Raw genomic sequence first — 135,543 nt, forward strand, 5'->3', positions numbered from 1 at the left:
AACTATAGCAACACAATAAAGTGCAGTTAACAGTCCCAAACAGAGCAAATTTGTGCCTCAGTTTTCAAATGTTTATATTGCAAATCTCCACCAGTTACGTTACCTCTGTGTCACAATAGGGACTCACAGAGCGAGAGCAGGTTCACTTGATTACTATCATGGCTCGACATTATTGGTTATACATTTGTTTTTCACTTTGTGAGAAAATTGATGTGTGGTGTGTGGAAAACGGCAGCTGCATGACTCTGACAAGACAACTTTTAACTTGATGAGAAATCAAATTAATCTCGTGGCACAAGATCTCGTCGCACCCCTAATGTTCTGACTGGGTTGATGGTTGTAATGCAAAGCTTGAAGTAATCATGCATGCAAGGGGAACACAAGGGACCACTGAAGTTGTGCAGTTGCATCCTCCGACCACTAGTTGATGCTGCATGTTTGTGTCTTATGATGTTTCAGTGCTTGACAGGTGTCCAACACCAGTAGTACCAACACAGTGCACATGTGTGCAGACACAAATTCCATCAAAAGTCTCTAAAGCTGTTAGAGTCGACTGAGAGCCAATCCAGCTGTGATCAGCTGCCGCCGTCATCAGAAACAGACATCGCTTCATGAGATGCTTTGGAGGAAAGGACGTCTCATGTCTCTAAAAACATATTTCCTTGTTCCTTCTCTCCTGGAATGGTTTCCTTGGAAAAGATGCGAGTGAGGAAAAGTGGATGCAATAAAGAGACTTGAGAAGCACCACCAATCTGCCTTCCTTCTTTCCATACTTCCAAAACTGATCTTTGTGTGATACATTTAACATTGAATAATTACAAATTAACAGTGAAACACACCTCATCAACACAAATGTATTTGTCAGTGTGTGGGACAGTTTATCATGACTCACTGCACTGCATTTATAGATAACCTTACAACATAATTCAACTGCAATGAAATGTTTTAAAACACTGTGTATGATACAATGTTCAGTTTTTTCTACGTTAACCTACACTAACTGTATGAAATTCAAGACATATTTTTTCAATAAATCATATCATGGCAGAAGATACAGGTGGATCTAAAAAAATTTGAAATAAAAAAATAAAATAAGTCTGGGCATTTGTCAAACTTTGCGATCAGGTTTCAAATCCATATAAAATTTTTGTAAAAATATAAATTGTCACACACATCCCGCTAGACTTTTTCCACAAAAAAAGTAAAAACAAAAAAAAAAGGGTCAATCGAGAAGACACACTGTGTACACCTTCGACCGATTTAAAAAATAAAAATTGTAAAAGAGTATTCAATAGTATGCAAATAAAAGTTACTCATAAGGAAGTGAAGTGTGTGTGTGTCAGTGAGAGGACAGAAGAGCTCACATCAGTTCAGCTTCAACATCAACATGTTCTCTGCAGCTCTGATACTGCTGCTGGCAGCTGGATCCTGTGAGGAGCTTTCAGTGGATTCACACTAATAAACACATTAGAAACACTGAATAGTCAGATGACTGATGGAGATAATGCTGATTTCTGTTTCCACAGGTGTGAACAGTATTGATCTCATCCAGCCAGACAGTCTTTGACCATCACCTGTCAGGTCTCTGGTTATTCTTTGACTGATAGCAGCTATGTAACAGGTTGGATCAGCCAGTGTCAAGGAAAACCAATGGACTGGATTTTTCATCAGTGGGGAAGTAGCACTGGCAACTTTTACCAAAATAATGCTCTGAAGAACAAGTTCAGCTACAGCAGAGACACTTCAGTCTAGTTCTGACAAAGCTGTACAGTTTCAGTAATAACATGCAGGGAACGAGCCAATAGCTGTTTATTTAATGAATGCATGACATGAATTTTCCTAATACATAAGCATTCATTCATTATAGTAACTATATATATATCTATGTATATAGTGTTGTACAATAGGCCATATTATACAGTCACATCTTTATCAAGGGATCCCTTAGCCTAATAATCTTAAAAATGTTATCATTATACATAGGAACCTAGGTCAATCACAGCTGTGTGGGCTGATGCAAGGCGATGACGATAAAATTACCTCACCTAGTCAGCCATTAAGACGGTTAATCAAAGTTGCGACTGCAGTAGTGAACTATGCTAGATACAAAAACAATGCCTAATAACTTGTAAACTGTTGTAAAAGTATTCACATGATGCAGACTGTACATAATAAACAACTTAAATAATGTGTTTATCAACCTAAAGCCTATTGTATAAATTATACTGAAACATCCAAGTCAAATCCAGTTCCTCCCTGTGAGGAGGAGTCAATGCAAAACTCAGATATCTTCCACCTCTACTTATCTGACTGCAGAGAGGATGACAGAGAACAGTGGACACACAGTTTAACATGATGGACTATAGGACAGGACTGCTGCTTTTAACTGTCTGCTGGGCAGGTGAAGATCTTCACTGATCTTTATTTAATGTTTTCTTGTAAGGTGTCAGTTTGTTGCATGTGATGGTTTTCTTTGCTGTCTTGACAGGTGTTGATGGTCAGACTCTGACAGAATCTGAACCAGTTGTTAAAAGACCTGGAGAATCCCACAGATTGACCTGTACAGCCTCTGGATTCACATTAAGCAGCTACCATATGAACTGGGTCAGACAGGCTCCTGGAAAAGGACTGGAGTGGATCGCTTTTATACACACAGGCAGTTCGCATATATTTTACTCCCAGTCAGTCCAGGGTAGATTCACCATCTCCAGAGATGACTCCAGCAGTAAGCTCTATCTACAGATGAACAGTCTGAAGACCGAGGACACAGCAGTGTATTACTGTGCCAGAGAGACACAGTGAGAGACAATAACAGGAGAGTCATACAAAAACTACTTCCTCTATTTACCAGCACCACTGGGAACATTTATTTCCACTACCACTGTGAAAGTAAAGTTAAAAGTTCACAGTGCTGGAAAGAGTCAGTGCTTTCTTCATTCATTAATTTCTTCATTTTCAAATAAAGATCCTAAATCCTAAATTCTGTTGCATAGTAACTCAAGATATAAGATCCATCCATCGTCAACCGCTTATCCTTATATTATGCGTACAGGGTCGGGGCTGGAGCCAATCCCAGCTGACATCGGGGCGAAAGGCGGGGTACACTCTGGACAGGTCTTTGCAGGTCTTTGCATGAATCAAAGTTTTGTATACTCCTTTATGTCCCATGTACACCTTCTCTTGTTGCAATAAAGATTTAAGGAGAAAAAAAGAATCTGATTTTTCCAACACCACATGAATGTACCATCAGTCAGCGCTCACCCCTCCCTTTCCAAGCAGGAGAAGCTATGGTGGCCAACACGCTCTGTCGGCTCTTGTTCTAAATAATACGTGTGGGCCTCCATTTCTCCAAATATCTCTTCTTTTCTTACTTCTAATAAACCAGCCGACTACTACTACATCTTCTTCTTCATATTCAACATAGTGATGAAACACACTCTGTAAAGTAGTTTGTCCATTTGGGCTACTGTTGAAACAATCAGCACAACAAGGACCCGCAGTGTATGTAGATAGAAATGGCTCATTCTAAGGTAATAAAAACATAATGTTTCATTATAAGGTCTTTACACACCACTGATAACATAGTTATGTATATTATATTGCATATATGTAAATAGATCCTCCTAAATATTAAACCCTGAACCTTTAATTGTAATTTTTTTGAAGCAAATACATAAATCTGGAGAGCAACACCATTTTAATCACATTTACATGTCCTATAAGAGAAAGTGGCAAAGGCCACTGAAAATAAATGTATTTCTTAAGCTTGTCTAACTGAAAACAAAAACCTCCATATTATTGATGGTTGTGGGAGGAGGGAGCTGGTAAACAGGTGACACTGGGCGAGAAGCAGGATACACTGGTGACAAGTCACCAGTTAGTTACAAGGTTCATTCATGTTCCATGTTCACCAAAAAAAACCTGACTGCCTAATCCAGCTCTCTCCTCCTTGTGAGGAGGATTCAATTAAATCTGTTAAATCTGCCTTGCTTATATCAGATTAGACAGTGCTGGGATCTACTACTTTCTGTCAAGTTCAAGGCCGGTTTACCATCTCCAGAGACCCATGTCTGCTCTGTGTTCTGTTATTAGTTCAGTCTGTTCTTCCTGTTACGTCTGTAGTGTGTTGGTGTATGATTAGGTTTTAGTCTGTAGGTTTCTTCTCTTGTGTCAGTTGCCTGTGCCTTATGTTCAGTTCTTATGTACCAGCCTAAGTTCTTGTCTTATTCTGCACGTTGATTTGCTTATGTCTGTCCCCCCCAATAATCCCTCTGCCTGCTTGTCTACCTGTTTCCCCAGTGATTACTGTGTGTCTGTGTGCTTGATTAGTCCCTCATGTCTCAGCTCGTTAGCCCTGGTGTGTATATGCAGGTGCTGGTCATATAATTAGAATATCATCAAAAAGTTGATTTATTTCAGTAATGCCATTCAAAAATTGAAACTTGTATAATGTATATATTCATTCCACACAGACTGATATATTTCAAGTGTTCATTCCTTTTAATATTGCAGTCAGATAAGTAGAGGTAATGTAATATAATATTTAATATTGTGAAAAGGTTCAATATTGAAGACACCTGGTGCCAAACTCTAATCAGCTAATTAACTCAAAACACCTGCAAAGGCCTTTAAATGGTCTCTCAGTCTAGTTCTGTAGGCTAGACAATCATGGGGAAGACTGCTGACTTGACAGTTGTCCAAGAGATGACCATTGACACCTTGCACAAGGAGGGCAAGACAAAGGGTCATTGCTAAATAGGCTGGCTGTTCAGAGAGCTCTGTGTCCAAGCACATTAATAGAGAGGCGAAGGGAAGGAAAAGATGTGGTAGAAAAAAAGTGTACAAGCAATAGGGATAACCGCACCCTGGAGAGGATTGTGAAACAAACCCCATTCAAAAATGTGGGGGAGATTCACAAAGAGTGGACTGCAGCTGGAGTCAGTGCTTCAAGAACCACCACGCACAGACGTATGCAAGACATGGGTTTCAGCTGTCGCATTCCTTGTGTCAAGCCACTCTTGAACAAGGCACAGCGTTAGAAGCGTCTCGCCTGGGCTAAAGACAAAAAGGACTGGACTGCTGCTGAGTGGTCCAAAGTTATGTTCTCTGATGAAAGTAAATTTTGCATTTCTTTTGGAAATCAAGGTCCCAGAGTCTGGAGGAAGAGAGGAGAGGCACAGAATCCACGTTGCTTGAAGTCCAGTGTAAAGTTTCCCAGTCAGTGATGGTTTGGGGTGCCATGTCATCTGCTGGTGTTAGTCCACTGTGTTTTCTGAGGTCCAAGGTCAACGCAGCCGTCTACCAGGAAGTTTTAGAGCACTTCATGCTTCCTGCTGCTGACCAACTTTATGGAGATGCAGATTTCATTTTTCAACAGGACTTGGCACCTGCACACAGTGCCAACTACCAGTACCTGGTCTAAGGACCATGGTATCCCTGTTCTTAATTGGCCAGCAAACTCGCCTGACCTTAACCCTATAGAAAATCTATGGGGTATTGTGAAGAGGAAGATGCGATACGCCAGACCCAACAATGCAGAAGAGCTGAAGGCCACTATCAGAGCAACCTGGGCTCTCATAACACCTGAGCACAGACTGATCGACTCCATGCCACGCTGCTTTGCTGCAGTAATTCAGGCAAAAGGAGCCCCACCTAAGTATTGAGTGCTGTACATGCTCATACTTTTCATGTTCATACTTTTCAGTTGGCCAACATTTCTAAAAATCCTTTTCTTGTATTGGTCTTAAGTAATATTCTAATTTTTGGAGATACTGAATTTGGGATTTTCATTATTAGTTGTCAGTTTTAATCATCACAATTAAGTGAAATAAACATTTGAAATATATCATATGTCTGTGTGTAATGAATGAATATAATATCCAAGTTTTACTTTTTGAATGGAATTACTGAAATAAATCAACTTTTTGATGATATTCTAATTATATGACCAGCACCTGTATGTTTGGTTTTTCTGTTCAGTCCTTGTCCGGTCATTGTAGCATGTATACGCTCTATCTCATGCAGTGTGTAGCTTGTAATACTCTGTCTGATATCCTGTGGCTGTATTCAGCCTGTCTGTTTGCCCTGCTTGTTTCAATGGATTTTGGACTTCTGTTGGATTACTGTCTTTTATTTGGACTCTGTTTATTTTGGAAACCCTCAGCGCAGCCACTCTGCCTGTAAGTGTGCTCACCTTTAGTTTGTTTAAATAAACCTTTTGAACTGTACCTGCTCAGCTCAGTGTCCTGCATTTGGGTCCACCAACCTTTTCCACCTTACCCAATTTGACAATTTGTTTTAATCTGTGTTTCATTATCTTTGCACTTGTTAAAGCACTTTGTAACTTGTTTTGGAAAAGTGCTCTTTAAATAAAGATTACTATTATTAATTATTATTATTGCTGCCAGAAACATACACACTGGTTAAAGGAAGCAGAGAGGCTAAAAACACCTCAGAACATTTGTTTACAATGTCCTACAGGTGTCAGTAGAGGATATGAAGTCAGATGACACTAAGGATAGTATGACAGTGACTCTAAAAGCACACACAGATGCACACTATGAAAGCAACAGCTGATGTTATGGTTTCTGACTTCATTGTTACATTTAACATGCACTTTTTATATTTTTCTACAGTTCTAATAAGGTCCCCATTATTGATTTTTTTAACAGCAGGTGTAAGGAAAATATTTGGCATTTCTGCATGATATATGTAGTATATGGATGGTCCACTAAATGTTGCTGAACAACATCAATAAAAACATCAAATTTGTTTATAAATAATGTTACACTGAATAACATGAAAAGCATCTTCATAATTAAAAATACCATAATTATAGTCAGAATATTAAACATTGATGTAAAATATTATTTACCTGAGATGTGGTGTGTTTCTCTGTGAGGAGGAGTCAATGTAGAACTCTGATCTCTTCCATCTCTACATATGTGTTGTACAGTGAAGGACAGAGACTGAATCACTGACATTTACAGTGTAGACTGGACAGAGATAACTGAATTTAAAAGTGATTCTGATTATTTGGTTGTTTTTCTCATCCTGTCTATTAACTGGGCAGGTAAGAACAAAGATCATCATTAACCAACAACAGTAAACACACTAAATAAAAATGTCATACTGTAAAAACCACATCCTCATAAAACAGTCAATGACAGCAAAACAATCTCTGAAATAATTTTAAAGTTAGGAATAAAAGACATACTACATGTTCACATTTCAGCCACATTCATGTTGAAATGATTTGACATCTAAAGCCGGTCACATCATTTGAGTGAAAATGTTGCTAATTTTAAAACACTAGAGGGCAGTCAGTGTCAGTGTCAAGTTTCTCTCTCTGTCACTTTAAGGATAATCTCTGGATCCATCTGCTAACCATTGCACTGTTCATGTTGTTAGTCAACTCAATCAAAAATAGTCAAAAGTCATCTGTGATGAAGTGGCTTTCAGTATTGTGTGGCAAAGTCCACTTTTACAAGCAGAAAACTGATCAACAAGAAAATGGTTTGAATATGTATTAAAAATGAAGAAGGCAGTCTGGAAGAAGAACTCAGTCATTTTTTTGGTTCTGACTTTCAGAAAGATGTCTTGCCACTGCATCTGCAGTGGATTAATTTATTGATTATCAAACTAGCCTAAACACTGCTGCAGCAGATCAGTCAGTGTGACAGTCAGTATTAACCAACTGGGGAAATGAATAGACATGGGCCTTTTTTATTAAGAGGGTTGTTGCAGTTCGGGTATAATGATGTACTTGTAAGATTAGGCTGTCCACCTTGATATCCACCAGTCATTAACACGTCACAAAAAATAGGATCCAATAGAGGGCTATTATCTCTTATTGCATTATTATGTTTTTATTTGTGGTAATTGCCCTTTCACAGTGACACAGCTGAAATCTTTCCTCATATAATATAACTACATCCAATTTTCTGTCTCTTTTCTCCTCCAGGAGACCAGACTGCTAAAACTACAGTAGGTAGTACAATAGTTAATTTATTGTCTCAGTCTATTGATTAACTGGCCTAAAGACAGAGAGGCGGTTACATCAGAGCCACAGTATCACATTTTAAAATTAATTTAACCCTGACAAAACCACGGATTGAATCCGAATCATGACTTTTGGGATCCGTTGCACTACAAGTGAAGCAGCATTGATCACTTTGAGGGGCGGGTAAATTTTGTCGCCACCGGGTATAAAAATAATTACCAGAAAGGGGGAAATTCCCCCAAATCTTCTTTTAAATAACTGCCTACCCAATTGAACACTAACCCCCTTATCCCAAGCCGCTCCAGTTACTTGATTAATATTTCAAGATTTATTGTCTGAAATACTTTTTTGAAATCAATGAATTCCCCAACTGCATATTTCTCATTTCTCTTATTTACGGCTAATATTCGAACATGAACTGGACATGATTCCTTAAGATTAAATTACTACTAATAAATGTGTAGCACCATAGCCTTAATGGAGATACTAACTAACCGAATAAAATTATTATTATTATTATGCTAACATTAATAAGAATTTTAAAAATGAAATCAAAATGTTTGAGTTAAATAATGCTGGGGTAGGCAATATATTTTATTATTATATATATATTCATTTTTGTTATATTTGTTGACCTCTTTAAATCAAATCCCTTGTTACAAAAATTAAAAACAAAATCTGTATCTGTGGCTGTTGTAGGACTGTAATGAACCATTTGGTATGAATGAAATGATGGCTGAAAAACTTGCCTGTGTCTGCCTACCTGCACCTACTCTGCCTGTGACCTCATTTAATGTAAAAATGTGTTTTGGTGGAGTGTCTTTGGCGGAAGGCCTGATGGGTGGGATTATTTTGGTTGGACACTTAAAAATCTAGTTGTCTCTTCCTGGTTTCTCCAATGTTGCCTACCCCAGCTTTTACTAAACCATAACTCTAAATCAAATTTATCTCCTCCCTGTGAGGAGGAGTCAATGCAAAACTCAGATGTCTTCCACCTCTACTTATCTGACTGCAGAGAGGATGACAGAGAACAGTGGACACACAGTTTAACATGATGGACTATAGGACAGGACTGCTGCTTTTAACTGTCTGCTGGGCAGGTGAAGATCTTCACAGATCTTAATATAATGTTTTGTTTTAAGGTGTCAGTTTGTTGCATGTGATGGTTTTCTTTGCTGTCTTAACAGGTGTTGATGGTCAGACTCTGACAGAATCTGAACCAGTGGTTAAAAGGCCTGGAGAATCCCACAGATTGACCTGTACAGCCTCTGGATTCACATTCAGCAGCTACCCTATGAACTGGGTCAGACAGGCTCCTGGAAAAGGACTAGAGTGGATTGCTTTTGTACACACAGGCAGTTCGCATATCTATTACTCCCAGTCAGTCCAGGGTAGATTCACCATCTCCAGAGATGACTCCAGCAGTAAAGTCTATCTACAGATGAACAGTCTGAAGACCGAGGACACAGCAGTGTATTACTGTGCCCGACAGACACAGTGAGAGACAATAACAGGAGACTCATACAAAAACTACTTCCTCTATTTACCAGCACCACTGGGAACATTTAGTTTCTACTACCACTGTGTTTGAAAATAAAGTTAAAGATTGCAGTGCTGGAAAGAGTCGTTTTGTTCATTCATTTCTTCATTTCTTCACTTTTAAATAAAGATCCTAAATAAAATTAAATTTGGTGCATTGTAACTCAAGATATAAGATAAAATATTTAAAATTGTTTTAAAAGGAGAATTTTAAGTAATTTCTTGAACATAAAAAGACTGGATCAGCTTGGTTCAGATGATGGGGACAGGTGGTTGGCATTAGATAAACAGGGGCAGTGATAAGAGTGTGACAGTGGAGGCGGTTAGTGACATAAGAGGCAATCTGATCATGGAGGGGTTTTTTTCATTGAATGAAAAGAATTTGATTTGTATGTTGAAAAAACGTGACATGGTCCCAGGGGCAGGAGTGAGAATAGGCGGGCAGCTGGGTCCTGGATGCATCGCATTTCCCGTGTTGTGAAGTTTTCTTCTGACTTCAATGTGTGTTCATTTGCTCTTAAGTCTGAATGTGAATCAGCATGAGCGCTACTACAAAGATGTGTTGGATTAGCATTATCAGAGCGTATAAACAACACGCAGTCATCTGGTTCACTCTACATGCACAGCAAACTAACTGTTATAACTATATTATAAATTACATGTTTGCAAAATATGTATATGCAATACGTGATTTTGCATAAATCAAAGTTCTGTATAATTCTTTATGTCCCATGTACTTTATTTCTCTTTTTGCAATAAAGATTCAAGGAGAAAAAAGATTCTGATTTTTCCAACACCGATGAATGCACCATCACTCGCCGCTCACCCCTCCCTTTCCAAGCGCAGGAGAAGTTATGGTGGCCGATACGCTCTGTCGGCTCTTGTGCTAAATAATAGGTGTGGGGTCCATTTGTCCAAATATCTCTTCTTTTCTTACTTCAAGTAAACAAGCTGACTACTAATACATCTTCTTCTTCATATTAAACATAGTGATGAAACACACTCTGTAAAGTAGTTTGTCCATTTGGGCTACTGTTGAAACAATCAGCACACCAAGGACCCGCAGTGTATGTAGATAGAAATGGCTCATTCTAAGGTAATAAAAACATAATGCTTCATTATGAGGTCTTTACACACCACTGAAAACATAGTTATGTATATTATATTGCATATATGTAAACAGATCCTCCTAAATATTAAACACTGATCCTTTAATTGTAATTTTTTTGAAGCAAATACATAAACCTGGAGAGCAACACCCAAAGGCCACTGAAAATAAATGTATTTCTTAAGCTTGTCTAACTGAAAACAAAAACCTCCTTCTTGTTAATGGTTGCGGGAGGAGGGAGCTGGTGAACAGGTGACATTGGGCAAGAAGCAGGATACACCGGTGACAAGTCACCAGTTAGTTACAAGGTTCATTCATGTTCCATTTTCACCAAACAAAAACTGACCGCCTAATCCAGCTCGCTCCTCACTGCGAGGAGGAGTCAATGTAAAACTCAGTTAAATCTGCCTTGCTTATATCAGATATGACAGTGCTGGGATCTACTACTTGATTGACCTGTACAGCCTCTGTATTCACATTTAGTAACCACTGGATGCACTGGATCCACTTTTATGATTCAATTATTTTGTCAAGTCATATAACATAAGTAAATGTTTTCTGATGTGATATTTTATACAATGTGGATCAGTTAAACCTACATTAAAGCCATGAATTCAAAATTAATTATTCAGTAAAATAAAACAGAATAACAGAGTGCCTGTACATGAGCTCCTCCCTCCTCGTGATATCCTGATGCAAATCTTCAGTCTGTGCAGTGTACTTCTGTCCTGCTGACTGCTCTTGTACTTTGTGTGGAGCATCAGAGGTCACATCTCCAGCCTCAGGATGATCAACACACTCACTCTTCTGCTGGTTGCTCTCTCTCTGCCCTGTGAGTTCTCCTGCTTCCTGCTGTTTTATCTTTTATCAGACAACATCGACTGATGGTCAGTCAATGATCCCAGAAAACTTCCCAGATGACTGTCTCGCTTTCTTCTGTGGTTCCTCTCTCCTTTCATCTCATCAGGTTGTACAGGTCAGAGTATGGAGTCCATTCCTTCCAGTTCAGTAGTGAAAAAGCCTGGGGAGACTCTCAGTCTCTCCTGCAGAGGATCTGGCTTCACATTTACCTGTTGTGCTATGAGCTGTGTCACAACCTGGCTCAACAAGTGACAAAAGCAGGAAACCACACAGTCTGAAAATAATAGGTATTTTAATAAGTAAATTAAGCAAAATATACAGTTGTAAGTGTCTGTCAGATCAGTATGTATGCAGTGTATGTGTGAGTGGAGTGTATGGGTGTAGAACACAAAGAACCAAACAAAACAGAATCAGTCGGCAGGCCAGGAGAAGAGGGAGTCAAATCATCTAGCAGGCTCCTTTATAGCCACCTGAGCCCCTCCTGCTCAGGTGTGTTGCATCTTACACCAGGTATCAGCTCCACCCACCAATTACCTGGATTAAAGGGACAAAACACAGCAAGATACAAAGAACAAGAGAGGGCCCAAACTTCGGGCCGTCACAGCTGTATAAGATAACCTGCAGGAAAAGCACTGGAATGCATCGGGGTTGGCCACATTCCTGCCAGTAACACTTATACCAGCAGTGTGCAAGGATGAATAGAAGTCACCAGAGATAACATCAACAGCATGGTGAATCTGAGACTCTCCAACTTAAAGCCAGAGGACTCTGCTGTGTATAACTGTCCCAGAGACACACTGGTTAAAGGAAGCAGAGAGGCTTTACAAAAACTCCTCAGAATATTTGTTTACAAAGACCTACAGGTGGCAGTAGAAGATATGAAGTCATATGACACTAACTAAGGAGTATGACAGTGACTCAAAAAACACACAGATGCACAATATGAAAGCAACAGCTGCCGTTGTGGTTTCTGATTAGCATTTCTGCATGATATATTTAGTATATGGATGGTCCACAAAATTTTGCTGTACAACATCAATAAAAACATCTAATTTGTGTATGAATAATGTTACTAATGAATAATTTGAGAAGAATCTTCATAATTAAAAATATCATAATAATAATGATATTAAACAATGATGTAAAACACTGTTTTCCAGAGATGTGGTGTGTTTCTCTGTGAGGAGGAGTCAATGCAAAACTCTGATCTCTTCCATCTCTACATATGTGTTGTACAGTGAAGGACAGAGAGACTGAATCACTGACATTTACAGTGTAGACTGGACAGAGACAACAGGCTTTTAAAATGATCAGACCTGATTATTTGGTTGTTTTTCTCATCCTGTCTATTAACTGGGCAGGTAAGAACAAAGAAAGTCTTTATTGGAAAGATGCTGATATTATAAAAAGTGACTATAATGAGGTGTTTAAATATCTGCAGGTACTGAGGCTCAAACACTGACAGAATCTGAATCAGTGGTAAAAAGACCTGGAGAATCCCACAGACTGACCTGTACATATTCAGGATTTAGTAGCCATCACTGGAACGCTTGGATCAGACAGGCTGCTGGAAAGGGACTGGAGTGGCTTGCTACTATCAGTGATAGCAGTGGCAGCATCTACTACTCTCAGTCCGTCAAAGGCCGGTTTACCATCTCCAGAGACAACAGCAAACAGCAGGTGTATCTGCAGATGAACAGTTTGAAGACTGAAGATTCTGCTGTTTATTATTGTGCTCGAGAGCCACAGTGACTGGAGTTGGATGAGCAGCTGTGCAAAAACCTACAGGACTCATCTTTACTGTGCTGATAAATACTTCTTTTTTAGTTTTAACCTTTGTTGTTGTTGTTTTTAATAAAAAAAGAGAATGATCATCATTAACCAACAACAATAAATAAAAATGTCTTATTAAAGACATTTTAAGGAATAAAATACATTTTCACATGCCAGCCACATTCATGTTTAAATGATTTGACCTCTACAGACGGTCACATTGTGGGAGTGAAAATGTTGCAGTTCCTATTTAAAAAAACACTAAGAGGGCAGTCAGTGTCAAGTTTCTCTCACTTTAAGGAGAATCTCATATCTGCTGATCTCATTGAGCTTTACTTAACTAGATTTTTAAACTCTCTCCCTTTGTGAGCTTTCTTCATCACAACACTAATAGAACATTTTAAATGCTGGATCAGCAGCGACTGCAGCTTCATGTGTTCATTTAGTTAGAATTCACCATCTTCAACTGATTTCAAGATAAACAGCTGGAAGACTGAAGGAGCTGCAGTTTCTTCTTATGATTTGAGAATTTCTGGTAAAAACTGAAAGAACAGATGAGACTGCAATAATAAACCTGTCTTCCTTTCTCATATTTTCCTTTTCTTTGCCTTAATTCACTTCATCGCTGCGAGTTTTGAAATGAAAATGACCGAGCAGCTTGTAAAAATGTTAGAACTTATAACTACACCCACATTCTTAGTCTGTCGCACAAATACACTCCAGTGAAAAACTCACCCAAAAAAGGTTAATAACACACATCTCTGTATCTGTTTCTCGTTTTTTTTTGACAGATTCAGTCTTTGTGTATCAACACTGTATCTCCACAATCTCAGACAGGCAAAATGCAAATTCACACACGGATGCACAGTCCCCACCCATTCTGCCTGCACAATATATATATCCTTCATATCATGTGTTTGCAGTTGCAAAGTTTCCACCATGACAGTTGTACAAAGTTTCCTACTCTTGGCTCTCATTTCAGGTTAGTAAAGTCGGTGTCCAGCGGAGGAGAAAAGGAGCTTTGGATGTTTGCTGGCTCCCTGTCATCTAAACTCTGTGTCTCTTTCAGCTGCTCAGGGCCAGTCCCTCACCTCCTCAGAGCCAGTGGTCAGCAGAGCTGGAGAACCAGTCACTCTGTCCTGTAAAGTGCAAGGTCTTTCTCTGGCTTGGCTGCACTGGATTCGTCAGAAACCAGGGAAAGGACTGGAATGGATCGGACGCATTGATAGTGGAACTGGCACAATATTTGCCCAAAGTCTCCAAGGGCAGTTTTCCATCACCAAAGACACGTCCAAAAACCTTGTGTACTTAGAGGTGAAGAGTCTGAAACAAGAAGACTCTGCTGTTTATTATTGTGCACGAGAGCCACAGTGACACACCAGACTACAAAGCTGTACAAAAACTGAACAACACTCGTTTCTGTATGAGAAGCACTGAAGCATGTCAGAGCTTTGAAAACACATTTCCCTTTGAATGATGGCCAAATAGCCATGAAACACACTTCATTAATACAAATGTATTTGTCAGTTTTGTGGGACAGTTTTTAATGACTCACAGCAACACCTGCATTTAAAAGAAGACATCCTTACTGTAATTACAACATAATTCACATAGAGTGAAAAGATCTGTATCATACAATATTCAGTTTTTCTATATTAACCTACACTAACATACTAACTAACACATGTCATAATTTTTTACAATAATTCAAATCCGTGCAGCGCCATTTGCTAAATTAATTATCTAGATGATAACATTTAAATCCATATGAGATCAAAAAATATGTTCTTTAAATAAAAAGCTATTTCTCAACCTAGTCTGGCCAATCGAGAAGACACACTGTTTACACATTCAGCTGATTTCAATAAATTGTAAAAGATTCTTCAACAGTATGCAAATACATGTCACTCTTAAGGAAGTGAAGTGTGTGTGTGTGTGTGTGTGTGTGTGAGTGAGAGGACAGAAGAGCTCACATCAGTTCAGTTTCAACATCAACATGTTCTCTGCAGCTCTGATACTGCTGCTGGCAGCTGGATCCTGTGAGGAGCTTTCAGTGGATTCACACTAATAAACACATTAGAAACACTGAATAGTCAGATGACTGATGGAGATAATGTTGATTTCTGTTTCCACAGGTGTGAACAGTATTGATCTCATCCAGCCAGACACGATGGTTGTGCAGCCTGGACAGTCTTTGACCATCACCTGTCAGGTCTCTGGTTATTCTTTGACTGATAGCAGCTATGCAACAGGTTGGATCAGACAGTGTGAAGGAAAACCAATGGACTGGATTTTACATCGATTTGGAGGAGGAGACCTTCACCAAAATAATGCTCTGAAGAACAAGTTCCTTTGCTACACACAAACTTCATCGGTGAAATGAGCAGGACAGAATTTGCAGCCTGAGGACACAGCTGTGTATTATTGTATACGTGGCTCCACAGTGACACAAACCACCAACAGACCTGCACAAATACTCCCTGTGATTAAACCAGACATTTTAGAGAGATCATTGAGACTTCAACTTAACAGTCTACAGACAGCCCTCATTTGTATTTTTGGAGTATTTTATAAAACTTTACAAAACAATAATGGGCTCCCGTCTATGGATGTGAAATTGTTTTACATGAAAGGAAAAGCTACTTTTTTAAACAAACTAATGATAAATGCTACAATTCAATGAAACTAGAACAGAGCCCCTCCCTCCCCATGATATCCTGATGCAAATCTTTTCTGTGCAGTGTACTTCTGTCCTGCTCTTGTACCTTGTGTGGAGCATCAGATGTCACATCTTAAAACTCGTTATGATAAACACAATCTCTATTTATGTAATTAACTATGTCATACTGATATTAAGAGCAGTATGACAGAGCACCTAAACACACACACACACACACACACACACACACACACACACACACACACACACACAAACAGACATTATTGTAGCACCAGCTTATGTTGGACTATGGTTTTTACTGAAGATCTGTTCTTCAACAGCAAAGTGATGGTTGATAATGTTTCTGTTAATGTGCAGCAGCTGTGACTTTATTATTTCAAAACTGACACACACGATATGTCCATCATAGCAATGGTCAACAAAACGTTACTGAACTGAGTGCCTGGCTGATCTAAACATGGTTTAAATAAAAGTTAGCAGAATAAGTTGAGGAACATCGTTAAAAAACACATTTTCAAAATAATCATCAACAATCAGTGTTTTGCTCTTTGAGGAGGAGGAGGCGATGCAAAACTCTGATCTCTTCCACCTCTACATATATGTTGCAGAGTGAAGGACAGACTAAATCACTGATGTTGTTTTTACAATGATTGATATCATGTGATACAAAAACAGTGAGATTTTGGTAACATTTACACAAAAAGAGCTTCCACATGATTTGTAGTTTGAACAACATTTTTTATGAAAACTATTTTCCTACAAAATTGGTTTTTGTCAAGTCACTCATTTACACGACTAACTGCCAGCACCTTAAAAGTATGTATTGCTGCCAGAAGTTACGGAAAAGTCTAATTACGAAGTCCAGTTATGGAGACATCTTGCGTCCACTTATGTCCACTGTGACAAAGTGGCAATGACTTAAACAGTTTGATGCCCGCTAGCAGGAATGAGCTCCTCTGCCGCTCACTGGAACACTTTGAGGGTATGAGTCTTTGTCTGAAGACACTTAAAAATCTACCTGTTTGTTGGTTTTGTTTAGAAATAAATGGTCATGATACAAATCAGAGTCTTGCTTGACTACATGTGCTACAGCAGTTCATCCTTCTCTTATAGCCTGTCAGTGTCCTTCTCTATGCAAAGTGAACTTCCTCACAGTCTGCTATAAAGACTTGATATCATGCTGTCAGTTGCAGCAGAAGAAGAGAAGCTCCCATCAGATCACCTTCAATACCAACCATGTTTTCTGTAGCTCTGCTGCTGCTGCTGGCTGCCGGATCCTGTGAGTCTCACTGAGGCAGAGACACTGACAGTATGATCACAGCACACTGACTGTTCACTGTTATCACACTGATTCAACATTCAACATGTTTTCCTCCACAGGTGTGAAGTGTGAGCAGTTGACACAGCCAGCCTCTGTGACTGTGCAGCCAGGTCAACGTCTGACCATCACCTGTCAGGTCTCTTATTCTGTTAGCAGCTACTGGACAGCTTGGATCAGACAGCCTGCAGGGAAAGGACTGGAGTGGATTGGAATGAGAGTTGGCTCCAGCACACATTACAAAGATTCACTAAAGAACAAGTTCAGTATCGACTTAGACTCTTCCAGCAACAGAGTGACTCTAAACGGACAGAATGTGCAGCCTGAAGACACTGCTGTGTATTACTGTGCCAGAGAGTCACAATAACACAAACCATCAGGAGACCTGAACAAAAACCCCTCAGTGCCTGAACACTTGTAACATGCAGCCACCAGAGGAGGAGCCCTCAGACCACTAATGACTTCAACACCAGTTCACTGTTACAGAGACAAAAAGATTTCAGATTTTATAAAATGTCAACAGGTGTTTGAATTTTGCATGCATTAAAGTTCTGCTTTTAAATACTATACTATTCTTTGTGGGGTTAATCAATAGTGATAAATGATCAGTATATATTTTATGAACATTAATCGTTAATATATTATTACACTTAGTAAAGGTACCATTTCTTGAGATTCAGCAAAAACATGTGGCCTTAACCACGTTCAAACAGTGTCCTAAAAGGCCGCCCAAGTAAAGCCTATGTATGGGAAACACTGCTATATTATATATATCTTGCTTTAAATTTGTTTTGAATGTTCCTGTGAAACACTTAAAAAACACAATAAAAATCACTTATTGATAAAATAGTCAAAGACAGAACAACAGTCTGGTTGCTCAAATTAAACTATTACAAACACTGAAGATTTCTACAAATAAATACACAATTATGTCTGTAAATGATGTGGAGTCTAGAGTGAATGATAATATATGTGTGACAATAACAACACATAACGTCCAGTTAGACTTTCAAATTAAAACACGTGGTTAATGTTGTGAAATGTTGTTGCAGTTCGGTCAGGTTTACGCTACAAAACTACTTGGTTGGGTTCAGGAAAAGATCACGGTTTGGGTTAGTTATGTGAGTTATTTAGTTAAAAAATAAAAATAAAAAATAAAAAGATTATATATTTGCCAAATGTGCCAAAATAACTATTATGTTTGCTACTGGGGCCGCAGTAGCTTCAGATTCAGCAGCAGTACCCGACATTGTGCTGCCAAAGACACTTGAAGTAAAGTATAGCTTTTGCCACTGCCAAGCAGAGGAGGAGGTGTGTGACAGCACAGTGACAGTACCGAGGGACAGAATGAGCAGGATGACTGTGTAGGTGAAGCAGAAAGGTAAGGGTAAACAGGGACCAATGGTCCAGGGTCAATGATAGCAACATAACATAATATAACATAATATAACATCATCATAACACTCATAAAGTGAGACTGTCACCTACTGCTGGTGATCACTCAGTCAGTCTCTATCAAAAAGCTAAAGGTAAAGATGAGTCCTGTAGGATTTCATACCAACTCCAGTCACTGTGGCTCTCAAGCACAATAATAAACAGCAGAATCTTCAGTCTTCAGACTGTTCATCTGCAGATACACCTGCTGTCTGCTGTTGTCTCTGGAGACAGAGTCTGACCATCAACACCTGTCAAGAGGGAAAAAATATACTGTATACAGAGCTTTTTGCTATTTGTTTTTGACTTTCTCAATGTAGTATAAACTTTTATTTTATTTCCTGTCGAGTTCCACATACACAATGACTTATAAGAAAGCCTGAAGTGTTAATGACAACTAACACCACACTAACAACATACTGAAATTCATCAAAGCAGTTGTATTACTTCCTCTAAGCAGCAGCAGGGAGTGATACTATGCTACCATCAATTATTTTATATCCCTCCTTTCTGATGTATATTATTGAAACTAGTGAGAACTGAAGAACCAAGAATGACTTCTCAGCTGCACACGGATTAATTTAATCAATAAATTTTAATCAAAAGGTTAGACACACATCTGAATCCCGCTGTATTTGGGGAAAACGTTTTTTTCTTTGAGATCAATCAACTTTTTAAATGTTCTCTTGTTTAGGTTGGACTGAAGTTTGACAACTAGCTGAATCTGCTGTTTTGCTCCAGTGTTAAATGCAGATGCTGCTTAATGGTTGTGTTTTTAGGGGTCCAAGCCCGAGTGCGCTGGCAAACCGCGAATTCAAGGCATCGCGGTTCCCAGTACCAGCGGAGCTGGGAACCCTATTGGAATTGTTAGGATTTTTATTATTCTTCTTCCGTACGTTTTCGCCTAATTCCAATACTGCGGCCTAGACGGTAAGTGCTACAGACGCGAAACTCACAGGGTAGGTTCAGACCCAGGAGACGACGGCAGGCGAAAAAATTTGCACACTACCTCTTACTTCTACTACTTCTACCTCTAGGGGGCGCTATAAGCAAGGTCAACGCATTTGGGCTTGGAACTCCCACTCATAAAGGCGTATATCAAAAACCTTATATCCACACGTTCGGGGGATCTAGCTGAATCGATAGGCCACGCCCATTTCCGCCTACATTTTTTTCCGCTACATCGCGAAAACTGAAAAAACCTATTTTAATTAACTCCTCCGAAGCTGCAAGTCCGATCGATACCAAACTTGGCACAGATCATCTCTGGACCAAGCTGATGAAAGTCTGTAGAGGAAATAACGCTATAAACAGGAAATGATGTCACATCTTCACTTTGGAATGGCCGATCAACACCAAATTTGGACCAGTAATGTGGGACGCCACCCTGAGGGCCTGTGCAAAATGTGATGCAACTCACCCTGAAGTGGCGCTATTTAATTCGAATAAATTGTTTCTCTATAACCAGAAGTCACATTGACATAGAACCACAGCCGAATTGTTCAGCATGGTCCCCTGACTCGAGGCGCCAATGTTCACACAAATATGCCCATAGGTGGCGCTGTCATTGCAGATTAAAGACGCAAAAGAAAAGGCGCATTCACTTATATGCATTTTATATCTCCATAACCACAAGTCCGATTGATACCAAATTTGGGTCAATTGTTCCCCATGGGGCCCTGTTGACACCTGAAATATTTGATGCAATTCGGCCTTAAGGTGCTGCTATAATGGAAGCTCAAATACCCCATTCATTTCAATGGGATTTTGATCCAAAGGACATTTATCCTCATAACTACGCGCCACTACATCGCACATTCATAAACCTTATGTCTATGTGTTTGGGGGTTGCTGCCGATTCCGATGGGATTGGACATGCCTGTGTGTGATGACGTTTCCATTTCGCTAAATCGCGAGAACTGGAAAGCCTATACTAATTAACTCCTCCGAAGCCGCAAGTCCGATCGTTATGAAACTTTGCACGGACCATCTCTGGACCGAGCCAATAAAAGATTGAGAATCTTGATCCGCCAAAAAACTTCTCAATTACAAGCAAACAAATGTTTGGGCAAACGCCGAAAACAGGATGTCTCCCGAGGGCCTGTGTGAAATTTGCCGTCAATCAGCCTCTAGGTGGTGCTATTAATTGGAAATCAAATAACACTCCCATAGACATTAATTCATTTCAGATCTCTGTAAGCCCCTTTCATTGTGAGCTCTGGTCCTTTATTCTCCACGACAATTAATCATGGCGGGCCCGGGCCGACTCGCGCGCCCTCCGCCGGGCAAGGGGGGCGGCTTGCACCGGGAGGCTTGGACAACTGCTTGCAGTTCTAGTTTTTGTTGTTTTTTCAACAATGTCTCAAAAAACAAACAAGCATGTCTCAAAAAACAACAACAAGCATGTTGACATTATATTTATACTTCTGCATCGAATCAATGGCGTAGGCTACGGTGCTACGCCGTCGCCTGACGTGCACGGTGGATCAATATATTTGACAGAAAAATTATTCGTTTCGCTATCAGAATGTGATCCATTCAGCAGAGGTGGGGACTCGAGTTAGAGACTCGGACTGTGTGTGCGACTTAAGTCACACAGTGACTTCAGACTTGACTCGGACTCAAGGCGCGGGACTCGTGAACAATGTTTATTTTTTAGGAAACGTCTGATGAGCTTGCTGTTATTCCGTCCTTCTGTTATAACCTGCCAACATCTGCTGCGCAGCCGCACGTGAGAGAGGTCAACAAACACCAGCAGCTGTCGTGCCATTCATCATAAACTTTGGGTATTGTTGTATGAAGTTTTAAAGCCAAACAAAGAAGCGCTGAACGCAAATAGGTTAGTAACCTGTGGTGAGTGAACATGTTTAGCTCAGTTTAGGCCATCTAACGTTAGCTTGCTTCTTGCTTCAGCTACGACCTACGAGAGGTTAACTCTGACTGTCATTCGTTATGAAAAGATGAATGAGCGTTGAGCGCCAAACTTGTGGCAGTCAATTAACGTAATTATTTACTTCCCGCTGGCTGCCATCACGTTAATTATTACCGTTGGCTGGAAAGAGGTTACAGGTTTATTTTTGATCAATTGTTGATCATATAACCTTACAGTTTTATTTAGTTATAACATTACACTGGTTTGAGAGTCTGCAGGGTGTGTTGACTTACAGTAGTTTAAGCTGTGATTAACTGCATTGCACGTTATGGTTGTGCTCTGTAAGTTAAAAACAGACAGATTTATTGTTGATTATGTAACATCACAGTTTTATTTAGTTAATGTTACACTGGGTTTAACAGTGTGGGGAGTGTTTTGACTTACAGTATTTAATAAACCATCAATAATTGCATTGCACATTACATGGTTGTGCTCTATAAATGAAAAGCAGGTTACAGTTACAGAATTCCTATAGCTATGAAGTTTTATTCGCAACCTGGATTGAACGCAGCAGGTGACACAACATTCGTAATAACCAAGAGATACTTGACTTGGACTCTTGCTCAGAGACTTGAGACTTGCCTTGGACTCCAGTTCAAAGACTTGTGAGCATCGCTGCCATTCAGTCGGTAATATTTGAAAAGCCTGTACCAGCAGCACGTATTCAATTTTACCCCCATTCACGTTAGCGGAGCGCTAAACCAGAAGTTAGCCTGCTCGGCCGGCAAAAGTCAACACAGTGGACGCTGTAGTGCTACTGCAGAGTAGCGTTTGCGGGTGTAATTGCAGAATGACGGACACACCGACGCACAAATATAAATACCTGGCTACATGCGTAGCCTACGACGTAGCTACGCACGTAGACCCTATGCAGGAGTATAAATCAAGCTTTACTGGACAGCAGGGATGGACTGGGGGTAAAAAGATGGCGCTGGACTTTGACGAGCCATATACTCCACCACGGCCAGCTGCATCACAGCCAGGGTTGGGAGGTTTACTATAAAAATGTAACCCGATCCAGCAGTGTCCACACAGAGTCTGCATGAATGGGAGGGGGCGTAACCACATTCAACTACTGGCTATACTGGCAATCAAGGTCTGCGACAAATCCCTCACTAGTTGTGTGTTTTTACAGGAAACACGTAAACAGCAAATAGCAATCCACTTTTCATTTAATGGTAACCCCTATGTGTTACCCCCACATGTCTTTGTTTTCTGTACTGTAACAGAATATAGTTACTTTCATTTTGTATCCTGATTACGTAACGTGATTACATGTAATCCGTTTCTCCCCAACCCTGATCACAGCCATTGATCACTATGGCAGTACTACTCAAACGATCAAAATATCGGCCCTGGCATTTTTGGCCCAGGCAGCCCTGCACAATGTGTACTTAATGTAATATTCCCCCAAACCACTATAAAGCGGAGTAGTAAGTGCTGTGGATAAGTTTACCCGTGCAAGTGGATCAATGTACTCATTAGCACTCATTTCTTGACTCTCTGGTGATCAGAGGTTGAGTACACAGCTCATACTCAAGTACAAGTTCAAGTAATTGTCAAATTAACAAAAAACTCTGCTAGAAGTCACAGCATCATTTCAAATTATTGTTTGGTCCAGAATTGTTGGAATTCCCTGACAAAGCTGTACAGTTTCAATAATAACATGCAGGGAATGAGCCAATAACTGTTTATTTAATGAATGCATGGCATTGATTTTCTTAATACATAAGCATTCATTAATTTCAGGTGATGCACAATAGGCCATATTATAGTCACATCTTTATCAAGGGATCCCTTAGCCTAATAATCTTAATAATGTTATCATGATACATATGGACCATGGTCACTCACAGCAGTGTGGGCTGAGGCAAGGCGATAATGACAAAATAACCTCACCTAGTCAGCCATTAGGACGGTTAGTCAAACTTGCGACTGCAGTAGTGAACTATGCTAGCTACAAAAACAAATGTAAACTATTGTGAAAGTCTTCACATGATGCAGACTTGCTGTACTTTTTTAACTTTTACTTACTGTAAACTTTTAATTAAATTATGTGTTTATCAGCATAAAGCCTGTTGTGCACATTATACTGAAACATCCAAATCAAATCCAGTTCCTCCCTGTGAGGAGGAGTCAATGCAAAACTCAGATGTCTTCCACCTCTACTTATCTGACTGCAGAGAGGATGACAGAGAACAGTGGACACACAGTTTAACATGATGGACTATAGGACAGGACTGCTGCTTTTAACTGTCTGCTGGGCAGGTGAACATTTTCACAGGTCTTAATTTTACAGAGCATTTCTTTCAGCAGCTTATTTCACTTGATGTGCTTTTATGATCTTGACAGGTGTTGATGGTCAGACTCTGACAGAATCTGAACCAGCGGTTAAAAGGCCTGGAGAATCCCACAGATTGACTTGCACAGCCTCTGGATTCACATTCAGTAACCACTGGATGGCCTGGGTTAGACAGGCTCCTGGAAAAGGACTAGAGTGGGTTGCCTGGATTGAAAGTGGTAGTGGTAGCAGCAAATACTACTCCCAGTCAGTTCAAGGCCGGTTTACCATCTCCAGAGACAACAACAGACAGCAGGTGTATCTGCAGATGAACAGTCTGAAGACTGAAGATTCTGCTGTTTATTATTGTGCTCGAGACTCACAGTGACTGGAGTTGTTTGAGCAGCTGTACAAATACATACAGTACTCATCCTGCCTGTGTTGATAGATCTGTGGAAAGGCCCCCCCCCCCCTTTTTTTTTTTTTACTTTTGTTATTGTTGTTAAGAAAATCACATTACTAAATAGGCATATCTTGTTTATTCCATAACATCCATAACTATAAAATTAGTAGCTGAACAATGTAATACATCCGCATAGTTCAATGGTTTTGCTAATTGTCTAACTTTAGATTTAGAAGTCCTACAGAGATTGTAGGTTGAGAGAATAAATGGAGGGTCAAACTGTTCTTTAGCTGTACACTCATTTAACTCTCCAAGTTGTCTACTGTTTTGTCTTTTACTTTTCTTTATTGTGATTTTTCACACACATTATTTGACAGACATTTTCCTGTGTGCTACAACAGTACACATAATCAAACAGTTTTCCTTTCCCAATTAGTTAATTTCCTCTTAAGGCTTCAAGTTTCTCTGTATGACTGTGGCTTTCAACAGCCGCAATTTGAATTCTGAAAACTTTAAAAACCTTAAACAATCCAGACCTTCAACCATCTGCAACAAACTCAAGTATTAATTTAGGTTATCTTGTCTGTCAAGATTTTCAGTTGTCCAGGTCATAGTTAACTTGCTTATACCCGAAAGCATCAGTGTCCCGCTGGGCAGTGTCAAGCCCAGGCTAATACAAACCCATTCTCATTCAGAGATATACTTCACATTACTGCAATACTAGTATTAGTGACAATACCGCAGCTCAGTCAAAGTTAATGTTGTAGGAAAGTCAGTCTGTCTGTCATATCAACTACATAGCTGTAATAGTTACAGCTATGAACAGTGCAAAAGCGTTATCATAACTACACACTTGAGATGATATTGCACTAAGGTTAAACTGTAAGCGTTTCCTGCAGACAGGCCAGCAGAGGTGTTTCCTGCCAGGCTGACAGAAGACAACAGAGGACTCCTCCCTCCTCCTCAAGTACAGGTTTGTACTTAGCTGTAGAACTCATGTTAATACTGCTATTAACAATGTTTGTTTCGTTGTGTATTTTTCTGTAACATAAAGTAGACGTTATTTCCCACTTTTACCACAAGAGGGAGTATACTGTTTAGTGAGTCATTTTAGGAGCAGTCGCAACACTGTAAGGTTAGTACTTTGCTGTAATGTCTGAAATGACCATGTGCTGGTAACAATCTACCGATCTGCTTGCATATGTTGCAGGTAGTCCATTTCAACATCCTCTTCTGAATTCCAGCAGGCAAACGAGAAATACTAAGTTTGAGTTTAAATAGAAACGCTGGCTGGTTGGTGCTGCTGCAGCGCACTGGCTGTCACTCAGGATTGCCTGGGCCTCTTCCAATCAGGAGGTTGGTTTGAAAGGAACTGTGATTCTTTCATGTTTTACTGATCATCTGAGTGACCTGATGAAACTGATGTGTGAGTCGGAGTCTGTCATGCTTCAGTCAAGCAAAGGCCTGAAGACAACACAGCGGCCAGCAGCATCAGAAAAATCTAAGCATCCCCAGGAAGACGCGTCATGATGACCACTGTGTCATCAGATGGGACATGATCTGGACAGTTTCTGTAAATGTTATGGCTTTGCTACTTTTGTGCATTTTTAACCCAATTTTCATTTTCATTTCATTGGCCATGAATAAAGTGCTTTATTTTTGGTCTTGGTCTTTTTTAAATGTACTATTACGGGACCTGTGGTATTACAAAGATATCATGTTATCACAAAGGGTTTATGAAAAACTTTTACTCATAGTAGTGAATGAGTCTGTAAGCAAGACAAGACATTTTCTTATTTTAAAAACTTCATTATAGTTTTGACAGCATAAATTAAATCAAATGATCTCAAACTGAATCTGCATTGAACATTTTTAAAGAGGTGGTATTGTGCTTTTTGGCTTTCCCCCGTCCTTTATTGAGTTATATACTGTATTTTCGGAGTTGAGGAGCTGCGGGGGATGCCTGTGCCAACCCGGTATCCAATCCCCAGTAAGGATGGTGTTCTTGGGATGGTACTCATCATTCTTCTTCCTCCAAACACGGTTAGTGGAATTATGACCAAAAAGTTCTATTGACTCCTCTGGATCATCCAAATTGTCATTGGCAAACTTAAGACGGGCCTTGACATGTGCTGGTTGAAGCAGGGGAACCTTCCGTGCCATGCATGATTTCAAACCATGATGTCTTAGTGTATTACCAAAAGTAACCTTGGAAACGGTGGTCCCAGCTCTTTTCAGGTCATTGACCAGCTCCTCCCGTGTAGTTCTGGGCTGATTTCTTACCTTTCTTAGGATCATTGAGACCCCACGAGGTGAGCTCTTGCATGAAGCCCCAGTCCGAGGGAGATTGACAGTCATGTTTAGCTTCTTCCATTTTCTAATGATTGCTCCAACAGTGGACCTTTTTTCACCAAGCTGCTTGGCAATTTCCCCGTAGCCCTTTCCAGCCTTGTGGACGTGTACAATTTTGTCTCTAGTGTCTTTGGACAGCTCTTTGGTCTTGGCCATGTTAGTAGTTGGATTCTTACTGATTGTATGGGGTGGACAGGTGTCTTTATGCAGCTAACGACCTCAAACAGGTGCATCTAATTTAGGATAATAAATGGAGTGGAGGTGGACATTTTGAAGGCAGACTAACAGGTCTTTGAGAGTCAGAATTCTAGCTGATAGACAGGTGTTCAAATACTTATTTGCAGCTGTATCATACAAATAAATAGTTAAAAAATCATACATTGTGATTTGACTCACAGTAAACATGCACCTGCGATGACAATTTCAGACCCCTCCATGATTTCTAAGTGGGAGAACTTGCAAAATAGCAGGGTGTTCAAATACTTATTTTCCTCACTGTATATCTCTGAATGAGAATGGGTTTGTATTAGCCTGGGCTTGACACTGCCCAGCGGGACACTGATGCTTTCGGGTATAAGCAAGTTAATGTTTTTTTGCACGTGCCATGCATCGACCTGGTAAACTTACATAGGCTACTGCAGCAACAGACACACATACAGGCGACGGCGTGTGGGCTTAATGTCACAATACACAACAGAAACAGCTTGACGTTACAGTTAGCCACATTAGCTGCAGAATATGCTAATGTCAAGTTCAACAGGCAAGTGTTCAAAAAAACAGAATAGCGACATAAAAATGGCAAAACAGGTTCCAAGTTTGAAGTCGGTACTGATCCATCCTTGAGCTGTTCGATTGATAGATTTCAGCCTAGTGTTGGGTAATGGTAGATACACAACTGAACCATGAGAACCTGAAGTGGCCTTCCAACAGAAGAGGAAGTGAAGTCTTGAGAGATGAGAGGACTGACAGATTGCATTTTCATTGTGTCCCTTGGAAAGCTGCTTGTAAATGTAAATGCAATGCAATAGACTGGGGGCACTGTTTCACTCATTGCATTTGAATTCTACTATAGAGCAGAGTCAGTCTTTGAAAATGCAATGTCAAATGCTGTTCTCATTTTCATTGTCACATAGTTAGAAAAAGGGAATATAATTTTAATTTTGACTTAAATGGACCATGAGCACATGGACATGTAAATGCAATAGACTGGGGGCGCTGTTTCACTCATTCAACGAAGGTTAAAATCAAGGGCAACTGGACTTGGTTGAAGATACTGGAAGACGTTTCGTCCCTCATCCAAAGGACTTCTTCAGTTCTGATTCTGTGGCTGTGATGAGGTCTACTATCGGTAGTTACTGTGGTGTAATGGTGAAGTTTAATCCTTTGGCCAGAACGTCTTTCTCTGGTTGGGTGAGTTCCCTATCTGACAAGTTTTTCACCCATCTGTTGTCTGTTTCAAGTGTTGTGGGGTTATTGTCCTTTCTCCTCCAAGACAATTCTCCTGTTCTGTTAGTGCAGCTCGCTCTGGACTGTAGGTTTTGGAATTTCCGGGTCTGTCTTTCTTTGCTCTTGTTGTGCTGAGATAGCTGTGCTTTCTTGATGAAGTCCATGACCTTTCTCAGTGATGTACTGGGCAGATATGTCCATCAGAACTGAAGAAGTCCTTTGGATGAGGGACGAAAAGTCTTCCAGTATCTTCAACCAAGTCCAGTTGCCCTTGATTTTAACCTTCGATGGATAACTATGACCTGGATGACTGAGAATCTTCATAGACATCATGTTTCACTCATTGCATTTAACTAAAGTCCACTATAGAGCAGAGCCAGTCAGAGCCAGTCTATGAAAATGAAAATGATTGCATTTTCATTATCATTTTTACCTAAATAATACATATGTGGAAAATGATAATGTTATTGTAGGATTACATTTTCATTTTCAAGTTTGCATGATAATTTCAATTTAGTCCCCTATACGCTTCCATACATTTGTGAGGTCAGACACTGATGTTGGACAGGAGTGTCTGGCTGGCAATCTCTGTTCTACTTCATCCTCAAGGTGTTTGATAGGCTAGCGGTCAGGTCTTTGTGCAGCCAGTCATGTTCTTCCACACCAAACTGGGAAAACCATTTCTTTATTGAGATGGCTTTGTGCACATGGGCATTGTCAGACTGAAGCAGGAAAAGGCCAAACACAAACTGTTGGAAGGACAATTGTCTATAATTGTATGCTGTAGCATTAAGACTTCCCTTAACAAAGACCACACCATGAAAAAACACTCTTAAAAATTTCTTAAAATGTTTGAACAAATGAACACAAAATAAATTTTTCCGTTTTTTTAATGGGAAAAGATAAAGAAGCCTCTAAACTGCATGAGTCATGTCATTGTACAATATGGAAGTTTTGTTCCCTGCAGTTTGTCAAGAAATTAGTTGTCAGGAATTTGATATTTTATGGTTTCCTCTGCTGCTGTAGACATTCTCTACTTATGGAAATGTGTCTGTCATATGTTCCCTTTTTAAGCCTGTAGAGGGAGGTCTATGCAAACTCTTCCTCTATTATAAACACACCATCAGCAACTTGTGGCAGAACACTGGGGCAGTTTTATATATTTCTGAAACACTCAGATCAGAGAGCTGAACTACAGTGTTTATCACAGAATGGACAATACAATTATCTGGAGTTTATTATTTGTAGTTACTATTCATGGTGAGAAATCATTTCTGCTTTACTTCTTTTGTAAATGTCCAACCTGTGATTTACAAGTTTGTTGGATAATGATCAGAATTTTTTGCTTACAGGAGTTTGGAGTGAGATCAAACTGGACCAGTCTCCCTCTGAGGTGAAAAGACCTGGAGAGACAGTGAAGATGTCATGTGTCATATCTGGGTTTGACATGACAAGCAACAATATTCACTGGGTACGACAGAGGTCAGGGAAAGCTCTGGAGTGGATTGGGTGGATGAACACAGGTTCCAACTCTGCTAGCTATGCCAGCTCCTTTCAAAGCCGTTTCATCATGACTGAAAATGTGCCCAGCAGCACTCAGTACCTCGAGGTCAAGAGCCTGACAGCAGAAGATTCTGCTGTTTACTTCTGTGCTCGACAAAGCACAGTGACTGAAGACAGTGGAGCAGCTGCACAAAAAACTCCCAGCCTCATACTCCCCCGTCCCAGTGTGACATCCCATAAGCGCCACTACACTCACTTATACATACAGTATGCATGTACATGTAATAGAGAGCATTCTGAAGGACTGCTTAGGCTGTGTGTTATCAACAACACAAAGACTTTAACAGCCAATGACAGTTACAGGTGGGAAAGGGCGTCATTTTGTGTACAAACGTGGTGGGGACATTTTAGGGCTCAGATTAGAGTTGTGACAAAACACTTAGCATATGAGATGTGACAATCCAGAATATTGGGGTCACAATATCAAGACTAGAAGATATTTTAATAGTATTTAAAGAAATATTCATTGATGAGTACACAATTAGGTGGTCTGGTGGTCCTCCCCCAGAAGATTTTGAGCATTAAACATTTAATTTCCTGCATTCTGGAGACATTTTCTGTACCAATTTCTGGTGGAAATGTCTAATGTTTACTGTTAATCACCATCTAACTCAGCCAGTTAAGAGCTACATTTAGCCTTAGATGTTATATGAATGTGGCAATGTGGCAATTTTCAATGCACATTTCACAGTGCAAGTTGCAACTATTATTAACAATAATGGAAAGTTGAGGCTTTAGCAGTAATAACAATGAGCACAGGCCTATGTGCAGTTCTATCACTAAAACTCATTTTCCGTCAGGCCTATATGCTATTTTCACTCAACAGGTAACGTTACGATAGCATCAGCCTCATCTGGCTCATTTTCTGTGTTTCAGTAACTTTAACGTTCGTTTTATCTGTAAAAGCTACAGTGTCACCCGGAGCGGCAGCATCTTTAGCTGCAGGCTTACGAGAACACTAAAAGTGTAGTTTGAGTTTGTGAAACATCTCCTTCAGTGATTCACATTTGTTCATTTCAAACGTGCGCCGAGTGACCGGCACGCAGCTGTGTTGTTGTTTGGTAGCTGACGTCAGATCGGTCACAGGCCACGGAAGCCCAAACGTCATTTCAGAGCTTCGCAACACAGACGGGGTGAATTTATGAATGAAAGTGTGAAAGTTCTGTCACAAAACGATGTTGTTACGTATCAAGTCGCTATTTTAAGTGGGTATACGGAAATCTTTGACCATTAGTGGGTATACGGAGTATACCTGCGTATCACGACTATACCACTGCAACTGGGGTAATGTAGATGGGCCTTAGTTTGTTGCAGTTCGGGTATAATGGTGTACTTGTAAGATTAGGCTGTCCACCTTGATCCCCACCAGTCATGAACACCGTTACAAAAATAGGATCCAATAGAGGCCTGTTATCTCGTATTGCATTATGTTTTTATTATTTGTGGTTGTTGTCCTTTCACAGTGACACAGCTGAAATCTGTCCAAATATAATATAACTACATCACTTTTTTCAGTCTCTTATCTCCTCCAGGAGACCAGACTGCTAAAACTACAGTAGACACAACAGTTTGTAATAATTTGTGGTCTCAGTCTATTCACCAACTGGCTACAGAGTGGTGATGACCTACGGACAGAGAGGCGGCTACATCAGAGCCACAGAATCACATTATAATATTATATTATAATTATTTTTATAATTTATTATTTAACTCTAACAAACCACCGATCAATCCGAACCGTGAGTTTTGTGATCCGTTGTACCACAAGTGAAGTAGCATTGATCACTCTGAGGGGGGTATAAATCTTGTCCCCACAGGGTAAAAAATATTATTCTGCAGAGGGATATATAAACCAGAAAGGGGGAAATCCCCACCACATTAGAAATGGCTGATTTTGTCCCCATCACTTTTTGAAAGCATTTGTTAAAAATGTATCGATAAATAGCTTGCACCAAGATATGTCAACTAATAAATGAAAATCATTTGAGAAAGGTTTATTTGCACAATAAGAAAACATGCGAAGAATTATAGAAGAAACAAATGTACATTGTCCAAAATTATATCCTGTCATATTTTTCTACTAATGACTTGTCCCCTGCCAGCTGAATTTTTTGTTTCTCTTTTTATAAATTAAATTTCCAACCTAAATTGGAACAGGAAATGTCTCCAGAATGCAGGGAATTAAGTGTTTAATGCTCAAAATCTTATGGGGTAGGACCCCTAGACGTCCACTCACATATTTCAGCATTTTATATTTTTTGAAAATAGTGTTAAAAATCTTCTTATCTTGTGTTTGAGCACTGTCAGGTCTAGAGACACTAGTGTATCATCGTGGCCCTAATCTGAGACCTTATGTCCCCACCACTTTTCATCACAAAGTGGCGCCCTTGGTTTGAATGAGTTATACAGCTGGGGTAGGCAATATATTTGACAAGCATTTTTATTATATTTGTTGACCTTCTCTTTAAATCAAATATGTTGACAAATGATAAACAAAATCTGTGGCTGTTGCAGGACTGTAATGAACCATTCAGTTCTGATTCGGTATGAATGAAATGACTAGCTGATAAACCTGCCTGTGTCTGCCTACCTGCACCTACTCTGCCTTACTCTGCCACTCATTGCACACAAATCTTTGGAGGAAGGTCTGACGGGTGTTGGTGGGATAATTTTGGTAGGATACTTTCAAAAGCTAGCTGTCTCTTGCTGGTTTCTCCAACGTTGCCTTTCCCCAGCTTTAACAAAACCATAACTGAGAATCAAGTCAAATGCAGTTCTCTCTTCCCTGTGAGGAGGAGTCAATGCAAAACTCAGATGTCTTCCACCTCTACTTATCTGACTGCAGAGAGGATGACAGAGAACAGTGGACACACAGTTTAACATGATGGACTATAGGACAGGACTGCTGCTTTTAACTGTCTGCTGGGCAGGTGAAGATCTTTACTGATCTTTATTTAATGTTTTCTTTTAAGGTGTCAGTTTGTTGCATGTGATGGTCTTCTTTGCTGTCTTGACAGGTGTTGATGGTCAGACTCTGACAGAATCTGAACCAGTTGTTAAAAGGCCTGGAGAATCCCACAGATTGACCTGTACAGCCTCTGGATTCACATTCAGCAGCTACCATATGAACTGGATCAGACAGGCTCCTGGAAAAGGACTGGAGTGGATTGCTTTTGTACACACAGGCAGTACTTCTAAGTATTACTCCCAGTCAGTCCAGGGTAGATTCACCATCTCCAGAGATGACTCCAGCAGTAAAGTCTATCTACAGATGAACAGTCTGAAGACCGAGGACACAGCAGTGTATTACTGTGCCCGACAGACACAGTGAGAGACAATAACAGGAGCGTAATACAAAAACGACTTCCTCTATTTGCCAGCACCACTGGGAACATTTAGTTTCCACTACCACTGTGTTTGAAAGTAAAGTTAAAGGTTCACAATACTGGAAAGAGTCAATGCTTTCTTCATTCATTAATTTCTTCACTTTCAAATAAAGATCCTAAATAAAATTAAATAAAATCTTGTGCATAGTAGCTGCCGAAGATATAAGATAAAATATTTAAAAATGTTTTAAAAGGAGATTAAGTAATTTCTTGTACACGCGTAATAATATTACTTTCCCCAGTAACTAAGTAGTTTAACTAATTAATTTTCTAAAATGGTAATATAATTAATGCAAGTAGTGCAGCGTTACTCGTTTCTGAACGCACCATCCTTGATGTAAATCCACGACTGTGCGACAGCTCTGTGGGACCGGACTTTCTTGTTCATGTCGCTGATAGCAAAAGGAAGAAAGAAGAAAGAGGGAGAGAGGAGTTCAACATTTCTACATCTGATTTATTGAAGCATCTGCTGTCACTGATGCTTGGACTCGTCGGGAGAGAGTGGGGTTTTGTAACTGCTGAATACTGCTCTTATAAATAGGCTACATGTGCAGTAAAACGCCCCCCATATTACAAATTACATGTTTGCAAAATATGTATATGCAATACGTGATTTTGCACAAATCAAATTTCTGTATATTGTTTATGCCCCATGAACACTTTATTTCTCTTTTTGCAATAAAGATTTAAGGAGGAAAAAAATATTCTGATTATTCCAACACCACATGAATGTACCGTCAGTCAGCGCTCACCCTTCCCTTTCCAAGTGCACAGGAGAAGCTACGGTGGCTGACACGCTCTGTCGGCTCTTGTGCTAAATAATACGTGTGGGCCTCCATTTGTCCAAATATCTCTTCTTTTCTTACTTCAAATAAACTAGTCAACTACTACTACTTGACCCGTAGTGTATGTAGATAGAAATGGATTCTAAGGCAATACAAACATAACAGTTCATTATGTAATATGTATGTCATTATGTACTGGGAGAAGAGGAGAGGGGAAAGAACGCAGTCTTGAGGGGAACCAGTGCTGATGGTCCTGGAATCAGAGACATGTTTTCCCAGCTTCACATGCTGCTTCCTGTCCGTCAGGAAGTCAGTGATCCACCTGCAGGTGGAGTCAGGCATGTTCATCTGGAGTCAGGCATGTTCATCTGAGAGAACTTGTCCTGCAGCAGGGCCGGGATGATGGTGTTGAAAGCAGAGCTGAAATCCACAAACAGGATCCTGGCGTAGGTTCCTGGGGAGTCCAGGTACTGGAGGATGTAGTGAAGGGCCATGTTTACTGCATCATCTACAGACATGTTGGCTCTGTACGTCACGGGGGACAGTGTCCGATTGACTCTCTAAGCAGCAGTAGAACTGGTTCAGCTCATTTGCCAGGCGAGAAAAAGGGTTTATAGTTTGTGATCTGTCTGAACCCCCTCTAGACAGAAGTGGTGTCGTTTGCAGAGAACTGGTTCTTTAGTCTCTCTGCGTACAGTTGTTTAGCTTCTCGCACCTCCCTGCTAAACCTGTATTTTAACGCCCTGCACCCTGTCACCACTCCTAAATGCCTCCTCCTTTTCCAACCTCAGCTGTCTGAGTTCAGCTGTGAACCAGGGTTTGTCATTGTTATAACTCACCCTGGTCCGTGTTGGAATGCAGCTGTCCTCACAGAAGCTGATGTAGGACGTCACCGCCTCTGTACACTCATCCAGATTGTTGATAGCATTCTTGAAAACATCCCAGTCAGTGCAGTCCAAACATGCCTGGAGGTCCTCAACAGCTTCACTAGTCCACTTCTTTGATGTCCTCACTATAGATTTACAGAGCTTTAGTTTTTGCCTGTAAGCAGGAATCAAATGGACCATCACGTGATCAGAGTGTCCCAGTGGAGCGCGTGTGATGGCGTGATAGGCACTGCTAACTGTGGTGTAGCAGTGATCCAAAGTGTTCCCCTCTCTGGTTGGACACTTTATAAACTGTCTGAATTTGGGGAGTTCTTGGCTGAGATTTCCCCTGTTCCCCTGTTAAAGTCACCGAGAACAATAACAAGGGAGTTCAGGTTTGTCTGCTCCACAAACAGTATCTGGTCGGCCAGCATGCGCAGTGCGTCGTTGGCGTGCGGCGAGATGTAAACACCGACCAGAGTGAATGAAGCAAACTCAGAGGGGGAGTAAAACGGTTTACAGTTAATGATAAGAAATTCCAGTTTAGGAGAACAAAATTCCAGATTAGGAGAAAATTCTGACCGACATTAAAAGAGTCTGTGGCCTGCTTGACAAACCTTTGAAAAAAACGTCAGAAAACATGATTCTGCTATATGTCCTCTGCTGGGAGAAAAGGCATCGGTAGGTTGATGGATGAGAAACTGGTTCTCCACCACATAAAGAACAATGTTCCAGCCAGTCTGGACCCTCACCAGTTTCCTTTGAGAACCATCAAGCCCACAGAGGATGCAATATCGACTGCCCTCCACTCAACTCTTTACACACCTTGAGAAAAACAACACCTACATAATGCTGTTTGTGTATTTCAGCTCACCATTCAACACAATCTCCCCCATGAAACTGACTGACTTTATACTCTGGGCTTAAGTACCACACTGTAAATTAGACTTCCTCACAAACAGACCCCAGATAGTTCAGATTGGCGGAAACACCTCCTCCACTCTAGTGCTCAGCCCCTTCCTGTTCATGCTTTACACCCACGACTGCAACCCCCAACATGGTAAGAACTCTGTTGTGAAGCTTCATCATCGACCGGATTTCAAACGACGATGTGACGTCATAATGGAAGGAAAATTATAATCTTACATAGTGTTGCACAGAGAACAACCTGTTGTTGGGAAGTGCACAACCCCAGACCAGAGGGCTCTGCTCAGAAGGTCATTGGTACCCAACTGCCAAGCATCAGTGATATTGGTGAGGTGATGTGCCTGCTCAGAGCCCAAAGGATACTAAAGCCACATTCATGTCTAAATGATTTGACATCTAAAGCCGATCACATTATGGGAGTGAAAATGTTGCGGTTTCAAATTTTAAGACACTAGAGGGCAGTCAGTGATAAGTTTCTCTCTCCTCTGTCACTATAAAGACAATCTCATATCTGCTGAAAAATATCTGTAGCAAGCAGTATTCCACTTTTCCTAAATAAACTTACTTTATGAGTTTTAGGGCATATTTTCAGAGTAAATCAAATCATGGGAGGCTATAAGATTTCTAAATGAACCATCTAGATGGTGAGATCCAAGACCATTTTTGCACCTTCATAAAAAAATTTCTTTAAATAAATAATGATTTCTGTAGTTTGACTACGCGAGAAAACACACAAACACTTTGAACTGATTTAAATCAAATGTAAAAGATTATTCAACAGTATGCAAATAAAAGTGACTCATAAGGAAGTGAAGTGTGTGTGTGTGTGTGTCAGTGAGAGGACAGAAGAGCTCACATCAGTTCAGCTTCAACATCAACATGTTCTCTGCAGCTCTGATACTGCTGCTGGCAGCTGGATCCTGTGAGGAGCTTTCAGTGGATTCACACTAATAAACACATTAGAAACACTGAATAGTCAGATGAATGATGGAGATAATGTTGATTTCTGTTTCCACAGGTGTGAACAGTATTGATCTCATCCAGCCAGACACGATGGTTGTGCAGCCTGGACAGTCTTTGTCCATCACCTGTCAGGTCTCTGGTTATTCTTTGACTGATAGCAGCTATGCAACAGGTTGGATCAGACAGTGTGAAGGAAAACCAATGGACTGGATTTTTCACATGTGGGGAGGAGGTAGCCTAACTCAAAATGATGCTCTGAAGAACAAGTTCAGCTACAGCAGAGACACTTCTGCTGGAACAGTGACTATAAAAGGAAATAATCTGCAGCCTGAAGACACAGCTGTGTATTACTGTGTACGTCAGCCCACAGTGACAAAAACCACCAACAGACCTTCACAAATACTCAACAACCAGCAAGACAACATCCAACACATGTTAACAAGACATGTACAGTAACTGGAAGTAGTTTACTTTCAAAATATGAAGTCTTAAAATATATTTAACACCATATTTACTTGTTGTGTTCTGAGTTCTTGAATGTTGATGTTTATAGAAGATTAAAAGAGACATTAGTTTGTTGTGTGCAGAATGTTTTATTTTATCCATGATTCAAGAATAGTAATAGAGATTCTTGTACTTTAGAAATTATACAAGAATTTACATAATGTTTTAATATTGAATTGTTGTCAGTACAATATATTTAGGTATTAACAGTTTCAGTAAAATCAAAGTCAACAGTTCTGTAAATGCAGAGACATTTTCAAAATCTTACAATTGGGTGTGTAGTAACAAGAACCATTCAAATGTACAGCAGAAGTGATTTCCAGGCATGTTTTCACTCTGCAGATATAATAACAGTCAACAGAAACGTCTATTGGCTCCAGTTAGACCAACATTGATGCTTCATGTGTTTGATTCTATGCAAACTCAGTGACCTTCCTTGTTACTCAGCTATAAAAACTTCCCATCAGGCTGTCAGTGGAGTTCACAGCACGTCACTTTCAACATAAACCATGTTTTCTGTAGCTCTGCTGCTGCTGTTGGCAGCTGGATGTGAGTCTCTCTGGATTTGTCAAAGTCAGCAGTTCTTCTTTTGCAGTATAACTTGATCATTTGTTACTAAACATTTTCTTTTTTTAACAGGTGTGAAGTGTCAACAGTTGACACAGCCAGCCTCTGTGACTGTGCAGCCAGGTCAACGTCTGACCATCACCTGTCAGGTCTCTTATTCTTTGGGCAGCTACACAGCTTGGATCAGACAGCCTGCAGGGAAAGAACTGGAGTGGATTGGAATGAAATATACTGGAGATTCTTACTACAAAGATTCCCTAAAGAACAAGTTCAGTATCGACTTAGACTTTTCCAGCAAAACAGTGACTCTAAACGGACAGAATGTGCAGCCTGAAGACACTGCTGTGTATTACTGTGCCCGAAGAGACACAATAACACAAACCATCAGTAGACCTGAACAAAAACCCCTCAGTGCCTGAACACTTATAACATGAAGCCACCAGAGGAGGAGCCCTCAGACCACTAATGACTTCAATACCAGTTCACTGACAGAAACCGACTTCCGTTTTTTCATTGTATATGTCAACTAAAACGTTCTGCACATGAAACAACAAAAAAATCCTACTCATCTCCGGGCTGTTTATTACAGTTTTAATATTTACTTTATTACATTGTTTGATCTATATAAATTTTCTTTTATATGTTTTTGTATTTTATACTTCACATATTGCTTTAAATACATTTATTTTTGAATGTTCCTGAGAAACACTTCTAAAAACACAATAAAGATCACTTCTTGATAAAATAGTCAAAGACAGAACAACAGTCTGAAATTGCTGAAATTAAACTATTACAAACACGCAAAGAGTTCTACAAATAAATACACTATTACGTCTGTAAATTGTGTCGAATCAACACATTGTCTCTCTTGCAACTCACATATGGACGCTTGCTCAAGACCCCACAGGGCTCTGAGGTCAATAATAAATATGCCACGTCCAGTTAGACTTTCAAATTAAAAACCATGGTTAATGTTGTGAAATGTTTTTGCAGTTTGGTCAGGTTTAGGAAACAACACTACTTGGTGAGGTTTCGGAAAATGCCATGGTTTGGGATAGTTATTTGAGTTATGTAAGTTGAGTTACTTATATATTTTACAAGTTATAAAGTTGAAGTTATAAATAAAAAAATACAAACAAATAACAATATATTTGCCAAATTTGCCAAAATAACCATCACCGATCAAGATCAGTGAAGATCTTCACCTGCCCAGTAGACAGTTAAAAGCAGCAGTCCTGTCCTGTAGTCCATCATGTTAAACTGTGTGTCCACTGTTCTCTGTCATCCTCTCTGCAGTCAGATAATAGAAGTGGAAGACAGAGGTGGAAGAGTTTTGCATTGCCTTTTTATGTCTGTAAATGAACACTTGTAACAAGAACACAAGACTGTTGTGCCCACATCGCGGATGAAGCACTCGGCATGTTCCGAGCTGTGAGCGCAAGACCCCGGCAAGAAGAGAGCAAGAGGACTCTGTGTTTTACATTGATGATGCTTGGTGCACAAACGCAGTCAAGATGGACTGTTTCCCAAATATCAGACAGTTTATTGTGAAGTCATACCCGTTGTATACTCATTATATCACTATTTTGAACCAATCAGATTGCCTGATTTGAGCTACCCGTTTTATAAATATAAATAACTGTATTGTTTAATTTTATTGTATATGTTACCATATTTGAATATAGGCATACACTTAATTATATGTTGTTTGTGTAGCACGAAGGAACTACAAATTTCGTTTCGTTATGCAGCCTTGTGCTGTATAATTACTAATAAAAAACCTTGTACCTTGACTCCTCCTCACAGGGAGGAGAGAACTCTGGTCGATTTCGCTCTCAGTTAATGTTTGCTGAAACTGTCAATAATTTTAAAAATATGAATCCTACAAGTTAAAGAAAATCTGTTATCATCCAAACCAGACAAACTATTGTGTGTGCAGAAAAAACTATTGTAATTTCAAAAGTATACAGATGCATCTCAAATTGTTTGAGTCACACCTGTATACAGAGCATTTTGATATTTGTTTTTGACTCTATATGTAGTATAAACTTTTATTTTATTTACCTGTTGATTTTCACAAGTACACAATGACTTATAAGAAAGCTTGAAATGTTTATCTTGTTTCGGTCTGACAACTAACAACATACTGAAATTCATCAAAGCAGTTATTTTACTTCCTCTAAGCAGCAGCAGGGAGTGATACTATGCTACCCTCAATTGTTTTATATTCCTCCTTTCTGATGTATATTTTTGAAACTAGTGAGAACTGAAGAACCAAGAATGACTGACCATCTCAGCTGCACTTGATTAATTTCAAGCTCAAAGGTTAGACACACATCTGATTCCTGCTGTCAGTTTTCTTTGAGATAATAAACTTTTTAAATGTTCTGTTGTTCAGGCTGGACTGAAGTTTGACAACTAGCTGACTGGAATCTGCTGTTTAGCTCCAGTGTTAAATGCAGACGCTGCTTAATGTTTGCAACAATGTCTCAAAAAAACATGTAAATATTGATCATGTATTTGAGTGACTTGACAATGGATATTGACAGATTCTGGTGATCAGGACTGGGACAAAATATCAGCCCTGCACAATGTGTACTTAATGTAATATAAGCTGAGTAGTTAGTGCTGTGGATAAGTTTACCAGTGCAAGTGGATCAATGTACTCATTAGCACTCATTTCCTGACTCTCTGGTGATCAGAGGTGGCCATGGAGTACACGACTCATACTCAAGTACAAGTTCAAGAAATTGTCAAAGAAACAGAAAAAGCTGCTAGAAGTCACAGCATCATTTCAAATTATTTTTTGGTCCAGAATTGTAGGAATTCCCTGACAAAGCTGTACAGTTTCAATAATAACATGCAGGGAATGAGTCAATAACTGGTTATTTAATGAATGCATGGCATGAATTTTCTTAATACATAAGCATTCATTCATTTCAGGTGATGCACAATAGGCCATATTATAGTCACATCTTTATCAAGGGATCCCTTAGCCTAATAATCTTAATAATGTTCTCATGATACATAGGGAGCAAGGTCACTCACAGCGGTGTGGGCTAAGGCAAGGCGATAATGACAAAATTACCTCACCTAGTCAGCCATTAGGACAGTTAGTCAAAGTTGCGACTGCATTAGTGAACTATGCTAGCTACAAAAACAACTTGTAAACTATTGTGAAAGTCTTCACATGATGCAGACTGTACTTAAAATTAAATAATAATAATAATAATAATAATCCTTATTTGTAGAGCACTTTTCAAAAACAAGTTACAAAGTGCTTTAACAAGTGTAAAGAATAATACAAAAAAACAAGATAAGAGCATGAAAACATTGAAAAGACTAAAATACAGATTAATATAAAATTAGTAAAATACAATAAAATAAAAGGGATAAAATAAAGTCAAATAAGATCGGGAAAGGCTCTCCTACAAAAGTATGTTTTAAGAAGGGACTTAAAATAGTTCACTGACTCTAAAATGTGTGTTCATCAGCATAAAGGCTGTTGCGCACATTATACTGAAACATCTAAATCAAATCCACTTTCTCCCTGTTAGGAGGAGTCAATGCAAAACTCAGATGTCTTCCACCTCTACTTATCTGACTGCAGAGAGGATGAGAGAGAACAGTGGACACACAGTTTAACATGATGGACTATAGGACAGGACTGCTGCTTTTAACTGTCTGCTGGGCAGGTGAAGATCTTCACTGAACTTAATTATTACATATATTTTATTGATGTCAGCAGCTTATTTCACTGTGTGCAATTTTATCTTCTAAACAGGTGTTGATGGTCAGACTCTTACAGAATCTGAACCAGCGGTTAAACGGCCTGGAGAATCCCACAGATTGACCTGTACAACCTCTGGATTGTCATTCAGCAGCTACTGGATGGCCTGGATCAGACAGGCTCCTGGAAAAGGACTGGAGTGGATCGCCATCATTGAATATGATAATGCCAGGATATACTACTCTCAGTCAGTTCAAGGCCGGTTTACCATCTCCAGAGACAACAGCAAAGAGCAGCTGTATCTGCAGATGAACAGTCTGAAGACTGAAGATTCTGCTGTTTATTATTGTGCTCGAGAGCCACAGTGACTGGAGTTGGTTGAGCAGCTGTACAAAAACCTACAGGACTCATCTTTACTATGCTCATCCTGAGAAAGACTTATGTTTTGATTTAAACTTTTGTTGTCGTTGTTTTTAATTAAATTAAAATTAATGAAAATTGTCCCTGAGAAAGATCATCATTAATCAACAATCAAGTTACTTAACTACACTTACACTTCAACTTCTTTGGTGAAATTAACAGGACAGAATTTGCAGCCTGAGGACACAGCTGTGTATTATTGTGTATGTGGCTCCACAGTGACACAAACCATCAACAGACCTGCGCAAATACTCCCTGTGATTAAACCAGACATTTTAGAGAGATCATTGAGACTTCAACTTAACAGTCTACAGACAGCCCTCATTTGTATTTTTGGATTATTTCATAAAACTATACAAAAAAATAATGGGCTCCCGTCTATGGATGTGAAATTGTTTTACAAGGAAGGAAAAGCAACTTTTTTTAAACGAACTAATGATGAATGCTACAATTCAATGAAACTAGAACAGACTGCCTGTGAGCCCCTCCCTCCACATGATATCCTGATGCAAATCTTTTCTGTGCAGTGTACTTCTGTCCTGCTCTTGTACCTTGTGAGGAGCATCAGAGGTCTCATCTTTAACCTCATTATGATAAACACAATCACTATTTATGTAATTAACTGATAGTAATTACATACTGATATTAAGAGCAGTATGACAGAGCACCTAACACACACACACACACACACACACACACACACACACACAAACAGACATTATTGTAGCACCAGCTTATGTTGGACTATGGTTTTTACTGAAGATCTGTTCTTCAACAGCCAAGTGATGGTTGATAATGTTTCTGTTAATGTGCAGCAGCTGTGACTTTATTATTTCAAAACTGACACACACAATATGTCCATCATAGCAATGGTCAACAAAATGCTACTGAACTGAGTGCCTGGCTGATCTAAACATGGATTAAATAAAAGTTAGCAGAATAAGTTGAGGAACATCGTTTAAAAAAAAACATTTTCAAAATAATAATAAAAACAAGTGTTTTGCTCTTTGAGGAGGAGGCGATGCAAAACTCTGATCTCTTCTACCTCTATGTATGTGTTGCAGAGTGAAGGACAGGCTAAATCACTGCAGAGTGGACAAAGACAACTGGCTTTTACAATGATCAGACCTGATTATTTTTTGTTTTTCTCATCCTGTTTATTAACTGGGCAGGTAAGAACAATGAAACTCTTTACTGAAAACCTGCTGATTTATTTCCTCTTAAGTCTTCAAGTTTGTCTGCATGTCTGTGGATTCCAACAGCCACAATTCAAATTCTGAAAACTTTAAAAGTCTAAAAACAATCCAGGCCTTCAAACACCTGCAGGAAACTCAAGTATTAATTTAGGTTATCTTGTCTGTCAAGATTCCCAGTTGTGACTAACTGGCAGGGAGTCCCAGCAATTTAACTACTGTGGGGTTGTTGATTGGTATACCGATGCCATAAATAAGCTATTCAAATATACATTTTTGGTATGGTTTGTTTTGGTAATATATATCTATTATGAAATCAAGGCTTTGACAAGGCTCAGTACAGTAGTAATTAAAAGTGACATTGAAGAGCTGAACCACAGCAGCTTATCTTAAGACGTGGAAGTGTTTTTATCCTGTAAATAGTAAAAATACAAAGTTTATAATAACTTCAGCTTCAACATCGATGTGTTCTCTGTAGCTCTGAGACTGCTGCTGGCAATCGGATCCTGTGTGGTACTTTCTGAAGATTGTCATTGTACAATAAGGAAGTTTTGTTCCCTGCAGTTAGTCAAGAAATGAGTTGTCAGGAATTTGATAGTTTCCTCTGCTACTTTAGACATTCTCTACTTATGGAAATGTTTCTGTGTCACATGTTCCCTTTTTAGGTCTATGCAAACTCTTCCTCTCTTATAAACACACCATCAGCAAGAACACTGGGACAGTTTTATATATTTCTGAAACACTCAGATCAGAGAGCTGAACTACAGTTTTTATCACAGAATGGACAATACAATTATCTGGAGTTTATTATTTGTAGTTACTATTCATGGTGAGAAATCATTTCTGCTTTACTTCTTTTGTAAATGTCCAACCTGTGATTTACAAGTTTGTTGGATAATGATCAGAATTTTTTCTTATAGGAGTTTGGAGTGAGATCAAACTGGACCAGTCTCCCTCTGAGGTGAAAAGACCTGGAGAGACAGTGAAGATGTCATGTGTCATATCTGGTTATAGCATGACAAGCTACAATATTAACTGGGTACGACAGAGGCCAGGGAAAGCTCTGGAGTGGATTGGGTGGATGAACACAGGTTCAAACTCTGCTAGCTATGCCAGCTCCTTTCAAAGCCGTTTCATCATGACTGAAAATGTGCCCAGCAGCACTCAGTACCTCGAGGTCAAGAGCCTGACAGCAGAAGATTCTGCTGTTTACTTCTGTGCTCGAGAAAGCACAGTGACTGAAGACAGTGGAGCAGCTGCACAAAAACCTCCACAGACAACAAACAGCAATGTGATAGTAATGAAGTCTCGGTTTACTCAACATAATCTTGTTTACAAGGTTCTTTGATTTTGTATAACTTACAGATATATATTTAATCAGCCATGTTAATGTCTTTTTCATTGTCTTCATGTTGTTAGTCAATTCAATTCAAACGTCATCTGTGACGAACTGGCTTTCAATATTGTGTGGCACATTTACAAGCAGAAAACTGATCAACAAGAAAATGGTCATTGTTTTGGTTCTGACTTTCAGAAAGACGTCTTGCCACTGCATCTGCAGTGGATTCATTTATTGATTATCAAACTAGCCTAAACACTGCTGTAAACACTGCTGCAAATATAATATAACTACATCCAATTGTCTCTTTTCTCCTCCAGGAGACCAGACTGCTAAAACTACAGTAGGCACAATAGTTAATTTATTGTCTCAGTCTATTGACTAACTGGCTCCAGGGTGGTAATGACCTAAAGACCGTAATTACCAGAAAGGGGGAAATCCCCCCAAATCGTCTTTTAAATAACTGCCTACCCAATTGAACACTACCCCCCTTATCCCAAGCCGCTCCAGTTTCTTGATTAATATTTCATGATTTATTGTCTGAAATACTTTTTTGAAATCAATGAATTCCCCAACTGCATATTTCTCATTTCTCATATTTCTCTCTTATTTGCGGCTAATATTCGAACATGAACTGGACATGATTCCTTAAGATTAAATTACTACTAATAAATGTGTAGCACCATAGCCTTAATGGAGATACTAACTAACCGAATAAAATGATTATTATTATTATGCTAATATTAATAAGCATTTTAAAAAATGAAATCTGATTCAAAATGTTTGAATGAGTTAAATAAAGCTGGTGTAGGCAATATATTTCACAATAATTTTTGTTATATTTGTTGACCTTCTCTTTAAATCAAATCCCTTGACACAAAAATGAAAAACAAAATCTGTATCTGTGGCTGTTGTAGGACTGTAATGAACCATTTGGTATGAATGTAATGACTGTGTCTGCCTACCTGCACCTACTCTGCCTGTGCACTCATTTAATGTAAAAATGTGTTTTGGTGGAGTGTCTTTGGCGGAAGGCCTGATGGGTGTTGTCTAGTTGTCTCTTGCTGGTTTCTCCAATGTTGCCTACCCCAGCTTTTACATAACCATAACTCTAAATCAAATTTATCTCCTCCCTGTGAGGAGGAGTCAATGCAAAACACAGATGTCTTCCACCTCTACTTATCTTACTGCAGAGAGGATGACAGAGAACAGTGGACACACAGTTTAACATGATGGACTATAGGACAGGACTGCTGCTTTTAACTGTCTGCTGGGCAGGTGAAGATCTTCACTGATCTTTATTTAATGTTTTTTAATGTGTCAGTTTGTTGCATGTGATGGTTTTTGCTCTTTGCTGCATTAACAGGTGTTGATGGTCAGACTCTGACAGAATCTGAACCAGTGGTTAAAAGGCCTGGAGAATCCCACAGATTGACCTGTACATATTCAGGTTTTAGTAGCCATTTCTGGAACGCTTGGATCAGACAGGCTGCTGGAAAGGGACTGGAGTGGCTTGCTACTATCAGTGATAGCAGTGGCAGCATCTACTACTCTCAGTCCGTCAAAGGCCGGTTTACCATCTCCAGAGACAACAGCAGACAGCAGGTGTATCTGCAGATGAACAGTCTGAAAACTGAAGATTCTGCTGTTTATTATTGTGCTCGACACTCACAGTGACTGGAGTTGGATGAGCAGCTGTACAAAAACCTACAGTACTCATCTTTACTGTGCTGAGAAATACTTTTGTTTTAGTTTTAACCTTTGTTGTTGTCGTTTTTAATAAAAATAGAGAAAGATCATCATTAACCAACAACAATAAACACATGTAGCAGATCTAGGCTATGTAAAATTTTTATACAGTTATGAAAATTAATATTTCCGGGAATATTAATTTATGCCTCGAAATTAGGAGCACCAAGATTTGCTTGTCCGCCCAAGGCTTTAGGTCCTTGAGTATAGCCTGAGAATTACACGAATTTCTGGTAATTCATTAGTTGTTAATGGTTCAGTTATTCTAAAATTGTAAACTCTAGTCAATCAGTCAGTCTCAAATCTGAGGATAAGTTCTATGTATAGGGACTCTAGATTCTTCATAATACACACACAACATCACTGTGCTCAAGGTGAATTTATTAACTAACAGAAGAGAGTACAGTAGTGGGTAAATGTGGTTATATTACAGGGACAACAGTCAATATGACAACCAGGAAGTAATGAACTGGGTGGCCTATGTAAGGCTCGATTGAATTTCAGTTTATATTGTAGAGGGAGAGAATTCTACGAGTATGAGGGAACGAATGACCGAAATTAGGTTGCAGATTTAGTTTGACTGATCTAGGGGTTTATTAACTGTGGATGGCCTGACCCCAGTGGCGTTTCCGAGTTGAGTTCGAAACCAGTGGATTTGGGTCCGGAGTCCTCTTGTGGGAAGCTCTTGCAGCAACGGGCCGTCAGCCGAGGCTTTTACTCTGATCTCAGTTCGTTTGGTGTCGCTATAGCGGAGCCAACTCAGGGTTCTGTCGTCAGAGCTGTGGTTTCATTCATTCAAGGCCATAAATGAAGGCTTCTGAGTTTCTGGTCCAAAGTTGTTCAAAACGATCGGATGAGGTTGCAACAACAGAATCAAATAAACTCACAGACTCGCCGTAGGTTCGCAAGGCCTCTGGAATATAGGCTATTTAATGTTGCTGAGATTAAACAGGTCTGGGGAAAGTTTCACCCAGGCAGCTCCAAACAAAAATCAAAAATCAAATCTCCCGCTAAGAAAATTGGGATTCAGGGCCGTAGCTTTCTCAGCTCGTACGAAACGAAAAAGATCAGAATTTCAAAAAGTAAAGGAAGTTAAGAGAGGGTGTACGTTTAGTTTCAAGAGAGTTTTTTTTTAGAAGAGAAGTGCAAGACAAAAGACAGCAAGGCCTTTTATTTGACTTCCCTAGGTAGTTGTGACGTCAATTTTGGAGTGGATTTCAGGGGAAGTCCCTAAGGTGTTAACTTTTTGGGATAAAGAAATATACGTATTTCCCTTTAATCTCTCTTTCCACAATATCAACATTTGGAAAAATACTTAGTTCTAAACATTCGGATAAAGACAATTAAAACAAGGCTAAACACTATGGAAAAAGGTTATAATGGTTATATAAACCGTAACAAAGCTTAATTACCTGTCCTCAGTATACTTGCTGGTTACTGGTTTTAACTCAAGAGACAATTAAGATGTAAGCGTGGCAGCAAAATTTCGTTTATGCAATTACATGGTGATAGTTAGGCCTACTTAGCGATCATTGTCAGTGTAAGCCGAGTTTTAAACACTTGCGTGTTATACCTTTCCTGTCCCCTTGGTGGCGCTCAGGTCACACGAGAAAACAGTAGACATTCCACTTGTGAGATTTACCACTTTAACTGAGAGGCTAGTGATACACACAGGCGTATCAATGGATATTTTAGTAGGAAATTGTATATGAAACATTTAACTAAAGCATTAGTTAATACTGAACAGACAGTGATTATTAGGGAGTAACAGGGATGAATTAAGACAAAACAGAAAGAGGTTAGGGAACTTCTTCAAGATTACTTTCTTATGGGTCTGCTAGTTTTCAAACATCACTAAAAGGATAACAACAGGGTCATTACTTACTAAACTCAGAGGCAAACACCGCTGCTCACTTAACAAGGTTATTATTTAAACAGAATAAACACAGTTATAATGGAACCTTGCTTGGTTCGAGAAACAGGGGTTGTTATGGTCTCTTTTCTCTGCATTCCTGGCTTATCACGCCGGTTATCAGAGAATGAAATGGTGGTTTATGGCTCAGCTGTTCTGTGAAGAGAAAAGAGTCAGGTTGAGGCCGGATGTGACCTGCTGGAGGGAGAAGGGGTCAGATCGCCCCCCTTTCCTGTTCTGTTGACTGTCTTTTGGTGACACCTTTACGGCTAGAAAGGTTCACTAAGGCTCTTTGAAATACACAGTCCTTAAGCGATGCATTGTCTGATTGAGTCTCTTTCGGTCCTTACCAAACACCAGGCGATGTCTCTGGTTTTTGCATGTGAAAAGGTCAACTCTCGGGAGGAAAATTCCCTCCCTCTTTTGACACCATCTGAACTTCTTTGAAGTGCGTTTGGTTGAGTTCACAACACACAAATAAAAATGTGTTACTATGAAGACCACCTCCTCATAAAACAACCAATAACAGCAAAACAATCTGCTGAAATAATTTTAAAGACATTTTTAAGGAATAAAATACACACTACATTTTCACATGCCAGTCACATTCATGTTTAAATGATTTGACCTCTACAGACGGTCACATTGTGGGAGTGAAAATGTTGCAGTTCCTAATTAAAAAACACTAGAGGGTAGTCAGTGTCAAGTTTCTCTCTTAACTAGATTTTTTAACTCTCACCCTTTGTGAGCTTTCTTCATCACAACACTAATAGAACATTTTAAATGCTGGATCAGCAGCGACTGCAGCTTCATGTGTTCATTTAGTTAGAATTCACCATCTTCAACTGATTTCAAGATAAACAGCTGGAAGACAGAAGGAGCTGCAGTTTCTTCTTATGATTTGAGAATTTCTGATAAAAACTGAAAGAACAGATGACACTGCAATAAGAAATCTGTCTTCCTTTCTCATATTTTCCTTTTATTTGCCTTAATTCACTTGTAAAAATGTTCTTCTTATAACTACACCCACATTCTTAGTCTGTCGCACAAATACACTCTGGTGAAAAACTCACCCAAAAAAGGTTAATAACACACATCTCTGTTTCTGTCTCTCGGTTTTTTTTGACAGATTCAGTCTTTGTGTATCAACACTGTATCTCCACAATCTCAGACAGGCAAAATGCAAATTCACACACGGATGCACAGTCCCCACCCATTCTGCCTGCACAATATATATCCTTCATATCATGTGTTTGCAGTTGCAAAGTTTCCACCATGACAGTTGTACAAAGTTTCCTACTCTTGGCTCTCATTTCAGGTGAGTAAAGTCGGTGTCCAGCGGAGGAGAAAAGGAGCTTTGGATGTTTGCTGGCTACCCGTCAACTAAACTCTGTGTCTCTTTCAGCTGCTCAGGGCCAGTCCCTCACCTCCTCAGAGCCAGTGGTCAGCAGAGCTGGAGAACCAGTCACTCTGTCCTGTAAAGTGCAAGGTCTTCCTCTGGCTTGGCTGCACTGGATTCGTCAGAAACCAGGGAAAGGACTGGAATGGATCGGACGCATTGATGGTGGAACTGGCACAATATTTGCCCAAAGTCTCCAAGGGCAGTTTTCCATCACCAAAGACACGTCCAAAAACCTTGTGTACTTAGAGGTGAAGAGTCTGAAACAAGAAGACTCTGCTGTTTATTATTGTGCACGAGAGCCACAGTGACACACCAGACTACAAAGCTCTACAAAAACTGAACAACACTCATTTCTGTATGAGAACCACTGAAGCATGTCAGAGCTTTGAAAACACATTTCCCTTTGAATGATGGCCAAATAACCATGAAACACACTTCATTAATACAAATGTATTTGTCAGTTTTGTGGGACAGTTTTTAATGACTCACAGCAACACCTGCATTTAAAAGAAGACATCCTTACTGTAATTGTAATTGTAACATAATTCACATAGAGTGAAAAGATCTGTATCATACAATATTCAGTTTTTCTAACATACTAACTAACACATGACATAATTTTTTACAATAATTCAAATCCGTGCAGCGCCATTTGCTAAATAAATTATCTAGATGCTAACATTTAAATCCAAATGAGATCAAAAAATATGTTCTTTAAATAAAAAAATATTTATCAAACTAGTCTGGCCAATCAAGAAGACACACCGTTTACATCTTCAACTGATTTCAATAAATTGTAAAAGATTCTTCAACAGTATGCAAATACATGTCACTCTTAAGGAAGTGAAGTGTGTGTGTGTGTCAGTGAGAGGACAGAAGAGCTCATATCAGTTCAGCTTCAACATCAACATGTTCTCTGCAGCTCTGATACTGCTGCTGGCAGCTGGATCCTGTGAGGAGCTTTCAGTGGATTCACACTAATAAACACATTAGAAACACTGAATAGTCAGATGAATGATGGAGATAATGTTGATTTCTGTTTCCACAGGTGTGAACAGTATTGATCTCATCCAGCCAGACGCGATGGTTGTGCAGCCTGGACAGTCTTTGTCCATCACCTGTCAGGTCTCTGGTTATTCTTTGACTGATAACAACTATGCAACAGGTTGGATCAGACAGTGTGAAGGAAAACCAATGGACTGGATTTTTCATCAGTGGGGAGGAGGTACCCTTCGTCAAAATGATGCTCTGAAGAACAAGTTCAGCTACAGCAGAGACACTTCTGCTGGAACAGTGACTATAAAAGCAAATAATCTGCAGCCTGAAGACACAGCTGTGTATTACTGTGTACGTCAGCCCACAATGATACAAACCACCAACAGACCTGCACAAATACTCAGCAACTTGCAAGAGAATGTGTCCTACTCATGTTAACAGGACATGAGCAGTTCCTTCCTGAAAGTAGTTTGCATACAAAATATGAAGTTAAAATACATTTAACACCATATTTAATTGTTGCGTTATGTGTTTTTGTAGGTTTTAGAGAAGATGAAGACATTTGTTTCAGTTTTTTTGCACAAAATGAAAATATTTTCCTTTATCCATAATCTATGTTAATATTCACGTTAAGAAGATGGATCCTTGTTGAAATTATACAAGAATTTACATAATGTTTTAATATTGAATTGTTTACTGTACAATATATTTAGGCATTAATAGTTTACAGTAAAAGCAAAGTTAACAGTTGTTTCATTTCTGTAAATGCAGAGACGTTTTCAAAATGGTGCAATTGAGTGTGTAATAATGATTTGTAGATTGACCACCAACATTTTTATGAAAACTATTTTCCTACGAAATTGTTCTTTGTCAAGTTGCTCATATTCATGACTAACTGCCAGCACCTTAAAAGTATGTATTGTAGGTTTTGCGCTCTGCCAGAAGTTATGGAAAAATGTAATTACGAAGTTCAGTTATTGAGACATCTTGAGTCCAGTCATGTCCATACTGCAACAAAGTGGCAATAACTTAAACTGTTTGATGGCCACCAGCAGGAATGAGCTCCTCTGCCGCTCACTGTAACACTTTGAGGATATGAGTCTTTGTCTGAAGACACTGGATCCTGTGAGTCTCACTGAGGCAGAGACACTGACAGTATGATCACAGCACACTGACTGTTCACTGTTATTACACTGATTCAGCATTCAACATGTTTTTCTCCATAGGTGTGAAGTTGACACAGCCAGCCTCTGTGACTGTGCAGCCAGGTCAACGTCTGACCATCACCTGTCAGGTCTCTTATTCTGTTAGCAGCTACTGGACAGCTTGGATCAGACAGCCTGCAGGGAAAGGACTGGAGTGGATTGGAAGCGGATATGTTGGATCCAACACACACTACAAAGATTCACTAAAGAAGTTCAGTATCGACTTAGACTCTTCCAGCAAGAGAGTGACTCTAAATGGAGCAATGTGCAGCCTGAAGAAATCCACAATAACTCAGTGCCTGAACACTTATAACACGATGGTTGCTTAAATTAAACTGCTAAAAACACTAAATATGTCTACAAATGAAGACACCATTATGTCTGTAAATGATGTGGAATCTAAAGTGAATGATGAAATATAGGAGGGAAAATTACAACAAATTTTTCCTTCCTTCTCTCTTCACATATGGATACTGGTTATGACCCCACAGGGCTCTGCTGTCAATAATAGCGCAACGTCTGGTTAGACTTTCAAAGTAAAACGTATGGTCAGGGGCGTTTTTATAAACGCTTGAAACTCTTGAAATATTGGGGGCTTAGCCCAGCCCATAAAACTTCATACTTCAAAGAGTTTTTTCTGGTTTAATAAAGGTATTATAAAACAATTTAAAATCTACAACTGTAACATAATATAGGCCTAATGCAGAGCAGCTCATCACTACTGAATCAACACACATGCAGGCGTGACTGATTGAGGTAACCTCTTTAAATGCGCATCAATAATAAATGAAATCATTTTAATTCAGTTATAAAATCCTGGACTTTAACAGCTCTGGTGTTTCAGCAGGTTTTCAGGTGTTTCTCATGTTGAATCTAACAAGTTCTGCACATTCAGAATCTAACTGGGTTCTCTGACATTTCCAGAAGGATATTTTGAGAAGTCAAACAGGATAAATCATCATAAACTCTGTAATCAATCCGCGGTCCACCTGCGTGCCGCTCCGTGTGGAAGGGATCCATACCACGTATTCTGTTAAATGTTGCACCACTACTATCCATGGTAGTGTGGGGATTTAATTCTTGCATGTTTTTTTGTGCAGGATCACAGCCCCTATGTGTCCACATGAGGAAAGGTCAAGATAGGCTATCAGAGTAAAAATGGACTGTCTATTGCTTTGCTGTTGCACAAGCTGCCAATACAATCTGATTATTCCTGAAGCATCTTAATAATCTTCACAACACAAAGAATTATTGTGGCATAAAACAAATAGTAACCGATGTAAATTAAAGAAAAGAAACAGGCTAATGTCCAAATACTTTTAATATATCTCAATCAATGCAGTGATCGTCTGACATCTGATCTTACAGTGTGTAGTCTTCATTTGCTCTGCAGAGACTAAAGAGGCTTTTAATGCACAGTTAACAGGCCACTAGTGCCATGGTGTGCGCTCACTAGATTTCAGTTGTATTAGTAGAACATAAAGCCTTAAACTGAAAAGATATTTGCCTGATTTTCTAAATGTTTGCATCTGCCTTTGACTGTAATAAGCGCCCAACCAGTGCTTTACTGCGTAACTGCGCGCACACAGCCTGGAAGACAGCTCATTTCGGTTAATAAAGCAAAAGGCAGATGACAGACTGGTGAAGTAATGAAGGTATGAATGGAAAATGTAGCGAAATTAAGAGTGAATCATCTTATTCTCTGCTAATTTGCAGGAGAATAAATAATAACAATAATCTGTCTCCCTCTCCCACGCACATAAGGTTAGATAAGCGAGTAAAGTTAAATTTTCAGCCTTTTGTTGTTTGGTTTTTTGAAAATCCTTTTGAGATCGGGGGCTTTTCAAAAAACACAAAGCAGAAGTTAAAAATAAAAAAATAAATATAATTGCCAAATGTGCCAAAACAACCAATATGTTTGCTACTATTGCAGTTTAGTAAGGTTCAGGATAAGATCATGGTTTGAGTTAAAATGAGTATATTACTTAAGTTATGTAAGTTAAGTTAAGTTAAGTTACTCACATAATATGTAAGTTACAAAGCTGAAGTTAAAAAAAAAAAAAAAATCAACATTGACATTTTTTATTCACAAGGGAAACAAACACCGGTCTCCTTGGGGAAATTCTGGTGTCTGAGTGTTTTGTTCTGATGCTTTTATCCAAAGAGCATTCTTTGTCTTCACAGGTTTCTTTATGTGGATACATCCCAAGAATAATGCAAATACATAAATTTCATCAAATATGCCGAACTGACGAAATTAATAGAGATAGAGAAATGTTGTTGTTTTTGTACGGGAAGGTCTTACTTGTCTAGCCTGTGATTTACAGTCCAAATTATATCACATAAATACAGTGATAGTGTAAAATAATAGCACAATTGGCACAATTCATATTTTAAAATCTTGAGGAATGCCTTTTCTGTCATTTTTTTCCAGATACACCTGTAGGATTGATTCCTGTGCAGTGAACATTCATGCTCCAGTTTCAGCTGACATTAATTGAGAGCCAAATCCACTCCAGCTCTCTCCTCCCTGTGAGGAGGAGTCAATGCAAAACTCAGATGTCTTCCACCTCTACTTATCTGACTGCAGAGAGGATGACAGAGAACAGTGGACACACAGTTTAACATGATGGACTATAGGACAGGACTGCTGCTTTTAACTGTCTGCTGGGCAGGTGAAGACATTCACAGGTGTTAACTTTACATAGATTAAATTTGTGTAAAGAGCTTATTTCACTTAATGTTTTTGTTGTTGTTTTATTGACAGGTGTTGATGGTCAGACTCTGACAGAATCTGAACCAGTGGTTAAAAGGCCTGGAGAATCCCACAGATTGACCTGTACAGCCTCTGGATTCACATTTAGTGACTACTGGATGCACTGGGTCAGACAGGCTCCTGGAAAAGGACTGGAGTGGGTTGCCGTTATCAGTAGCGGTGGTGGTAGCAGCAAATACTACTCTCAGTCAGTTCAAGGCCGGTTTACCATCTCCAGAGACAACAGCAGACAGCAGGTGTATCTGCAGATGAACAGTCTGAAGACTGAAGATTCTGCTGTTTATTATTTTGCTCGAGACTCACAGTGACTGGAGTTGGTTGAGAAGCTGTACAAAAACATACAGAACTCATTTTTACCACAAATCAAGCATAGCTTTATTCAGGCAGGCAATGAAGTCAAGCTCGGTTCACAATCCCAGTACATCAGCTGATAGCAACCCATCTCAAAGCCTGATTCCCCTCTTAACATTCACTGGGAGTTCTATACAAGATGCCTCATTTTAACTGCTTTGGCCTACCCTTGCTACTTCCTCTGCAAGCAGCTTGTAAACAAGGATATGAATGTTGATATCACCTCTCTAAGGCCTAGTCCACACGAACACGGGTATTTTTATAACTGGAGTTTTTCCTCCTTCGTTTAAAAAAACATCTCTGTCTACATGAAAACGCAAACACACGTTATCAAGCGCTGTGTGTCTCTTATATAAAATAAAGGCATTCCCCCCACAAATTGGTGCAGACAATGTCTCGAGAATGCAGTAATTTAAGAGTTCAATGCTTAAAACTCCCTGCTATACTTCGCCATCAAATATTTCTTCAAAATACTGTTAAAAAATCTTCTCGTCTTGTTATCAACTCGGCATGACACCAGTGAAGCTGGGGCTCGGTCTCTTCAGCAAGTGTTCCTCCACTGCCACCACACACATACACGCTACGCCTACACACGCCCACTGACGACACAGGGTTAGGGTTACTATTTTGGATTTATTATTATATATTTTTATTTACGCACTTTAAAAACAATTATTGAAAGTTTATTTTCTTTTACATGTTTATTTACAGCATTAAACGTTGAAATGTATATTGAAATAGGCTAAATATTAACTTATTAGCAGAAAACTGGTAGTTCTATGTAAAATCAGACGTTGAGCACCCCCACATCGCCAGAAGGCATGATGATCCTCGTGAAGCTTCTTCTGTGAGATTGACAGTCGAATCAGGCTCCGCCCATTGAAGCATCAAATTTTCGACTATTCAGGGTCAGTCCTACTAAGTACCACAAAGAATATTTCTCTTGAACACTAATTTAATGAAAAAATTAAACGGCTGTTCTGTCCAACTGGAATTAATATTGTAGCCTAGTGGTAAGATGTAGTGGCCTAGTCTACACTATTATCTGAAATTATAATGAATACACTAACACTAGCCCTAATCAAACCTTAACCACAGTGGTGTAATATCAGAACACATGTTTATATGTGAAACAGTTGAATTGTTGAATCTCAACTAAAAAGCTATTTAGATGTTACAAATACATTATCTGTAGGCAGCATATTCAAATTAGGTGTAATCTCAAAATATGTAAATGTTATACTTTTTATTTATTTATACATTAATTGTGATATTAAAGACCACTTTAGTGTTCGCTATTTGTAAATCTGTCAGATTTCTAAACTAAGAATACTTTGAAGTTGTATTAAAACAAATGTGTTTGTGGTGGTAATAATCACACATTCATCGCAAGTGAAACCAAGATAGGGGGGTGGTGATGGCTCACTGGATAAGACGCATGTCTTTGGTGTGAGAGACGCAAGTTCAGCTCCCCCTGAGCAAGGTGTCCCTGTGCGAGACTCTTAATCCAGAGGCATGCGACCTCTGACATATATGGCAATTGTAAGTCTCTTTGGATAAAAGTGTCAGCTAAATGAATAAATGTAATGTAATGTCAGACAAATTTGACTTCCTTGAAGGAATGACTCTTGAAAATTGATTCTCCTGCTTCATCAAACAATAACTGTGAGGAGGAGTCAATGCAAAACTCAGATGTCTTCCACCTCTACTTATCTGACTGCAGAGAGGATGACAGAGAACAGTGGACACACAGTTTAACATGATTAATTTTACTACTTCAAGTAGTCCAAGAAAATTACAGAAAACCACTGCTATTTGATTAGAGAAAACATTTCTAAGCAGAGATATGAATGTAGAAATCATATTACTAAATTGGCATCTAGCTTATTCCATAACAGGGTTTAATTAAAACATCTCATCAGAGAAGACAGTAGCTGAACAATAAACATTTGTATACTTCATTGAATTGTCTAATTTAAGATTTAACTGTAATACAAAACATATACATTACACAGATAGACCAGCAGACGTTTTCCTGTGCATTACAGGTATTAGTTTTTTGCCTATTGTTAACAGGTTTCAGCTCCTAAGTAGTAAATTTCCTTTTCTATAAATACTGTAAACTTTTAAAGTCCAACCAGTGGCAGCAAAGCAAAGTATATTTTAGATTATCTTGCTTTCATTTCACTTGGGTTTGCAGTAGCAAAACAACATAAAATCAATAAATCAATGGATCTTTTAATTATAACCAGATCAATTAATGCACTGTCTGTCAGGTAGACCACATTATTTCATTTTTATGATTCAATTATTTTTTATTTCAAGTCATATGATATAAAAGTAAAAAAAAAAAAAAAAAAAGTAACCGTCCTCATTCAAAATGTCTGTTTTCTGATGCGATATTGTGTCCAACATGGATCAGTTACAGCTACATTAAAGCCATGAATTCAAAATAAATTATTCAATAAAATTAAACTCTAACAGAGCCTGTGCATGAGCCCCTCCCTCCCCGTGACATCCTGATGCAAATCTTCAGTCTGTGCAGTGTACTTCTGTCCTGCTGACTGCTCTTGTACTTTGTGTGGAGCATCAGAGGTCACATCTCCAGCCTCAGGATGATCAACACACTCACTCTTCTGCTGGTTGCTCTCTCTCTGCCCTGTGAGTTCTCCTGCTTCCTGCTGTTTTATCTTTTATCAGAAAACATCGACTGATGGTCAGTCAGTGATCCCAGAAAACTTCCCAGATGACTGTCTCACTTTCTTCTCTGGTTCCTCTCTCCTTTCATCTCATCAGGTTGTACAGGTCAGAGTATGCAGTCCATTCCTTCCAGTTCAGTAGTGAAAAAGCCTGGGGAGACCCTCAGTCTCTCCTGCAGAGGATCTGGCTTCACATTTACCTGTTGTGGCATGAGCTGGATAAGACAACCTGTAGGAAAAGCACTGGAATGGATTGGGGTTGGCCACAATCCTGCCAGTAGTAACACTTATGCCAGCAGTGTGCAAGGACGAATAGAAATCAGTAGAGATGATAGCAACAGCATGGTGCATCTGAGACTGTCCAACTTAAAGCCAGAGGACTCTGCTGTGTATTACTGTGCCAAAGACACACACTGGTTAAAAACAGCAGAGAGACTTTACAAAAACTCCTCAGAACATTTGTTTGCAAAGACCTACAGGTGGCAGTATAGAAGTTATGATATGAAGTCAGATGACACTAAGGAGAGTATGACAGTGACTCAACAAACACACATGCGCACTATGAAAGCAACAGCTGCTGTTGTGGTTTCTGACTTCCTCATTGTTACATTTAACATCTGTTTTTTATTTTTTACAACAATAATGTTTAATATTGTTCCCATTATTGATTTTTAACAGCAGGTGTAAGGAACATATTTTGCATTTCTGCATAGTATATCCAGTTTATGGATGGCCCACTAAATTTTGCTGTACAACATCAATAAAAACATCTAATTTGTGTATGAATAATGTTACTAATGAATAATTTGAGAAGAATCTTCATAATTAAAAATTTCATAATTATAACGATATTAAACAATGATATAAAACACTGTTTTCCATAGATGTGGTGTGTTTCTCTGTGAGGAGGAGTCAATGCAAAACTCTGATCTCTTCCATCTCTACATATGTGTTGTACAGAGACTGAATCACTGACATTTACAGTGTAGACTGGACAGAGACAACGGGCTTTTAAAATGATCAGACCTGATTATTTGGTTGTTTTTCTCATCCTGTCTATTAACTGGTCAGGTAAGAACAATGAAGCTCTTTATTGGAAACTGATAATATGATACATAACTAAATTAACTAATGAGGTGTTTAAATATCTGCAGGTACTGAGGCTCAAACACTGACAGAGTCTGAACCAGTGGTTAAAAGGCCTGGAGAATCCCACAGACTGACCTGTACATATTCAGGGTTTAGTAGCCATCACTGGAACGCTTGGATCAGACAGGCAGCTGGAAAGGGGCTCGAGTGGGTTACAACTATCAGCGGGGATAGTAGCGGCAAGTACTACTCTCAGTCAGTTCAAGGCCGGTTTACCATCTCCAGAGACAACAGCAGACAGCAGGTGTATCTGCAGATGAACAGTCTGAAGACTGAAGATTCTGCTGTTTATTATTGTGCTCGAGAGTCACAGTGACTGGAGTTGGATGAGCAGCTTTACAAAAACCTACAGTACTTATGTTTCACAGTGTTAGACCCCCAAGCATGAAGCATTTGTCATCATATTCACAATACATAGTTAATGTTTATTCTTATATTGATATTGATATTCTGTATTTACATTGCATATCTTTTATGATCATTATTATCTCCGCTTCGCGTCATGGCAAACTGCACCCCTTAACTGTGATATAATAAGTGTATATCATGGCCTGTTGTGAACTATTTTTAACTAATTCATCATACAGATTAGTAAAATCTGTTTTTGAGAAATTTGATTAACCAACATTAAACACAATAAAGATCACTGTTCATAAAAGGTCCAAAGACAGAGCAACAACATACCATAGTTTACATTACCAATTTTTTATTTTTTTTTAATTATGCATTGTACAAAGTCCAAAGATCAGTTGTTCTTAAAAGGGCAGCACAACAATCTGGTTGTTGAAATTAAACTCTTGCTTATACTATGCATTTCTACTAACTAAGACACAAGAATGTCTGTAAATCATAAGGAATCTAAAACAAGTCATAAAATAAGTGTGAAAAATAATGTGTCAGTTTCTGACATAAAATCACACGAGGGCAGTCAGTGTCAAGTTTCTCTCTCCTCTGTTACTAAAAGGAGACACTCAGATCTGGTGTTCTCATTGATCTCAACTGACTGACACTGGACTGAACTAAAGTTTAACACTCCTGCTGCTCATGTACACTGGATACTGTGATAGTTGATACTTTTTTACTCTAAACAAAAGTCATGCGTTAACTTGATTCAGCACATTGTAAAGTTTGACTGTAAGGTGTTTACCATCAGCAGTGAGTGTCAGTTCATCTCAGCAGACAGGAAATAGATCTTGAGATGAACAGCAGGAAGCTTGAAGGAGCTGCTGTGTCTTGTGTGCTTGTGAGACTGTGATTAAAGATGGATGAACAACTAATCATGCAGTAAGAAACATTTTCTGGGATTACTCATCTGCACGGTGCTGAATAGATAGTCTCACAGGATTATTGTCCTCAGGTCAAGTAATTAAAATGTATAGTTCTGTTTCACAAGTTCATGAATAATGATAAAAAAGATTAATCTTGCTCTAAAATACAAACCAACTAAGTAAATCTCACTCTTTCCATCACAAACTATAGTCTCATTAAAACCATTTCTGAGAGAAGACAGCAGGGATCTATAAAATGGAGGAGAAGTGGAATGAGCAGCATATTTAAGTTTAACTTAAGATGGAGATAAATAATTTATATAGAAAGGTTTTCATCTTTGAAGAAAGTATAATATTTGAGCAATCAAATAATTATTTTTTATCATTGCAGACAAATGTCTAGAAAAGATGTTGCATGCTTTTTTACAGATCTGTGTCTGCATAAAGATGGAGTAGAGTGAAACATGAATTTAGTGGGTGGCTGGGGTCATGTGGGTGCTTTGCATGTGATGGCAGTGTTAATGGGAGGCTGGGAGGTTGTAGACGCAGTGATTTGTAGCTCCCTTCATTTTCGCAACATTTTTGTTTTTTCATTTGTTTTTTCTCCACCTCCAGGATTTACATCATCAGCAAATGTGTTGATGATGTGGTGATCACAAAGACGGTAAAATCATTCCCCAACCAGAAAGCCTGGGTGAATGGAGAAGTGAAGGCTCTTTACAAAGCCAAAAAAGCTTTCGGTCTGGTGATAAAGAAGCAAACAACACTCTGAGACTCAGCACCAATAACAGCAAAGATAAGTGCCAGGCGATCAAAAACCTCATAAAAGCAGGGTTGCCTCCACCGTGTGTGCGGCCAAATTACCAGATGAAATTAACACCTCTTATGCAGACTTTGATCGCCTCAACAAAGAGTCAGCTGCAAAGTCTACTCCACCTCCAGCTCCAGAGGAACAGCCACTGTCACTATCCACAGCAGATGAGAGAAGCATCCTGCTGAGAGTGAATATGAGTAAATCAGGCTTGATAATAATAATAATAATAATAATCCTTATTTGTAGAGCACTTTTCAAAAACAAACAACAAACAGTGTTTTAACAAGTGTAAAGAATAATACAAAAAAACAAGTTAAGAGCATGAAAAATTTATATAAAATTAGTAAAATACAATAAAATAAAAAGGATAAAATAAAGTCAAATAAGATTGGGAAAAGCTCTCCTATAAAAGTATGTTTTAAGAAGGGACTTCTGATTCGACCTGATTTCCTCGGGCAGGCTGTTCCAGAGCCTCGGGGCCCTGACAGCAAACGCTCTGTCCCCTTTAGTTTTCAGTCGAGACTCAGAACAGACAACAGACCTCTGCCCGAGGATCTCAAGGTACGTGCTGGTGTGTATGGGACTAAAAGGTCAGAAATATAACAAGGCGAGAGGCCATGAAGAGCTTTAAAAGTGATCAATAGAATTTTAAAGTCAATTCTAAAACATACTGGGAGCCAGTGTAATGAAGCTAAAATAGGAGTAATGTGGTCATATTTCTTTGTTCTGGTTAAAAGCCTGGCAGCTGAGTTCTGGACAGTCTGGAGTCGATCAATAGATTTTTGGGTTAAACAGGTGAAAAGGCTGTTGCAATAATCCAGGCGTGATGAGATGAAGGCGTGTAAAATGGTCTCGGTGTCCTTAAAAGTTAACATAGATCCCAACAGCTGGGGCCCAACAGAATCTATACTTTCAGTAAAAATATAATATCCCTTGCCTGTACTAAACACCTGTGCCAATCAGCTAGCTTCAACATCTCATTGTCTTATGAGACTCTTCCCACCTATTCTTTTTTGCAAATATCTCCTTTCCTCTTGCTCATGTTGACTGTGAATGATGTAATCTGCTTCCAATAAAGCAGTAGTCAGACACTGTTGTTGGGGAATTGGGAATTTTTGGGAATTCCAGAGTTAAAACAAATGCCATGTTTAATACTACAGGACTAAAAAAATACTTAATAATATAAAATAATAAACTCTATATTGATGTAAAAATGTGCATCTACAATAATCCCCAATTTCACTGCTCATGCCTAAGCACCAGTGTTAGCTGACAATTACATAAAATTTTAAATTACATAGTGATAATGAAATGATAGGGTGGGCTCTAAGCTAGCTAACATGAAATCATATTTCAAGATTCTTAAATATAAGGCATGAAAATGAGTAATATATTGTAATATTTACAATTACAGGTAAGAATGACACCCTGAACTGTTGTTTTTGCCACTTTTGGGGGGGGGGGGGTCCGAGCCTTAACCACCCCCAATTCCCCACGTAATTAGAACCATGGATGCTGTGACTTTGTGTCTTATAACGTTTCAGTGCTTAATTGTATTGCATAAGCAGGAAGATAGGTGTGTTTGAAGTGGTGATATGCAGCGCTGATGGAAAAGGCCAGGGGAGATTAAAGCCCATAGGCCTCAGTGAAGAGGTGTGTTTTAAGCAGGCAGTTGCTTTTCTCTGGCTGCACAAAGTTGGTGCTGCTCACACAGTTAGAATGTTTCCGACTTGGCTGTTTCTATACCCCGCCCCTGCAGTCGCCTGCAGCTCATGATAGACTATCAAGTCGGCGAAAGTCAGCCGCAGTCATCTTGAACGCACCTAATGTTACAGTCTGCGGAGCCCGGATGTGGCTGTGCTCGGGCCATATAAGCATCTGTGTGTTACTGTAGTATTAAAAGCTTGTGATCTATCTATAGTCACTTTTCTTCCTTTACATTATTTTAAAAAACACATTATAAACACAAATTATAATTGCATTAGTGACTGGATAAGTAGTCTTCAGCCAATAACATAATGATGTTCAGAAAAGTTTTAGTTATTAGTTTAAATGTTTGTTTGTCAGAATCAAACATATGGTGTATTAAGGAGATATGATGGCCTATTCTATTTCTCTCCTCCCTGTGAGGAGGAGTCAATGCAAAACTCAGATGTCTTCCACCTCTACTTATCTGACTGCAGAGAGGATGACAGAGAACAGTGGACACACAGTTTAACATGATGGACTATAGGACAGGACTGCTGCTTTTAACTGTCTGTTGGGCAGGTGAAGATATTCACAGGTCTTAATAAAGTCCTAATAAATGTGCCAACTTACAACAAGTGACTATGTTCTTGTTTGTTTTGACAGGTGTTGATGGTCAGACTCTGACAGAATCTGAACCAGCGGTTAAGAGGCCTGGAGAATCCCACAAATTGACCTGTACAACCTCTGGATTGTCATTCAGCAGCTACTGGATGGCCTGGATCAGACAGGCTCCTGGAAAAGGACTGGAGTGGATTGCTACTGAAGCTGGTAGCAGCGGCAAATTCTACTCTCAGTCAGTCCAAGGCCGGTTTACCGTCTCCAGAGACAACAGCAAAGAGCAGCTGTATCTGCAGATGAACAGTCTGAAGACTGAAGATTCTGCTGTTTATTATTGTGCTCGACACTCACAGTGACTGGAGTTGGTGGAGCAGCTGTACAAAATCCTACAAGACTCATCTTTACTGTGCTGATATATCCTGAGAAGACTTCTGTTTTTATTTAAACTTTATTTGTTGTTATTAATGAAATCATGAAAACTAACCCTGGGAAAGATCATCAATTATCCAACAACAACAAACACATAAACACAAATGTTACTGTTATGATCATGTCATCAGAAAACAATCTGTTGAAATCATTTCAGCCACATTAATGTATAAATTATTTGGCTTCTTAAGTCTGTCACAATATGGGAGTGGAAAATAATGTTCCTTTTTATTAAAACACTAGAGGGCAGTCAGTGTCAAGTGTCTCTCTCCTCTTATGTCTGGTGATCTCATTGATCTTATCTGACTGACACTTGAACCCTGGACTGAACTAGAGTTTTATATTCTTTAGACTGCAGCTTGATGTGTTCATTTAGTTGTAGTTCACCATCTCAAATAGATTTCAAGATAAACAGCTGGAAGACTGAAGGAGCTGCTGTTTCTTCTTGTGATTGTGAGTGATCTTCTCAAACACACTTATTTTCCAAAAGCATTGTCAAACGTAGGCCATGTACTGTATCAGCTTAATTACCCGAGCAAGCATCCAGGAACTGCTACTTCTACTAGGGCACACCCACACACACACAGTATCACACTATCCTGCGTTCATTGATCCACCTCACTAATATTAGTTAAGTTAAATAGTACAATCCCCTGCTGATACAGTACGGTAAAAATGACGTTAATGATAACTTATGTTATTTTCACCATGTAACGTTGACATTACTCTCTTATTCTCTTAGCAGCTATCGCAAATCCTGGATCAGACAGCCTGCAGGGAAAGGACTGGAGTTGATTAGAAGCGGTCATATTGGACACAGCACATACTACAAAGATTCCCTAAAGAACAAGTTCAGTATCAACTTAGACTCTTCCAGCAATACAGTGACTCTAAACGGACAGAATGTGCAGCCTGAAGACACTGCTGTGTATTATTGTGCCAGAGATCCACAATAACACAAACCATCAGTAGACCTGAACAAAAACCCCTCAGTGCCTGAACACTTGTAACATGAAGCCACCAGAGGAGGAGCCCTCAGACCACTAATGACTTCAACAGCTACTCACTGTTAAAGAGGGAAACAGACTTTAGATTTTATAAAATGTTCATTTTAAAGCAAGTTTTTTCATTGTTTTTGTTGACTAAAACAACAAACCCATACTCATCTTTGGGCTGTTAGAATTTACACTCACCTAAAGGATTATTAGGAACACCATACTAATACTGTTTGACCCCCTTTCGCCTTCAGAACTGCCTTAATTCTACGTGGCATTGATTCAACAAGGTGCTGAAAGCATTCTTTAGAAATGTTGGCCCATATTGATAGGATAACATCTTGCAGTTGATGGAGATTTGTGGGATGCACATCCAGGGCACGAAGCTCCCGTTCCACCACATCCCAAAGATGCTCTATTGGGTTGAGATCTGGTGACTGGGGGGACCATTTTAGTACAGTGAACTCATTGTCATGTTCAAGAAACTAATTTGAAATGATTTGAGCTTTGTGACATGGTGCATTATCCTGCTGGAAGTAGCCATCAGAGGATGGGTACATGGTGGCCATAAAGGGATGGACATGGTCAGAAACAATGCTCAGGTAGGCCGTGGCATTTAAACGATGCCCAATTGGCACTAAGGGGCCTAAAGTGTGCCAAGAAAACATCCCCCACACCATTACACCACCACCACCAGCCTGCACAGTGGTAACAAGGCATGATGGATCCATGTTCTCATTCTGTTTACGCCAAATTCTGACTCTACCATCTGAATGTCTCAACAGAAATCAAGACTCATCAGACCAGGCAACATTTTTCCAGTCTTCAACTGTCCAATTTTGGTGAGCTCTTGCAAATTGTAGCCTCTTTTTCCTATTTGTAGTGGAGATGGTACCCGGTGGGGTCTTCTGCTGTTGTAGCCCATCTGCCTCAAGGTTGTGCGTGTTGTGGCTTCACAAATGCTTTGCTGCATACCTCGGTTGTAACGAGTGGTTATTTCAGTCAAAGTTGCTCTTCTATCAGCTTCAATCAGTCGGCCCATTCTCCTCTGACCTCTAGCATCAACAAGGCATTTTCGCCCACAGGACTGCGGCATACTGGATGTTTTTCCCTTTTCACACCATTCTTTGTAAACCCTAGAAATGGTTGTGCGTGAAAATCCCAGTAACTGAGCAGATTGTGAAATACTCAGACCGGCCCGTCTGGCACCAACAACCATGCCACGCTCAAAATTGCTTAAATCACCTTTCTTTCCCATTCTGACATTCAGTTTGGAGTTCAGGAGATTGTCTTGACCAGGACCACACCCCTAAATGCATTGAAGCAACTGCCATGTGATTGGTTGATTAGATAATTGCATTAATGAGAAATTTAACAGGTGTTCCTAATAATCCTTTAGGTGAGTGTATTATAGCATTAATATGATTTACTTTATTATATTGTTTTATATATAACATTTTTATATAAGATATAACTTCATTAATCCCCCCGTAGGGGAAATTTTGGTCGATATATCAACACAAAGGAATATTAAAGAACAAATGCAGTACTGTATAAGTATTAACATTAACACACTATTTACACTATACAATTAATAATAATTTGTTTTGTATTCTATATCTCATAAATATATCAGATATAAAGATACACACATAAAGATATGTTAACTTCAGCACCTCTCATAAAGTGAAATGTAGCAAAGTGAACGTAAAAGGTTGCAACAACTAAAAATACTCAAGTGAAAGAAAAAAAAAACTACTTAAGTACTGAATTCCCAAGTACTGAAATGAAGACACAATAATGTCTGTAAATTATGTGGAATCTAAAATGAATGATAATATAAGAGTGAAAATTACAACACACTCTTCACATATGGACACTGGTCAAGACCCATAGCAATAGCGTAATGTCTGGTTAGACTTTCAAAATGAAACATGTGGTTAATATTGTGAAACTGTTGTAGTTTGGTTAGGTTTACGGAAAGATCATGGTTTGGGTTAAAAAGAGAATGTTAGTTACATAAATTATGTAAGTTAAGTTAAGTAAAAAATAATCAAGATTGACTATTTCATTCACACAGGAAACAAACACCTGTCTCTTTTGTGAAAGTCTGTTGAGTATTTTGTTCTGATGCTTTTATCCAAAGCGTATTCTTAGGCTTCAATTTGTCTCTATGTGGATACAGCCCAAGAATAATGCAAATATATCAATTTCATCAAATATGCCGAACTGCCGAAATAATTAGATAGATAGATCGATAAATGGTTGCAAAGGTGTGCCTTAGGCTGGCCACAATAAATGGTGCAGAAAATGTGCAGTTCCATCACACAGCACAATGCCACAAATGTTGCAAGTTTTGAGGGAGCGTGCAATTGGCATGCTGACTGTAGGAATATCCACCAGAGCTGTTGCCCGTGAATTGAATGTTAATTTCTCTACCATAAGCCATCTCCAAAGGCATTTCAGAGAATTTGGCAGTACATCCAATCGGCCTCACAATCACAGACCATGTGTAACCAGCCCAGGACCTCCACATCCAAAGAAGTGCTCACTAACACAGATTGTGACAGATTTTTGAACAATATCGGAGAGAAATAGGCCTTTTGTTACATAGAGAAAGTCAGATCTTTGAGTTCAGCTCATGATGAATGTGGGCAAAAACAAAAGTCCTGGTTTGGGAGAAAACACATTTTCTGTAGGATGTATGTCCATCCATCCATCCATCGTCAACCGCTTATCCTGCGTACAGTGTCGCGGGGGGCTGGAGCCTATCCCAGCTGACATCAGGCGAAAGGCGGGGTACACCCTGGACAGGTCGCCAGTCCATCGCAGGGCCACTAGGATGTATGTGACAATTCATATTTTTACAAGAAATTTATTTGGATTTGAAACCCAATGTTAAAGTTTGATGAATGCCCAGACTTTTTTGAAGATGCATGTTCATGCCCCAGTTTCGGTAGACATTAACTGAGAGCCAAATCTTTTCCAGCTCTCTCCTCCCTGTGAGGAGGAGTCAATGCAAAACTCAGATGTCTTCCACCTCTACTTATCTGACTGCAGAGAGGATGACAGAGAACAGTGGACACACAGTTTAACATGATGGACTATAGGACAGGACTGCTGCTTTTAACTGTCTGCTGGGCAGGTGAATAGGTCTTAATCCAAAATATCTTTTTATTTGTCTCACCAGGTTATTTCACTTGATATTTTTTGTCCTCTTGACAGGTGTTGATGGTCAGACTCTGACAGAATCTGAACCAGTGGTTAAAAGGCCTGGAGAATCTCACAGATTGACCTGTACAACCTCTGGATTCACATTCAGCAGCTATGCTATGAGCTGGATCAGACAGGCTCCTGGAAAAGGACTAGAGTGGATTGCCTGGATTGATAGTGGTAGTGGTGGCAGCAAATACTACTCTCAGTCAGTCCAAGGCCGGTTTTCCATCTCCAGAGACAACAGCAGACAGCAGGTGTATCTGCAGATGAACAGTCTGAAAACTGAAGATTCTGCTGTTTATTATTGTGCTCGATACTCACAGTGACTGGAGTTGGTTGAGCAGCTGTACAAAATCCTACAGTGCTCATCTTTGTGCTGGTAGAGCAAAAGCATGACATATTATCTATAAGATTTTTTAAAATGTATTTATATTTCATACTTTACATTACATATATTGTTTAAAATAATCCAAAGTGGGTTAAAATCAAGGGCAACTGGACTTGGTTGAAGACACTCAAATACATTAGCCTCTCATCCAAGAGGCCTCTTCGATGGGCTGGCAGGGAATCCCAGGTATTTAGCCTCTGTGGGGTCCAGTGTTGTGCAAGTTCCTCAGAAATTGTATTAGTTACTAGTTACTTATCCTTAAAAAAAGGTAAAGGTTCAGTTATTACTGGGAATTAAAATATACTAGTTATGTTAAACGTTACGTTACTTTACTCTTTTCACTACTGCACCATTGCACATTCAGTGTTTATACATAACAACATACATACAGAATGTAGCTTTATGCAATTCTCCCCATGAGTGCATGCATCACAGGCAGTAGCGGCTTGAGTTTCTTTCTATTGACGGGTTTCTGTGCAACATCACCACCGAGATGCACGCACAACTCGGAGGGCAGAAAGCAGGGGTGTTTCTCAAAACCAAGAATGAGAAGAATGGACTTGTGTTCTTGGGGATAACGTTCTTGCTAGTTGTTCTTGGAAGAATAAACTTGCAATGTCACCAGCACACAAAACGCTGCTGACGGTTTGAGACGATGCGTTCTTGCTGGTATTGCGCAATACCCCCAGCACAGAGTCCTCCTGCATTGCTCTAATTATTATTATTAATTATTTATCCCCCAAAACAAAAAACTCAGAATCATTTTATATAAAATAAAAGAAAATAAAAAGCAAATGCTGTGACCACAACTCTACTGTAGCAATGTAATGTCTAATATAATAATAATAATAATAATAATAATAATAAACCAAAGACAGTCCCCTTTCATCCTATTTATAATAAGTTTCACCATTTTTCTGTTCATCATCAAGATGTCTCTTGATTTAAGTTAAAATCTTAAAAAATTACTCAGAATGTAATAACAGAATAACAGCGGTACGAACGTTAAAACCATCATACAGCTGTAGGTCTTTACTCTGCCGTTGTTGCTGGACTCTGCTGTGTTGGCTACACAGTTGATTTCTCGCTGGTCTCACAACAACCATGTTCTTTGCATCTCTGAGTGTGACACAGCTAAGTTAGACCCGATGGCAGTACTTACAGCTGTGGAAAGAACACTTCTCTCCCTTGTTCTTCCTTTAACGTTTTGGCTAGAAGCTGACATAAACAACATTACATCCGGTTTCGCTGATCTGCAGCGCAGTTGTGAATGTTATATTACTGTGCAAAATGAAACACAAACAAACAGATCCAACTCTGAAATGTCAGTTTATTATCAAGTCCAGTTCTTGAAGTGGGCCGGGACAAGTAAGGCGTTACTAGATCGCCTAATAACTCATTGTTAGGTTGTATATTGGTGTTTTATGTCAAACTTAGGAAAATGTTAGTTACAATAACCAGTTGAGAACATGTTAGTTTTTTGTGGTTCTACTGGTCAAAATTTTAATTAAGGTCAACTGAAGCACAATGAAAAGTATAGATATTTATATTGTTTATATGCTGTGTTTCCGTTGTCATGTATTTACATATGTTATTATTACTCTGGTATTTTCTAAAGATATGGTGATATCTTACATACTTGAAAGTACTGTGAAATACCTGATGCTCATGTACACTGGATATTGTGATAGTTAAAACTTTTCTACTTTAAACAAAAGTTATGTGTTAACTTGATTGAGCACATTTTGAATAGTAAAGTATGACAGTATTTAACCTGATTAATTATTATTATTATTATCAACAAAGTTAATTTACTTGAATATATTGTGTATGAAGATAAATACTTTATATAGAAAAGTATAGAAAACAACCCAAATAAAATTATAAACCACACAGCATGATATTTGATTAAGTTTTTATTTTTGACACAATCAGACACAGATAAAGGTGCCATGTGGTGATAAAAATTAAAATGTTTAAACTAATTTAGTTTTCAGCTAAGATAAAATAGTTTTGGGTTGTTTTGCATCTAATCACAGAGGTTTCAGTTCCTGAGAAGCTGTTTTTTCCTCTAGAGGCTCGAAGTTTCTTTCTTTGTCATCTGCAAACACTGAAACCATTAAAAGTATTTTATGCAAACTTGCAAAAAGCAGCACCGGACTTCAGTTTCATTTCTTACTTTTCTTTCTTTAAGTCTTCTTCTTTTGCTATTAAATGACCCTGATTGCGCTCACTGTTTCTTTTGTTTGCAGTAAATAAATAAAGTAACTGAAGTAATAACCATATTCTGCACTGCCAGAACACAAGACTCAGCAAGAGGAAAGGACACAGACTCTGTGTTTACATCAATAATGCTCGTTGCTCAAGCATAGTAAAAGTTGATGGATAATATTTCTCAGATGCTGAGTTTATCTTTTTGTTAATATTCCGACCATATTGGCAAAACTATCTAATTTCTGCTTTTTACATTCACCCAGATGTAAATTCGAACAATTCACTAACAAACTATTTACTTACTGGGTGTATACATGTTTAGGTAAATATAGTGTGTAAATGACTGTATATGTTGTTTATTTATTTATTATTTTTTAATTCACTCTACATCTATATATTGGTTTATCCTATATGTTCTATATGAGTGTAGCATGAAGAGGCTACAACAATAACCCCCTATCTCAAGAACTGGAAGTGCAATGTATGTGTACTATACTGTACAATAACAGTCAACAGACTCTTCTATTGGCTCCAGTTAGACCAACATTGATGCTTCATGTGTTTGATTCTATGCAAACTCAGTGACCTTTCTTGTTACTCCCACACAGAAATAATAGTAATCTCTTAAGGATTAGGACAATTGCACCAACTTCAGCACCTAGAACAAATACATTTAAAATGGCTCTCTTCAATGTGAGATCACTTTCAAGTAAGGCTTTTATCTTAAATGATTTTATCTTGTCTGCAAATCTAGATTTTATGTTTTTAACTGAGTCCTGGTTGCAAACTAATGACCATAGCCAGCTAGCTGAACTGTGTCCACCTCAATATGATTGTTTTAGTCAACCGAGGGTCAGTGGTCGTGGTGGTGGGCTAGTGAGTGTGCACAGGAAAAATTTAAAATGTCATCAAGTACGCTGTGATGAATTTAACTCCTTTGAAGCTCTCTCTTTTAAAGTTAGTGGCCTGCAACCTATCATATTTGTCATAATTTATAGCCCCCCAAAACAAAAAAGGATTTTTAGCAGAACTTCCTGAATTTTTATCTACTCTGGTTTTAAATTATGACAAAATTGTTCTTTTTGGCAATTTTAATATTCATGTTGATGACCTCACAAATGTTCATGCAACTGACTTTTTAAATATAACCACTTCTTTTAACTTTAAACAACATGTCAAAGGGCAAACCCATAACCGTGGTCATACACTGGACTTGGTTTTTACTCTGGGTGCATTTCCTCTGTGGAATTAGTGGATATGACCATAACTGACCACAGATGTATTGTTTTTAGCTGTAAATCACTAGTTACTCAATCTGCCTCACCAAGCACTTTGTGTTCTCGCATCCTTAATGAACAAAGTATTTCAAAGTTTTGCAGTGTTTCAGAGCCAAAGCCAACACCTGTTTGATTCCCACACCAACGACCTGGATGATCACTTCAATCATATTTCCTTGTCATCCCTAAATACTATTGCTCCTGTAAAGGTTAGGCCTATGTCTAAAGCTAGTAAGCAGCCCTGTCTAAAGCTAGTAAGCAGCCCTGGATATACGACAGCATTCGCAGCCAAAAAAGGGAATGCAGGAAAGCAGAGCGCAGATGGAAAAAATCCTGTCTCCAAGTCCATTACCTCAGTCTGAAGGATTTATTATCTAACTACAATAACATTATTTTTCTGAACTCATTTCTACACATCAACACAATCCTAGGTTCTTATTTAAGACTGTGCAGCTTATTTAAGTCAGCTGGTAAACCCAGCCCCTCCGTGTGCCATTGTTTTTATCTTATTTTATTGATAAGGTGGTGTCAATCAGAGCCTCTATTACTCCCTCTGCCTCTTACTCTGAGGTCCCTCACCGGCAACAAGAGAGTTTTAACCAGTTTTATCCCATTGACTTGTCTGAGCTTTTAAAAACAGTGTCACAAATGAGAGTGTCCTCCAGCCCACTTCATGTAATACCAACAAAGTCCTTATTGAAAGTAATAGATTCTGTTGGGCCCCATTTGATTTCTGTTTTTAACAGCTCCCTATCTACTGGTTGTGTCCCTGATTATTTTAAAACTGCCTGTCTGAACCCACTTTAAAACAAACCTGGTTTAGATCCCTCCCTCCCTCCCTCCCTTCCTCCCTTAAAATTTTAGACCAAGTTCAAAACTGCCTTTTATAGCAAAGATTTTAGAAAGAAAGAAAAATTTGTCCAAACAGCTGCTCACTGTACTGGAAAAAAACAAAATATTTGAAAAGTTTTAATCTGGTTTCAGGAAGTACCACAGCACTGAGACTGCCCTCATTGAAGTCATCAATCACCTTTTAATGTATACTGACGATGGCATGTGCTCAGTCCTAGTACTGTGGGACTTTAGCGCTGCTTTTGACACCATCGATCACAACATCATTGACTGAGACTGAGGCTCTGGTACTGCCCTAGAATGGTTTTCATCCTACCTGTCAAATAGGAAGTTTTGCGTGTCTGTAAACAACTATGTCTCTTCGTTCTGTCCAGTTAAATATGGTGTGCCTCAGGGGTCGGTCTTAGGACCCATTTTGTTTTCCTTGTATCTGCTTCCCCTTGGACATATTATCCATAAACATGGCATTTCTTTTCATATTTATGCTGATGACACATAAATATACTTGCCCGTCAGATCCACAGACCCTGGAATGCTGAGTTCACTTAACAACTGCCTTTGTGAAGTTAAAAAATGGATGTCAAATAATTTCCTCCAGCTGAACTCAGACAAAACAGAAATCCTGGTCATTGGGTCTCAGCAGATGGCAAATCAAATGCTGTCATCTGCTGTTTCCCTAGTAAATCACATTAAGCCTGTGGCAAAGAACCTTGGTGTTTGGTTTGATAGTACTTTAAATTTCGAGCAGCACACCACAAAGCTTGTTCAATCATGTTTTTATTAACTTAGAAATATAGCAAAAATTCGATTTATGTTACCTTTTAAGGACACCAAGACCACTTTACATGCCTTCATCTCATCACGCCTGGATTATTGCAACAGCCTTTTCACCTGTTTAGCCCAAAAATGTATTGATCGACTCCAGACTGTCCAGAACTCAGCTTCCAGGCTTTTAACCAGAACAAAGAAATAGGACCACATTACTGCTATTTTAGCTTCATTACACTGGCTCCCAGTATGTTTTAGAATTGACTTTAAAATTCTATTGATCACTTTTAAAGCTCTTCATGGCCTCTCGCCTTGTTATATTTCTGAACTTTTAGTCCCATACGCACCAGCACGTACCTTGAGATCCTCGGGCAGAGGTCTGCTATCCTATCCAGAGTCTCGACTGAAAACTAAAGGGGGCAGAGCGTTTGCTGTCAGGGCCCCAAGGCTCTGGAACAGCCTGCCCGAGGAAATCAGGTCAGCTGAGTCAGTGAACTCTTTTAAGTCCCTTCTTAAAACATTATTTTATAGGAGAGCCTTCCCTGATTTTATTTAATTTTATTTTTATTCTATTTTAAATATACTATACATTTTATATTTACATTTATTTTAATCGTATATTTTAGTCTCTTAAGTGTAATTGTTTTTGTGTTTAATTTTTTTTACACTTGTTAAAGAACTTTGTAACCTGTTTTTGAAAAGTGCTCTACAAATAAAGATTATTATTATTATTATTATTATTACTCAGCTATAAAAACTTCCCATCAGGCTGTCAGTGGAGTTCACAGCACGTCACTTTCAACATAAACCATGTTTTCTGTAGCTCTGCTGCTGCTGTTGGCAGCTGGATGTGAGTCTCTCTGGATTTGTCAAAGTCAGCAGTTCTTCTTTAGCAGTATAACTTGATCATTTGTTATAAAACATGTTCTTTTTTTCAAAGGTGTGAAGTGTGAACAGTTGACACAGCCAGCCTCTGTGACTGTGCAGCCAGGTCAACGTCTGACCATCACCTGTCAGGTCTCTTATTCTGTTAGCAGCTACTGGAAAGCTTGGATCAGACAGCCTGCAGGGAAAGGACTGGAGTGCATTGGAAGAGGAGCTGGATCCACTACATATTACAAAGATTCACTAAAGAACAAGTTCAGTATCGACTTAGACTCTTCCAGCAACACAGTGACTCTAAACAGACAGAATGTGCAGCCTGAAGACACTGCTGTGTATTATTGTGCCAGAGAGTCACAATAACACAACCATCAGTAGACCTGAACAAAAAACCCTCAGAGCCTGAACACTTGTAACATGAAGTCACCAGAGGAGGAGCCCTCAGACCACTAATGACTTCAACACCAGGGGCGAGTTCAATCTCAAAACGTTTTGCACCAGTTTGCAATTTTCGGATTGAACGACTTGTTTCCTTGCAATGTTGCGCAAAGTTCTGCAACGGGCTTCGAGGTATGTTTTCTCCCGTTTGGTGGGCGTGTGACAAATAAATGACAGCATTATTTCAGTTCATAGGTTTAAAAAGAGCTAGTTGAATAAAATGCTTCACAAATAACCACATCACTATTTAATAATTATCGGATGAGTTTTATTGGGGAAGGGAAATTTATGTATGTTTCTGCAATATAATATGAAAATGACTTTGTGGACAAATTAAGATGGGTAAAAAGACAACATAATGTCAGCTCATGATTTTATTTTTATTTTTTTTTATTTTGTTCCATGATAATTCAGTTATGTGTATGTTTAAAGTTGAAGACATGTAAAATTAAGCAAGTTTTAAACTTAAAAGGCCAAAATCAAATGCTACAACCTTTCTGGGACTACTAGAAGTAATAATATCATAACATCAGAAGATTCAGTCTTAAGATTGTTCATCTGCAAATACACCTGCTCTCTACTGTTGAATCTGGAGATGGAGCTGACTGAGAATGGTAGATGGTCCTACTGTCACTACCGATATAAGCGATCCACACCAGTCCTTTTCCAGGGCCCTGTTTGATCCAGTTACAGTAATGGTGGTGAAGCCACCAGTGTCAATGACAAACAAGAAACTAGTTACTTGCTGTAAGCTGGCAAATTTATGAAGACAGATGTAACTCAAGATCAGTGAAAATCTTCATCTTTCCAGCAGACAGTTAAGCCTGTCCTGTAGTTCATCATTCTAAATCCATGAATTCAAAATAAACAATTCAAAATTAAAAAAAAATTAAATTAAACTCTGTGCATGAGCCCCTCCCTCCCCGTGATATCCTGATGCAAATCTTCAGTCTGTGCAGTGTACTTCTGTCCTGCTGACTGCTCTTGTACTTTGTGTGGAGCATCAGAGGTCACATCTCCAGCCTCAGGATGATCAACACACTCACTCTTCTGCTGGTTGCTCTCTCTCTGCCCTGTGAGTTCTCCTGCTTCCTGCTGTTTTATCTTTTATCAGACAACATCGACTGATGGTCAGTCAGTGATCCCAGAAAACTTTCTTCTCACTTTGTTTCACTTTCTTCTGTGGTTCCTCTCTCCTTTCATCTCATCAGGTTGTACAGGTCAGAGTATGGAGTCCATTCCTTCCAGTTCAGTAGTGAAAAAGTCTGGGGAGACTCTCAGTCTCTCCTGCAGAGGATCTGGCTTCACATTTACCTGTTGTGGCATGAGCTGGATAAGACAACGTGGAATGGTTTGGGGTTGGCCACAATCCTGCCAGTAGTAACACTTGTGCCAGCAGTGTAAGGATGAATAGAAGTCACCAGAGATGATTGCAACAGCATGGTGCATCTGAGACTATCCAACTTAAAGCCAGAGGACTCTGCTGTGTATTACTGCACCAAAGACACACACACTGGTTAAAGTAAGCAGAGAGGCATTACAAAAACTCTGCAGAAAATTTGTTTAGAAGAAGATATGAAGTCAGATGACACTAAAAACACAGACGTACACTATGAAAGCAACAGCTGTGGTTTCTCACTTCCTCATTGTTACATGTAAGATCTGCTTTTTTATTTTTCTACAACAATAATGGTTAATATTGTCCCCATTATTGATTTTAACAGCAAGTGTTAGGAACATACTTAGCATTATTAGCCAGTATATGGATGGCCCACTAAATGTTGCTAAGCAACATAAATGAAAACACTGAATTGTGTATAAATAATGTTTCTACTGAATAACTTTAAAAGCATCTTCATAGTTAAAAAATTATAATCAGAATATAAAACAATGATGTAAAACATTGATTTCCAGAGATGTGTGAGATGTGGTGTGTTTCTCCGTGAGGAGGAGTCAATGCAAAACTCTGATCTCTTCCATCTGTGTTGCAGAGTGAAGTAGAAATAGGATGAATTGTCTCCCCATTAACCTCTTAAATTAAGACACGTATTCCCAGGAAAAATGCCTAAAATAACATAACCTAACCCTAACCCAAAATGAATCAGTAATAACTCCTCAACCATTAGGTCTAGATGCATATTTCTGGTGTTCTTTGAAAAGAGTTCAAAAGAGTAAATGGAGATGCAAGAAAGGAAAATATGATATTTTCATCCTCGCTTGATATAAAATTTCCATCCATTTTCATCGTCAACCGCTTATCCTGCATACAGGGTCACGGGGGGCTGGAGCCTGACATTGGGCGAAAGGCAGGGTACACACAGGTCGCCAATCCATCGCAGGGCCACACATAAGACGAACAATCACTCACACAATTTTAGAGACACCAATCAACCTAGCTTTCATGTCTTTGGATGGTGGGAGGAAACCGGAGCTCCCGCAGAGAACCCATGCAGACACGGGGAGAACATGCAAACTCCACTCCACACCTTCTTGTTGTGAGGCCACAGTGTTAACCACTGCACCACTGCGCCGCCCTGGTATAAAATCTATATTTTGATATTAATATCACCATCAAAACCTTCAATCTGTAGATTACAATGCAACTGAATATCTTCTAATACATCTGGAATACAACTGTAACTGTAAATTGGATGAAAAGAAACTAATTTACAACAGTTATTTTGAAAAAGACCGTCTGTTCCAAAGCAAGACTTCTTCTCTTCCTCACACACCTCATTGGAGTTCTCTGACATTTGCAGAATAATAATTTGAGATATAATATTACGAGATATAATGAGAATGCAGTCATTATATTTAAACAAAATCTACCTGCCCCACTGCTGTGCATTATTGCTCTGCTGACATGGTAGTAGGCTGCCTTCCCACTTTAGACCGATAGTGCCTATCTGGGACTGTACTGGATGAGACGAGCTCACTGCTCTTCATCAGATGTAGAAAACCGAAACTGAAAACCCTTGTCATCAGACAGAAATATCACCACACATCCACACACATGTTCACTTCAGCACCTCTGATAAAGTGCAGCTCACAGCCGCTTCAGAGGGAATTAAACATCCTGGAACAGAGAGACAGTCAAACAGAGCAAAGTGTCTCTGAGCGAGGGGGACAGAGACAGCAAAGAGAGCGACAGATATCTGTGTCGCGGTCACGTGTGTCATATTGTTCTCTCACTACTTTGTAGCGGACTGTTAACCGTTTGAGTAGCAAGTACATTGACTAGATGCTGACCGACAACATTTATATTTAAATGTTTTGATTACAAATTTGCTCGGGACAAATTAGTAGTAGTTGACAAGCCCTGAAGCTGTGAGCAATGCTCTTTCTCTCTCTAAATGCAGGCAGGCAAGTAGCCTCCGGTCTTTGAAGAGCTGCGAGACAGGCTGCGTGATGAGGATTATTGCATATTAGCCTAATATGGAAAAAAAATTTTATGTTGTTGTTGAGTTACATTCTACTGAATTGACTGTAGTACATGACTACTGTCAAAACATTCGGGGCTAAAGCCCCAGAAAAATGACCTGGCGACGCTGTTGGTGGGTAGCCTACATGTCCCCAGCGTCCTCAGTGTAAATGACCCTCCCTCCCTGCTCCCTCCCTACAGGTTGAGCTACTCATGCTTACCGCTTCACCTCGACTCTCCTCCTGCTCTGTCTCCCTCGGCCCTGTGGTCACTCGCTTATACAGCCTCCTCCTCTGCCGGCAGTGGCCATAGCTCTCCTTTACTCCTTCAGGTACCTGCCTGCTCTATGCAGGGTACTGCAGCTGATGTTGAAGCTACTGCAGCCTCGGTAGCAAACATATCGGTTGTTTTTGTGCATTTGGCGGCCTCTGTCTGAAGATTTTCTTTTTTGGGGATTATCTGTTAGAATATAATTGCAGCTAGCTAACGTTAACACTTAACCAACTAACGTTAACATACCAAGATGTCAGTTTGCTAATATTTACCTCAAATGTTATTAGTTAATTTGCATATATTGTTTATCTTTGGTTATTAGATTTGTTGTAACTCAGTATAGCAGCACTTAGTTGCCACTGTAGTCGTAACATTACACGTGATTACGATGAACGATTATTTAGCTGTCTCAGCTAGATAACATGGCTAGCTTGTATCTAGCGAGGTTGTTCCTTGGTTAATTTGGTCATTACACACAATGTTTGTTACACAGTGCATCAGTGACGGGTGATAAGAGCAGTCGCATATGATGACAGAGGTCATATTTTGAACATCTGTTAGATATAATACAATGATTTATTTTGCACACAACTCCTCATGTTAATGGCTCCCTGTGACTAATAAAGGGTTAAACGTGATACTATAGTAATTCAGAATTATGATGAAAGTAGCACATGTACACTGCTGGTGACACATTGAACTTTAATCTAATAGTCCCTTGTGTGTAAAGGAATGTATGAATAGGCGTTTGTTTCAGGTGTATGAACACCTAATATATCTATACATAGATAAAGTAAGCCTAAGGTTCCAGCTGTCAAACAGCTGAGGTTTAATTTGCAAAGCCGTCGAAACTATATGTCAACTATATGTGTGTGTTGTTGTTTTGTTTGTTTTCAGCAGGACGGATTTTGAATGGAGAGTGGAGCAATGACCAGGAGCTTGCAGAAATGTCTGTCCACCTACCAGGGCACACTTCAAGTTCTGACCCAGATGTGGGACATCTGGCATGACATATAACCTCATGTCTGGTCTTGCAGGATGTGAGAAGAAAAAAAGTGTTTCTTTGAAGACATCACATTCAAGGAAAACCTATCTATCCTCCCTGGATATAAAATATAATAAAATGTATTGTTGAATGTAATTGGTTGCCTTGTCTATTTTGCACTGTTCACCAAAACTTCTTTCTTGACTTAAATTAAACATTCATTCATTGATATTTACTTGTGCATATGTATTTGAATGTGTCTTAACATAACATGAGAATGTCAGCAATTATGACAATAGAAGCATGAGAAGTAACATCTCCATACTGTAATGTATCATACCTTATGGGAGCAGCCCCCCTTCCCTCCAATATTAAACAAAAACATTTAATTAAATTTAAAGGGCTTTATTGGCATGAAGGTTTCAAGAACAGTGTTTCCAAAGCATCAAATACAATTTGTCAATACACACAGAATACAGTAAGATGGACATGTTATGAGTTATAAAAAAAAATACAAAGAAAATGAACAGAAGAAAAATCAAAGTTTGGTGGAACTCGTGGATTTTGTAAGGCATATCATCAGGTGATTAAACAAACAAAACAGGTGTTACATATGATCATACATTCAATATGTAGGTGGAAACAGAATGATCGAGTGAAACAGCCTCAGTTTACAAGGTAAGAAAAGACCGTTCAGTCATACTGATACACCATGGCAAGAGAAAGCACAGCAGCCAGACACAAGGTAGAGCTACTGCATCAGCAAGGTATCTCCCAGGCAGCAGGTGATGTGGACTGATGAGTCAAAATGTGTCTGTTCTGGTTAATAGTTTAGCCTATGTTTGGGGAAGGGTGAAAGGGTACATTAGCCATTCTGAAATGAATCCCCAGTTAACAGTAATGTTATGGATCATGTTTAGGAATGTAGTTAATTCATTCAGTAACCATCTCTGTGGTTACATTTCAACAGACCACACTGTGAATGCTGTCTGTCCATCACTCCCAGGATAGAATACACTAACTATAACTGTAGTCAACATCGTAATCAATGCACATTATGCATTAATATTTACCGAAAATTGCTGTAAATTAGGTCGCTGCTGTAAATGTGTAACATTACGTTATGGGAACAGCCCCTTTTCCTTCCAAAATTAAACACAAAAACTGATTAAATCTGTGTCTCCGCCACTCTCCAGAACAAATGTTATTATATGTATGTAATGTAAGTGTCAACTCAGTAATCAGTGTCATATTTTGTTAATATTTACCAATAATTGCTGTAAAAATAGCTGCTGCTGGTGTCCGTCCCGCCTAAACCCGTTCAAACTGGTTGACAGTGCTGAGTTGTTTGGAACTATGGAGAGCTACATGAACCACATGACCGCGTAGCGACGAGATCAAAGCTTGTCGATTTAACGGCCGCGGTTCTGCAGACTGAAAAGTGGGTGTCACCTCTTGGGTGTTGTATCCAGTAGTGTCAATGTCCACAAACATTTGCACTGGAGTCTCCATCCTGAACTCCTCTGCTTCAGCACTAAGTTCAGGCTGAGGTTCTGTTTCAGGAGTGGTCTGAGGTGCAATATTTTGGTCTCCGGGCTGGTGGTGGTGTCTCAGTCTATGAGCCCAGTGATGTGTCTCCTCATCTGAGCTCTCAGAGTCCTCTGATGTTTCCTGTATTTTAATTTCCCTGTGTCTCTTTTTTTGATGGAGATGAGGATTTTGTCCTCTCGCCGTGTTTTGAGCTGGTTCCTCCAGTGGCAAAGCATTACATGACATTAACATGTTGCGATGGAGGATTCTGCTTCTCCCTGTGTCATGTTCGGGTTTTCACCTCATAAACTGGGCTGTCTTCGCCCCTTTTATGAGACCACCACATGTATCTGATCTTCCCAAGATGAGCGCAATTTGCCTGGTCCTCCACGTTCTGACATATTCCTCACAAGGACACGGTCACCTGGAGAAGGCACTGAGCTCAGCCTCTTTTGATCATAGTATGTTTTTCCTCTTGTCGTCGTCTTTGTTATGGTTCTGGAGTCATTCTTTCATTTGCGGCTGCCATTTTTGAGCATATTCCTGATATGAATTAAATCCTTCCTCTTCATCAATCCCAAAGATCAGGTCAATTGGCAAGCGGGGCTTTCTACCTAAAAGCAAATAGAAAGGAGAGTATCCCGTTGCCTCGCTGGTGGTGCAATTGTAAATGTACAACTTTATTCACATAGTCACTCAAATTTCCCTTTTTCTCCTCATCCAAGGTCCGCAGCATTGATAACAAGGTGCAATTAAATCTTTTGGCTGGGTTCCCTTGTGGGTGGTAAGGAGTTGTTTTTCAAGTTGGCCACGCCAGTGTACTTTTGCAACTGTCTGAATAACTGGTTCTCAAATTCTTTTCCTTGATCATGATGTAATTTAGCAGGGAAGCCAAATTTGAGCGCAAAGTCATTAAAGATTTTCTCTGCTGCTGTTTTCCCTGATTTGTTACGGGTTAGGTAGGCTTGGCCAAACTTAGTGAAGTTGTCAATAATCACAAAAATATACTCATACCCTCCCCAGCTTTTTTCAAGGTGAAGATAGTCTATAGAAACCATTTCAAATGGTGCTATTGCAGAGACATGGCATATGGGGGCTATGCTGAGCACTGCAGGCTTTTTCTGGATGTTACACTTACAAACTTGGGTTATAAAAAACTACCAGGCCAATAAAACCTCTGTCCAGCTGCCTGTAAAACTCGTTCCACCCCCAAGTGACCCATTTCACATTTCACAAATCTTGTACATAACTTCTATACGACCCCAGGAAACCCAGATTGACCCAGTTTGCGTAGCTCTTTAATGTTTGTAGTGAGGTTTGCTTTTAGAGCTTGCACTGCCACTGTTTCCTTATTGTCCATGCCCTAGCATTCAGCTGAGATTACTTTTCCCACACAGCGTACCTCATTTTTGAAGAGGTCACATTTGTCTGGCCTCAGCTTAATTCCCCACATTTGTTGTCGTTTGAGGACAGATCTCACATCCTCAACGTACTGCATGAATGTTTTACTGTAGACCAAAACATCATCTCAAGTATGGAATGCATATTTCGTCTCTGACACCTTCTAGACTCTCTTCCATACTACGCTGGGAAGCTTAGGGTGCGTTTGTGAGGCCAAATGGAATCCATTCGTACAGCCCCCATGGGGTTGTGAAGGCTGTGAATTTCTTTGCATCCCCACTGATGCTACCTTGATGGTATGCCTTTCCTTGGTCCAGCACGCTGGAAGTAATCAAGTATCAAGTATCTCCTGAATATTTGGTATGGGGTGTCTATCTAGGATTGTCTTTTTATTAAGCCCCCTGTAGTCAATTCAGAGTCTTAGGGTTCCGTCTTTTTTCCTCACGCAGACCACTGCAGATGCATATGGGGAGGTGGATTTGCGGATGAATCCTTTATTTAACAAGTCCTGGATGTGATTCTTTACCTCCTCATACAATGGTCGAGGTATAGCATTATATGTTTTGGCTACTGGGACCTCATCAGTTAGCTTAATGTCCATTTTCAAGTTTTTGATTTGATCGTTTCGCAGGGGCACCACCGGAGTTGTTATTAACCTAGAGTCTCTGGACCTCTAGGTCCCAGATAGCAAAATGACTCCGCACCGGAGGTATCACAGGGTCCGGAACGGATCCGAAACGGATAAGGATTTCGGATCCGGAACAGATCTGGCCCATACCCTACCGTATCCGATCCGGACCCGTTCACGAAGTGGCACATCCTGCCGGATCCGATCCAGACCCGTACAGGAAGTGGCTTTTCCGGCCCGGATCCGATCCAGACCCTTCATGAAGTGGCTCATCTGGCCAAAACTGGCTACAGAAATATCTAAAATCTAGCTGACCAACATCTACTGTTCTGTATAAAAGCTTAAATACTTCTTATAACCTTTAAGCCACCCTGCGGTTCTTTAGTGAAATACTTTTACCATGAAGAAGCAGAAAATAGGAAAATTGACTTTGTATTAGCAACTTAATACAGCTTTGCTAAGGCCGTAAGAGAGCCATCAGTTATCAGCGATGCTGCTGTCAGATAAAATAACTAGGGATCCTAAATGCATTGTTTCGTTACACAGTTTTTATCCAAAGGTGGACTGCCAGTAAAAACTAAATCCTCAATCAGTCAAAAAACGTCTTTACAGATTGTAAATACATTGAATACTATGTATTACTGGACAAATGAAATGCAACCATAAAAATTATCAAAAATATTTTTTATTTAATGAAAACCTCAATGATTATAACTTTAACATGTTTCAAGATTGGTAGAAACCCTACATACCAAAATACCTTTTTTAAGGTGAATTAACAGTGGGTTGATCTTCCATAAGGATGCTGATAGCGGCACACCTTGAGCTTCTTCCCCTCTCTGCTGCCAGGTTGAAACACCATATTTTCTGCTTTAGGATATCATCTGTGGCAGCACGGGAGAGATGACTCTCTCACAGCATCTGTAATCACACAAGGAGATTTTCATACAAAAATTCATGAACTCCTATTGCAACCAACAGTTTTTACAAAATGATACACACTGACCACCACATATTGATTTTTTTTTACTAGGCCTATTTAAAATAGCATTTGATTGCAGAGCGTCATAACGTGGCACATCCTCTCTCTCTCTCTCACTCACTCGTCTCTCTCACATGAACACCGCTGCACAAATGAGTCCAGCACAACGCGGTCAATGACGGAGACCCACCTTAAAAAAGTTATAAGCATGTAAGGAGCCTAGCTAAGGTTAAAACAGTGTAAAGAACTGAAACAGGTGGAAATGCATTAGGTGTGTTTGACTTCATGCAGCACTACGCAATGCTGACTTAACGTGATACATGCTGGACATAAAATAAGGCATGATGGTTAGAAATTGTGTCCGACTTTTGCCGGTGCTGCAAAACAGCAACATGTCACATGACATTTAAACCTTGCGGGAGATGGCAGCTGCAGGCGCCGAGTCAGGCGGCTGTAGTTGCTTTTCTCCGGCTGCTTAAAGTTGGAACCACTTTTGTCTGATCCTATGGCATTTTCCTTTGCAAATGCCGCGAGATCAGTCATTGATCTCAGCTCACACAGGTAGTATGTGTCCGACTCGACTTGATCTAGTCGGTGAAAGTCGGCTGCAGTCCTCTCGAACGCACCTAATATTTCTTCCTCACCAGCTTTGCGCAGCACTCTCTGCGATTGGCTAGTACTCGTTGTCTCCGTTGGGTAGGATGGCTGAGGTTAGGATTAGCAAATCAGAGGCAGAGTAGGGGCAGGACATGGCTCAAAGCTGGTGTGGGGGGGGATAAGACGGTGGAAACAGCCTGCTCTGTCCACATGTAATAAAACCCACTTCACTGTACCTCTAAAGATCACTAATCAACACTTCTGCCTGCCGTGAATTGCATTCACCTCGCGGGAGGTAGCACTCATTTATACTGAGAAAAGAGGTGGATGCAAATCTCGGCAGGTAGCCTACAACATCAGTGTTGCCAAATTATGCATTCACTTATTAAGGTCCTTTTCAGACACTTTGTTGATCACATTGTTTGAACGTGGTTAACAACACATTTTTGTGGAATTTCAAGAAATGGTAACCTAATTTTACGAAGTGTAATAATATGTTAACGATTCTTAAAGTTCATAAAATATATGCTGATCAGTTATCACTACTGATGAACCCCACAAAGAATAGTAGAGAGAGAAAAATTGAGAAAGCCTCATTCTGTTGAAGTTGTTGGAGCTACATTAACACTCAGTCCACTGAGTTGGTCAACTTAAATCATTGAATAAACGTTTGTTAGCAACAACTGATATGACTTGATCTTTCTCATTTAAAACAGAGACATGGTCGGCTAAAAGGGGGGTGGCGCTATCTGAATGTTTTGTAACGTTACACTAAGCCAGAGATGTTTAGAGCTCATAAGGACATTGACTGTGCTATCATGCTCAGTGCTCAGTGCATGCTCACTCACGAATGCACTTAAAATGCTTAAATTTTAGAGCTCTGTGGTTATTTCCTTTCTTACATCAAAGAAAAAATTGTTCATTTATTAAAATCAATAAATAAGTGGACCATTGTCAGTATTTGACAAAATATTAATTTAGTCAACTAAATTATTACTTACTTTACACCTGCGGCAGGAAAGGGTGAGAAGAAGGCAGTCCCCGAATCAGACTGGCGCCACTTGTGAATGAGCTGTATACTGCAGCAAAGCACAGTATAATGCAAACAAGTTAGATGCCATACGGAATTAAATTTAAGACCAATTTTACAATAACCAAAGTTGAAGAAAAGAAAAATGCCAAATGAGAAAAAAAAACGTGAACTGACATCAAAGCTGCTAACATTACTTAGTGTTTAGGGATTTTTGCCTAAAAGTTGATTTAATAATCTGAAAGATTGCAGATGCATAGTGTATCTTTCAATGTGAGTAAACTTTCCGCGGATGACATTTCCGATGTGAAACTGCCAATTTATGTCCATAAATTCTCTTAAAGGTCGCAGAAAAAAACACTGAAGTTAACTGTTAGTTAACTTAACCTGCCTGAGAAATAATCACATTTCAAGTTTTCTTCAGTAATAAAGTCATCAGGCGATAGTTGTCTAACGTTAGCTAACCATAATCAGATATTGTCTGAATTAAAACGGCAACCAAAGCAACATTTTGACAGCACAGTTTAACGTTACTTACCATGTCCGTGTCCCCCGAGAGAGCTGCTGATTCCCACTGCAAGCACTCTGCTGTCTGTGAGAATAACGGTCAGCGACGGTTAAGAATTTTTAAAACAGGCGCGTTCGATGTCCGAATCCACAGTTAGTCCGCTGTTTGACAGTGCACCATCTGGAGGCGGACCGGCATAATATCTAAAGTGTAAATTCTCTTGGCAGGGACTTAGAAGTAGGCAATACGCACAATTCCTTGGTTACAGTGAATTTATTAACTAACTAAGGTGATATAAAATTGCGGTTAAATACAACAAAGAAAGAAGCAATGGCTAAACAATGAGAAGGGGCTGGAAATTAATAGAATAGTATGACATTTCTTTATCATCATTTCTAAAGGAATTGTGTGAGAAAGTATTGTGAACAAGCATTGGTTACACATAAAATGAAGGAGTGTCCTTAACCTTGCTGAAAATTAAAACACTGCAAAAGTAACTTATTTAGATTCTTTTCATCAATAAAATTGACAACAGATAGCAACAACATGGTAACATAACTACTCAAATAGAGGCAAACATAATCACGTAACTAAAAGATTATTTAATTAAACTGGTAATGCTTTGAGTCTTTGGAGACTGCAGTCTTTGTTTACATAAAGTTCAGGGCTGTCCTTGGTGTCCTGGATTTTGTCACACCCAGGCGTGACCAGGAGTATCCCTTTGATGAGAGGTAATTTAACACAGAGCAAGACCAGTTGCCATGGTTACATGTGTGGGGCAGTTTAGGGTTTCCTGCTCCTTTCTTTTAGAAGAGTTCTGTTAGGCTGTTTGTAATCTCTGGTTAGTTTCATTGTCATTTTAACAATTCAGGCACCGAGAGGCTTATCTCGGCTGTTGCCAAAGTTGGCCAGTTTTACGATCAACTACCCAGAGACAGCATTTAGGGAGAGAAACCTTTCACCTTTTCCTTTGGGTCTCTTCAGCCATCTGTTGAAAGTTGATATCTTTACCCCCTAATTTCTCTCTCCCAGGGAGAGAAGAGGAATTTGGAGTAGTCCAAATTTATTTAATATAAAATGCACAAATCCACACTGTTGGTCCACTACACTCATTAGCTCCTCAATGACATTATAACCTATTATCGGTCTCTGCACTATGTCTCTGCGCACTAGTACTGGAACTAGTATCTCATCAGACCTTGTTGTTTTAGCTCTTGGGTCACAGAGACTAAGACTGACCACAATCCAGCCCTGAAAAGGTATTTCTGAGCCGTTGGCAGCTCTTAGGTCCAGCAGTTCATCATCACTTAACAAATCACTTATGGGATTGATTTTTGCATCAGGTAAATTCCGGGACTTCCATGCCTCCCTCATGATGGCCACTTGTGCTCCTGTATCCCATCAGGGCTTGAGTCTTCACGCTGTTCATTTTGCACCAGACAAGACACTTTTCTGGATAGCCCTTTCTTAGACCACTCTCAGATAAACAGTTTGAAGAGTGAAGGAGCTGCTGTTTCTTTTTGTGCTTTTGAGACATTGTGATGGAAACTGAATAAATAAGTGATACTGCCGTAAGACAAATATTTGCCCAAAGTCTCCAAAATTTTCCATCACTAAAGACATGTCCAAAAATCTTGTGTATTTAGAAGTGAACAGTCTGACACAACAAGACTCAGTGAGACACCAGACTACAAAGCTGTACAAAAACTAAACAACACTTATCTCTGTATGAGAAGCACTGAAGCATGTCAGAGCTTTGAAAACACATTGCATGATGGCCAATTAACAATGTAAAACATTTCATCAATAAAAATGTATTTTGATGGGACAAATGTGGTGGGACAAATTATCATGACTCACAGCAACGCCTGCAAGAAGATGACCTTAAAACTTTGTTTTAAAAAACTGTATCATACAATATTTAGTTTCAGTTTTTAAGAAGTATTTATAGTAAAAAAAATCTTTGCTAAATTAACAATATTGTTGACATTTACGTCCATATAAACTCTATCATAAAAAAATAAATAATGATTTCTCTAGCTAGTCTGGTCACTTGAGGAGACACAATGTTTACACCTTCAACTGATTTAAATCAAATTTAAAATTATTTAACAATATGCAAATAAATCTATGTGTGCGTGTGTGTGTGTTTGTGTGTGAAAGAGAGAGAGAGAGAGAGAGAGTGATTAAAAGTCACAGTTCATTAAACACACACATGTGTTTACTGTTATTCTATATTACATTATTTATTTAACTGTATGAATTGAATTGTTCTGTTTCCTTGAAGTTTTGGCAATACTGTTCTTGTTAGGAATGTGGTTTTTGTTCATGTTTTCCTGTTTAAGACTGTTTGGTTCTGCGTTCCTCTGTGTAGGCTTGTTATTTTATTAATTTGCATGTTTTAGCTAATATCTGTCTTGTCTTCTTAGTTCTGTGTTTTAGTTTTTTGCCTCAGTTCTTAGTCCAGTGCTTATCTTGGTTTTGTAGCTTAGTTTATTCCTATGATTTATCTGCATGATTTTTACCTGTTCGAGTCCTATGTCTCTATGTTTTAGTGTAGTCCTGTCTCCTGTTTGGTCCTGGGTCCGTTCCCTGCTGTGATTTGCGGTCTTTCCATGTTTTATGTTTTACTTTGGTACATCTGTCCTGGTGTGTTCCCGTGTGCTTTACTTCCTGTTTTACTTTGTAGTATTCAGTTCTCATGAGTCCTTGTCTAGCTTTGTTTTCTTTTGTTGATTACCTGATGTGTTTAAGCTGTGCTTCCCTCCCTGCTCGTTTGCCTGTGTATAAGCCCTCAGTTTTCTATGGTCTTTGTCTGGTCATTGTTGTCTAATGTTGAGCCTTCTGCCTTTCTTTGGAATTTGCAGGCATCTGTGAGTCAGCCTGAGTATCTCTGTTTTGTTTGAGAATAAATCTTTTGTTTAATTGCATCCTCTGCCTGTGTCTGCATTTGGGTCCACACCTCAGCCTGCACTCAGCTTACCCTTGACAGTTCTAATAACATTCATGCCAATAAAGCATTTTAATTGAATTGAATGAGTGACAGGACAGAAGATCTCACATCACTTCAGCCTTAATCAACCATGTTCTCTGTAGCTCTGATACTGATCTCATATCAGCTTTTGAGGACATGTGTTCCAACTAAAACCTTCGGCACATGCAGCAACAATAAAACTCTGCTTTACAGTTAACCTTTGCCAGGCTGAATTGGAGGCCTTCAGGACAGAATCCTGTCAGAAACATGTTGATAAAGGAGATCAGAGGAGAGAAACTACACTGAGAAGGTAGAAACAGGTTTTCAGTTGTTGCTGTCACTGTATGTCTGTTTCTGTCTAAGTACATTGAGATTAGTAAAAAAATCTGAGTGTATGTACAAATGCTAAACTGACGAGGCTGAGGATAGACAGAGGTCAGAGAAGTGGCCTGAGGAAAGAAGCTTTTTCTGAGTCTCTCTACTTGTGGAGATATTTTGGATGAGTTACTGTCAATGTTAAATTCTTATACAAGTAGTGGCTGTCTTTCTTCAGAAATACTGTTTTATGTAAATACTTTCACTCAGTAGAGTATTAAGAGTAGCAGCAGTAAGAACAGATATTGAAATTATTTCATAACAGTCTTATTGTGTATTATTGTATTGTAGCCAACCATCCAGTTGTTGTCAAAGTTTAAAACTTACTTTCTCTGCTGCTGTCAGCTCTCATTTTAATGTCAGATCGATGTAACTCTCCTCTACCACACTCTCTTGTCCCACATTTAAATGTAATGCTCCGTACTTGTATAGCGCCTTTCTAGTCTTTTCGACCACTCAAAGCGCTTTTACACTACATCTGCATTCACCAGTCACACACATTCATACACTGAGCCTAAGTGCACACTCATTCATACACTGGCGGAACAGCCGGCAGGGGCAAATCGGGGTTCAGTATCTTGCCCAAGGGGATTGAACCGCCAACCTTCCAATTAACAGCCAACTCGCTCTACCTCCTGAGCCACAGCCGCCCCCTAGTCTACTATTCAAATACATGCTTCTGGCGTTTATACTGATACAAATAAAAACATTTCAGACAAACATCAGAATTGGATTGGAGCTTAATTGGAGGGTTGACTATCTGACATTAATTCCCCAGTTTTCACAAAATATTTCCACTAACGCTGTCTCCTCCCTGTGAGGAGGAGTCAATGCAAAACTCAGATGTCTTCCACCTCTACTTATCTTACTGCAGAGAGGATGACAGAGAACAGTGGACACACAGTTTAACATGATGGACTATAGGACAGGACTGCTGCTTTTAACTGTCTGCTGGGCAGGTGAAGATCTTCACTGATCTTGAGTTAAATCTGTCTTCCAAAATGTGCCATCTTACAGCAAGTGACTATGTTCTTGTTTCTTAACAGGTGTTGATGGTCAGACTCTGACAGAATCTGAACCAGTAGTTAAAAGGCCTGAAGAATCCCACAGATTGACCTGTACAGCCTCTGGATTCACATTCAGCAACCACGGGATGAGCTGGGTCAGACAGGCACCTGGAAAAGGACTGGAGTGGATTGCTTTTATCTATGGTGATGCTGGCGGCAAATACTACTCTCAGTCAGTTCAAGGCCGGTTTACCATCTCCAGAGACAACAGCAGACAGCAGCTGTATCTGCAGATGAACAGTCTGAAGACTGAAGATTCTGCTGTTTATTATTGTGCTCGATAGTCACAGTGACTGGAGTTGGTGGAGCAGCTGTACAAAATCCTACAGATCTCATCTTTCAGGCTGTTAGAGCCTAAGCATGACTTTTTTTTCTTTGTATTCATATTCTTATTCTTATTATTTCTTTTGTGTTTATTGTGTTACATTCTATATTTTACAATACACGTTTTGTGAATACAGAAGTACACTTATTGTAAGTCCTGAAGCAAGAGGAATATTTGCACTAAACCTTAAACACATAACAAAACACACGATAAAGAACCCTTGTTCATAAAACTGCCAAAGACAGCACAACAATCTGGTAGCTGAAGTCAAACATCTGCAGATACTATTTCGATACATCTAGACACAATGAGGTCTGTAAATTATGTGGAATCTAGAATGAATCAACAGGAGAGTGAAAAATAATGTTGCAGTTTCTTTTATAAAATCACTAGAGGGCAGTCAGTGTCAAGTTTCTCTCTCCTCTGTTTCTAAAAAGAGACACTCAGATCTGGTGTTCTCATTGATCTTAACTGACTGACACTTGAACCCTGGACTGAACTAAAGCTTAACACTCCTGCTTCTCATGAACACTGGATACTGTGATAGTTGATACTTTTCTACTCTAAACAAAAGACATGTATGAAATTGATTCAGCACATTTTGAATATTTAAATATGGCAGCATTTAACTTGATTAATTACTATTATCAATAAAATGTATTTACTTGAATATATTGTGTATGAATATAAATATTTTATATAGGAAGATTTTTCATATCTTATAACAACCCAAACAAAATTATAAACCACACAGCATGATATTTGATTAAGACTGTTTTTATTTTTGACACAATCAGACACAGATAAAGGTACAATGTGGTGATAATAACAAGAACTTACAGCTTTAGTTTTTATCTAACATAAAATATATTTTTCACAGAGGTTTCAGTTCCTGAGAAGCTGTTTTTATCTAGTGGCTCCTCATTGTCATCTGCAAACACTGAAACCATTAAAAGTATTTTATGCAAACCTACAAACAGCAGACTTCAGTTTCATTTCTTACTTTTCTTTCTTTAAGCCTTCTTCTTTTGCTATTTACATGATCATGACTGCTGTCACTGTTTCTTCTGTTTGCAGAAAATAAAGAAAGTAATTGACGCAATAACAATATTCTTCGCTGCCAGAACACAAGACTCAGCAAGAGGAAAGGACACAGACTCTGTGTTTACATCAATAATGCTTGGTGCTCAAACATAAAACTTGATAGACAATGTTCCCTCGTGTCATCTTTTTGTTAACATGTTGACCATATTATCAAAGCTATCTCGTCTCTGCTCTTTACATTCCCCCAGACGCAAATTCAAACAATTCACTTCAGGTGTATACATGTATATACAGTGTGTAAATAACTGTAATTTTAAAATTTAATTTTATTTATTTACTTTTTTAAATTTTAATCCACTCTAAATCTATATATTTGTATATACTGTCAACAGCCTCTTCTATTGGCTCCAGTTAGACCAACATTGATGCTTCATGTGTTTGATTCTATGCAAACTCAGTGACCTTCCTTGTTACTCAGCTATAAAAACTTCCCATCAGGCTGTCAGTGGAGTTCACAGCACGTCACTTTCAACATAAACCATGTTTTCTGTAGCTCTGCTGCTGCTGTTGGCAGCTGGATGTGAGTCTCTCTGGATTTGTCAAAGTCAGCAGTTCTTCTTTTGCAGTATAACTTGATCATTTGTTATAAAACATGTTCTTTCTTTAACAGGTGTGAAGTGTGAACAGTTGACACAGCCAGCCTCTGTGACTGTGCAGCCAGGTCAACGTCTGACCATCACCTGTCAGGTCTCTTATTCTGTTAGTGGCTCTCGTACAGCTTGGATCAGACAGCCTGCAGGGAAAGGACTGGAGTGGATTGGAAGTGCACATGTTGGATACACCACACATTACAAAGATTCTCTAAAGAACAAGTTCAGTATTTCCTTAGACTCTTCCAGCAACAGAATGACTCTAAATGGACAGAATGTGCAGCCTGAAGACACTGCTGTGTATTACTGTGCCAGAGAGTCACAATGACACAAACCATCAGTAGACCTGAACAAAAACCCCTCAGTGCCTGAACACTTGTAACATGAAGCCACCAGAGGAGGAGCCCTCAGACCACTAATGACTTCAACACCAGCTCACTGTTACAGAGATAAACATTATGTAGCAGTAAAAAAGTAAAGTGATACTTTACAAGGTTAATGATACTACTACTACTACTAGAGCCCGACTGATATGGGTTTTGGGGGGCCGATGCCGATATTGAAGTGAAAAAGAGCCAATTTTTGAGGCGATGTTTAGATTTAGAGAATGATTTAGATAGTAGACCCCTTTACTGTATAAACTACACTTAGAACAGGTCGATATGGAAAGCTGGTATGTATGTGGGCTATAAAACCTTTTTCCTAAATGGAAATACTAAATAGATTACAGTCTCAAAAAGTGAACATGTAAACAATTGCACATCAATAAATATTTGTTGCTGGAATGTGCAACTTTTTCAGCCATCTGTAAACAGAGAGAGAATAAGCATGCGTACTTCACTTTACACATAATCTGCCATAATTCTAATGTAGCATATTCACATCTAGTTTATCCCTTTACCAGCACTCTTCTGACCAAAGCTACGACAAACCATTTCTCATCATCTGTCTAAATCATGCCATCTATGATACAGTGAGCTGCTGTTGAATGCATCTAATGCAACAAGACTCTCTACAACGAGGACCTGCAACTTTGAGATTTAATTTACTTAATAATCAGCAGATGAGTTTTATTGTGGAAGTGAAATTTAGTGCGTGTCAGATGTTCCTGCAATATAATATGAAAATGACTTTGTGGACAAATTAAGATGGGTAAAAAAAAAACATGTCACCATGTTTTGTGTGTGTGTGTGTGTGTGTGTGTGTGTGTGTGTGTCATGATGATTCAGTTGTATGTTTAAAGATGTTGTGGAACCTCTGATAAACTCTAAAGACAAAAATGTTTTGCTCTTTGACGAGGAGCAGTCGATGCAAAACTGATGTCTTCCATTTCTACATATGTGTTGCTGCAGAGTGAAGGACAGAAACTAAATCACTGACATACACACCGTAGGCTGGACAGAGACAAGTGGTTTCTACAGAATCAGAATCAGAAATACTTTATCGATCCCCGAATAGTAATAGAAAATAGAAAAATAGAAATAGGTGTTTGAAAATGTGTAAAGTAGCCTATACTACAAGCTGCGACAGAAGTGTAATGAATAAATACTGGTAATAGTACTGATAGAGTACTGATAATGTTGAGAGCTCGAAAGGTTTAAATTCTTCAAATTTGCAGTATTAGAACAGAATCAACCATGATAATGCACATTTCTCATACTGTTTATTAAGTGAGCAAGTAAGAAGTGTGTAATCACTCGTCACTCGCAGTCACTCATAGTCACATGTCTTCCTTTGTTCTGTTTTCCAGCCACTCATCTGTTTCCATGGTTCCTGTCATTTCGTTCATCTGTATCACCTGTGTTTAGTTAATTACCATCATCATCATCTGTTCCACCTGTGTTCTGTTAATCACTGTTCATCTGTGTTTAGTTCCTTCAGTTCAGTCAGTCTGTACCTTTTGGAGTTACTTTATTAGTAAAACATTTGAATTGGAACTTTGGACTCATCCTCCTCTTCTTCTTCTTCTGCCTGCACCACGCCATGACAGATAGAATTTAAAACAAAGTTTTATTTTCTGAAATAAGGCATACTGGCATAGTAACCCAAGTTAGGTAACTTTTGACCCAACTCCTGGGTTAAAAAGGGATCAACTAATTTCTGGGTTATTTCAACCCAGATATTGGGGTTGTTCTTCTGACCCAGAAGTTGTGTTATATTAACTACTATGTTGTTGTTTTTTAACCCAACATTTGGGTCAGGTATTTAACCCAGATGTTGGTTTGAAAAAGAATAATTCAATTTTCTGGGTTATTTTTGACCCAGGAGTTTTTGGTGTGTGGGTATTCATGACATCCATGGACTGAGGGGTTACGTGTTATTATTTTGTATTAATGTCTTCCAATGGGGTTTCTTTCCCCTGAAAATGGTTTGTCTATGAACATTTTGTGAGAAAATCAAAACTATAACATAATGAATAACATTTGTTACATAACATAACATGACATAAGGTGTTATGTTGTTATTTCTATTAAAATATAATGAATTGATAAACTCACCTTCACGTGAAGGGGACAGTGCTTAATAAACAACTTAAAAAATATGTTTAAATTACACAAATTACACTGAATCATGAAAGAGGGATTCTTGGTGGAATGACTCATGGACAGTAAACGTTAATTCTCCGTATTCACCACATTCAACAGTAACTGAGATCCAAGTCAAAAACTGAAACACCCTGAAGCATGCTGCATCAGGGCTTTGAAAACACACTCAATGGTGGCCAATTAATAATGAAACACATTTCATTAATACAAATGTATTTGTCAGTGTGTTGGGACAGTTTATCATGACTCACAGCAACACCTGCATTTATTAGAAGACAACTTTCCTTTAATTACAACATCAATTCAACTACAGTAAAAATGTTGCTTTAAAAAGTTTAGTGTGATACAATTCTCAATTTCTCTAAATTAACCATCTTCATGAGTTTTAAACATATTAAAAATCATAGCAGCACTATAAGTTAGCTAAATTAACCATTTAGATGGTGAGATCTAAGTCCATATAAGCACTTAAAAAAAACATGTTCTTTAAATAAGAAAACAATTTATCTTCCTGGTCTGGCCACTGTTTCACATTCAACAGATTCAAATTTAATGGGGTTTTTTTCAGCAATATGCAAATAAAAGTTACTCATAAGGAAGTGAAGTGTGTGTGTGTCAGTGAGAGGACAGAAGAGCTCACATCAGTTCAGCTTCAACATCAACATGTTCTCTGCAGCTCTGATACTGCTGCTGGCAGCTGGATCCTGTGAGGAGCTTTCAGTGGATTCACACTAATAAACACATTAGAAACACTGAATAGTCAGATGAATGATGGAGATAATGTTGATTTCTGTTTCCACAGGTGTGAACAGTATTGATCTCATCCAGCCAGACGCGATGGTTGTGCAGCCTGGACAGTCTTTGACCATCACCTGTCAGGTCTCTGGTTATTCTTTGACTGATAACAGCTATGCAACATGTTGGATCAGACAGTGTCAAGGAAAACCAATGGAATGGATTTTTCATCAGTGGGGAGGAGGTAGCCTAACTCAAAATGATGCTCTGAAGAACAAGTTCAGCTACAGCAGAGACACTTCTGCTGGAACAGTGACTATAAAAGGAAGTAATCTGCAGCCTGAAGACACAGCTGTGTATTACTGTGTACGTGAGCCCACAGTGACAAAAACCACCAACAGACCTGCACAAATACTCTGCAACACACATACGTCAACAAGATATGCGCTCTTCTATTGGCTCCAGTTAGACCAACATTGATGCTTCATGTGTTTGATTCTATGCAAACTCAGTGACCTTCCTTGTTAACCATGTTTGCTGTAGCTTAGCTTAGCATTAGTGCGGTGAAACTGTATCCATGTGTCTTAATAAGGACATCACTTGATATCATACATGTGATACAGAAATGTACATTTTGTTAATATTTATATAAAAAGCTTCCACGTGATTTGTAGATTGAACAGAACATTTTTTTATGAAAACTATTTTCCTATAAAAACAAAATCCACACAAAATTGTTCTTTGTCCAGTCTCTCATATGACTAATTGCCAGCATGTTACAGGTATTTGCACTGTGCAGAAGTTAATCTGTATGTAATGTAATTATAAAGCCCAGTTTGTAAAACCAGCAAGACCTCAGCAGTCCACTTACTACTAGGGGTGTGATGAGTCTTTAGTCCTGAATTATATGGAAAATTTAAGTATTAAACACTTTATTTCCTAAATTCTGATGATTCATAAATTCTTTTTGCACCAGTTTATGGTGATTTCTTTCTATTTATGTAAAGAGAAACACAAAATTCCAGTGGCAGGTTTTTTTTCAACATCTAAAACCTAAATAAAACAATTCAATTTTCAATTCAATTGAATTCAATTTTATTTATATAGCGCCAAATCACAACAACAGTTATCTCACAGCGCTTTTCATAAAAGAGCAGGTCTAGACCATACTCTATGATGCTATTTACAGAAGCCCAACAGTTCCCACCAAGAGCAAGCACTAGGCGACAGAGGCAAGGAAAAACTTCCTTTTAAGAGGCAGAAACCTCGAGCAGAACCATGGCTCAGGGTGGGCGGCTATCTGCCTCGACCAGTTGGGGGTGAAGGAGAGAGAGAGAGAGAGGGGAGGGATGGGGGGGGTAGGGCAGCCTACACAATATACACACAGAGGTACAGACAGTAAAAGTGATGTTGCTATAGACTAAATGAAAAATGGTACAGATATTTATAGTAGTGTTAACGGTAACAATCGTAATGTTAATGATTATAATAACAATAATAACAATAGGACTAGTAACAATAGTCGTTGCAGCAGAGGGTGTCGAGCAGGAACACGGGGGCAGCAGGTGACCCGCAGCCACAGATCCAGACTCCACAGCTCCAGAGCCAGAAAACCTGCAGGAAGTGATAGGAGGAGAGAGGAGAGGGACGAGAAAGCACAAGACTACCAGAAAGGGGAGAAGTTGTGTTAGTAACATGCAATAATGGGATGAGGTTGCATACAGAGGGAGAGAAAGTAGAGGAGAGAGGAGTCTAGGCCTATAGCAGCATAACTAAGGGATGGTTCAGGACTCACCTGAGCCAGCCCTAACTATAAGCTTTATCAAAGAGGAAAGTCTTAAGCCTACTTTTAATTGTGGAGATGGTGTCTGCCTCCTGAACCCAAACTGGGGACTGCATGTGAAACCCAAAGTAATTAAGTCTATGTCTATTTTCACTGCGTAAGAAAATTAATGTGTGGCTTGACAGCATTTGAAAATGTCATTTGAGTGAGTCTCACGAGACAGCTTTTTACCTGATGAGAAATATCGTCATAATTTAATCTTGCAAGATCTCGTGTATGAGATCTCGTCACACCCCTACTTATTACATTACTTTTATCCAAAGCAACTTAGAATTGCATATCGGTCGCATGCCTCTGGAGCAAATAGGGGTCTTGTGTCTTGATCAATGTCCATACTGCAACAAAGAGGCGATGACTTAAACAGTTTGATGGCCACCAACAGCCATGAGCACATGACCTCCTCTACCGCTCACTGGAACACTTCGAGGGTGTGAGTCTTTTGCTGTAGACACTGTAAAAATTTACCTGTTTGTCGGTTTTGTTTAGAAATAAATGGTCATAGTATGTTTGTCTACATGTGATACAGCAGTTCATCCTTCTCTTATAGCCAGTCAGTGCCCTTCTCTATGCAAAGTGAACTTCCTCACAGTCTGCTATAGACTTGATATCATGCTGTCAGTTGCAGCAGAAGAAGAGAAGCTCCCATCAGATCACCTTCAGCACCAACCATGTTCTGCTGTTGCTGCGCTGGATACACCACACGTTACAAAGACTTAGACTCTTCCAGCAACAGAGTGACTCTAAACGGACAGAATGTGCAGCCTGAAAACACTGCTGTGTATTACTGTGCCAGAGAGCCACAATAACAAAAACCATCATTTAAAGAAGATAAAACTGACAATTATCTGAATCATAACTACATTAGTAACTAAATCTGTTGTCTTTAGCCAACTTTATGGTGATGGTCAATAGTGAAACAAATAAAGCTATTAATATTAATATCATTTTAAATATTGGTTTAAGTTTATGTAGTATAAAAATAATTTTATAGTTTTAGATATGTAAACAGCTCCTAAAACATTACCTAAAACATAAGTTTTTTCTTTTAAAAGTTTAGATTTTTGTCATGATAATAGGTACTTTTGCGAAGAAACTATGACAAGCAACAATTTAAATGTGACTCCAAAATGATTTATTGTGCTGTATGGGATTTTTCTTGTGAATAATTAAGCACAATATTATCATAAAATCAAATTTTATGCAATTTGAATTCTAGACAAATTTAAAATTTAGATGTATGACTCAAATTAATTTGACTCAAGTCACAACTCTCTCAACAGGTGATGACCAAGTTCAATCCAGCTCTCTCCTCCCTGTGAGGAGGAGTCAATGCAAAACTCAGATGTCTTCCACCTCTACTTATCTGACTGCAGAGAGGATGACAGAGAACAGTGGACACACAGTTTAACATGATGGACTATAGGACAGGACTGCTGCTTTTAACTGTCTGCTGGGCAGGTGAAGATCTTCACTGATCTTGAGTTAAATCTGTCTTCCAAAAGGTGCCATCTTACAGCAAGTGACTATGTTCTTGTTTCTTAACAGGTGTTGATGGTCAGACTCTGACAGAATCTGAACCAGAGGTTAAAAGGCCTGGAGAATCCCACAGATTGACCTGTACAGCCTCTGGATTCACATTCAGCAGCTACAGCATGGGCTGGGTCAGACAGGCTCCTGGAAAAGGACTGGAGTGGGTTGCCAGGATTGATAGTGGTAGTGGCAGCGGCAAATACTACTCTCAGTCAGTTCAAGGCCGGTTTACCATCTCCAGGACAACAGCAGACAGCAGGTGTATCTGCAGATGAACAGTCTGAAGACTGAAGATTCTGCTGTTTATTATTGTGCTCGAGACTCACAGTGACTGGAGTTGGTTGAGCAGCTGTACAAAATCATACAGTTGATACTTTTCTACTCTAAACAAAAGACATGTATGAAATTGATTCAGCACATTTTGAATATTTAAATATGGCAGCATTTAACTTGATTAATTACTATTATCAATAAAATGTATTTACTTGAATATATTGTGTATGAATATAAATATTTTATATAGGAAGATTTTTCATATCTTATAACAACCCAAACAAAATTATAAACCACACAGCATGATATTTGATTAAGACTGTTTTTATTTTTGACACAATCAGACACAGATAAAGGTACAATGTGGTGATAATAACAAGAACTTACAGCTTTAGTTTTTATCTAACATTTTATATTCTCAGTTCCTGAGAAGCTGTTTTTATCTAGTGGCTCCTCTTTGTCATCTGCAAACACTGAAACCATTAAAAGTATTTTATGCAAACCTGCAAACAGCAGACTTCAGTTTCATTTCTTACTTTTCTTTCTTTAAGCCTTCTTCTTTTGCTATTTACATGATCATGACTGCTGTCACTGTTTCTTCTGTTTGCAGAAAATAAAGAAAGTAATTGAAGCAATAACAATATTCTTCGCTGCCAGAACACAAGACTCAGCAAGAGGAAAGGACACAGACTCTGTGTTTACATCAATAATGCTTGGTGCTCAAACATAAAACTTGATAGACAATGTTCCCTCGTGTCATCTTTTTGTTAACATGTTGACCATATTATCAAAGCTATCTCGTCTCTGCTCTTTACATTCCCCCAGACGCAAATTCAAACAATTCACTTCAGGTGTATACATGTATATACAGTGTGTAAATAACTGTAGATTTAATTTTATTTATTTACTTTTTTAAATTTTAATCCACTCTAAATCTATATATTTGTATATACTGTCAACAGCCTCTTCTATTGGCTCCAGTTAGACCAACATTGATGCTTCATATGTTTGATTCTATGCAAACTCAGTAACCTTCCTTGTTACTCAGCTATAAAAACTTCCCATCAGGCTGTCAGTGGAGTTCACAGCACGTCACTTTCAACATAAACCATGTTTTCTGTAGCTCTGCTGCTGCTGTTGGCAGCTGGATGTGAGTCTCTCTGGATTTGTCAAAGTCAGCAGTTCTTCTTTTGCAGTATAACTTGATCATTTGTTACAAAACATTTTCTTTTTTTAACAGGTGTGAAGTGTCAACAGTTGACACAGCCAGCCTCTGTGACTGTGCAGCCAGGTCAACGTCTGACCATCACCTGTCAGGTCTCTTATTCTGTTAGTGGCTATCGTACAGCTTGGATCAGACAGCCTGCAGGGAAAGGACTGGAGTGGATTGGAAGTGCACATGTTGGATGGACAACATCCTACAAAGATTCCCTAAAGAACAAGTTCAGTATCGACTTAGACTCTTCCAGCAACAGAATGACTCTAAACGGACAGAATGTGCAGCCTGAAGACACTGCTGTGTATTACTGTGCCAGAGAGCCACAATGACACAAACCATCAGGAGACCTGAACAAAAACCCCTCAGTGCCTGAACACTTGTAACATGAAGCCACCAGAGGAGGAGCCCTCAGACCACTAATGACTTCAACACCAGTTCACTGTTAAAAAGAGACACAGACATATTTAGCAATATTAAAGGGGGAAAAAAAGTCAAAGAAATATAACATATTAACAACAAATATCATAATATTAAATATACAGTGGAGACAATTTCCAAAAACATTCTTCTCTTGTCTGACTGTCATTACTACTAATTAATAATATAATTATTCTAATTATGTCAAAGGTGAAACGTGTGTGTCAGATTTTTATTCCTACTGGGGTATTCACTGACTCATCTACTTTGTTTATGTATCTGTCTGTTTTTAACCCACTGTCTCTCTCAGAGTGCTGCACTCCTCCTTTTCTGACAGATTTAGTTTTTAGGTATCAACACTGTATCTCCAAAATCTTCGACTGATGCCCTGAAAATGATTTGATTTATGGACGCTTTTCTTTTTAAAATGTAAATCCAGTTTCTCCCTGTGAGGAGGAGTCAATGCAAAACTCAGATGTCTTCCACCTCTACTTATCTGACTGCAGAGAGGATGACAGAGAACAGTGGACACACAGTTTAACATGATGGACTATAGGACAGGACTGCTGCTTTTAACTGTCTGCTGGGCAGGTGAAGATTTTCATCAATCTCAATTTGACATAATGGATTTTCATTTGTGCTACCAGCGTAAGGCTTGACATACATTTCTTCTTTGTCTTGACAGGTGTTGATGGTCAGACTCTGACACAATCGGATCCTGTGATTAAGAAGCCTGGAGAGTCTCACAGAATAACTTGTACAGCCTCTGAGTTAGACATTAGTGGCAACACCATGCATTGGGTCAGAAAGGCTCCTGGAAAAGGACTGGAGTGGATCGTTTATATCAGTAGTGCCAGTAGCAGCATACTTTACTCTCAATCAGTTCAAGGCAGGTTTACCGTCTCCAGAGACAACGGAAGAAAGCAGGTGTATCTGCAGATGAACAGTCTGAAGACTGAAGATTCTGCTGTTTATTATTGTGCTCGACAGCCACAGTGACTGGAGTTGGTTGAGCAGCTGTACAAAATCCTACAGTACTCATCTTTACCGCAATTATCTCACATGATTATTGTCTGTATTTCAAGTAGTCCAAGAATGTGAATGAACGCTCTGATGATGTTTGTTTGGTAAAATATTTATAAGCAGCGATATAAATGTAGAAATCATATTACCAAATAGGCATATCTTAATCAAATAACAGAGCTTCATTAAAATGACTCATCAGAGAAGCTGCACAGTAAACAGCACGTATGTAGTTCAAGGGTTTTGCTAATTGTCTAACTGAGTGCTGAGACATCTGACATCTTTTTAACCAGTGATATTTCAATATTGTTTTAAAGGAACATTTCCTGAAAAAAGGATTACTTGAAAACATGGTTTTAAGTGTATAAATGTTCAAATTTGTTACTAAATTTGCATGAAGTTTTTTCAGTAACATAATTACTCATAAAACCCATTCCTCAAAGATGGCCATCCCTAAACTAAACATTTCTTTAGTTTGCCTAGATTCTGCTTTCAAATATCAAAACCAACCACCTGAACAACTCTGTTAAGGATACAACTTCAGACATCACAGGCCAGAGAGCATCAACACTCATAAGGCATGTTTCCACAACAGTTTTTCCCAGCCACTGTCAGAATGAATGCAAAGTAATTAAGGCAGGAAGGAAATTCTGTCACACCCTGCAGACTGGTATTTAGTATTTAACTACTGTTTAACTATATTATGTATTTATTAATAGGTGTAGCTTAAAGTGTGTATTTATGTGTGTTCTTTTTGTATATAGGATGTATTTTCTTTTAATTGCCTTTCTTTGCTTGTGTTTTTGATGTAGCCTACCTGTCCAACACATTCTCACTCCCGACTCGTCACATATTGACGCTTGGTCAAGGCCCTTTTGCGTCATTTATTGACGTTTAATGCTCCGCGGTCAAGTCAGCAACAATAAATATGCAATGTCCGGTTAGACTTAAAAAAATAAAACGCGTTTCGAAACATCACCATTTTCTTTTTTTTTTCTTTTTTTTCTTTTTTTTTTAAACCTGTCCTCCCCAGCAGCCTGGTATAGAGTATAATGACCCGGATACCATATTGTGCCAGACAGGTTTTACTTTAACAAGAGAGTATTGATATACTCCTTTGTCTGTTTTATTATTTATTTAATTATGTCTTGATTTGTCACCGGGCCGGACAGGGGGGCAGACACAGGGATAGGGGGGCACAAACAGACAGCACAGAGAAAGGACAAGACCTGTAAGAGAAGGGGGAAAGGGGGGTGGAAGGTGGGGACAACAGGGAAAAGCAGAGGGAAACACCAATTGCAGAAAGCAACAAAACCTGCAATAGGGGGGCTTGGGGAGGAGAAAAACACAACAAACAAACACAAACAAAAACAAACAATAAAAATAATAATAATAGTAAAAGACAACCAGCCAAACAGCAGCAATGAACAGCTGACATATTAAGACAACTAAGAGAAAAATGAAAAGAAGAAACAGTCCAGCACACTAAATAAGCAACACAGCACGGCCACGACAGCTGGAATAATAACAATTAATTTAAATAAGTAACTGAAAGAAAAGCATCAGGAATAATTCTACCAGGGACAACCTAAATTTGTTTGTGTCTATGTGTGAGACTGTGTGTGTCTGTGTGCATGTGGGTGAATGTGTCTGTATATCTGTGTGTACATGTGTGTGTACATGTGTGTGCGCATAAGCCTGTTAAAGAATGTAGTTGTTAGTGAGAGTGGGACGCCACGACTGTGCCACACCTACCCCAGCAACAGGAAGGCAAGAACCCCAGTAGCCAATAGGGGTGGGAGAAAGAAAAAGAATAAATCAACCAAAAAAAATAACAAAGACTCCCAGATGCACCGCGATGCAAACGCAGAAGACCCCGACCCAAATGCCAGTTGACAATGTAATGCCGACGGAACGCAAAAAGCGTAACCCGCGGAAGAGCAGCGCCCGGACCGACCGCGGCGCGCACACAACATAGACCAGTGCTCCCCCAGCACCCCACCGCCGCGCAGGGAACAACCAAAATGCCGAAATGCCACGCAATCATCAACACCAATGCACAAGTGACGAGCCCAACGCGCACACTGCGCGAGCACGGCGACACCCAATGCCCAGCAGCCCCCCGCAAATCCCACGTGCGAGGTCAGGCAAACGAGAGAGAGCAAATGGAACAACACCACAGCGAAAGCCAGCGGAGAGAAACACCAGCAGCAAGTCCCAGCCCGGCAGCAAACGCGCCGCACATGTCACCGTGCACCCGCCAATAAAAGTCCGCCGTCCCCCCAACCGCCGGAAAAAAACTAAGGCCGCCGGCGCCAGCCGACATCCCCCATGCCCAGCACACACCCCGGCCGCCGTGCAACACCAGCCAAACCAGCATCAAACATCACCATTTTCAAACGTGAAAGTCGTGGAACGTTGCAGTGGGTTTAGGCACAAAAAGTACTTGGTTGGGTTTAAGCAACAAAACTACTTGGTTAAGGTTAGCAAAAGATCATGGTTTGGTATGTACCTCAGTTAACACGTAGGTTGTGTAGCAGACCTAAAAATTTTAGTTATGCATTTTAATAAATTTATGAGAATTGATACCCAATTATGAATTCATAATTGAAGATTCATAAAATCTAAATTTTTCCTCGTTAAGGGCACCAACGGAGTTGTTATAATCCTAGAGTCTCCGGACCTCTAGGTAGTTTTGAATAATTATACAATTATTACTAGTGATCAGTTAGTTAATAATCGCTCAATTATCTTAAATCAGTCAGTCAGTCTCATATCTAAAGGGTCAATTCTCTTGGCAGGAACTAGAAATAGGCAACACACACAGCTCTTGATTATATTACAGTGAATTTATTCTCTAACTAAGGTGATAAAAAGATGGTTGGATACAGGGAACATCAACATTTGCTGAACAATGAGCCTGGAGGTTCGATTGTGGGAAGCATTTGACTCATACGGCATAGAAGAGCTAATGAAAGTAAACTAATGCTATAATTTAGGAGTTAAAATGGACATCTGATCACAGAACGTGTGTTAAGTCTTACTGCTTGTTGACAGCCTGCTTTTGGCCTGTTGCACGGGTCCCACGCTAGCTGCCCGATCCTGGCTTTTTGCTAGGGATTCTCCGGGGTTCTCCGTGTCTGAAACGCCTCCTTCGGCCGTTTTCAGGTTTCCTTCGTTGTAGCTGGCGAGACCACGTGGCTTGGTTTGACCTCGGTGAAGTTGGCTTCGACGAAAAAGGCTTAAAATGGAACTTGGTCGTTCCTGAATTAGTCCAGTGTAACTTAACGGACTGATAACTTTAACAAACAAAAGAAATAAAGAAAATAAAACAAACTGAAGGCAGATCGATGTCGCGGCACTTCAGGTGTGTAGCTTCAACAAAAGGCCGGTCTCGCTGGCCGAGTCTGGGCGTTGCCTGGCGAGGCACGCCACGCGCGTGCCGAAGCGTCCAGAGGGCAGAGCAGAGCGGAAGAGAGCCAACAGCGAAGAGAAGCGCGCGAGAGGTCGCATGTCGCTCTTTTGTTGCCTGGGGCGTGGTTCCCCAGGGGGCGTCTCAGGTTTCCCGAGGGACTGCCTTTCTAAACTTAATGTTTAAAGGAAAGAAATCTATTTGCAAGTCTTATAATCAAACATTTTCCACAATCGAACCTCAATGGTGAAACGGTTGTACTAGGCATTTGGTAACAGGAAACAATTGTCACATTATTGGTCAGGATATTTATACATTTAACGGCATTTCCGATGAGGGCATGTAATACTTATTTCGTCCGCTTGGGGGAGCTCAGGTTACATGAGGAAAGCTTGGATTAAATCAAAGATCGTCTCTCCTTAGGAACTGGGAATATTGTTGATTCATCATTAAATTCAAGCTGGCGATTAAGAGTATAGTAAAACATTCCTTTGTCATCATTTCTAAAGGAATTTTGTAGGAAAGTATTATGAACAAGCATTGATTACATTAGATGAAGGAGTGTCTTGCTGAAAATAAAAACACTGCACAAGTAACTTCTTTTCAGCACTAATATCAACAACAGATAGCAACAACAGTTAACATAACTACTCAAATAGAGGCAAATGTAATCAGGTAACTAAAGATTTAATTAATTCAAATATAAATGCTTTGAGTCTTTGGAGACTGCAGTCTTTTTACATTGAAAGTTCAGTGTCTGGACCATGTCACACTTAAGTGAGACAGGGGTTTTCCTTTTGATGTGGTAATAAAACAAAGAATAAGGTCAGTTGCCCTGGAAACATGTGTGGGGGGGCCAGTTTTGATAGGCTGTTTAGGGAAATGCCAATGGCTGGTTCGTGTCCCTTTGTCAGTTTAACAGTCAGGCCCCGCGTTATCGGCTTCGGAATCAAAAAGGTGCCAGTTTTATGGTCGGGATAGCACTTAGAGAAAGCAACTTTGAACCCTCCCCTTCTTCTCTGGGGAGGAGAAAGGAATTTAGAGTAGCTCCAAATTTATTCAATTATAAAATGCACAAATCCACACCGTTGTTCTCAATTTTCCTAACTTAAATAAAAATATGTAATGTTGACTTTTTGTTTCACATGGGACAAGGAAATCGGTCTCCTGGTTCAAAGTACGGGTTCTAGCCCTCCATCCACCTCAACTACCTCCTTGGTCAGTCTTTTCTGTAAAATATCATATACGTACCTTTACCGTCAAAAACCGACGCCACAGGGCTTACCTCCAATGTGTTGAATTATGATGGTAAAGGGATCACAAACTGATGACGAAGGCTCTTGACCATGCGTCCATATGGGACGAGTCAGGGTGTAAGAATGGATTGACCTTCCTTGTATTTGTGCAAATGGCAAATAATATCTATTTATTGTAATCTCATACAGTGAAATGAGAGCTCATTTTGCAGTCTAACCTGCAGGCAATACACATGGAAAGTAGCTGCATAAACTAGATACTGTAGATTTAGCATAAAACACACAAACACAGAGAGCGGGATACCTGGGGATTGTGCTCGACTGCCACCACCCTGAGAGCATATCTCTAGGAACACAGACAGTTATCTGGTCCTCCAACACTTCAAAAACCTGGTTCAGGGGAAGCATGTGCTCGCCAGGACCAACAACCACACAAAAGTGTTGTACATAAACAGGCAGGGCGGAGTTTGATCTGCGGCCCGATTGGCATTGGTGGTGAATCTATGGACCTGGGCATCAGAGCACCTGCTGCCTCTGAAAATCCTACACTTCCTAGTCTTGGAGAATAGGGAAGCTGACCTTATGTCGAGGGGCTGCCACCAACCTAGTGAGTGGAGAGGTCTGCAGGAATGCACCTTATGAGCTCCTGGGGCAGTCCTCTTTGAAAAGGTGTTCTCTCAAGAAAGCCCTGCTTCTAGCTTTCACTTGTGCAAAGAGGGTGTGTAAGCTGTGTGCCCTGTCGGTTCACCCCAGCTGCATGATGCCCTCTTGAAACCGAACCCCTCCTTTGTTCCCAAGAACATAAAGAGCTCGTTCAGGTCCAGGACAATACATCTGGATGCCTTCTACCTCCCCACCAAATGCTGGGCAGAGGGAGGAGAGATTGCATCTCTTGTGTCTGGTACTTGCTCTAACATCCTATGTAGAGCGCACAGCCCGCGTCCGACGCACTGCTCAGCTGTTTGTCTGTTTCAGTTACAGTGCGGTTGGTAAGGCCCTGTCCAAGAAATGCCTGGCCAGATGGCTTTGTGAATGTTTCTCCTAAGCCTCTGTATGGGCGGAACAGACTCACCCTCAGCAATTTGTGCCCACTCCAGCCAAAGTGTGGCAGTGTCCACGAACCTTTTCAGCTGCATGAGTGTTGAAGAGATCTGCACAACAGCTTGTGGCCTTCCATGCCCGTTTATGCGCTTCTATCTCTTGGATATGGCAGATGCCTTCTCAGGATCTGTGAGGAAGACCTCTTGGTGTGTACCACAAGTAATAGGGGGAACGCCAATACCAACTGTACCCGTTGTTCCAAGGGGAAGTCAGGACAGCTCAGGTGTTAACAGCCAGGCCAAACCCCCATCGGTCCTGCAACCTTCTCAGGGGTGCCCACCAGGCTGTCACTATAGTGATGTGGGAATTTGGGTTGTGGCCAGTCTGTGGCCAAGCAGGTTGGTGTCGTAGACTAAAACTTGCACACAATGTGAATTTCAGTGGGCAAATCCGTGCATCTGATTGAAGGAGGAAATACCCTTTGTTATGACCCTGGGGTCATATTTTGTTGTTTGTTTATCTCTCCTGGCACTTTCAGCTGTTCTCCCCCATTAGAGTGTGTGTGTGAGTGTATGCAGGTACTGGAGAACAGGTGGACACACTGGATTGGTCTGGTTGAGCTGATTGGAGCCTCCTGATTGGGCATCTGGATGACAGCAGCCATCTTAAGCCCTACTGACAGGAACTCTCCCCCTCTCTCTGCCATTCCCAACCTGCCTGAGGACTGTGTGTTATGTCTATGTTTATTGTACATAGTGAACGGTTGTGACTATATTCAACTTAGATTGTAAGTAGTGTATCGTAGTCCTTCTGATTGTCTTATGACAACCTGGTTTTGTTGGCTTTGCCATTTTTGTTGCTATGAAGCAATTTCCTTTGTCGTAGCTATATTGTGTCAGCTACTAGCAGTGAGTAGGAGTGAGAAGCCCTTTCTTTTGTTTGCACCGTTTTCTCCTATTTTTGGACTTAGAAGCCTAGTTTTAGAGCTTTGTCTTTTCTTTACCTTTTGGTTTTGGGTTTAGGAAAGATTTAGGTTTTTCTTAGTGTTTTGGTTGTTGTTTTGGGCACTGCTCATCTCCGATGTATAATAAAAACTGCTAAATTGTATTTGTTGTGTGCTGGCCTTGTTTGGGAATGGGAAGAGTGGGAGGCCACACATTTATGTTACATCCAGGACACCCCTAGACCTTGGGACGTAACACCTTAAAATGAAGAGAGATTAGCTAAGTTGTTTTACAATCACAGACAGGGAGATTTAGTGATGAGCTTTGCATGTATGGTATGGGACGGAGAATGGAGCGGGAGAGAAAGTTGGCTTGCATCTATGATTAAATTTTGGCAAGGTAGTTCATCAGGTTGAAAGACCTGCAGTGATGATGGATTCACTTTATACGCAGAGGTGAAGATGAATGATGTGGCAGTTGAAGGGGAGACCATGATGAAGGATAATATTACTGAGGAGGAGCATAGAGGATGAACAGGAGAGCCCACCTTGAAAAAGGAACTGTGGAGGAGATGCAGTTATTGATGCTGATAAACTGTTGTTTGAGATATGATTTAAGCCAGGAGAGGGCAGTAAAGGTGATGTTGAGGGAGGATTCAAGACAGGAGTCAGAATGAAGTATCAAAGGCAGCACTGAGGTAAAGAATGATATAAATGCTGAGATGATCAGTGTCTGAGGAGATAATGAAGGAAGAATGTGTTTAATTTAACATAGAATGTTCCTGAGGAGTAATATGAAAAAACTATTCACTGTGATACCTGTGCTTATGCATCTAATTTATATATTTTTACATTTTGAAATGATGTATTTTTTTTACGGTAGACATTCAATACCTTGTTTCCAGTCATCACATTGTTTTACATGTCGTCCTGTAAATACTCCACATACTGACAACACAGGCAGTTGTTAAAGTACATCCCTTTATAAACCTGCAGAGGGAGGTCTAAGCAAACTCTTCCTTCTTTATAAACACACCAACAACAACTGTCAAACCATTTGAGTCACTGAATTGCAGTGAATTAGTTAACTGGGGAATGAAAAACATGATTGCCTGGAGTTTATTATTTGTAGTTGCTATTCATGGAAAGAAAATTAATTCTGCGATTACAAAGTAAAATATATTTTTTTGTTTGATGGATAATGATCACATTTTCTTGGCTTGCAGGAGTTTGGAGTGAGATCAAGCTGGACCAGTCTCCCTCTGAGGTGAAAAGATCTGGAGAGACAGTGAAGATGTCATGTATCACATCTGGTTATACTATGACAAGCAACAGTATTAACTGGATACGACAGAAGCCAGGGAAAGCTTTGGAGTGCGTTGGGTGGATAAACACACAAACAACCTCTACGACCTATGCCAGCTCCTTTCAAAGCCGTTTCAGTTTTACTCAAGATGTGCCCAGCAGCACTCAGTACCTCGAGGTCAAGAGCCTGACAGCAGAAGATTCAGCTGTTTACTTCTGTGCTCGATTAAGCACGATGACTGAAGACTGCACAAAAACCTCCACAGACAACAAGTCTGTGAAGTGATCACACTTGGGTTTTCTAATCAGCTGCATTTAAATGTGTTTACATTTTAGAAAATTGTTACTTTTATATTTACATATTGTATGTAACTCACTGTATATACATAGTTACATACATACATGATTAAAATACATACATGATTAAAAGAAAGACAGATATTTCAGCATGTCTTTCTGCCATTTGATATTTGCCAAACAAAAATTGATATTTAAAAGTAAAAATAATTTTAAGCTGTTAACAAATTCTATTAAAAAAATCCTACAGGAGTTACGAGTTGGTCTGAAACTCTACTTTACTGGAAAACAAGAGTCATTTTTAAATGAATATATTACTGTTGTTTTAAATATAACCATGATTTCTGGCCCTGAGAAAGATCATCACACACACACACACACACACAACCAGTTAATGGTTAACACTGCATATTTGGGAATAATTGGAACAGTTCATATGGTCAGAAACAGTTAAATAGGAATAATGTAAAAGGAATATATGGAATAATAATATTAATAATATTATAATATTTAACATACAGTGAAGGCATTTAGCAAAATGTGTCATCATCTAACTGACAATATTCATGTATATTAATGGCAGCATTATTTCAGCTCACAACTGCGTTTTGAAAAGCTCTTCAACAAAGAAGAAATTAAAAATAAATGTCTTTGTCTCAAATGTTTTCACTTTTTTTCACTTTCTTCTTTTGTCTTTTTCACTATTTATAGCACAATAAACAGAGAAGTGAATGATGTCGTGAATAAGGACAGAAGAATATTTTACTCACAGAGTGCTTTTCAAGATTCTCAAAGACACTTAACATGCCAAATAACCTAAATAACTTTCTTAAAATACTTATAGTATTAAAATACTAATAGTATCAATATATAAAGTCCAATATAAAAGATACAATATTACATTAGAGTAACTACTTGAACATAAAAAGATTGGATCAGTTTATCAACAGTCAGTAGTTCTTCTATTACAGTATAACTTGATCATTTGTCACAAAACAGTAACAGAATGACTCTAAACAGATCATCAGTAGACCTGAACAAAAACCCCTCAGTGCCTGAACACTTGTAACATGAAGCCACCAGAGGAGGAGCCCTCAGACCACTAATGACTTCAACACCAGCTCACTGTTACAGAGATAAACATTATGTAGCAGTAAAAAAGTAAAGTGATACTTTACAAGGTTAATGATACTACTACTACTAGAGCCCGACTGATATGGGTTTTGGGGGGCCGATGCCGATATTGAAGTGAAAAAGAGCCAATTTTTGAGGTGATGTTTAGATTTAGAGAATGATTTAGATAGTAGACCCCTTTACTGTATAAACTACACTTAGAACAGGTCGATATGATACAGTGAGCTGCTGTTGAATGCATCTAATACAACAAGACTCTCTACAACGAGGACCTGCAACTTTGAGATTTAATTTACTTAATAATCATCAGATGAGTTTTATTGTGGAAGTGAAATTTAGTGCGTGTCAGATGTTCCTGCAATATAATATGAAAATGACTTTGTGGACAAATTAAGATGGGTAAAAAAAAACATGTCACCATGTTGTGTGTGTGTGTGTGTGTGTGTGTGTGTGTGTGTGTGTCATGATGATTCAGTTGTATGTTTAAAGATGTTGTTTGTTCGAGGAACCTCTGATAAACTCTAAAGACAAAAATGTTTTGCAGTCGATGCAAAACTGATGTCTTCCATTTCTACATATGTGTTGCTGCAGAGTGAAGGACAGAAACTAAATCACTGACATACACACCGTAGGCTGGACAGAGACAAGTGGCTTCTACAGAATCAGAATCAGAAATACTTTATCGATCCCCGAATAGTAATAGAAAATAGAAAAATAGAAATAGGTGTTTGAAAATGTGTAAAGTAGCCTATACTACAAGCTGCGACAGAAGTGTAATGAATAAATACTGGTAATAGTACTGATAGAGTACTGATAATGTTGAGAGCTCGAAAGGTTTAAATTCTTCAAATTTGCAGTATTAGAACAGAATCAACCATGATAATGCACATTTCTCATACTGTTTATTAAGTGAGCAAGTAAGAAGTGTGTAATCACTCGTCACTCGCAGTCACTCATAGTCACATGTCTTCCTTTGTTCTGTTTCCCAGCCACTCATCTGTTTCCATGGTTCCTGTCATTTCGTTCATCTGTATCACCTGTGTTTAGTTAATTACCATCATCATCATCTGTTCCACCTGTGTTCTGTTAATCAATGTTCATCTGTGTTTAGTTCCTTCAGTTCAGTCAGTCTGTACCTTTTGGAGTTACTTTATTAGTAAAACATTTGAGTTGGAACTTTGGACTCATCCTCCTCTTCTTCTTCTTCTGCCTGCACCACGCCATGACAGATAGAATTTAAAACAAAGTTTTATTTTCTGAAATAAGGCATACTGGCATAGTAACCCAAGTTAGGTAACTTTTGACCCAACTCCTGGGTTAAAAAGGGATCAACTAATTTCTGGGTTATTTCAACCCAGATATTGGGGTTGTTCTTCTGAACCAGAAGTTGTGTTATATTAACTACTATGTTGTTGTTTTTTAACCCAACATTTGGGTCAGGTATTTAACCCAGATGTTGGTTCAAAAAGAATAATTCAATTTTCTGGGTTATTTTTGACCCAGGAGTTTTTAGTGTGTGGGTATTCATGACATCCATGGACTGAGGGGTTACGTGTTATTATTTTGTATTAATGTCTTCCAATGGGGTTTCTTTCCCCTGAAAATGGTTTGTCTATGAACATTTTGTGAGAAAATCAAAACTATAACATAATGAATAACATTTGTTACATAACATAACATAAAATGACATAAGGTGTTATGTTGTTATTTCTATTAAAATATAATGAATTGATAAACTCACCTTCACGTGAAGGGGACAGTGCTTAATAAACAACTTAAAAAATATGTTTAAATTACACAAATTACACTGAATCATGAAAGAGGGATTCTTGGTGGAATGACTCATGGACAGTAAACGTTAATTCTCCGTATTCACCACATTCAACAGTAACTGAGATCCAAGTCAAAAACTGAAACACCCTGAAGCATGCTGCATCAGGGCTTTGAAAACACACTCAATGGTGGCCAATTAATAATGAAACACATTTCATTAATACAAATGTATTTGTCAGTGTGTTGGGACAGTTTATCATGACTCACAGCAACACCTGCATTTATTAGAAGACAACTTTCCTTTAATTACAACATCAAATCAATTACAGTAAAAATGTTGCTTTAAAAAGTTTAGTGTGATACAATTCTCAATTTCTCTAAATTAACCATCTTCATGAGTTTTAAACATATTTCAGAGTAAAATCATAGCAGCACTATAAGTTAGCTAAATTAACCATTTAGATGGTGAGATCTAAGTCCATATAAGCACTTAAAAAAAAACATGTTCTTTAAATAAGAAAACAATTTATCTTCCTGGTCTGGCAAACTGTTTCACATTCAACAGATTCAAATTTAATGGGTTTTTTTAAGCAATATGCAAATAAAAGTTACTCATAAGGAAGTGAAGTGTGTGTGTGTCAGTGAGAGGACAGAAGAGCTCACATCAGTTCAGCTTCAACATCAACATGTTCTCTGCAGCTCTGATACTGCTGCTGGCAGCTGGATCCTGTGAGGAGCTTTCAGTGGATTCACACTAATAAACACATTAGAAACACTGAATAGTCAGATGACTGATGGAGATAATGTTGATTTCTGTTTCCACAGGTGTGAACAGTATTGATCTCATCCAGCCAGACACGATGGTTGTGCAGCCTGGACAGTCTTTGTCCATCACCTGTCAGGTCTCTGGTTATTCTTTGACTGATAACAGCTATGCAACAGGTTGGATCAGACAGTGTGAAGGAAAACCAATGGAATGGATTTTACATCGATATGGTGGAGGAGACATTTACCAAAATAATGCTCTGAAGAACAAGTTCCTTCACTACACATTGACTTCAACTTCATCGGTGAAGTTAACAGGACTAAATATGCAGCCTGAGGACACAGCTGTGTATTATTGTGTACGTGACTCCACAGTGACACAAACCACCAACAGACCTGCACAAATACTCTCTTTGATTAAACCAGATATTTTAGAGAGATCATTGATTCTTGAGTTCAACTTAACATGAGCCATACAGACTCTTTATTTCTATTTACCGGTTAAATGATAAAAATGCAACAATCTTGTCTCTGGATGTGATATCATTTTACATGGAAGGATAAACAACTTCTTATTTTAAATGAACAAATAATAATTGATTAAATGAGACTTGACTGCCTGTCCCCGTGTTATCCTGATGGAAATCTTCAGTCTGTGCAGTGTACTTCTGTCCTGCTGACTGCACTTGTACTTGTCATGTGGATCATCAGAGGTCACATCTCCAGCCTCAGGATGATCAACTCTCTTAACTATGTCATATTGACATTAAAACCACGATGACAGAGCACACACAAACCAACAGAAAGGACCAGCTTATGTTGCTCTTAAAAAACAAAGTGATGTTACTAATGTGTTACTAATGTTTCAGTTAATGTCCAGCTCTGAATAGATTATTTCAAAATTGCCATATATCATTAATATAATATATCATTACATAACAATGGTCAACAAAATGCTGCAGAATTTAATGAGCGGCTGGAACTAAACATGATTTAAATAGAAATTAACAGAATAAGTTGAAGAACATCAAAAACTCATCTCCAAAACAATAATATGAAAAAGTGTTTTGCTCTTTGACGAGGAGCAGTCGATGCAAAACTGATGTCTTCCATTTTCTACATATGTGTTGCTGCAGAGTGAAGGACAGAAACTAAATCACTGACATACACACCGTAGGCTGGACAGAGACAAGTGGCTTCTACAGAATCAGAATCAGAAATACTTTATTGATCCCCGAATAGTAATAGAAAATAGAAAAATAGAAATAGGTGTGTGAAAATGTGTAAAGTAGCCTATACTACAAGCTGCGACAGAAGTGTAATGAATAAATACTGGTAATAGTACTGATAGAGTACTGATAATGTTGAGAGCTGGAAAGGTTTAAATTTCAAATTTGCAGTATTAGAACAGAATCAACCATGATAATGCACATTTCTCATACTGTTAAATTAAGTGAGCAAGTAAGAAGAAGGAAACTCTTTACTGAAAACCAACTGATACGATGTTATTAAGTAATGGTCTATTTAAAAATCTGAGGGTCAAACCAGAGTGGAGAGAAACATACATATTTCGCAATGAAAAAGTTAAAGGCATATAACAAAGTTTAGTATAAAATATAATCATATTAAATATACAGCGGACATTTTCCCAAAAACATTTCTATGTCTGACTTATTAATACTATTTAATAATAACAAAATGACTTGAAAAGTACTGTAAATCACCTCTGTGGTAGTTCCCGCTGTAGATGTCTCCAGGAACACATTTTGACACAGCGACACACAAACAGACTCAGGAGTTGAAAACAATACGAGCCACATGCTGTCACAGCTGGAATAAATGTCTGTAATGATCACTTCATTCAGAACAGCCAGTGACAGTAAATCTGCTGAAATCATTGTCCAGTTTTGAATAAAATAAATACATGCACAAAAATACAGCCACATGCCATATGTATTATTTGGCATCTGAAGTCTGTGAAAATATGGGTCAAAAATCTGCTGATCTTAACTGTCACTTTGGACTGATCTAGAGTTTTATACTCTCACCCTTTGTGAGCTCGCTTCACCACAACCCTAATTTCATTTACATAACACATCTCACCATCTACTATAGATTTCAAGATAAAGATTTCTTCTTGTGCTTTTGAGACATTGTGATGGAAACTGAATAAATAAGTGCTACTGTAGTAAGACAAATATTTGCCCAGTCTGCAAGGCCAGTTTTCCATCATTAAAGACACGTCCAAAAATCGTATGTATTTAGAGGTGAAGAGTCTGAAACAAGAAGATTCTGCTGTTTGTTATTGTGAACGAGAGCCACAGTGACACACCAGACTGCAAAGCTGTACAAAAACTGAGCAGCACTCATCTCTGTATGAGAAGAACTGAAGCACATCAGGGCTTTGAAAACATATTGAATGATGGCCAATTAACAATGTAAAACATTTCATTAATACAAATGTATTTTTCAGTGTGTTGGGAGAGTTTATCATGACACATAGCAACACCTGCATTTATAAGAAGACAACCTTACTGTAATTACAACATAATTCAACTGCGGTGAAAACTTGCTTTAAACGTTGTATCATACAATATTGAGTTTCAGTTTTAAGAAATATTTATAATAAAAAATATCTTTGCTAAATTAATCATCTTGTTGACATTTAAGTCCATATAAGCCCTTTCATAAAAAAGATAAATGATGGTAATAATGATTTCTCTTGCTAGTCTGGTCACTGGAGGAGACCCACTGTTCACACCTTCAATTGACTTAAATCAAATTTAAAATTGTTTAACAATGTGCAAATAAATACTATTAATAATAATACATTTTATTTCTATAGCGCTTTTCAGGACACTGAAAGGCACTTTACAGTAAAAGCAGAAGTTAAGTACATTTAAAACAGATTAAAAACATAAAACATAAATAACATGAAAATATATGAACAGTAGATAAAAGCATGTGGTGCGGAAATACATAAGAGCAAAGGGGCGACCATATAAATGACAAAATAACAAAGAGGTGTAGTAAAACATTATTTGATGTTAAAAGATAGTCCAAAAAAGTGGGTTTTGATAAGTGATTTGAAGTTTATGAGTCCATGTCACTCATAAACAAGTGAAATGTGTGTGTGAGAAAGTGATTAAAAGTGACAAATAAATAAAATACTGTGTATGTTTAATGAACTAACTGTATGAATTGAATTGTTCTTTTGTATTTTCCATGAAGTTTTGGCAATATTGTTCTGATAACATTCATGCAGATAAAGCATTTTAATTGAATTGAATTGATCGAGTGAGAGGACAGAAGATCTCACATCACTTCAGCCTCATAATCCACTATGTTCTCTGTAGCTCTGATCCTGATCTCATGATCTGATGTCGTATCAGCTTTTGAGGACACATGTTCCAACTAAAACCTTCTGCACATGCAACAACAAAACTCTGCTTTACAGTTCAACTCAGGCAGCTACGTCAGGCCGAAGTGGAGGACTTCAGGAGTGAGGACAGAATTCTGTACAATCATGTCCAGTGCTTGAAGTGGAAAAAACTGGGTGACAGTACTCCCCCCATCCCCCCGCACTATCCTCAACCACATGATGAAACTAGTAAATAACTAATTAACGACTTTGCAAATTAACCACTTAATTTCCTGCATTCTGAACACAAGGAAATTTATTTATATGAAGGGAAACAAAATTAAGGTGACAGTAGACAATTCAAAATATAAAAATATAATGGAATATAATTCAGTAATCAGCTTTTGGACCATGCACATTTCTTTCTTCTATATCTCAATTGTTTCATTTGTTATTCAACATTTCTTGTTGCAAGTTGTTTTTAAGAACATTTTTAACAAAAGCTTTCAAAAAGTGATGGAGACATTCTGATTTGGACATGTCCCCAGCGTCCCCAGTGTCCCCAGTGTAAATGACACCTATGTGTCCATACTTTTAAATGCCCCACTCCATCCAGGCTGTGATTGGTCGGTTCACGACAAGTGACTTTGGCGAGCTACATTCAGCACAAGGCTGCTTCAAAGGCACCCGAGCTTCTCTTCTCCCCCATCTCTCTCCGTTGACAGAGATTAGCAGGCAGGCGAGAACGGGAACAGGTGACCGTCACGTAGTGCCCAGAGAACCTGATAAAGAGAAGGCAGAGGAGAGGACCGGCATCTTGGGAGAAGTCCCGGTACGCAAGAAAATTTCCTGGTACGCCAAAGAGTAAAATGTCAAGGTGCTGGTACTGCACACGGAGCGTTCCAGCACCCTGACAAAGGAGATCAGAGGAGCAAACAGGTTTTCAGTCATTGTTGTTGCTGTTCTTAGCTGTATGCATGTTTATGTCTAAGTACATTGAGAGCAGTAAAAAATCTGATCTCATCAAATCATTAGTGTGCTGATAGATCCATTAAATTAATTGACATTAAATGAAGGCAAATTAACATTGAAACACACCTCATCAATAAAAATATATTTGTCAGGGTGTTGGGATAGTTTGTCATAACTCACAGTAACACCTACAAGTTTAAGAAGACAACCTTACTTTAATTACAACATAATTCAACTGCAATGAAAACTTTTAAAACCCTCTCTATGATTCACTGTTGAAGTTTTTCTACATTAAATCAAATCATGGCAGAATATACAGGTGGATCTAAAAAATATTAGAAAGAAAAAAAAATGAGCTGCACCAAAAAGTCTGGGCATTCAACAAACTTTGCCATCAGATTTCAAATCCAAAATTATTCTTGTATAAATATCAGTTGTCACATACATCCAAACCAGACACACAGGTGTGCTGGAAAACAAACAATACCATTTTCAAAAATGTACAAATTTACATTTATTCTTTTAGCTGTCTATCACACCATCCCCAAATGCAGCTCATATAAGCTCTTTCAAAATGTATGTTCTTTAAATAAAAAACTATTTCTCACACTAGTCTGGTCAATCGAGAAGACACACTGTTTAAACCTTCAACTGCTTTACATAATAATAATTGAAACGATTATTCAACAGTATGCAAATAAAAGTTACTCATAAGGAAGTGAAGTGTGTGTGTGTGTCAGTGAGAGGACAGAAGAGCTCACATCAGTTCAGCTTCAACATCAACATGTTCTCTGCAGCTCTGATACTGCTGCTGGCAGCTGGATCCTGTGAGGAGCTTTCAGTGGATTCACACTAATAAACACATTAGAAACACTGAATAGTCAGATGAATGATGGAGATAATGTTGATTTCTGTTTCCACAGGTGTGAACAGTATTGATCTCATCCAGCCAGACACGATGGTTGTGCAGCCTGGACAGTCTTTGACCATCACCTGTCAGGTCTCTGGTTATTCTTTGACTGATAGCAGCTATGCAACAGGTTGGATCAGACAGTGTGAAGGAAAACCAATGGACTGGATTTTTCATCAGTGGGGAGGAGGCAACCTTTACCAAAATGATGCTCTGAAGAACAAGTTCAGCTACAGCAGAGACACTTCTGCTGGAACAGTGACTATAAAAGGAAATAATCTGCAACCTGAAGACACAGCTGTGTATTACTGTGTACGTCGGCCCACAATGATACAAACCACCAACAGACCTGCACAAATACTCAGCAACACACATACGTCAACAAGATATGCACAGTTACTTCCTGATAGTAGTACATTCAAACTATAAAGTCTCAAAACAAATTCTACACTATATATATCATTTTAAATATTGGTTTAAGTTTATGTAGTATAAAAATAATTTTATAGTTTTAGATATGTAAACAGCTCCTAAAACATTACTAAGTTTTTTCTTTTAAAAGTTTAGATTTTTGTCATGATAATAGGTACTTTTGCGAAGAAACTATGACATGCAACAATTTAAATGTGACTCCAAAATGATTTATTGTGCTGTATGGGATTTTTCTTGTGAATAATTAAGCACAATATTATCATAAAATCAAATTTTATGCAATTTGAATTCTAGACAAATTTAAAATTTAGATGTATGACTCAATTTAATTTGACTCAAGTCACAACTCTCTCAACAGGTGATGACCAAGTTCAATCCAGCTCTCTCCTCCCTGTGAGGAGGAGTCAATGCAAAACTCAGATGTCTTCCACCTCTACTTATCTGACTGCAGAGAGGATGACAGAGAACAGTGGACACACCGTTTAACATGATGGACTATAGGACAGGACTGCTGCTTTTAACTGTCTGCTGGGCAGGTGAAGATCTTCACTGATCTTGAGTTAAATCTGTCTTCCAAAATGTGCCATCTTACAGCAAGTGACTATGTTCTTGTTTCTTAACAGGCGTTGATGGTCAGACTCTGACAGAATCTGAACCAGTGGTTAAAAGGCCTGGAGAATCCCACAGATTGACCTGTACAGCCTCTGGATTCACATTCAGCAACCATGGGATGAGCTGGATCAGACAGGCTCCAGGAAAAGGACTGGAGTGGGTTGCCAGGATTGATAGTGGTAGTGGCAGCGGCAAATACTACTCTCAGTCAGTTCAAGGCCTGTTTACCATCTCCAGAGACAACAGCAGACAGCAGGTGTATCTGCAGATGAACAGCCTGAAGACTGAAGATTCTGCTGTTTATTATTGTGCTCGATACTCACAGTGACTGGAGTTGGTTGAGCAGCTGTACAAAATCATACAGTTGATACTTTTCTACTCTAAACAAAAGACATGTATGAAATTGATTCAGCACATTTTGAATATTTAAGTATGGCAGCATTTAACTTGATTAATTACTATTATCAATAAAATGTATTTACTTGAATATATTGTGTATGAATATAAATATTTTATATAGGAAGATTTTTCATATCTTATAACAACCCAAACAAAATTATAAACCACACAGCATGATATTTGATTAAGACTGTTTTTATTTTTGACACAATCAGACACAGATAAAGGTACAATGTGGTGATAATAACAAGAACTTACAGCTTTAGTTTTTATCTAACATAAAATATTTTTCACAGAGGTTTCAGTTCCTGAGAAGCTGTTTTTATCTAGAGGCTCCTCATTGTCATCTGCAAACACTGAAACCATTAAAAGTATTTTATGCAAACCTGCAAACAGCAGACTTCAGTTTCATTTCTTACTTTTCTTTCTTTAAGCCTTCTTCTTTTGCTATTTACATGATCATGACTGCTGTCACTGTTTCTTCTGTTTGCAGAAAATAAAGAAAGTAATTGAAGCAATAACAATATTCTTCGCTGCCAGAACACAAGACTCAGCAAGAGGAAAGGACACAGACTCTGTGTTTACATCAATAATGCTTGGTGCTCAAACATAAATCTTTTTGTTAACATGTTGACCATATTATCAAAGCTATCTCGTCTCTGCTCTTTACATTCCCCCAGACGCAAATTCAAACAATTCACTTCAGGTGTATACATGTATATACAGTGTGTAAATAACTGTAGATTTAATTTTATTTATTTACTTTTTTAAATTTTAATCCACTCTAAATCTATATATTTGTATATACTGTCAACAGCCTCTTCTATTGGCTCCAGTTAGACCAACATTGATGCTTCATGTGTTTGATTCTATGCAAACTCAGTGACCTTCCTTGTTACTCAGCTATAAAAACTTCCCATCAGGCTGTCAGTGGAGTTCACAGCACGTCACTTTCAACATAAACCATGTTTTCTGTAGCTCTGCTGCTGCTGTTGGCAGCTGGATGTGAGTCTCTCTGGATTTGTCAAAGTCAGCAGTTCTTCTTTTGCAGTATAACTTGATCATTTGTTACTAAACATTTTCTTTTTTTAACAGGTGTGAAGTGTCAACAGTTGACACAGCCAGCCTCTGTGACTGTGCAGCCAGGTCAACGTCTGACCATCACCTGTCAGGTCTCTTATTCTGTTAGTGGCTATCGTACAGCTTGGATCAGACAGCCTGCAGGGAAAGGACTGGAGTGGATTGGAAGTGCACATGTTGGATGGACAACATCCTACAAAGATTCCCTAAAGAACAAGTTCAGTATCGACTTAGACTCTTCCAGCAACAGAATGACTCTAAACGGACAGAATGTGCAGCCTGAAGACACTGCTGTGTATTACTGTGCCAGAGAGCCACAATGACACAAACCATCAGGAGACCTGAACAAAAACCCCTCAGTGCCTGAACACTTGTAACATGAAGCCACCAGAGGAGGAGCTCTCAGACCACTAATGACTTCAACACCAGTTCACTGTTAAAAAGAGAAACAGACATATTTAGCAATATTAAAGGGGGAAAAAAAGTCAAAGAAATATAACATATTAACAACAAATATCATAATATTAAATATACAGTGGAGACATTTTCCAAAAACATTCTTCTCTTGTCTGACTGTCATTACTACTAATTAATAATATAATTATTCTAATTATGTCAAAGGTGAAACGTGTGTGTCAGATTTTTATTCCTACTGGGGTATTCACTGACTCATCTACTTTGTTTATGTATCTGTCTGTTTTTAACCCACTGTCTCTCTCAGAGTGCTGCACTCCTCCTTTTCTGACAGATTTAGTTTTTAGGTATCAACACTGTATCTCAAATCAAAATCTTCGACTGATGCCCTGAAAATTATTTGATTTATGGACGCTTTTCTTTTTAAAATGTAAATCCAGTTTCTCCCTGTGAGGAGGAGTCAATGCAAAACTCAGATGTCTTCCACCTCTACTTATCTGACTGCAGAGAGGATGACAGAGAACAGTGGACACACAGTTTAACATGATGGACTATAGGACAGGACTGCTGCTTTTAACTGTCTGCTGGGCAGGTGAAGATTTTCACCAATCTCAATTTGACATAATGGATTTTCATTTGTGCTACCAGCGTAAGGCTTGACATACATTTCTTCTTTGTCTTGACAGGTGTTGATGGTGAGACTCTGACACAATCGGATCCTGTGATTAAGAAGCCTGGAGAGTCTCACAGAATAACTTGTACAGCCTCTGAGTTAGACATTAGTGGCAACACCATGCATTGGGTCAGAAAGGCTCCTGGAAAAGGACTGGAGTGGATCGTTTATATCAGTAGTGCCAGTAGCAGCATACTCTACTCTCAATCAGTTCAATGCAGGTTTACCGTCTCCAGAGACAATGGAAGAAAGCAGGTGTATCTTCAGATGAACAGTCTGAAGACTGAAGATTCTGCTGTTTATTATTGTGCTCGACAGCCACAGTGACTGGAGTTGTTTGAGCAGCTGTACGAAATCCTACAGTACTCATCTTTACCGCAATTATCTCACATGATTATTGTCTGTATTTCAAGTAGTCCAAGAATGTGAATGAACGCTCTGATGATGTTTGTTTGGTAAAATATTTATAAGCAGCGATATAAATGTAGAAATCATATTACCAAATAGGCATATCTTAATCAAATAACAGAGCTTCATTAAAATGACTCATCAGAGAAGCTGCACAGTAAACAGCACGTATGTAGTTCAAGGGTTTTGCTAATTGTCTAACTGAGTGCTGAGACATCTGACATCTTTTTAACCAGTGATATTTCAATATTGTTTTAAAGGAACATTTCCTGAAAAAAGGATTACTTGAAAACATGGTTTTAAGTGTATAAATGTTCAAATTTGTTACTAAATTTGCATGAAGTTTTTTCAGTAACTGAGCTTCAGAGCTCCATAAAACCCATTCCTCAAAGATGGCCATCCCTAAACTAAACATTTCTTTAGTTTGCCTAGATTCTGCCTTCAAATATCAAAACCAACCACCTGAACAACTCTGTTAAGGATACAACTTCAGACATCACAGGCCAGAGAGCATCACCACTCATAAGGCATGTTTCCACAACAGTTTTTCCCAGCCACTGTCAGAATGAATGCAAAGTAATTAAGGCAGGAAGGAAATTCTGTCACACCCTACAGACTGGTATTTAGTATTTAACTACTGTTTAACTATATTATGTATTTATTAATAGGTGTAGCTTAAAGTGTGTATTTATGTGTGTTCTTTTTGTATATAGGATGTATTTTCTTTTAATTGCCTTTCTTTGCTTGTGTTTTTGATGTAGCCTACCTGTCCAACACATTCTCACTCCCGACTCGTCACATATTGACGCTTGGTCAAGGCCCTTTGGCGACACCTTTTAACGACCTGGGTACCCCTTTGCGTCATTTATTGACGTTTAAGGCTCCGCGGTCAAGTCAGCAACAATAAATATGCAATGTCCGGTTAGACTTTAAAAATAAAACGCGTTTCAAAACATTACCATTTTCTTTTTTTTTTCTTTTTTTTCTAAACCTGTCCTGCCCAGCAGCCTGGTATAGAGTATAATGACCTGGATACCATAATGTGCCAGACAGGTTTTACTTTAACAAGAGAGTATTAATATACTCCTTTGTCTGTTTTATTATTTATTTAATTATGTCTTGATTTGTCACCGGGCCGGACAGGGGGGCAGACACAGGGATAGGGGGGCACAAACAGACAGCACAGAGAAAGGACAACACCTGTAAGAGAAGGGGGATGGAAGGTGGGGACAACAGGGAAAAGCAGAGGGAAACACCAATTGCAGAAAGCAACAAAACCTGCAATAGAACAGAAAGGGGGGCTTGGGAAGGAGAAAAACACAACAAACAAACACAAACAAAAACAAACAATAAAAATAATAATAATAGTAAAAGACAACCAGCCGAACAGCAGCAATGAACAGCTGACATATTAAGACAACTAAGAGAACAATGAAAAGAAGAAACAGTCCAGCACACTAAATAAGCAACACAACACAGCCACGAGAGCTGGAATAATAACAATTAATTTAAATAAGTAACTGAAAGAAAAGCATCAGGAATAATTTTACCAGGGACAACCTAAATTTGTTTGTGTCTATGTGTGAGACTGTGTGTCTGTGTGCATGTGGGTGAATGTGTCTGTATATGTGTGTGTACATGTGTGTGCGCATAAGCCTGTTAAAGAATGTAGTTGTTAGTGAGAGTGGGACGCCACGACTGTGCCACACCTACCCCAGCAACAGGAAGGCAAGAACCCCAGTAGCCAATAGGGGTGGGAGAAAGAAAAAGAATAAATCAACCACAAAAAAAACAAAGACTCCCAGATGCACCGCAATGCAAACGCGGAAGACCCCGACCCAAATGCCAGTTGACAACGTAATGCCGACGGAACGCAAAAAGCGTAACCCGCGGAAGAGCAGCGCCCAGACCGACCGCGGCGCGCACACAACATAGACCAGTGCTCCCCCAGCACCCCACCGCCGCGCAGCGAACAACCAAAACGCCCAAATGCCACGCAATTATCAACACCAATGCACAAGTGACGATCCCAACGCACACACTGCGCGAGCACGGCGACACCCAATGCCCAGCAGCCCCCCGCAAATCCCACGTGCGAGGTCGGGCAAACGAGAGAGAGCAAATGGAACAACACCACAGCGAAAGCCAGCGGAGAGAAACACCAGCAGCAAGTCCCAGCCCGGCAGCACCCGCCAATAAAAGTCCGCCGTCCCCCCAACCGCCGGAAAAAAACTAAGGCCCCTGGCGCCAGCCGACATCCCCCATGCCCAGCACACACCCCGGCCGCCGTGCAACACCAGCCAAACCAGCATTCAAACATCACCATTTTCAAACGTGAAAGTCGTGGAACGTTGCAGTGGGTTTAGGCAAAAAAGTACTTGGTTGGGTTTAAGCAACAAAACTACTTGGTTAAAGTTAGCAAAAGATCATGGTTTGGTATGTACCTCAGTTAACACGTAGGTTGTGTAGCAGACCTAAAAATTTTAGTTATGCATTTTAATAAATTTATGAGAATTGATACCCAATTATGAATTCATAATTGAAGATTCATAAAATCTAAATTTTTCCTCGTTAAGGGCATCACCGGAGTTGTAATAATCCTAGAGTCTCCGGACATCTAGGTAGTTTTGAATAATTATACAATTATTACTAGTGATCAGTTAGTTAATAATCGCTCAATTATCTTAAATCAGTCAGTCAGTCTCATATCTAAAGGGTCAATTCTCTTGGCAGGAACTAGAAATAGGCAACACACACAGCTCTTGATTATATTACAGTGAATTTATTCTCTAACTAAGGTGATAAAAAGATGGTTGGATACAGGGAACATCAACATTTGCTGAACAATGAGCCTGGAGGTTCGATTGTGGGAAGCATTTGACTCATACGGCATAGAAGAGCTAATGAAAGTAAACTAATGCTATAATTTAGGAGTTAAAATGGACATATCTGATCACAGAACGTGTGTTAAGTCTTACTGCTTGTCGACAGTCTGCTTTTGGCCTGTTGCACGGGTCCCACGCTAGCTGCCCGATCCTGGCTTTTTGCTAGGGATTCTCCGGGGTTCTCCGTGTCTGAAACGCCTCCTTCGGCTGTTTTCAGGTTTCCTTCGTTGTAGCTGGCGAGACCACGTGGCTTGGTTTGACCTCGGTGAAGTTGGCTTCGACGAAAAAGGCTTAAAATGGAACTTGGTCGTTCCTGAATTAGTCCAGTGTAACTTAACGGACTGATAACTTTAACAAACAAAATAAATAAAGAAAATAAAACAAACTGAAGGCAGATCGATGTCGCGGCACTTCAGGTGTGTAGCTTCAACAAAAGGCCGGTCTTGCTGGCCGAGTCTGGGCGTTGCCTGGCGAGGCACGCCACGCGCGTGCCGAAGCGTCCAGAGGGCAGAGCAGAGCGGAAGAGAGCCAACAGCGAAGAGAAGAGCGCAAAGCGAGGTCGCGTGTCGCTCTTTTGTTGCCTGGGCGTGGTTCCCCAGGGGGCGTCTCAGGTTTCCCGAGGGACTGCCTTTCTAAACTTAATGTTTAAAGGAAAGAAATCTATTTGCACGTCTTATAATCAAACATTTTCCACAATCGAACCTCAACGGTGAAACGGTTGTACTGTTCTAGGCATTTGGTAACAGGAAACAATTGTCACATTATTGGTCAGGATATTTATACATATTTATACATTTAACGGCATTTCCGATGAGGGCATGTAATACTTATTTCGTCCGCTTGGGGGAGCTCAGGTTACATGAGGAAAGCTTGGATTAAATCAAAGATCGTCTCTCCTTAGGAACTGGGAATATTGTTGATTCATCCTTAAATTCAAGCTGGCGATTAAGAGTATAGTAAAACATTCCTTTGTCATCATTTCTAAAGGAATTTTGTAGGAAAGTATTATGAACAAGCACTGATTACATTAGATGAAGGAGTGTCTTGCTGAAAATAAAAACACTGCACAAGTAACTTCTTTTCAGCACTAATATCAACAACAGATAGCAACAACAGTTAACATAACTACTCAAATAGAGGCAAACGTAATCAAGTAACTAAAGATTTAATTAACTCAAATATAAATGCTTTGAGTCTTTGGAGACTGCAGTCTTTTTACATTGAAAGTTCAGTGTCTGGACCATGTCACACTTGGGTGAGACAGGGGTTTTCCTTTTGATGTGGTAATAAAACAAAGAATAAGGTCAGTTGCCCCGGAAACATGTGTGGGGGGGCCAGTTTTGATAGGCTGTTCAGGGAAATGCCAATGGCTGGTTCGTGTCCCTTTGTCAGTTTAACAGTCAGGCCCCGCGTTATCAGCTTCGGAATCAAAAAGGTGCCAGTTTTATGGTCGGGATAGCACTTAGAGAAAGCAACTTTGACCCCCTCCCCATCTTCTCTGGGGAGGAGAAAGGAATTTAGAGTAGCTCCAAATTTATTCAATGTAAAATGCACAAATCCACACCGTTGTTCACTACAGTTGTCACTTACATCAATTTTCCTAACTTAAATAAAAATATGTAATGTTGACTTTTTGTTTCACATGGGACAAGGAAATCGGTCTTCTGGTTCAAAGTCGGGGGTTCTGGCCCTCCATCCACCTCAACTACCTCCTTGGTCAGTCTTTTCTGTAAAATATCATATACGTACCTTTACCGTCAAAAACCGACGCCACAGGGCTTACCTCCAATGCGTTGAACTATGATAGTAAAGGGATCACAAACTGATGACGAAGGCTCTTGACCATGCGTCCATATGGGACGAGTCAGGGTGTAAGAATGGATTGACCTTCCTTGTAATTGTGCAAATGGCAAATAATATCTATTTATTGTAATCTCATACAGTGAAATGAGAGCTCATTTTGCAGTCTAACCTGCAGGCAATACACATGGAAAGTAGCTGCATAAACTAGATACTGTAGATTTAGCATAAAACACACAAACACAGAGAGCGGGATACCTGGGGATTGTGCTCGACTGCCACCACCCTGAGAGCATATCTCTAGGAACACAGACAGTTATCTGGTCCTCCAACACTTCAAAAACCTGGTTCAGGGGAAGCATGTGCTCGCCAGGACCAACAACCACACAAAAGTGTTGTACATAAACAGGCAGGGCGGAGTTTGATCTGCGGCCCGATTGGCATTGGTGGTGAATCTATGGACCTGGGCATCAGAGCACCTGCTGCCTCTGAAAATCCTACACTTCCTAGTCTTGGAGAATAGGGAAGCTGACCTTATGTCGAGGGGCCGCCACCAACCTAGTGAGTGGAGAGGTCTGCAGGAATGCACCTTATGAGCTCCTGGGGCAGTCCTCTTTGAAAAGGTGTTCTCTCAAGAAAGCCCTGCTTCTAGCTTTCACTTGTGCAAAGAGGGTGTGTAAGCTGTGTGCCCTGTCGGTTCACCCCAGCTGCATGATGCCCTCTTGAAACCGAACCCCTCCTTTGTTCCCAAGAACATAAAGAGCTCGTTCAGGTCCAGGACAATACATCTGGATGCCTTCTACCTCCCCACCAAATGCTGGGCAGAGGGAGGAGAGATTGCATCTCTTGTGTCTGGTACTTGCTCTAACATCCTATGTAGAGCGCACAGCCCGCATCCGACGCACTGCTCAGCTGTTTGTCTGTTTCAGTTACAGTGCGGTTGGTAAGGCCCTGTCCAAGAAATGCCTGGCCAGATGGCTTTGTGAATGTTTCTCCTAAGCCTCTGTATGGGCGGAACAGACTCACCCTCAGCAATTTGTGCCCACTCCAGCCAAAGTGTGGCAGTGTCAACGAACCTTTTCAGCTGCATGAGTGTTGAAGAGATCTGCACAACAGCTTGTGGCCTTCCATGCCCGTTTATGCGCTTCTATCTCTTGGATATGGCAGATGCCTTCTCAGGATCTGTGAGGAAGACCTCTTGGTGTGTACCACAAGTAATAGGGGGAACGCCAATACCAACTGTACCCGTTGTTCCAAGGGGAAGTCAGGACAGCTCAGGTGTTAACAGCCAGGCCAAACCCCCATCGGTCCTGCAACCTTCTCAGGGGTGCCCACCAGGCTGTCACTATAATGATGTGGGAGTTTGGGTTATGGCCAGTCTGTGGCCAAGCAGGTTGGTGTCGTAGATTAAAACTTGGATGGGGCAGACAGTTGACACAATGCGAATTTCAGTGGGCAAATGTGTGCATCTGATTGAAGGAGGAAATACCCTTAAAATGAAGAGAGATTAGCTAAGTTGTTTTACAATCAGAGACAGGGAGATTTAGTGATGAGCTTTGCATGTGTGGTATGGGAGAAAGAATGGAGCAGGAGAGAAAGTTGGCTTGCATCTATGATTAAATTTTGGCGAGGTACTGTAGTTCATCAGGTTGAGAGACCTGCAGTGATGATGGATTCACTTTATACGCAGAGGTGAAGATGAATGATGTGGCAGTTGAAGAGGAGACCATGATGAAGGATAATATTACTGAGGAGGAGCATAGAGGATGAACAGGAGAGCCCACCTTGAAAAAGGAACTGTGGAGGAGATACAGTTATTGATGCTGATAAACCAACCCGGTCTCACTCCCAAGTCGTCACATATGGACGCTTGGTCAAGAGCCATAATCGTCAGTTTGTGACGCACTAGCGATCCCTTTGACGTCATAGTTCGACGTATTGAGGGAAGCCCTGTTGTGTCAGTTTTTGATGGTAAAGGCAAGTATGATATTTAAGAGAAAAGACGAAGTAAGGAGGTGATTGGGGTGGATAGAGGGCCAGAACCCGGACCAGGAGAACAGGGTTTGTGTCCCGTGCGAAACAAAACATTAAATGTTTTTATTTAGGCGAGTGAGGTAAATTGACATTAACGTTAGTTAACTTAAGTCTTAATTGACATACATAGCTATTTTAACCCAAACCATGATGTTTTCCTAACCTTAACCAAGTAGTTTTGTTGCCTAAACCTAACCAAGTACTTTCTGTGCCTAAACGTAACGAAACTGCAACGTTTCACGACTTTAATTATGCGCGTTTCAACATGGCAATGTATCGAAACGTTACATTTTATCTTGAAAGTGTAACCGGATATTGCATATTTATTGTTGCTAAGCGTTGCTAACTTGACTGTGGATCCCTAAACGTTAATAATTGATGCAAAAGGGCTACCCAAGTCTTTAAAAAGCGACGACAAAGGGCCTTGACCATGCGTCAGACATTTGACGAGTAGGGAGTGAGAGTGTGTTGGATAAACTGTTGTTTGAGATATGATTTAAGCCAGGAGAGGGCAGTAAAGGTGATGTTGAGGGAGGATTCAAGAAAGGAGTCAGAATGAAGTATCAAAGGCAGCACTGAGGTAAAGAATGATATAAATGCTGAGATGATCAGTGTCTGAGGAGAGAAGATAATGAAGAAAGAATGGTTTTAATTTAACATACAATGTTCCTGAGGAGTAATGTTTTGAAAATATGAGAAAACTATTCACTGTGATACCTGTGCTTATGCATCTAATTTATATATTTTTACATTTTGAAATGATGTATTTTTTTACGGTAGACATTCAATACCTTGTTTCCAGTCATCACATTGTTTTACATGTCGTCCTGTAAATACTCCACATACTGACAACACAGGCAGTTGTTAAAGTACATCCCTTTATAAACCTGCAGAGGGAGGTCTAAGCAAACTCTTCCTTCTTTATAAACACACCAACAACAACTGTCAAACCATTTGAGTCACTGAATTGCAGTGAATTAGTTAACTGGGGAATGAAAAACATGATTGCCTGGAGTTTATTATTTGTAGTTGCTATTCATGGTAAGAAAATTAATTCTGCGATTACAAAGTAAAATATGTTTTTTTGTTTGATGGATAATGATCACATTTTCTTGGCTTGCAAGAGTTTGGAGTGAGATCAAGCTGGACCAGTCTCCCTCTGAGGTGAAAAGATCTGGAGAGACAGTGAAGATGTCATGTATCACATCTGGTTATACTATGACAAGCAACAGTATTAACTGGATACGACAGAAGCCAGGGAAAGCTTTGGAGTGCGTTGGGTGGATAAACACACAAACAACCTCTACGACCTATGCCAGCTCCTTTCAAAGCCGTTTCAGTTTTACTCAAGATGTGCCCAGCAGCACTCAGTACCTCGAGGTCAAGAGCCTGACAGCAGAAGATTCAGCTGTTTACTTCTGTGCTCGATTAAGCACGATGACTGAAGACTGCACAAAAACCTCCACAGACAACAAGTCTGTGAAGTGATCACACTTGGGTTTTCTAATCAGCTGCATTTACATGTGTTTACATTTTAGACAAATGTTACTTTTATATTTACATATTGTATGTAACTCACTGTATATACATAGTTACATGATTAAAAGAAAGACAGATATTTCAGCATGTCTTTCTGCCATTTGATATTTGCCAAACAAAAATTGATATTTAAAAGTAAAATAATTTTAAGCTGTTAACAAATTCTATAAAAAAATCCTACAGGAGTTACGAGTTGGTCTGAAACTCTACTTTACTGGAAAACAAGAGCCATTTTTAAATGAATATATTACTGTTGTTTTAAATATAACCATGACTTCTGGCCCTGAGAAAGATCATCACACACACACACACACACACACACACACACACACAGTTAATGGTTAACACTGCATATTTGGGAATAATTGGAACAGTTCACATGGTCAGCTCAAATGGTCAGAAACAGTTAAATAGGAATAATGTAAAAGGAATATATGGAATAATAATATTAATAATATTATAATATTTAACATACAGTGAAGGCATTTAGCAAAATGTGTCATCATCTAACTGACAATATTCATGTATATTAATGACAGCATTATTTCAGCTCACAACTGCGTTTTGAAAAGCTCTTCAACAAAGAAGAAATTAAAAATAAATGTCTTTGTCTCAAATGTTTTCACTTTTTTATTTTCAAAACACAACACACCTTACATTGAAGCATCATCATCATCAGTGAGCCATTCAATTCAGATCAATTTTTAATGCCCTAATAAATATTTCATCTGAAGTTGGGCCCTAACAAACAGAGGCCTTTTCCAGGCAGGTTATAAATGTTTTCACTCTGCACAGGCAGTAGCAATAAACAGAGTACTTTAAATTGACTTGGTATAAATTAATGCTGATAGAATTTAATCTAATAAGAAGACTTTCTTCTTTTGTCTTTTTCACTATTTATAGCACAATAAACAGAGAAGTGAATGATGTCGTGAATAAGGACAGAAGAATATTTTACTCACAGAGTGCTTTTCAAGATTCTCAAAGACACTTAACATGCCAAATAACCTAAATAACTTTCTTAAAATACTTATAGTATTAAAATACTAATAGTATCAATATATAAAGTCCAATATAAAAGATACAATATTACATTAGAGTAACTACTTGAACATAAAAGATTGGATCAGTTTATCAACAGTCAGTAGTTCTTCTATTACAGTATAACTTGATCATTTGTCACAAAACAGTAACAGAATGACTGTAAACAGATCATCAGTAGACCTGAACAAAAACCCCTCAGTGCCTGAACACTTGTAACATGAAGCCACCAGAGGAGGAGCCCTCAGACCACTAATGACTTCAACACCAGCTCACTGTTACAGAGATAAACATTATGTAGCAGTAAAAAAGTAAAGTGATACTTTACAAGGTTAATGATACTACTACTACTAGAGCCCGACTGATATGGGTTTTGGGGGGCCGATGCCAATATTGAAGTGAAAAAGAGCCAATTTTTGAGGTGATGTTTAGATTTAGAGAATGATTTAGATAGTAGACCCCTTTACTGTATAAACTACACTTAGAACAGGTCGATATGGAAAGCTGGTATGTATGTGGGCTATAAAACCTTTTTCCTAAATGGAAATACTAAATAGATTACAGTCTCAAAAAGTGAACATGTAAACAATTGCACATCAATAAATATTTGTTGCTGGAATGTGCAACTTTTTCAGCCATCTGTAAACAGAGAGAGAATAAGCATGCATACTTCACTTTACACATAATCTGCCATAATTCTAATGTAGCATATTCACATCTAGTTTATCCCTTTACCAGCACTCTTCTGACCAAAGCTACGACAAACCATTTCTCATCATCTGTCTAAATCATGCCATCTATGATACAGTGAGCTGCTGTTGAATGCATCTAATACAACAAGACTCTCTACAACGAGGACCTGCAACTTTGAGATTTAATTTACTTAATAATCATCAGATGAGTTTTATTGTGGAAGTGAAATTTAGTGCGTGTCAGATGTTCCTGCAATATAATATGAAAATGACTTTGTGGACAAATTAAGATGGGTAAAAAAAAACATGTCACCATGTTTTGTGTGTGTGTGTGTGTGTGTGTGTGTGTGTGTGTGTGTGTGTGTGTGTGTTTCATGATGATTCAGTTGTATGTTTAAAGATGTTGTTCGTTCGAGGAACCTCTGATAAACTCTAAAGACAAAAATGTTTTGCAGTCGATGCAAAACTGATGTCTTCCATTTCTACATATGTGTTGCTGCAGAGTGAAGGACAGAAACTAAATCACTGACATACACACCGCAGGCTGGACAGAGACAAGTGGCTTCTACAGAATCAGAATCAGAAATACTTTATTGATCCCCGAATAGTAATAGAAAATAGAAAAATAGAAATAGGTGTGTGAAAATGTGTAAAGTAGCCTATACTACAAGCTGCGACAGAAGTGTAATGAATAAATACTGGTAATAGTACTGATAGAGTACTGATAATTTTGAGAGCTGGAAAGGTTTAAATTTCAAATTTGCAGTATTAGAACAGAATCAACCATGATAATGCACATTTCTCATACTGTTTATTAAGTGAGCAAGTAAGAAGTGTGTAATCACTCATCACTCGCAGTCACTCATAGTCACATGTCTTCCTTTGTTCTGTTTTCCAGCCACTCATCTGTTTCCATGGTTCCTGTCATTTCGTTCATCTGTATCACCTGTGTTTAGTTAATTACCATCATCATCATCTGTTCCACCTGTGTTCTGTTAATCAATGTTCATCTGTGTTTAGTTCCTTCAGTTCAGTCAGTCTGTACCTTTTGGAGTTACTTTATTAGTAAAACATTTGAGTTGGAACTTTGGACTCATCCTCCTCTTCTTCTTCTTCTTCTGCCTGCACCACGCCATGACAGATAGAATTTAAAACAAAGTTTTATTTTCTGAAATAAGGCATACTGGCATAGTAACCCAAGTTAGGTAACTTTTGACCCAACTCCTGGGTTAAAAAGGGACCAACTAATTTCTGAGTTATTTCAACCCAGATATTGGGGTTGTTCTTCTGACCCAGAAGTTGTGTTATATTAACTACAATGTTGTTGTTTTTTAACCCAACATTTGGGTCAGGTATTTAACCCAGATGTTGGTTCAAAAAGAATAATTAAATTTTCTGGGTTATTTTTTACCCAGGAGTTTTTAGTGTGTGGGTATTCATGACATCCATAGACTGAGGGGTTACGTGTTATTATTTTGTATTAATATCTTCCAATGGGGTTTCTTTCCCCTGAAAATGGTTTGTCTATGAACATTTTGTGAGAAAATCAAAACTATAACATAATGAATAACATTTGTTACATAACATAACATAACATGACATAAGGTGTTATGTTGTTATTTCTATTGAAATATAATGAATTGATAAACTCACCTTCACGTGAAGGGGACAGTGCTTAATAAACAACTTAAAAAATATGTTTAAATTACACAAATTACACTGAATCATGAAAGAGGGATTCTTGGTGGAATGACTCATGGACAGTAAACGTTAATTCTCCGTATTCACCACATTCAACAGTAACTGAGATCCAAGTCAAAAACTGAAACACCCTGAAGCATGCTGCATCAGGGCTTTGAAAACACACTCAATGATGGCCAATTAATAATGAAACACATTTCATTAATACAAATGTATTTGTCAGTGTGTTGGGACAGTTTATCATGACTCACAGCAACACCTGCATTTATAAGAAGACAACTTTCCTTTAATTACAACATCAATTCAACTACAGTAAAAAAGTTTAGTGTGATACAATTCTCAATTTCTCTAAATTAACAATCTTCATGAGTTTTAAACATATTTCAGAGTAAAATCATAGCAGCACTATAAGTTAGCTAAATTAACCATTTAGATGGTGAGATCTAAGTCCATATAAGCACTTAAAAAAAAAACATGTTCTTTAAATAAGAAAACAATTTATCTTCCTGGTCTGGCAACTGTTTCACATTCAACAGATTCAAATTTAATGGGTTTTTTTAAGCAATATGCAAATAAAAGTTACTCATAAGGAAGTGAAGTGTGTGTGTGTCAGTGAGAGGACAGAAGAGCTCACATCAGTTCAGCTTCAACATCAACATGTTCTCTGCAGCTCTGATACTGCTGCTGGCAGCTGGATCCTGTGAGGAGCTTTCAGTGGATTCACACTAATAAACACATTAGAAACACTGAATAGTCAGATGATTGATGGAGATAATGTTGATTTCTGTTTCCACAGGTGTGAACAGTATTGATCTCATCCAGCCAGACA

The 135,543-nt window shown here is 39.1% G+C and overlaps 3 pseudogenes and 19 gene segments (V, D, J or C); all 22 read left to right on the forward strand.

The window, feature by feature from the left end:
* Positions 1-2,346: 2,346 nt before the first annotated feature.
* Positions 2,347-2,872, forward strand: LOC119887525. The segment is given in 2 exon segments: positions 2,347-2,401; positions 2,489-2,872. Coding segments are annotated over 2 exon segments (363 nt in total).
* A 9,905-nt stretch (positions 2,873-12,777) lies between these two features.
* On the forward strand, positions 12,778-13,297 carry LOC119887494 (annotated as a pseudogene).
* Positions 13,298-14,207: 910 nt separating this feature from the next.
* On the forward strand, positions 14,208-14,657 carry LOC119917620. The segment is given in 2 exon segments: positions 14,208-14,265; positions 14,353-14,657. Coding segments are annotated over 2 exon segments (348 nt in total).
* Positions 14,658-15,257: 600 nt separating this feature from the next.
* Positions 15,258-15,676, forward strand: LOC119887747. The segment is given in 2 exon segments: positions 15,258-15,322; positions 15,419-15,676. Coding segments are annotated over 2 exon segments (291 nt in total).
* A 1,419-nt stretch (positions 15,677-17,095) lies between these two features.
* On the forward strand, positions 17,096-17,686 carry LOC119887706. The segment is given in 2 exon segments: positions 17,096-17,242; positions 17,344-17,686. Coding segments are annotated over 2 exon segments (348 nt in total).
* A 6,180-nt stretch (positions 17,687-23,866) lies between these two features.
* Positions 23,867-24,615, forward strand: LOC119887458. The segment is given in 2 exon segments: positions 23,867-23,915; positions 24,000-24,615. Coding segments are annotated over 2 exon segments (366 nt in total).
* Positions 24,616-37,594: 12,979 nt separating this feature from the next.
* LOC119917629 lies at positions 37,595-38,109 on the forward strand. The segment is given in 2 exon segments: positions 37,595-37,672; positions 37,763-38,109. Coding segments are annotated over 2 exon segments (387 nt in total).
* A 5,687-nt stretch (positions 38,110-43,796) lies between these two features.
* LOC119917640 lies at positions 43,797-44,381 on the forward strand. The segment is given in 2 exon segments: positions 43,797-43,862; positions 43,954-44,381. Coding segments are annotated over 2 exon segments (477 nt in total).
* Positions 44,382-45,595: 1,214 nt separating this feature from the next.
* LOC119887638 lies at positions 45,596-46,064 on the forward strand. The segment is given in 2 exon segments: positions 45,596-45,650; positions 45,739-46,064. Coding segments are annotated over 2 exon segments (360 nt in total).
* Positions 46,065-49,293: 3,229 nt separating this feature from the next.
* On the forward strand, positions 49,294-49,743 carry LOC119917649. The segment is given in 2 exon segments: positions 49,294-49,351; positions 49,439-49,743. Coding segments are annotated over 2 exon segments (348 nt in total).
* Positions 49,744-50,309: 566 nt separating this feature from the next.
* On the forward strand, positions 50,310-50,884 carry LOC119887436. The segment is given in 2 exon segments: positions 50,310-50,387; positions 50,484-50,884. Coding segments are annotated over 2 exon segments (429 nt in total).
* Positions 50,885-54,256: 3,372 nt separating this feature from the next.
* On the forward strand, positions 54,257-54,720 carry LOC119887448. The segment is given in 2 exon segments: positions 54,257-54,311; positions 54,404-54,720. Coding segments are annotated over 2 exon segments (366 nt in total).
* A 3,758-nt stretch (positions 54,721-58,478) lies between these two features.
* LOC119887502 lies at positions 58,479-59,147 on the forward strand (annotated as a pseudogene).
* Positions 59,148-62,905: 3,758 nt separating this feature from the next.
* LOC119887623 lies at positions 62,906-63,678 on the forward strand. The segment is given in 2 exon segments: positions 62,906-62,961; positions 63,046-63,678. Coding segments are annotated over 2 exon segments (360 nt in total).
* Positions 63,679-67,520: 3,842 nt separating this feature from the next.
* Positions 67,521-68,001, forward strand: LOC119887472. The segment is given in 2 exon segments: positions 67,521-67,569; positions 67,650-68,001. Coding segments are annotated over 2 exon segments (366 nt in total).
* Positions 68,002-90,066: 22,065 nt separating this feature from the next.
* Positions 90,067-91,476, forward strand: LOC119887684. The segment is given in 2 exon segments: positions 90,067-90,122; positions 90,210-91,476. Coding segments are annotated over 2 exon segments (354 nt in total).
* Positions 91,477-92,128: 652 nt separating this feature from the next.
* Positions 92,129-92,577, forward strand: LOC119917656. The segment is given in 2 exon segments: positions 92,129-92,179; positions 92,270-92,577. Coding segments are annotated over 2 exon segments (348 nt in total).
* Positions 92,578-95,408: 2,831 nt separating this feature from the next.
* LOC119887420 lies at positions 95,409-96,236 on the forward strand. The segment is given in 2 exon segments: positions 95,409-95,501; positions 95,598-96,236. Coding segments are annotated over 2 exon segments (456 nt in total).
* A 2,546-nt stretch (positions 96,237-98,782) lies between these two features.
* On the forward strand, positions 98,783-99,558 carry LOC119887718 (annotated as a pseudogene).
* Positions 99,559-100,215: 657 nt separating this feature from the next.
* On the forward strand, positions 100,216-100,739 carry LOC119887696. The segment is given in 2 exon segments: positions 100,216-100,326; positions 100,417-100,739. Coding segments are annotated over 2 exon segments (348 nt in total).
* A 19,184-nt stretch (positions 100,740-119,923) lies between these two features.
* LOC119887483 lies at positions 119,924-120,693 on the forward strand. The segment is given in 2 exon segments: positions 119,924-119,972; positions 120,060-120,693. Coding segments are annotated over 2 exon segments (366 nt in total).
* A 680-nt stretch (positions 120,694-121,373) lies between these two features.
* LOC119917661 lies at positions 121,374-121,850 on the forward strand. The segment is given in 2 exon segments: positions 121,374-121,452; positions 121,543-121,850. Coding segments are annotated over 2 exon segments (348 nt in total).
* The last annotated feature ends 13,693 nt before the right edge of the window (positions 121,851-135,543 follow it).

This window comes from Micropterus salmoides, unplaced genomic scaffold, assembly GCF_014851395.1.
Source record: "Micropterus salmoides isolate LMB-PRFRI ecotype aquatic unplaced genomic scaffold, ASM1485139v1 Ms_hic_scaffold_10, whole genome shotgun sequence".
In the NCBI taxonomy this organism is placed as follows: Eukaryota; Metazoa; Chordata; class Actinopteri; order Centrarchiformes; family Centrarchidae; genus Micropterus; species Micropterus salmoides.